Source organism: Panthera leo, chromosome B2 (assembly GCF_018350215.1).
Source record: "Panthera leo isolate Ple1 chromosome B2, P.leo_Ple1_pat1.1, whole genome shotgun sequence".
NCBI classification, from domain to species: Eukaryota; Metazoa; Chordata; class Mammalia; order Carnivora; family Felidae; genus Panthera; species Panthera leo.
This window is the reverse complement of record NC_056683.1, coordinates 27,758,823-27,903,001: the sequence shown is the minus strand read 5'-3', so window position 1 is coordinate 27,903,001 and position 144,179 is coordinate 27,758,823.

Here is a 144,179-nt window from a genome sequence, read left to right as displayed (position 1 = left end):
TTTTCCTCTAATCTGTCAAACCATGATCAACACTGAGACCAAAACACACCTAGGATCTAGCATCATCTATTCAATTTGTGTGTGTGGGTGTGTTTTTAATTTTTAATTTTAATACTTTTTAAATTTTAATTTTTTTATTTCAATTTTTCTACCTCATTAATTCCTTTTCTCCCATCAAAATGACAAAATGAAGGAATTCACCCCAAAAGAAAGAGCACGAGGAAACGACAGCAGGAATTTAATCAACACAGATGCAAGCAAGATGTCTGAACCAGAATTTAGAATCACGATAATAAGAATAATAGCTGGAGTCAAAAATAGATTAGAATCCCTTTCTGAAGAGATAAAACAAGTAAAAAATAGCCAGAATGTAATGAAAAATGCTATAACTGAGCTGCAATCATGGATGGATGCAGCCATGGCAAGGATGGATGACACAGAACAGAGAATAAGCAATATAGAAGACAAACTTATACAGAATAATGAAGCAGAAAAAAAAGAGGGAGATTAAGGCAAAAGAGCACGATTTAAGAATTAGGGAAATCAGTGACTCATTAAAAAGGAACACCATCAGAATCATAGGGGTCCCAGAAGATGAAGAGAGAGAAATAAGGGTAGAAGGGTCATGTGAGCAAATCATAGCAGAAAATTTTCCTAACCTGGGGAAAGACACAGACATCAAAATCCAGGAAGCATACAGGACTCCAATTAGATTCAACAAAAACCGACCATCAACAAGGCATATCATAGTCAAATTCACAAAATACTCAGGCAAGGAGAGAATCATGAAAGCAGCAAGGGAAAAAAAGCCCCTAACCTACAAGGGAAGACAGATCAAGTTTGCAGCAGACCTATCCACAGAAACTTGGCAGAGCAGAAAGGAGTGGCAGGATATATTCAGTGTGCTGAATCAGAAAAATAAGCACCCAAGAATTCTTTATCCAACAAGACTGTCATTCAAAATAGAAGGAGAAATTAAAAGTTCCCCAGAGAAACAAAAATTAAAGGAGTTTGTGACCACTAAACCAGTCTTGCAAGAAATTTTAAGGGGAACTTTTTGAAGGGAGAAAAGATGAAAATAAATAAATAAATAAATAAATACCAAAAGCAACAAAAGATGAGAAAGGACCAGAGAACACCACCAGAAACTCCAACTCTACAAGCATTATAATGGCAATAAATTCATATCTTTCAGTACTCTAAACGTCAATGGACTCAATGCTCCAATCAAAAGACATAAGGTAACAGAATGGATTGGAAAACAAGAGCCATCTATATGCTGTTTACAAAAGACCCACTTTAGACCTAAAGACACCTTCATTTTGAAAATAAGGGGAGGAAGAACCATCTATATGTTAATGGTCAAAAAAGAAAGCTGGAGTAGCTATACTTATATCACACAATCTAGACTTTAAAATAAAGACTGTATCAAGAGATGAAGAAGGGCATTATATCATAATCAAGAGGTCTATCCACCAAGAAGACCTAAAAATTGTAAACATTTACGTGCCAAATGTGAGAGCACCCAAATATATAAATCAATTAATCACAAATATCAAGAAACTCATCAAGAGTAATACCATAATAGTCAGAGATTTCAACACCCCACTCACAGCAATAGACAGATCATCTAATAAAAAATCAATGAGGAAACAATGGCTCTGAATGACACACTGGACCAGATGGACTTAACTTCATCCTAAAGAAGCAGAATATACATTCTTCTCCAGTGCACATGGAATGATCTCCAGAATAGGCCATATACTGGGACACAAATCAGCCCTAAGTAAGTACAAAAAGACTGGGATCATACCGTGCATATTTTTAGACCACAACACTATGATACTTGAAATCAACCACAAGAAAAAAATTGGAAAGGTAACAAATACTTGGAGACTGAAGAACATCCTACTAAAGAATGAATGGGCTAACCAAGCAGTTAAAGAGGAAATTAACAAGTATATGGAAGTCAATGAAAATGATAACACCACAATCCAAAACCTTGGGGACACAGCAAAGGCAGTCATAAGAGGAAAGTATATAGCAATCCAGGCCTTCCTAAGAAGGAGGAAAGATCTCAGATACACAACCTCACCTAATGCCTTAAGGAGCTGGAAAAAGAACAGCAAATAAAACCCGAAACCAGCAGAAGACAGGAAAGAATAAAGATTAGAGCAGAAATCAATGCTATTGAAACCAAAAATGAAAAAAAAAAAAAAACCAACAGTAGAACAGATCAATGAAACCAGAAGCTGGTTCTTTGAAAGAATTAACAAAATTGATAAACTACTAGCCAATTTGATCAAAATGAAAAATTAAAGGAGCCAAATAAGTAAAATCAAGAATGAAAGAGGAGAAATCACAACCAACACAGCAGAAATAAAAACAGTAATAGAATATTATGAGCAATTATATGCCAACAAAATGGGCAATCTGGAAGAAATGGACAAATTCCTAGAAACATATTTACTACCAAAACTGAAACAGGAAGAAATAGAAAATTTGAACAGATCATAACCAGTGAGGTAATCGAATTAGTAATCAAAAATCTGCCAAAAAACAAGAGTCCAGGGCCAGGTGGCTCTCCGGGGGAATTCTACCAAACATTTAAGGAAGAGTTAACACCTATTCTCTTGAAGCTGTTCCAAAAAATAGAAATGGAAGAAAACTTCCAAACCCTTTCTATGAAGCCAGCATTACCTTGATTCCAAAACCAGACAGAGACCACACTAAAAAGGAGAACTATAGACCAATTTCCCTGATGAACACAGATGCAAAAAACCTCAACAAGATATTAGCCAACCGGGTCCAACAATACATTACAAAAATTATTCACCACCACCACGTGGGATTTATACCTGGGATGAGGAGTTGGTTCAATTTCCTCAAAACAATTAATGGGATTCATCACATCAACAAAAGAAAGGACAAGAACCATATGATCCTCTCAATAGATGCAGAGAAAGCATTTGACAAAATATAGCATCCTTTCTTGATAAAAACCCTCAAGAAAGTAGGACTAGAAGGATCATACCTCGAGATCATAAAAGCCATATATGAACAACCCAGCGCTAATATCATCCTCAATGGGGAAAACCTGAGAGTGTTTCCCCTAAGGTCAGGAACAAGACAGGGATGTCCACTCTCACCACTGTTACTCAACATAGTATTGGAAGTCTTTTGTCCTCTGCAATCAGACAACACAAAGAAATAAAAGGCATCCAAAACAACCAGGAGGAGGTCAAACTTTCACTCTTCACAGATGACATGATACTCTATATGTAAAACCCAAAAGATTCCACCAAAAAACTGCTGGAATTGATTCATGAATTCAGCAAAGTTGCAGGATATAAAATCAATGCACAGAAATCAGTTGCATTCCTATACACAAACAATGAAGCAACAGAAAGAGAAATCAAGGAATCGACCCCATTTACAGTTGCACCAAAATCCATAAAATACCTAGGAATAAATCTAACCAAAGAGGTGAAAAATCTATACACTGAAAACTATAGAAAGCTTATGAAACAAACTGAAGAAGCATGAAAAAGATTCCATGCTCCTGGATAGGAACAACAAATATTGTTAAAATGTTGATACTACCCAAAGCAATCTACATATTCAACGCGATCTCTATCAAAGTAACACCAGCATTCTTCACAGAGCTAGAACAAATAATCCTAAAATTTGTATGAAACCAGAAAAGCTCTGAATAGCCAAAGTGATCTTGAAAGAGAAAACCAAAACTGGAGGCATCACAATCCCAGACTTCAAACTATACTACAAAGCTGTAATCATAAAGACAGTGTTGTACTGGCACAAGAACAGACACTCAGATCAATGGAATAGAAAAGAGAACCCAGAAATGGACCCACAAACATATGACCAACTAATCTTTGACAAAGCAGGGAAGAATATCCAATGGAATAAAGACAGTCTCTTCAGCAAGTGGTGCTGGGAAAATGACAGCAACATGCAGAAGAATGAACCTGGACCACTTCCCTACACCATACACAAAATAAACTCAAACTTGATGAAAGACCTAAATGTAAGACAGGAAGCCATAAAAATCTACGAGGAGAAAGCAGGCAAAAACCTCTTTGATCTTGCCCATAGCAACTTCTTACTCAACACGTCTCCTGAGGCAAGGGAAACAAAAGCAAAAATGAACTACTGGGACCGCATCAAAATAAAAACCTTCCCCACAGAGAAGGAAACAATCAGCAAAACTAAAAGGCAACTGACAGAATGGGAGAAGACATTTGCAAATAACATAGCAGATAAAGGGTTAGTATCCAAAATCTACAAAGAACTTATCCAACTCAACACCCAAAAAACAAATAATCCAGTGAAGAAATGGGCAAAAGACATGAATAGACGCTTCTCCCAAGAAGACCTCCAGATGGCCAACTGACACATGAAAAAATGCTCACTATCACTCATCATCAGGGAAATACAAATCAAAACCACAATGAGATACCACCTTACACCTGTCAGAATGGCTAACATTAACAACTCAGATAACAATAGATGTTGGCAAGGATGCAGAGAAACAGGATCTCTTTTGCATTGTTGCTGGCAATGCAAGCAGGTTCAGCCACTCTGGAAAACAATATGGAGGTTTCTCAAAAAATGAAAAATAAAACTACTCTGACCCAGCAGTTGCACTACTAGGCATTTATCCAAGGGATACAAGTATGCTGCTTTGAAGGGACACATGCACCCCCATGTTTTTAGCAGCACCATCAACAATAGCCAAGGTATGGAAAGAGCCCGATGTCCATTGATGGGTGAATGGATAAAGAAAATGTGGTATATATATACAATGAAGTATTACTCAGCAATCAAAAAGAATGAAATCTTGCCATTTGCAACCAGGTGGATGGAACTGGAGGGTATTATGCTAAGTGAAGTTAGTCAGAGAAAGACAAAAATCATATGACTTCGCTCATATGAGGACTTTAAGAAACAAAATAGATGAACATAAGGGAAAGGAAACAAAAAATAAAAACAGGGAGGGGGACAAAACAGAAGAGACTCATAGATAACAAAATGAGGGTTAAAGGAGGGGTTGTGGGAGGGGGGATGGGCTAAATGGGTAAGGACATTAAGGAATCTACTCCTGAAATCATTGTTTCACTACATGCTAACTAATTTGGATGTAAATTTTAAAAAATAAAAAAATAATAAAGTAAAGGTGAATAAAAAGAAAGAAAGAAAGAAAGAAAGAAAAAGAAAGAATCAAACAAAGAAACAAAGAAAGAATGTTGGTAACCTAAAGGATATGAATGGGAAAGGAAAGAGTGAATACTGTGATATATGGAGCCTAATAAATGTCAGGCTGAGACATTAATTACCAAAACTAAGGTAATAATAGTACAGATAAAAAAATATAACATAAGGTGTGTTTAAGAAGTAAAGTTGAGGGGTGCCTGTGTGGCTCAGTTGGTTAAGCGTCTGATTCTTGGTTTGAGCTCCAGTCATGATCTCACGGTTTGTGAATTTGAGCCCTGCATCCAACTCTGTGCTGGTAGCATGCTCCCTACTTGGGATTCTCTCTCTCCCTCTCTCTCTCTGCCCCTTCCCTGCTCGTTCTCTCTTACTGTCTCATTTATTATGAATAAATAAACTTAAAAAATGTTTTCAAAAAAGTAAAGTTGATGTAGATCAAGCATTGGCTAGTTTTGCAAAGGAAGAGGGGATAAAGTGAAAAAGCTGAAAAGGTTTGCTGGTGGTAACATTAATCAAGACTTGAGTACAGAAGAAGGAAGTTGTCCTGAAGGAAGATGAAATCAGTTGTGGAAACACTGAGATTGCAGTGTTGGCAAGTTTCAATACAGCAGTGTTATGGCTTAGCAAGTATTGGTACTAGACATGAAGATCTTTGAGTTAATGCAGAGAAATAATAATTAGGAGGCAGAAATGGGTATATCCCAAAGGGGAAGTTTGGTTACAGAAAGAGAATCCAGTTAAAGACACAAGCTTACAAGATGACTGTATGTCAGAACATCTTAGAAAGAAGCACTAGTTACACTATGAGGAGTGGTCACAAATGAAGAAGAATCAAGAAAATATACCCCACAGAATCTAAAAGCAAAAGGAGCTAAGGAAGGAAGGGCAGCATCTTCAAATGCTGCAAAGAGAAGAACATTGACTCTTAACCAAACAACTCTCTGACATACATAATTTTTTTAAAGTAATGTCCACTACTCCTAGAGTCAGATAAATTAATGATGAGATAAAGGATAAAACTAGAAAAAAGAGATAAAGGATAAAACTAGAAAAATAAATTAATGTAAAGATATGAATAAGATTGTTTGTAAACAGAAAACTTGGTTTCTAGTTATGATGTTTTCAGTGACTACATAACCTTATAGAAATCATGTATGTAGTCCCTGGGGCGCCTGGGTGGCTCATTCAGTTGAGCATCCGACTTCAGCTCAGGTCATGATCTCACAGCTTGTGAATTTGAGCCCCGCGTCAGGCTCTGTGCTGACAGCTCAGAGCCTGGAGCCTGCTTCTGCTTCTGTGTCTCCCTCTCTCTCTGCCCCTAACCCACTCGCATTCTGTCTCTGTCTCTGTCAAAAATAAACATTTTTAAAAAAGAGGAAAAAAAAAAAAAGGAATCATGTAGTCCCTCCAGGGTCTCTGTTTATCAGCTGTAAAGTGAGTTAATTACATTAGAATAATCATTTGACTATTACATTAACCTCTGAGTCTGTGTATGTCATTTTAAACTAAAATTGTAAATAAATTTGCTTGCATGAATTAAAAATACAATATCCAATGTATATAACTCTGTGCGCTGCCTCCTTCATAACTTTATTCTGTAGAGATGAAAAGGATTTTTAGGTATTAGTCACTAATTTTCTTATGCATATTCCCAACTCTCAAACAATAGCCAAATCAAAGCTGTAAAAGCTCATAAAAATTTAAAACTGGAATAATATGCAGATGTCCTTTTAAAAATTGTGAAATGCTTATGAATGTCCTTTTAAAGTCTCATCCCAAATCACAAAAGTATTTTTGCAAAGAAGGGTATAGTGTGATGTTTATTCACCACATTTAGGTATCATTTTTTCCAACACTTATCAGTAATGATTCCAAAAGTCCCGATTATAGTAGGCAAATATTTCCATAAACATCTGGCTTTTTGCAAAACCTTAGGTGGTTTCACTAAGAAGTGGAATAACTTCTCTGAGATGCGTTGTGCTCTGATGATGCAAATACACTATTCTTAGGATGCTTAATGTTTTTCCCTTTGACTTAGAAAGCACTTCCTTTTGACTTGTTTTCTCATTATTATTCTGGTTCTGTTCCGGTTTTAATGACAGTGCCAGACTTGAGATTCAGTTTTTCACTTTTTCACTCACATGTTTTCATCTATACATTTTCTTTATTCTCTAAGTTTTATTTTATGCATGGAGTCTAAAAGTATATATATATATATATATATATATATATATATATATATAACATATATGTAAATTATACCTATTATTTTTTAAGCCCTGGTTCTGTTCAACTATTGTCTTATGGCTCCAGATACTTTATATTTATGAGGTTTGTCATTAGGGTCATGATGGCAGGTAGAGCACATATGGATATCTCTCTTTTACTCTCTGAACAGATAAAAATGCCAGTATAATATAAATTATTTAGAGCCAATCTCTAAAGTATGAAGTAAAGCCTTAATGGAAGCAGAAACACATAGTAGTAAGTAGGATGTGAAGATGAAGTGCTCCTGGAGATGATTGGAATTTGGGTTTTAACATTTGCTCAAACAAGAGTCAAAATAGCATGTCCCAAACCAAAATAAAATTCAAAATTTGGGTGCCTGCAAGAAGCTAAAATCCCATAATGTGCTGCCTCTCTGTGAATACAAATCTGAATATCTCTGTCCACTAACATTGGACAGTTATTTCTAACTTCTAACTTAGTGAATTGAGATTATATTGCAAAATCTCCCAAATATTGGGCTTACACAAAAATTCACCTGCAACTTAATGTCCATGTACAAATAAATAGATAAAGAGAAGGTGGTACACAAAGGAGCTGTCTGGTGCCATCTCTCTCCTCTGCCCCTCAGCATAAACACAGAGCCATCTGCAGGAAGAAGCACAGCACCAAACTGGCTGCCTAACTTCCTTACACCAAGTCCCACCCCCAGTGCTGACAGGACTTCGCTTCTCAGTCAACCTTGCCTCATTCCCTGCACGGTGGGCCTGTTCCCCAGAAGATGGGAACAAATCCTTGCCTACACCACATCTCCTGAACAGAGAGTTCAGCAGAGCCTCAATTCTGGTGGATTTAGTGTCAAGTCTCATTTCACCGGAGCACACCTGTTTAGAACTCACCACCATCAAGCCAGGGAGTCAACACTGCCAGAGCAGGCAAGGAGAGCCTTTCTAGGTAATTGGCCTGAAGAATAGAGTGGCAAAAACATAATACACAGAGTGCGCATGGCATACACTTGGAGATACTCTGTGAAGCACCAGGCCTTGGGTACTACTTGATATCTTCTTCATAAGGTCATTACTTTCAAGAACAGGAGACATAACTGGCTTTTCTAACACAGAGAAGAAGGCAGAGACTTAACTTAGCCAATATGCCAAGATTGAAAGAATTTATCCCAAATGAAAGAACAAGATAAGGCCACAGCCAGAGCTCTAAGTGAAACAAACATAAGTAACATGTCTGATGGAGAATTTAGAGCAATGATCATTAGGATACTAACTGGGCTTGAGAAAATAATAAAAGACATTGGTGAGACAAGAGTTTACCACAGAGACAAGTGTTTAAAAAGAATTAATCAGAGCTGAATGATGCCATAAGCGAGACTGGAAACAGTCAATACAATGAACAGCAGGTTGGAAGAAGCAGGGGAATGATTAGTAACCTAGAAGACAAACTACTGGAAAGTAATGGAGCTGAACAAAAGAGAGAAAGAAGAGTTATGCAACATGAGAATAGATTTAAGGAACTTGATGACTTTATCAAATGTAATAACATTAGTATTATAGGAGTCCCAGAAGAAGAGAGAAAGTGGAAAAGAAAATTTATTTTAAGAAATAATACTACTTGGCAATGAGAAATAATGAAAAATGGCCTTTTGTAGCAACGTGGATGGAACTCAACAGTGTTATGCTAAGTGAAATAAGTCATACAGAGAAAGACAGATACCATATGCTTTCACTGTTATGTGGATCCTGAGAAACTTAACAGAAGACCATGGGAGAGGAGAAGGGGGAAAAATGTTAGAGAGGGAGGGAGGCAAACCATAAGAGCCTCTTAAAAACTGAGAATAAGCTGAGGGTTGATGGATGGGAAGGAGGGGAAAGTGGGTGATGGACATTGAAGAGGACACATGTTGGGATGAGCACTGGGTGTTGTATGGAAACAAATTTAACAATAAATTATATATTAAAGAAAAAAAAATAATAATAGCAGAAAGCTTATCTAATCTTGGGAAGAAAACAGACATCCAGATCCAGAAGGCACAGAGAAATCCCATCAACATCAACAAAAGCAAGTCAAAACCAAGACATGTTATAGCTAAATTTGCAAAAGATAGTGATAAAGAAAAAAAATCTTGAAGGCAACAGAACAAGAGAAGTCCTTAACTTACATTGGAAAACTGATAAGGCTAGCTGGAGATTTCTCAACAGAAATATCCCAAGGCAGAAGGAAGTGGCATGATATACTCAAAGTGCCAAGAGGGAAAAATCTGCACCAAGAGTACTCTACAAAGCACGATTATCAGTCAGATTAGAAAGAGAGACAGAGTTTCCCAAACAAAAACTAAAAGATTTCATAACCACAAAACCAGCCCTGCAAGAAATTTTAAAGGGGACTCTTTCAGTAGAAAAGAGAGACCTAAAATGACAAGAAAAGAAAGGATCAGAGAAAATCACTAGCAGCAACAACAAATAAATGGCAATAAATACATATCTATCAATAATTACCTGGAATGTAAATGGAATAAATGATTTCATCAAAAGACATAGGTGTCAAATGGATTGAAAAGAAATAAAGGCCCCTCTATATACTGAATACAAGAAACACATTTTAGCCTTAAAACACCTGCAGACTGAAAGTTAGAGGGTGGAGAAACACTTATCAGACAAAAGAACGTCATAAGAAAACCAGAATAGCAATGCTTCCATCAGACAAACTAGACTTTTAAAAAAGACCATGAAAAGAAACAAAGAAAGACATTATATAATCATAAAGGGGACGTCAGACAAACTAGATTTTGAAACAAAGACTATAAAAAGAAACAAAGAAGGACATTATATAATCAAAAGGGGGACAAATCTAACAAGAAAATATAACAATTTTAAATATTTATACCCCCAACATAGGAAGATCCAAATATATAAAACAATTAATAACAAACATGAAGGAACTCATTGATAATAAACTGTGATACAGGGGACTTTAACACCCACTTATTTCATTGGACAGATCAACTAAATGGAAAATAAACAAGAAAACAATGGTTTTGAGTGAAACACTGGACTACATGGACTTAACAGTTATATTCAGAATATTCCATGATAAAACAGCAGAATATACATTCTTTCCAAGTGCACATAGGACATTCTCCAGAACAGATCGCATATTAGGTCACAAAACAGGCCTCAACAAATACAAAAAGTTTGAATTCATACTGTGCACCTTTTCTGACCACAATTCTGTGAAACAAGAAATTAACCACCATAAAAATTTGGAAAGACAAGAAATACATGGAAATTAAACAACATGCCACCAAACAATAAATGGATCAACCAGGAAACCAAAGAACAAATTTAAAAATGCATGGAAACAAATGGAAATGAAAACACAATGGTCCAAAACTGTTGGGATGCAGCAAAAGCAGTCCTAAGAGGGAAGTATATAGCAATACAGGCTTACTGCACTAAGAATGAAAAATCTAAAATAAACAACCTAAATTTACAGATAAAAGAGTGAGAAAAAGAACAACAAATGAAGCCTAAAGCTAACTGAAGAAAGAAAATCATGCAGATTAGAACAGGGGAAAAAATGATATAGTAATCAAAACACAATAAATCAGATAAATTAAACCAGGAGCTCATTCTTTGCCAAAAATTAATAGCATTGATAAACCTCCAGGCAGACTAATGAAAAAGAAAAGAGAAAGAAACCAAATAAATAATATCACAAATGAGAGAGGAGAAATGACAGCAACACCACAGAAATACAAACATAATATTATAAGATAATATTATTAAAAATTTATGTCAACAACCTGGACAACATAGAAGAAATGAATAAATTCCTAGAAACATGTAACTACCAAAACTGAACCACGATAAGCAGAAAACTTGAACAGACATAACCAGCACAGAAATTGAAGCAGTAATCAAAAACAAAACAAAACAAAAAACAAACATACAAACAAAAAAACACAACAGTCCAGGGCCAGATGGTTTTACAGGTGAATTCTACAAAAGATTTAAAGACCAGCTAATACCTATTTTATTCTATTTATTTTTGAGAGACAGAGAGATAGGGTGTGAGCGGGGTAGAGGTAGCAAGAGAGCAAGACACAGAATCCAAAGCAGGCTCCAGGCTCTCAGCTGTCAGCACAGAGCCCAATGCAGGGCTCAAATCCATGAACCATGTAATTATGACCTGGGCCAAAGTCGAACACTCAACCGACTGAGCCATCCAGGCACCCCAATTTTTTTTTGAGAGACAGAGAGAGGACACAAGTGAGTGAGGGGCAGAGAGAGAGAGAGAGAGAGAATCCCACGAGGGTCAGAGAGAGAGAGAAGTGGGGCTCTCTGGGGCTAGTGTTTTACTGGAAGCAGGGCTCATGCTCACCCAAAGTGGGGCTTGAGCTCACTCAATGTAGAACTTGAACTCAAAAACTGTGAGATCATGACCTGAGTTGAAGTCATATGCTTAACAACTGAGCCACCCAGGTGCCCCAATTCGCTCTCTACCAAACCAAATTTAAAGAATAGCTAATACGCATTCTTCTCAAACTATTCCAAAAAGTAGAAAAGAAAGGAAAACTTCTAAATTCATTCTATGAGGTCAGCACTACTCTGAAACAAAAACCAGATAAAGACTCCACTAAAAAAGAGAACTACAGGCCAATATCCCTGATGACCATGAATGCAAAAATTCTCAGTACAATACTAGCAAACCAAACTCAACAGTACACTAAAAGAATCATGCACCATGATCAAGTGGGATTTACTTATTCCTGGGTTGCAAGGGTGGTTCAATATTCCCAAATCAATCAATGTGATACACCACATTAATAAAAGAAAGGACAAAAACCATATGATCATTTTAATAGATGCACAAAAAAACCCTCAACTAAGTAGGTTTAGAATGAATTTACCTCAAAATAATAAAGGCCACATATGAAAAATCCACAGCTAATATTATCCTCAATGGGGGAAAACTGAGAGCATTCCCTCTACAGTCAGGAACAAGACAGGGATGTTCACTATCACACTGGTATTTGTCATAGTACTAGAAGTTCTAGCCACAGCAATCAGAAAATGAAAAGAAATAAAGAGCACCCAAATGAAAAGGAAGAAGTAAAACTTTCACTATTTGCAGACGACATGATACTCTATATAGAAAACCCAAAAGACTCCACCAAAAATACTGCTAAACTGAGAAACAAATACAGTAAATTTGCAAGATACAAAATCAACACGCAGAAATCCATTGCACTTCTATACACCAATAATGAAGCAGCAGTAAGACAAATTAAGAAATCAATCCCATTCCCAGTTGCAGCAAAACAATAGGATCCTAGGAATAAACCTAACTGTGGAGGTGAAAGATCTATTCTCTGAAAACTACAAAACACTAATGAAAGAAATTGAGGATGACACAAAGAAATGAGAAGACATTCCATGCTCTTCTCATGGATTGGGAGAACAAGTATTGTTAAAATGTTTATTCTACCCAAAGCAATCTACACATTTAATGCAATCCCTATCGAAATACTAATGCATTTTTCACACAGCTTGAACAAACATTTGTATGGAACCACAAAGGCCCTGAATAGCCAAAGCAACCTTGAAAATTATGGAGGCATCATAATTCCAGACTTCAAGCTATATTACAAAGCTGTAGTGATCAAAAAAGTATGGTACTGGCACAAAAATAAACACATAGATCAATGGAGCAGAATAGAAAACACTGAAATGAATACACAACTATGTGGTCAAATAATCTTTGACAAAACAAAAAAGAGTAGTCAATGGAAAAAGACAGTCTCTTAAAAAATAGTGTTGGGAAAACTGGATGGCAACATGCAAAAGAATGAAACTGGACCACTTTCTTACACCAAACACAAAAATAAATTCAAAGTGGATTAAAGACCTAAATATGAGACATGAAACCATAAAAATCCCAGAGGAGAACACAGGCAGTAACTTCTTTGACATTGGCAGTAGCAACTTATTTCTATATATGTCTCCTGAGGCAAGGGAAACAAAAGCAAAAATAAACTACTGGGAGTTCATTAAAAAAAAAAAAAAAGCTTCTGCATGGTGACAAAAACAACCCACAATACTGAAAGACAACCTCCAGAATTGGAGAAGATATTTGCAAATGACACATCTGGTAAAGGGTTAATATCCAAAGTATACACAGAACTTGTAAAACTCAATGCTCAAAAAAGGAATAATCCAATTAAGAAATGGACAGAAGACATGAATAGACATTTTCCCAAAGACTGCAGATGGGCAACAGACACTTGAAAAGATGCTCAACATCATTGATAATCCCGAAAACACAAGTGAAAACTACAATGGAATTTCAGCCCACACCATTCAGAATGGCTAAAATCAACACCAGGAACAACATGTGTTAGCAAGAATGTCGAGAATGGGGAACACTTTTACAGTGTTGATGGGAATGCAAAATGGTTAAACCATCCTTGAAAGCAGTTTGGAGGTCCCTCCAAAAGTATGAAATAGACCTCCCCTATGATATAGCAATTGCACTACTAAGTATTCATCAAAACACACAAAAATATTAATTAAAATATGGATGCACCCTGTTGTTTTTAACATTATTATCTACAATAGCCAAACTATGGAAACAGCTACATGGATGGAGCTAGAGCATATTATGCTAAGTGAAATAAGTCAGTCAGAGAAAGACAAATACTGTATGATTTCACTCATATGTAGAATATAAGAAACAAAACAAATGAGCAAAAGGGAAAAAAAAAAGAGAGAAAGGCAAACCAGAAACAGACTCTTAACAATACAGAACAAACTGAGGGTGAGTGGAGGAGATGGACAGGGGCATGGATTCAATAAGTGGTGGGGATTAAGGAGTACATTTGTGATGTGCACTGGATGTTGTACGGAAGTGTTAAATTATTATACTGTGCATGTGAAACTAATATTTTACTGTATTTCAACTAATTGGAATTAACATAAATTAAAATTAAAATAAATTGAAAAAAACTAAAAAAAAGAGGCATCCCTGAGGAATCAGAGGCATAGGATTTAGTAAACAAAGATTTATTTATTTACTTATTTATTTATTTACATATAATTGACATACACTATTATATTAGTTTCAGGTGTATGAAATAATGATTTGTTATGTGTACATACTGTGTAATGAAAACCACAATAATTCTAGTTAACATCCATCACCACATATAATTAATTACAAATTTGTGTTTATTGTGATGTGAACTTTTAAGATCTACTTTCCCAGCAACCTTCAATTATATAATACAGTATTATTAACTATAGTCACCATGATGTACATTATATTCCATGACTTATTTATTTTATAATTCAACTATGGTATACTGTGACTACCTTCATCCATTTTGCCCAACCTCCAACCATCAATCTGTTTCTGTATCATGAGTTCAGTTTTTAACATTAGGTTCCACATATAAATGAGATCATATGGACTTTTTCTCTGTCTGACTTATTTCATTTAGTATAACACCCTTAGTGTCCATCCATGTTGTTGCAAATGGCCAGATTTCTTTTTTATGGCTTGATGATATTCCACTCTGAGTGTGTGTGTGAGTGTGTGTGTGTGTGTATCACATTGTCTTTATTCATTTATCATTGGACACTTAGTTTATTTCTATGTAAGTAATGCTGTGATAAACATGGGTATGCAGATATCTTTTTGAGTTAGTGTTTTTGTTTCCTTCAGATAAATACTTGGAATGGCTGGGTCAAATGATGGTTTTGTTTTTATATATTTATATTTTTGAGGAATTTCCATACTGTTTTTCATACTGGTTGCACCAATTTATATTCCCAAATATGCATCAGAGTTCTCTTTTCTCCATATCCTCTCCAACATTTATTATCTCTTGTCCTCTTAATGATAGCCATTGTAACAAATGTGAAGTGATATCTCATTTTGGTTTTAATTAGTATTTCTCAGATGCGTGATGATGTTGAGCACCTTTGGACAAAGACTTTAAATCTACTTCTTAAATATGTGTAATCAGCTAAGGAAAGTCACAGGCAAAGAACAAGAGAAACCAGGAAAACAATGTCTCAACAAGAATATAAAGAAATAGAAATCATCAAAGGAATTAAATAGAACTTATAGGACTGAAAAGTACAGTTACTGAAATGAAAAACTTACTAGAGTGGTATAAAAGCAGATTTGACAGGCAAAAGTGTCAATGAATTTGAAGATAGGTCAAATGAAATTATCTAGCTTGAGGAGCAAAAAGAAAATAATGAAGAAAAATGAAAATAGCTTAAGGACACAAAAAATACCAACATACACAAAATGGGAGTTCCAGAAGTTGATAGATACAGAGGCAGAAAGAATATTTGAAGAAAGAATGGTTGAAAACTTACCAATTTCATAAAATACATGAAACTTCTGAGAAATTTGAAAGCATCAAATTGATTAAAGATAGCTGCACTGAGAGCCATTACAATTAATCAAAAGCCTAACATAAAGAGAGGATCTTGAAAGTGGTAAGAGAACTGACTCATTATGTACAAGAGATAATTAATCAGATTAGCAGCTGATTCTTCAGTACAAATCATGAAGACCAGAATGCAGCAAGAGGCCATATTTAATGTGCTAGAAGGAAAAAAAAAAAAGGAGTTCAGCCAAGAATTCTATATTCAGCAAAACTATGCTTTATGAGGAGGAGACCTGGGGAAGATGGTGGCGTAGGAGGACGCTGGGCTCGCCGCGTCCGGCCGATCACTTAGATTCCACCTACATCTGCCATAATAACCCAGAAAACCGCCAGAAGACTAGCAGAACGGAGCCTCTGGAGCCAAGCGCAGATGAGAGACACGGAAGAGGGTAGGAAGGGCAGAGAGGCAGTGCGCCTTACACGGACTGGCGGGAGGGAGCTGGGGTGGAGGGGCAGCCCGCCGGCAAAGCAGAGTCCCCAAGTCTGGCTTGCAAAAGTGGAGGTGCCAGATGGAGTGTGTTCTGACAGCAAGTGAGACTTAACATCTGGAAGGTTATAAACTAACAACTCTGCTCAGAGAACGGGAGGGCTGGAAGACAACGGGAGGGAGAATTGTTGAGCCCCTAACAACAGAGCTCAGCTTGGCAGGAAACAAAGGCGCTTGCCAGCACCATCTCCCTCGCCCACTCCCCAGCCAAAATCCCAAAGGGAACCAGTTCCTGCCAGGGAACGTGCTTGCACCACGCAAACACCCAACCTGTGTTTCTGCAGATCCATCCCTCTGGCGGGTCTGACCCTCCTGGTGCCACAGGGCCCCTCCCGAAGCCGAACTCCAAAGGAAAAGTGAGCTGAGCCTGCCCCTCCCGCCCCTGTGCACCTTGCCAATCCACCCCAGCTAATATGCCAGATCCCCAACACCACAAGCCTGGCAGTGTGCAAGTAGCCCAGACAGGCCACGCCACCCCACAGGGAATCCTGCCCCTAGGAGGGGGAAAGAGAAGGCACACACCAGTCTGACTGTGGCCCCAGGGGTGTGCTGGGGGCAGACATCAGGTCTGACTGTGGCCCTGCCCACCAACGCAAGTTATTCAAATAACTGTGGGGAAGTGCCCCACAGTTCCACACCACTCCAGGGACTATCCAAAATGACAAAATGGAAGAATTCCTCTCAAAAAAACCTCCAGGAAATAACGACAGCTAACGAACTGATCAAAAACGATTTAAACAATATAACAGAAAGTGAATTTAGAATAATAGTCATAAAATTAATCACTGGGCTTGAAAAGAGTATAGAGGACAGCACAGAATCTATTGCTACAGAGATCAAGGGACTAAGAAACAGCCAGGAGGAGCTAAAAAAATGCTATTAATGAGCTGCAAAATAAATTGGGGACAACCATGGCTTGGATTGAAGAGGCAGAGGAGAGAATAGGTGAACTAGAAGATAAAAGTATGGAAAAAGAAGAAGCTGAGAAAAAGACAAATCCAGGAGTATGAGGGGAAAATTAGAGAACTAAGTGATGCACTAAAGAGAAATAATATACGCATAATTGGTATTCCAGAGGAGAAAGAGAGAGGGAAAGGTACTGAAGGTGTACTTGAAGAAATAATAGCTGAGAACTTCCTGGATGTGGGGAAGGAAAAAGGCATTGAAATCCAAGAGGCACAGAGAACTCCCTTCAGACATAACTTGAATCGATCTTCTGCACGACTGGCAAAATACAAGGATAAAGAGAAAATTCTGAAAGAAACTAGGGATAAACGTGCCCTCACATATAAAGGGAGACCTATAAGACTCGTGACTGATCTCTCCTTTGAAACTTGGCAGGCCAGAAAGGCTTGGCATGATATCTTCAGTGTGCTAAACAGAAAAAATATGCAGCCGAGAATCCTTTATCCAGCAAGTCTGTCATTTAGAATAGAAGGAGAGATAAAGGTCTTCCCAAACAAACAAAAACTGAAGGAATTTGTCACCACGAAACCAGCCCTACAAGAGATCCTAAGGGGGATCGTGTGAGACAAAGTACCAGAGACATCACTACAAGCATAAAACATACAGACATCACAATGACTCTAAACCCGTATCTTTCTATAATAACACTGAATGTAAATGGATTAAATGTGCCAACCAAAAGACATGGGGTATCAGAATGGATAAAAAAACAAGACCCATCTATTTGCTGTCTACAAGAGACTCATTTTAGATCTGAGGACACCTTTAGATTGAGAGTGAGGGGATGGAGAACGATTTATCATGCTACTGGAAGCCAAAAGAAAGCTGGAGTAGCCATACTTATATCAGACAAACTAGACTTTAAATTAAAGGCTGTAACAAGAGATGAAGAAGGGCATTATATAATAATCACAGGGTCTATCCATCAGGAAGAGCTAACAATTATAAATGTCTATGCGCCGAATACGGGAGCCCCCAGATATATAAAACAATTACTCATAAACATAAGCAACCTTATTGATAAGAATGTGGTCATTGCAGGGGACTTTAACACCCCACTTACAGAAATGGATAGATCATCTAGACACACAGTCAATAAAGAAACAAGGGCCCTGAATGATACATTGGATCAGATGGACTTGACAGATACATTTAGAACTCTGCATCCCAAAGCAACAGAATATACTTTCTTCTCGAGTGCACATGGAACATTCTCCAAGATAGATCACATCCTGGGTCACAAAACAGCCCTTCATAAGTTTACAAGAATTGAAATCATACCATGCATACTTTCAGACCACAATGCTATGAAGCTTGAAATCAACCACAGGAAAAAGTCTGGAAAACCTCCAAAAGCATGGAGGTTAAAGAACACCCTACTAACGAATGAGTGGGTCAACCAGGCAATTAGAGAAGAAATTTAAAAATATATGGAAACAAACGAAAATGAAAATACAACAATCCAAACGCTTTGGGATGCAGCAAAGGCAGTCCTGAGAGGAAAATACATTGCAATCCAGGCCTATCTGAAGGAACAACGAAAATCCCAAATACAAAATCTAACAGCACACCTAAAGGAAATAGAAGCAGAACAGCAAAGACAGCCTAAACACAGCAGAAGAAGAGAAATAATAAAGATCAGAGCAGAAATAAACAATATAGAATCTAAAAAAAACTGTAGAGCAGATCAATGAAACCAAGAGTTGGTTTTTTGAAAAAATAAACAAAATTGATAAACCTCTAGCCAGGCTTCTCAAAAAGAAGAGGGAGATGACCCAAATAGACAGAATCATGAATGAAAATGGAATTTTTACAACCAATCCCTCAGAGATACAAACAATTATCAGGCAATACTATGAAAAATTATATGCCAACAAACTGGACAACCTGGAAGAAATGGACAAATTCCTAAACACCCACACGCTTCCAAAACTCAATCAGGAAGAAATAGAAAGCTTGAACACACCCATAACCAGTGAAGAAATTGCATCAGTCATCAAAAATCTCCCAAAAAATAAGAGTCCAGGACCAGATGGCTTCCCAGGAGAATTCTACCAGATGTTTAAAGCAGAGATAATACCTATCCTTCTCTAGCTATTCCAAAAAACAGAAAGGGAAGGACAACTTCCAGACTCATTCTATGAAGCCAGTATTCTTTGATTCCTAAACCAGACAGAGACCCAGTAAAAAAAGAGAACTACAGGCCAATATCCTTGATGAATATGGATGCAAAAATTCTCAAGAAGATACTAGCAAACCGAATTCAACAGCATATAAAATGAATTATTCACCATGATCAAGTGGGATTCATTCCTGGGATGCAGGGCTGGTTCAACATTTGCAAATCAATCAACGTGGTACATCACATTTAAAAGAAAAGATAAGAACCATATGATCCTGTCAATCGATGCAGAAAAGGCCTTTGACAAAATTCAGCAACGTTTCTTAATAAAAACCCTCGAGAAAGTCTGGATAGAAGGAACATACTTAAAGATCATAAAAGCCATTTATGAAAAGCCCACAGCTAACATCATCCTCAAGGGGTAAAAACTGAGAGCTTTTTCCCTGAGGTCAGAAATATGACAGGGATGTCCACTCTCCCGCTGTTGTTTAACATAGTGTTGGAAGTTCTAGCATCAGTTATCAGACAACAAAAGGAAATCAAAGGCATCAAAATTGGCAAAGATGAAGTTAAGCTTACACTTTTTGCAGATGACATGATATTATACATGGAAAATCCGATAGACTCCACCAAAAGTCTGCTAGAACTGATACATGAATTTAGCAAAGTTGCAGGATACAAAACCAATGCACAGAAATCAGTTGCATTCTTATACACTAATAATGAAGCAGCACAAAGGCAAATAAAGAAACTGATCCCATTCACAATTGCACCAAGAAGCATAAAATACCTAGGAATAAACCTAACCAAGGATGTAAAAGATCTGTATGCTGAAAACTATAGAAAGCTTATGAAGGAAATTGAAGAAGATATAAAGAAATGGAAAAACATTCCGTGCTCATGGATTGGAAGAATAAATATTGTCAAAATGTCAATACTACCCAAAGCTATCTACACTCTCAATGCAATCCCAACCAAAATTGCACCAGCATTCTTCTCGAAACTAGAACAAGCAATCCTAAAATTCACATGGAACCGCAAAAGGCCCCGAATAGCCAAAGTAATTTGGAAGAAGAAAACCAAAGCAGGAGGCATCACAATCCCAGATGTTAGCCTCTACTACAAAGCTATAATCATCAAGACAGCATGGTATTGGCACAAAAACAGACACATAGACTAATGGAATAGAATAGAAACCCCAGAACTAGACCCACAAACGTATGGCCAACTCATCTTTGACAAAGCAGGGAAGAGTATCCAATGGAAAAAAGACAGTCTCTTTAACAAATGGTGCTGGGAGAACTGGACAGCAACATGCAGAAGGTTGAAACTAGACCACTTTCTCACACCATTCACAAAAATAAACTCAAAGTGGATAAAGGACCTGAATGTGAGGCAGGAAACCATCAAAACCCTAGAGGAGAAAGCAGGAAAAGACCTCTCTGACCTCAGCCGCAGCAATCTCTTACTCGACACATCCCCAAATGCAAGGGAGTTAAAAGCAAAAATGAACTACTGGGACCTTATGAAGATAAAAAGCTTCTGCACAGCAAAGGAAACAACCAACAAAACTAAAAGGCAACCAGCAGAATGGGAAAAGATATTTTCAAATGACATATTGCACAAAGGGCTAGTATCCAAAATCTATAAAGAGCTCACCAAACTCCACACCCGAAAATCAAATAACCCAGTGGAGAAATGGGCAGAAAACATGAATAGACACTTCTCTAAAGAAGACATCTGGATGGCCAACAGGCACATGAAAAGATGCTCAACATCGCTCCTCATCAGGGAAATACAAATCAAAACCATACTCAGATACCACCTCACGCCAGTCAGAGTGGCCAAAATGAACAAATCAGGAGACGATAGATGCTGGAGAGGATGTGGAGAAACAGGAACCCTTTTGCACTGTTGGTGGGAATGCAAATTGGTGCAGCCGCTCTGGAAAACAGTGTGGGGGTTCCGCAAAAAATTAAAAATAGACCTACCCTATGACCCAGCAATAGCATTGCTAGGAATTTACCCAAGGGCTACAGGAGTCCTGATGCATAGGGGCACTTGTACCCCAATGTTTATAGCAGCACTCTCAATAATAGCCAAATTATGGAAAAAGCCTAAATGTCCACCAACTGATGAATGGATAAAGAAATTGTGGTTTATATACACAATGGAGTACTACGTGGCAATGAGAAAGAATGAAATATGGCCCTTTGTAGCAACGTGGATGGAACTGGAGAGTGTGATGCTAAGTGAAATAAGCCATACAGAGAAAGACAGATACCATATGTTTTCACTCTTATGTGGATCCTGAGAAACTTAACAGAAACCCATGGGAGAGGGGAAGGAAAAAAAAAGAGGTTAGAGTGGGAGATAGCCAAACCATAAGAGACTCTTAAAAACTGAGAACAAGCTGAGGGTTGATGGGGGTGGGAGGGAGGGGAGGGTGGGTGATGGGTATTGAGGAGGGCACCTTTTGGGATGAGCACTGGGTATTGTATGGAAACCAATTTGACAATAAATTTCATATATTGAAAAAAAAACTATGCTTTATGAAAGAAGGAGAAATCAAACCATCCCAAGGTAAACAAAAGTGAGAGAGATCATTTCTGGTATACAGGAAATGCTAAAGGAAATCCTTCAGGTGGAAATGCAAGGACACTACACAACAGCTTGAAGCCAAAGGAAGAAAAAAAAATTGGCAAAAATAACTGCATAGGGAAATATACAAGCCAGTATTATTGCATTTTTGGGTTTTAACTCCTATTTTTTTCTCGTATATGATTTAAAAGACAAATGTATGAAACTATTATTATGTATATATTTTAATGGGCACACAATGTGTAAGATGCAATCTGTGACAATAGCAGTGTGAAAGAACAGGGACAAAGCTGTATAGAAGCAGTTTTGTGTGCTCTTGAGAGAAGGTTAATAGTAATTGAAACTATGTTGTTTTAAGATGTTAATTGTAATCCCCAAGGTAACTACTAAGAAAATGATTTAAAAATGTAGTTTTGTAAATAAAATTTAATAAGCAAGACAAAATTAAAACACTATACAAGTAAATGGAGCTATTTTTTTTTTTAAGTGTGAAAAGTCACAGTGAGCCTACTTTGTCATCTCCTAATTTGCCATGCAGGTTTAGAGATCATTTAAATGAAATTACATATGCAAACATATATGAAAGTATTTTTCTTAATCGTAAAGCATTATAAAGTATTTGTTAAAATATTGTTAAAATTAAAATTAATTAAAATAAAAGTTAATTAAAAAATTAAAATTGTTAAAAGAGATCTATTTCTAGACAAAAAAATGTTTAGTAAAATTAAATAATAGCCATGAAAAAAATTACCAAAAAGGAAATAAGAAAGGACTCAAAGTAATGCACTACAAAAATTAATTAAATATAAAAAAGGCAGTAAGGGAGTAACTGAAGGACAAAAAATTATGACATACAGAAAACAAATAGCAAAATGGAAGAAGCGAAAGATAGGTCAGTGAACCTTGTTCTCCTTATCATTAAGAAAGGGACACAATGCTGAATGGGCCTCTCTGAATTTTATAGACAACATAAATGACATTTGAGCATGCTGCTCTGTAAACCTGAGTGGAGCTCATCATAAGAAAAGATTCTGTGTGACTCTAGCTTCTATGCAAGCTGTCCTCATTCTTAAGCCTATAAGCCTGTAAATGCAATGTTACTCTGTGACAGACAGGGATGCTGAAGGAAGCCCTGGAAAGCAATAGGAGGATCACAGAGCAAATGCCTAAGGTCTTAGAGTATGTCCTCTTCTGGATAAAGTTATTTTCTATTTGAAAAGCAGCAACTGACTACTGGTTCTTTGTGGACACCAAACACTTAACCATTAGAGACCAAATGACAATGTGATAGACCCAAGATGTCCATTGTAAACTAGGTATTATATTACTAATTGAATCATAAAGTTGAGCTGCACATTATACATTCAATTATTAAATGAATTGGTATGTATGAGACTGGATCTAAGCAGGTCCAAAAGGCACTGGTAAGAGGTATACATGGATAGATATACAGATACCCATGATACTTTCACCTAGTGCCTCACCATCTCTCCTGCAGGCTTCAGTAGGAGTTCCCCATATAAAATTAATGAAATGGGAAAAAAGCAGAGGCCTGGTTAATGACTGCATCATGTAAAAAAAAAAAAGTACACATTTCAGCATGCAACAGGGTCTTGGCATGAAATAGATACTCTGTAAATAGTATGTGTTTATAAGTGGGTAAGGAGAGTTAAGGGAAAAAAGGACTAGTTAGCAACCCCTAACAACCATGAGAAACTGATAACATTCTAGGCTTGAAAAGGGAAGGGAAGGGATGGCTATGTGAGTCTGAAGAGACTTGAAGCTGACAGAGAAGTCAGCCCCCCAAAAATACGTGGATTTGGAAGAATCCACTGCCATGCTGTAACCCTGGAGAGAGAAGATTCAGAGAATAAATGCCTTGACCTCTTTCATCTTACAAACCCAAATTCTCTTCTGATGCCTGTAATAAGGAGTTTGAGGGATTTAGGGCTAATCTAGAAAAAAGATATGACCATGAGGGGGTGTAACACTCAACAAGCTTTATTGGGTGGCTCATGGGCAGGTTGCATGACAGGGAAAGTCCCTTACAGCAGGAATCTGTCCAAAGGCTCAATGAGAAGGGGTTGCCATCCAGGAGAGGAAGGTAAAGGATATCTGGGGAGAGGGAGCTCACATTTCCAGAGGATATTGCTCAGGAGCTTGATGGGGAGTATCTGGGTTAAAGAGCTCTGAAAGGCCCTAGCAGCATGGTGGTCTTTAAAGCACAGGGCTCTATCTTATCAATGGTCAACAGATGTGGGGTGAGGTTTCCTCAGTGATTCAAAGCAGGGAGACCATAAATAGATACAAATGTGCTTGTTTGGGTAATTTAAAAACAACTGGATTTACAAAAATTGGAATTTGACACCTGTGGGCTTTTGAGCTAATGGAACTCAGCCTGCAGTGAAGAAATAAACAACCTAGGAACAAATACACAGAGGCCATCTTTTACTATTTAGATAATAGCTTCAAATTGGTCAAGTTTAATTGAAAGCTGGAGAGCCAGGAAGCCTATTTAATGCATTTTTAGAGGTCTGGCCCCTTGAATATGGAATAAAGTAGACAGAAGATCTGGAGAGGTAAAGAACAGATAGCAGAGGTGTTCAGGATCAGCACAACACCAGCCAGAAGCAGTAATAGCAACTATATCATAATCCTACTCCAGTGGTTGTGAAAATATGTTGCAAATTTAACTGGTTCAAATTTTGAGTGATACCTCTGGTTTTCTATTTACTCAAGGTACAGATTTATGTATAGTGGATTGACTGGCTGGTGAGAAATGTGCAAAGAACAAGGTGATAATATTAGGACAAGTAGGTATGGGGAAGAGATATGGGACACTCTTCTCAGATATTTGTGTCTTAAACTGCTTCTATCTTTTTAGTTTATCACTGTAGTATAAGACTTTCTCCTCAAATACTGAAGTGGAAGAAGAGATTCATGGAGGATTTCACACTGACAATTCAATGCACACATCACTTCCACTCTCATTTCATTGACCTGAACTAGTCACATGTTCCTGCCTGTGAGTGGGAAACTATAATCCAGGGGAACTGAATATCAGTGAGCCCAATAAAGCTCTTCTACATGCTCACATAAACTATTTTAGTTCAGCACTATGATGATAATTTCTCAAAAACGGTTGTGAAGTATTTAAAAGTATGGGTTCCAGAACCATATTATATGAATTTAACTCAAATTTAGTTACTTTCTAGTTCTGTGCCTTGAGTAAGTTACGTATTGTCTTTGAGATTCAGTTATTTCACTAATAAAACTGGGCTAATAAAACTTACCTCATAAAATTGATGTGAGGATTATGTCAATGAACATATTCAGAGTACTTAGCACAACACCAACTACCTAGTAAATTTTCAATACCTGTTCATATTATTTATGAACTGATTTTTATGAGTGGACACTTTGTGGAAGATGATGGAGAGTTGAAATAGAATTTGCAAATTTATTGTCATTTGAATAAGTACTATTTTATTTTTATATACTTAGTGAAAAATTTTGTAAGTGGTATCATTCCAATATATTTAATCATGCAGGGTTTATTCCTGTGTTTTAGTCTGATGCATTCACCACAATTACAGGCATACCTCAACCACATTGCTGGTTTAGTTCCAGACCATCACAACAAAAAGCCAATATCAGAATAAAACAAGTCAGATATTTTTTTTTGTTTCCCAGTGCATATAAAAGCTATGTTTACACTGTACTGTAGTCTACTAAGTGTGAAATAGCCTGATGTCTAAAAAACAATGTAAATACCTTATTAAAAATACTTCATTGCTAAAAAATGTTATCATCTGAGATTTCAAGAAAGTCATAATCAATTCTCTTTCTTTCTTTTTTTCCCTTCCTTCCTTCCTTCTTTCCTTCCTTCCTTCCTTCCCAGGGAAGACTGCCTTAAGCAAAGTAACAACTATGATGTACCTGTTCAGTATAAGAAGCAATGACACTGGACAGATTTGAGGGCCTTTGTTTCTCAAAGAATTCCAGAAAGACTGGTCTTCATACTTCTCATTAATTTAAAATAAATTAGCTTAAAATTCACTGATTTGTCTTCAAGATGATGTTTTCATTGGGATTTACATCTCCCATCCCTCTGAAGACTCTATTATTGAAAGACATTTGTGTTCTGGGTGTCTGAATAAGATACTTTTCAAAGGGGCTGAACTTTATTCCTTATCGTCATATAAAACAGAAATAACCTCCATGTGTTAATTATCTCAAGATCCTTAGGTATAACGTTTCATTTGAAGGATTTTACAGGGATATTTACACATGGTGAATGTTCCAGTGGCTCTTCTTGCCTAACTCTAGGGCTTTATAGTTCCTTTTGGTTATGCATGTTACTAAATTTACAAAATATTTTATCTGTTGCAAAATCCCAAGATCATTCTCACCCAGAGGATATCTTTAGATCAGTAAACATTTGAATATGACTACTGCTAAGCAAAACTTCAAAAGAAAATAATTTGTTGTATTTGCCTTTTTAAAATTTTTGGTCTAGATCCAACTGAGGAAATTTATGTGTAGCTTGCATGTTGGTTCTGTGTGCGTGTATCCTGGAAGTTTGAGGACATGCACCATTCCTTAATGCTGTATTTATTCAGAATTTAAGGAAACTTGCACCACTAAAGAAAATTGCAAGGTCAAAGAATTTTCATTACATAACATTGTAAATATAAATAAAATCCACAAAAAGATGTGGGTAGTGCAGCTAAAACATAAAAAATAGAGGAAAATAAGTAACTGCCAAATATTTGTGTCAAATTAAGACACATAGCAGTATTTAGAAAATTTACGAGATAGAAAAAACAAGTCCAATTTTCCTGGGAAGATTCTGGAAAAATTATTTGAAGGTAAAACAAGATTATCAGAGAAAAGAGAAGAGACACACATGCAGGAGATACCAAGAGGAGCCCATGGTCATCACTGAGACTACTAGACATGAGCAGAAGCATTTCAAAAGGTCTAATCTTAGAGATTTTTTTGACTACATTTAGAAATCTGAGCTCAGTTATTATCTGACCAGTTTATAAATCTGAAAATAGCAATATTTTGATTTTTCTCTAAACATCAAGCTTTATTACTGTAGCTTAATTTCAAAGATCCTTTGCAGTTGGGTGAAACAAAACAAAACAAAAAGCCATAGATTTTTTAGCTGATTTAATGAACACTCTTCATACTCCTCAGATGCTGGTTTTGCACTAATTTTCACAGTGCTGTTAATGAAGACAGACAAGTTTGAGAGATTCTGCCTTGTATTCCAGCACAGGCTGACCTGAACCACTCTGGGAAATGACTCATTTGTTTTTTCTTTTCAAACATTAAATTATGTTGTGAATCCTGCCTATGTCTAATGCCTCTACCAACTTTTTGTATGTGCATTCATAAATTGGTTGTTAAAAATATATGACCTGAACGTTTAGATGCTTTTTGTGACATTAAAGAATTCTACAACTTTGAGTTGTTTCTAGTTGTACCTCTCCATATGAGCAAAGTGTTGCACAGTACCTATTTTGTGAAAGGGAGAAGTATTTTTATTCTGACAATGTGAATTGACCAAAAATGTGTTGGTTAGGCTCAGTGTGGGAAGGGGAAAGTTTTCATGTGGAGACATATCTAATTTTAAAACATTCATTAGGAAGTTTTGTGAACTTTTCCTGGACTGCCAAAATTGTTAATAATATTGTTAATTCATATTAACTCATCCAACAACTTACTTTCTTCCTTTCCATTTGTTCTGTCCCTTCTTCCCTCCCTGACTTCACACATTGGTTATTTGTGCCAGGTACTTTCTGACAGGCTCTGGGAAGACACAAAGTGGAAAAACTGTCCTTGACCTTAAAGTGCAATGGGAATAGAGAAATATGCATCCTAACACAACACAGGATATGGTAGAATCTTCACAGGATGCTTTTGGAGCTAGGTAGGAGAGGAGAGCAACTACATCGTATGGCAAAAGTTCAGGAAACTTTTCATGTGTTTGTTGGTTATCTGTATGACTTCTTTGGAAGTCTTTGGAAGACTTCTTTGGGAAAATGTCTATTCATGTCTTCTTCCCATTTTTATTTGGATTATTCATTTTGGAGTGTTGAGGTTTATAAGTTCTTTATATATTTTTGATACTAACCCTTTATCAGATATGTCATTTGCAAATATCTTCTCCCATTCTGTAGGTTGATTTTTACTTTTGTTGACTGCTTCCTTTGCTGTGAAGAAGCTTTTCATCTGATGAAGTCCCAGTTTATTTTTGCTTTTGTTTCTCTTGCCTTAGGATCAACAACACAAGAAACAACAGGTGTTGGTGAGAATTTGGAGAAAAGGGACCTCTCTTGCACTGTTGGTGGGAATGCAAACTGGTATAGCCACTCTTGAAAACAGTATCTGTGTTTCTCAAAAAGTTAAAAATTGAACTACCCTATAATCCAGCAATTGCACTACTAGATATTTATACAAAGGATACAAAAATACTAATTCAAATGGAAACATGCACCCAGATGTTTATAGCAGTATTATGTACAATAGTCAAAATATGGAAACAGCCTGTGTCCATTGAGTGATGAAAGGATAAAGAAGATGTGGTATATATGCATATATACAATGGAGTATATTCAGCAATAAAAGGGAATGAAATCTTCCCATTTGCAATGGCATGGATGGAGCTAGAGAATATAATGCCAAGTGAAATAAATCAGTTAGAGAAAGACAAATACCACAGTATTTCACTTATATGTGGAATTTAAGAAATAAAACAAATGAGCAAAAGGAAAAAAAGAGAGAGGCAAAACAAGAAACATACTCTTAACTATAGAGAACAAATTGGTGGTTACCTGAGGGGAGGTGTGTGGGGATGGGTTATATAGGTGATGGGGATTAAGGAATGCATTTAGTGTGATGAGCAGTGGGTGTTGTATGGAAGTATTGAATCACTATATTGTACACGTGAAAACCAATATTACACAGTATGTTAACTAACTGGAATTTAAATAAAAACTTTTTAAAAAGGTTCAGGAAAACTTCATGGAGAGAGTGGCATGTAAGTTGCATTTTAAATGTCATAGTGGTTTTGTGAACAAGGGTAAGAAAGAACACCTCTGGCCAAGAGAAGAGCCTGGAGTATGAAACAGGAGGCTGAAGAAGACAAGAGGTTACAACTAATGAAGAGCTGGTTGGGCTACTTTGCCTGTGGACACTTGACTGAATAAGCATTCATCTACTATTGCTTGGGACTTGGGGTTCAATTGTTAGGTGGTGGCACATGCTACTTAGATAACAGAACTATTTCCAGAGTCTTCTCTCTGTCTCGTACCATCACTGCCCTATTTCCATAAGAATTTCTGGGGCAGAAACAACAGTATCTTTCTGTTGCAGGGATCTTTTACCCAGGCTCCTTGGTTATCACACTGGGATTAGATCTGCTGGTTTTACTGCAGTAGTTAAGTAAATATGAAAGTGAGGAAATTAAAGCAATATGATTTATAACAACAAATTGGAATGACTTTGATCTTTTCCTTATACAGACTTAGAATATGATCTGTGAGATTCTATACACTTTTATGCACCCTTTTGGTCAGTATTCATTCCTTGATTAGTTCATGATATACATAGCATAATATATATTAATATAATATAAATATATAAATATATTATAATATATACTATAAATATATTACATAATATATAATATAAATATAAATCAATATAATAATAAATTAATATTAAAATAATGTATATGATACAATATACATATATTAATATAAATATGTATATTATATAATATAAATATATAATATATTAATATAATTAAGTAATATATACATTTTATATCATATGACTAATTATATATATAAAGAAGCTACTTTGGGATCCTTTAGCATAGTTTCCCAAACTACCACAATAATTATGAAGGCTGGAAATTCCCTGGAAATTCTGATTAATGAATCAGAGTCTGTCTGAAAGAAGGCCATGGATACTTCTTAAGTAATAAGTGCGCCAGGCATTTATGTTCAGGCTAATTTGGGAAACAGAGCACTTAATATATTACTGGATATTAGGTAGTAAACAAATATTTCCATCTGTACCATACAAGGTAAGCATAACAATGATGGTGAGGATGATGATGATGATAATGATGATGATGATGTACATTTTATGAATTAGTGAAAGATGAAAGAGAATCACTTGCCTAAAAGCACATCATTAGCATAGAATGATCTAGCTTTGAATCCAAAGCTTCTGTGTTCCATTACATTATAGATTGAATTACAGATATTAAAATGATAAGACCTGATTATGATATATGCTAGGACTTGAGAATTAACTTTTCTCTTAAAAAATGCTTATTTATTTATTTTGATAGAGAGAGACAGGAAGAGGGAGGTGCAGAGAGAGAATCCCAAGCGGGTCTGTGCTAACAGCACAGAACCCAACGCAGGGCTCCATCTCAAGAAGCATGAGATCATACACTGAGCCAAAATCAAGAGTTGGTGCTTAGCTGACTGAGCCACCCAGGCACCCCAGGAATTAACTTTCTTTTATTGGATTTCAATTTTTTTTTAGGTTGCACTACTTCAGATGTGCATAGTTTTAAGGTAGTGACTGAAAAAATTTGAGAGCAAATCAAGCTAAGTAAACTGAATCTGGTGGAATTTGACTTTATGAATCCAGAGATAGCTGATTCAGTTAAAATAGTTTTCAATCCAAAGAAGGGTATATGTTGTTTAAAAATATAAAAAAAAATATAAGTTACATAAATGTGTTTGTCTTTTTTCAAAATAAAGCAAACCAAACATAAATGAATAAAATAAATCAATACACAAAAGTATACTAGAGAATTATTTATGTCAATCAAATTAGTTCCTGTTTGTAGATCTAATATTTATGAAGTAATGCTAAATAGCTTTTTTAGCCCACCTTAATGTGTGATAATCTTATTAGAACTAGATTGAAATTTACCTCTGAATTGCTTACTAGAAAACTATTTGCTTAGCAGATTGGTAACATAAAAAGTTTTGAGGAAAAAATACATTTTCCCCCAACTATACAAATATAATTAATTACAAATTACTCAGCACAGACCTTGTAGAATCTGTACACAGTAACTGAATGCTAATATACTCAATTTTATTAAAATAATGTTTATAGTAAAAAAGTAATTTTTTAACATTCCACATTACATTCTATGATACATTCACTTTAATTCACTGTTTCTCTTTGATTAGTTTAACATATAACAATTTTACTAAGCTCTATGACAAAAGATTGCTTCCTATTTATACACAATGTTTCAGTCATATATGAAGCAGCATTGGATTTTCTAGATTAATTAAATAAAAAGGTAATTATAATATTAATAGTGGTAGCTATGAAATTATGTATTTAAATAAAATGCATTTATTTGTTCAATAACAATTACCTACTAAGGTCTTTGCTAAGTCATTGGAATACAGAGATGCACAAGTCACTGATTTTGCCTTTTAGGAGCTTGGCCTCTTATGGGAGAGGCAGACAAGTTGCCCACAGTCACTATACAGTGTGGCAACCTCCATTAGGGATATGCACAGGGTGCTCCCAGATAACTACCTCAGGTTGGAAGGGCTGGGAAAAGCTTTCCATAGAAAGATGTTTTAAAGACATGTGATATGACCCAGGTAGAAAGTTTGAACCCAAGGGAGAAGGTAAAAGGCTGGGATGGTGGGAAAGACTGAAGTTCAAGATTTGGCATGGCAGCCTATCCCCCTACCACATGACATGTTTTACTCCAATTTCTCTTCATAGTCATTATTGTTGATGTGTAACCCAACTTTCATTTTCCCTTGTGGAAACTTCTGTTTACATTATGGTAGCATATTGGTTTCATAATACTTGGAAATCTCTAGGATTGTTTAAACATCATTGTTCTGGATTCTAATATTGATAAAGCACAATGATATATTCTAATTAATTGCTCTTGGGAGTTACTACTACTAATGGAACTCTCCATTTATTGAAAATCTCTCAAAGTCAGAACTCCAATTTTTAGTGTTTGTTCTCCCAATGTTTTGTATGCTTTAAATATAGAATACCTTTGGTTACTTTGGACTATTTTCTGTGACAGTTTAACACTGTGAGAAATGAATTTTGGACCACTGATAATATTCCTTGGCAAAGTAGTCATAAGAATTAAATTCTAGTTGAATAGTTCTACTGAAAATCAGTTCAATTTTGAAAAATATGACCTAGTTTCATCGATTTCTAGGAAAATTGGTGCAAGGTATCCCATGTAGAGTGGTAGTTTGTTGTGGATCTGCCTTTTACAAGTGGAGTTAAGTGAAAGCTCCTTTCTCTTGTCATCCTTACAATCTTTAGATGCAAAGGTGGGCTTTACATTCATGAACATATGTTGAATCATAGATTAAGCCCCTCAACTAACTTTTTTTTTCAGTGCCCCTGACCCCCAAACCATGCAGGAAATCCCTTTGTAAGCAAATTCCCATTCTCAGCCTCCTGGCTGTTTAGTCTATACCGGGTTAAGCATGGGCTTACTTATTCCTTTGATTGGCAAGCCTAGTACTAGTAAAAACAAATGTATGGAGCAATTCTCACCAGAAGTTCCCTGCCCTCCATCCTCCTGATCTGCAAACTCTTGCAGCTTTATTTGGACTGAAACTTGACAAGAGCTTCACTAGACAGGAAACATACCCCTCCTCTTGAAAATGCCACTGACAGGAGAACATAGTTTCTCACATATGCAGTTTCCATGCTGTAGGGACCAGAGCTATCCCACAGCTTGGGAATTTTGACTACTGTCACAAAAAGAAATATCTTAAACTATTTATTTTTACTGAAGGTGAAGTTAATTGTTCGATTAAAAACTTCAGTTCCAATGGCACATGGACTTGGTGAGTAAGATGGGCAGAAACATTAAGCAACTTATGACACTCATGATGTACAAGAAATAAAATAAGAAAAAGATGTGAAGATTATGAAAATTAAGAAAAAAGGTGAATTTCACATCTAAAAAAGCACAAGAGATGAAAGAAAAAAATAGATAAATTAAACTTCATTAAAATCAAAATTTTGTGCTTGCAAAGGACACCAGGATGAAAGGGAACAGACAATCCACAAAATGGGACAAAATATTTGCAAACAATATATGTGATAAGAGACACATATCTAAAATGTATAAAGATATCCTACAGTTCAATGTTAAAAAGATAACCCAATTAAAAATGTCTGAATAGACAGTTCTTCAAGAATGATACAAAAATATCCAATAAGCACACGAAAAGGTAATGATGTTCAATATCATAATAAATTATCACAATAATAAGGGTGAACAATTCTCCTCTTAGGTAGGTAGATACATAAGAGATTTGAAAACAGGCCCACACAAACACTTGGTACATGAGTGCTCATAGTAACTTTTTTCATAATGGCTAAAGAGTGGAAACAACACAAATGTCCATCAACTGATGAATAGATAAATAAAATGTGATATATTCATACACTAAAATATTCAGCCATAAGAAAGGGATAAAGTACTAAAATATGCTACAACACGGTTCTACCTTAAATATATATGCTAAGTGAAAGAAGTCAGCCACAATGGTTCCTGGGTGGCTCAGTCAGTTAAGCATCTGACTTTGGCTCAGCTCATGATCTCATGGTTCCTGAGTTTGAGCCCTGCATCAGGCTTTGTGCTGACAGCTAACAGCCGAAAGCCTGGAGCCTACTTTGGATTCTGTGTCTCCCTCTCTCTCTGCCCTCCCCTGCTCATGTTCTGTCTCTCTTTCTCTCTCAAAATAAACATTTTAAAAAATATTTTAAAAAAGAAGAAAGAAGTCAGTCACAAAAGGTCACATACTGGGTGACTCCAGCTATAAGAACCATCCAGAATAGAAATCCATAAAATTAGAAAGTAGGTGAGTGATTTTCAGAGGATTAGGGGAGGGGGAAATGAGGAGTGACTACTAATGCATATGGGGTTTCTTTTGGAATGATAAAAATGTTCTTAATTAGGTGATGGTTGCACAACTTTGTGAATATTCTTAAAACCACTGAAATTGTAAACTTTATAAGGATAACTTATACTCTGTGAATTATATTTCAATTAAAAAAACCTAAGGGGGGTGTGCCAACATAGTGGAGAAGTAGGGGGATCCATACTTCCCATGTCTCTCAAACAAAGAAGTGATGAAGCCAAAGAACTTTGAACCCCAAGAGTCTGGGAGGAAAAGAGACTGAATCTACCAGGAAGAAAACTGGACTTGAGAAACCATAGGTGGGTGATAGCGAACTGTGGGAGATAAAACAGGCTGAGTAGGCACGGAGGGGAGGGATACCCTTTTGCTAAGAGACAAAAGGAAGAGAAAGAGTGGCTGGGGAAGTGTAGGACTGTATCTGGACTAGAGAAAAACCTCAGACTGGGACTGAGAGGGATCTTATCTCTCTAACTGCAGGGCTTTCTTCGGACTGGGGCCGGTTCCCTGTTTGCGCACCTGAGGAGGAGGAAAGCCAACCCTGGGTTCCATGGTAGATCAGGGGCGCAGTTCGCAGTAGGAGTAAGTGGTCCCCTCCCTGGAAGGTGAGGTCAGTGGTGTAGTCCGCAGCAGGAAAAGGAGGTCCTACCTGAAGTGTGGTGGCACAGACAAAGCCAGCCGGGACGATATATCCAGCCACACAGAGAGGTGCTTCCCCAGTTCCAGAGCACACAGAGCAGGTCTTTCAATCCTAGCCAAGCGCCAGGCCAGGAGAGTTGGTGAGGTGAGAAGGACAACCCTGTCTTCACCTGTGGCATAGTGAAGATGACTTGAATGGAGTCTACCAGGTTGTGGAGAAGAGACTGGGGGATTGCCATTTCCTCCTCCCTCCCCACCACCAAGGCAGGGCCTCAGGGATCAGTCCCAGGGCCCATAGTGGATGTGGGATCAGTCTACAACAAACCACTCCCCTCCGTGTGGGGTAACTGCATTTTTGCTGGAGCCAGATAGATGCTGTGCAACCAGACAGCTCCTTCACTCAGACCAGTGATGCTGCATAGTCTGGATTAATTCCAGGACAATTCTTGTTATTTAGATATATTCTCCCTTCCTATCTCTTCCCTCCTCTAGTCTGGTTACTCTGATTGTTGGTTTCTTTAAGCAGACATATTTAATCCATTCCCTTGATACATATTCTATATCTCCTTCTGTATTTTACTCTCTCTCTCTCTCTCTCTCTCTCTCTCTGGAATAATCAAGCCATATAGTGTCTCTATCTGGGTAACTTTATCTCCCCTGCCCCCCTTTCTTTTTTTTTTTTTTCCTTTCTCTTTCTCTGGATTAAGCCATTTAGTCTCTATGCCTGGTCAATGTTTATTTTCTCTTTGCCCCCACCCCTGTCATTTCTCTCTGTATGCGCTCTTCCATCAGCACTGCCTCCACCCTGTTCTTTACCTGTAGGTGGTATTTCTGTTTTTTTTTCTTTTTTGTTTTGTTTTGTCTTTTTTTGTTGTTGTTGTTTTGTTTTGCTTTTGGGCTATTTGTGTGTGTGTGTGTGTGTGTGTGTGTGTGTTTATTTGTTTTATTGTATGTGTGTTTGCACACCTTGTGGAGTGTCCATAACATCACTACAGGTAGAGAAATAAAATGACCAAAGTCACAACAACAGAGAGCAAGTAACACTCTCCAAAAAACACCTGAAGGGCCAAGCCCTGGACAGTGTATGACTCCTGTGTAATGAATCAGTGCTCACAGGTGCAGAGCACATAACAAGATTTTAAAACTCATAAGAGACAGAAAACTATTCAAAATGGTGAAACGGAAGAATTCCCCCCAAAAGACATTCCAGGAAGAAGTGACAGATAAATAATTGATCAAACCAGATATAAGCAATAAACTGAACAAGAATTTATAAAAACAGTCATAAGATTAATTGCTGGGCTTGAAAAAGGCACAGAAGACAGCAGAGAATCTATTACTGCAGAGATAAAGGAACTAAAAAATAGTCATGAAAAATTTTTTAAAAAAAGCTATAAAAAAGGTGCAAAATAAAATGGAGGTGGCCACAGCACAGATTGAAGAGGCAGAGGGGAGAAGAGGTGAATTAGATGACAAAATTATGGAAAAAGAGGAAGCTGAGAAAAAGAGAGATAAAAAAAATATAGGATCAAGAGCCAAGAATTAGAGAACTAAGTGATGCAATCAAATGGAACAATATCCGTATCATAGGAATTCCAGAAGAGGAGGGAGAGAAGGGCAAAAGGTGTACTTGAACAAATCATAGCTGAGAACTTTCCCGATCTGAGGAAAGAAACAGGCACTGAAATCCAAGAGACACAGAGAACTCCCTTTAGATGTAACTTGAATGGATTTTCTGCATGAAATATCAGTGTAAAACTGGAAAAATACAAAGATAAAAAGAGAATTCTGAAATCATCTAGGGATAAATGGTCCTTAACACACAAAGGTAGAAGCATAAGGGTAGTAGCAGACCTATCTGCTGAAACTTGGCAGGCCAGAAAGGAATGGCAGGAAATCTTCAATGTGATGAAAGGGAAAAAAATGCAGCCAAGAATCCTTTATCCAGCAAGCCTGTCATTCAGAATAGAAGGAGAGAAAAAGGTTTTCCCAAACAAACAAGAATGAAGGAATTCATCACCACTAAACTAGCCCTATAAGAGATCCTAAAGAGGATTCTGTGAGTGAAATGTTGCAAGGATCACAAAGTACCAGAGACGTCATTACAAGCATGAAACCTAGAGATAACACAATGACTCTAAACCCATATCTTTCAATAGTAACACTGAATGTAATTGGACTAAATGCACCAACCAAAAGACATATGGATTAATGGAATGGATTAAAAAAACAAGACCCATCTATTCGCTGCCTACAAGAGACTCATTTCAGACCTGAGGACACTTTCAGATTCAAAGTGAGGGTATGGAGTACTATCTATCATGCCGACACTTTCAGATTGAAAGTGAGGGTATGGAGTACTATCTATCATGCCACTGGAAGTCAAAAGAAACCTGGAATAGCCATACTTATATCAGATAAACTAGAGTTTAAGTTAAAGGCATACACAAATATTTAAAACAATTAATCACAAACATATGCAATCTTATTGATAAGAATGTGGTAATTGCAGGGGACTTTAACACTCCACTTACAGAAATGGATATATCACCTAGACACAGATAAAGAAACAGTGGCCCTGAAAGATGCATTGGATCAGATGGACTTGACAGATATATATAGAACTCTGCATCCTAAAGCAACAGAATATACTTTCTTCTCAAGTGCACATGGAACAATTCTCCAAGATCACATACTGGGTCATGAAACAGCCCTCAATAAATGTAAAAGAATTGAGATCATACCATGCACCCTTTCAGAACACAATGCTATGAAATTTGAAATCAACTACAGGAAAACGTCTGGAAAACCTCCAAAATCCTGGAGGTTACAGAACATCCTACTAAAGAATGAATGGGTCAACCAGGAAATTAGAGAAGAAATTAGAGAAGAAGAAGATATATGGAAATAAATGAAAATGAAAATACAACAATCCAAACCCTTTGGGATGCAGCAAAGGCAATCCTAAGAGGAAAATACATTGCAATCCAGGCCTATCTCAAGAAACAAGAAAAATCCCAAATATGAAATCTAGCAGCACGCCTAATGGAACCAAAAACAGAACAGCAAGGACACTCCAAACCCAGCAGAAGAAGAGAAATAATAAAGATCAAAGCAGAGGGGTGCCTGAGTGGCTCAGTCGGTTAAGCGTCTGACTTTAGCTCAGGTTATGATCTCATGGTTTCTGAGTTAGAGCCCCATGTCAGACTCTGGGCTGACAGCTCAGAGCCTGGAGCCTGCTTCAGATTCTATGTCTCCCTCTGTCTGCCCCTCTGCTGCTTGCACTCTGTCTCTTGCATTGTCTCAAAAATGAATAAACATTAAAAAAAAGGTTCAGAGCAGAAATAAACATTATTGAATCCAAAATAACAGTAGAACAGAACAATGAAACCAAGAGTTGGTTTTTTGAAAAAATAAACAAAATTGATAAACCTCTAGCCAGGCTTCTCAAAAAGAAAAGATAGAGGACCCAAATAGATAAAATCACAAATGAAAATGGAATTATTACAACCAATCCCTCAGAAATACAAGCAATTATCAGGGAATACTATGAAAAATTATATGCCAACAAACTGGACAACCTGGAAGAAATGGACAAATTCCTAAGCACCCACACATTTCCAAAACTCAAACAGGAAGAAAGAGAAAATTTGAACAGACCCATGACTAGTGAAGAAATTGAATCAGTCATCAAAAATCTCCCAACAAATAAGAGTCCTGGACCGGATGGCTTCCTGGGGGAATTCTACCAGACATTTAAAGCAGAGTTAATACCTATCCTTCTCAAGCTGCTCCAAAAAATTGAAAGGGAAGGAAAACTTCCAAACTCATTCTATGACACCAGCAATCTTTGATTCCCAAACCAGAGAGAGACCTAGCATAAAAAAAGAACTACAGGCCAATATCCCTGATGAATCTGGATGCAAAAATTCTCATTAAGATAGTAGCAAATCGAGCCGGTTCCGGAAGATGGCGGCGTAGGAGGACGCGGGGCTCACAGCGCGTCCTGCCGATCACTTAGATTCCACCTACACCTGCCTAAAGAACCCAGAAAACCGCCAGAGGATTAGCAGAAGGGAGTCTCCGGAGTCAGCGCAGACCAGAGGCCCACGGAAGAGGGTAGGAAGGGCGGCGAGGCGGTGCGCGCTCCACGGACTGGCGGAAGGGAGCCGGGGCGGAGGGGCGGCTCGCCGGCCAAGCAGAGCCCCCGAGTCTGGCTGGCAAAAGCGGAGGGGCCAGACGGACTGTGTTCCGACAGCAAGCGCGACTTAGCGTCTGGGAGGTCAGAAGTTAACAGCTCCGCTCGGAAAGCGGGAAGGCTGGAGGACAAAGGGAGGGAGAGCTGCTGAGCCCCCGGACGGCAGAGCTCAGCTTGGCGGGGAACAAAGGCGCTCACCAGCGCCATCTCCCCCGCCCATCCCCCAGCCAAAATCCCAAAGGGAACCAGTTCCTGCCTGGGAACTTGCTCGCTCCGCACAAACACCCAACTCTGTGCTTCTGCGGAGCCAAACCTCCGGCATCGGATCTGACTCCCTCCCGCTGCCACAGGGCTCCTCCTGAAGTGGATCACCTAAGGAGAAGCGAGCTAAGCCTGCCCCTCCAGCCCCCGTGCACCTTGCCTACCCACCCCAGCTAATACGCCAGATCCCCAGCAACACAAGCCTGGCAGTGTGCAAGTAGCCCAGACGGGACACGCCACCCCACAGTGAATCCCGCCCCTAGGAGAGGGGAAGAGAAGGCACACACCAGTCTGACTGTGGCCCCAGCAGTGGGCTGGGGGCAGACATCGGGTCGGACTGCGGCCCCGCCCACTAACTCCAGTTATACACCACAGCACAGAGGAAGTGCACTGCAGGTCCTCACCACTCCAGGGACTCTCCAAAATGACCAAACGGAAGAATTCCCCTCAGAAGAATCTCCAGGAAATAACAACAGCTAATGAACTGATCAAAAAGGATTTAAATAATATAACAGAAAGTGAATTTAGAATAATAGTCATAAAATTAATCGCTGGGCTTGAAAACAGTATACAGGACAGCAGAGAATCTCTTGCCACAAAGATCGAGGGACTAAGGAACAGTCACGAGGAGTTGAAAAACGCTTTAAACGAATTGCAAAACAAAATGGATTCCACGATGGCTCGGCTTGAAGAGGCAGAGGAGAGAATAGGTGAACTAGAAGATAAAGTTATGGAGAAAGAGGAAGCTGAAAGAAAGAGAGATAAAAAAATCCAGGAGTATGAGGGGAAAATTAGAGAACTAAGTGATACACTAAAAAGAAATAATATACGCATAATTGGTATCCCAGAGGAGGAAGAGAGAGGGAAGGGTGCTGAAGGGGTACTTGAACAAATTATAGCTGAGAACTTCCCTGACCTGGGGAAGGAAAAAGGCATTGAAATCCAAGAGGCACAGAGAACTCCCTTCAGACGTAACTTGAATCGATCTTCTGCACGACATATCATAGTGAAACTGGCAAAATACAAGGATAAAGAGAAAATTCTGAAAGCAGCAAGGGATAAACGTGCCCTCACATATAAAGGGAGACCTATAAGACTCGTGACTGATCTCTCCTTTGAAACTTGGCAGGCCAGAAAGGCTTGGCACGATATCTACAGTGTGCTAAACAGAAAAAATATGCAGCCGAGAATCCTTTATCCAGCAAGTCTGTCATTTAGAATAGAAGGAGAGATAAAGGTCTTCCCAAACAAACAAAAACTGAAGGAATTTGTCACCATGAAACCAGCCCTACAAGAGATCCTAAGGGGGATCCTGTGAGACAAAGTACCAGAGACATCACTACAAGCATAAAACATACAGACATCACAATGACTCTAAACCCATATCTTTCTATAATAACACTGAATGTAAATGGATTAAATGCGCCAACTAAAAGACATAGGGTATCAGAATGGATAAAAAAACAAGACCCATCTATTTGCTGTCTACAAGAGACTCATTTTAGATCTGAGGACACCTTTAGATTGAGAGTGAGGGGATGGAGAACGATTTATCATGCTCCTGGAAGCCAAAAGAAAGCTGGAGTAGCCATACTTATATCAGACAAACTAGACTTTAAATTAAAGGCTGTAACAAGAGATGAAGAAGGGCATTATATAATAATCACAGGGTCTATCCACCAGGAAGAGCTAACTATTATAAATGTCTATGCGCCAAATACCCGAGCCCCCAGATATATAAAACAATTACTCATAAACATAAGCAACCTTATTGATAAGAATGTGGTCATTGCAGGGGACTTTAACACCCCACTTACAGAAATGGATAGATCATCTAGACACACAGTCAATAAAGAAACAAGGGCCCTGAATGATACATTGGATCAGATGGACTTGACAGATATATTTAGAACTCTGCATCCCAAAGCAACAGAATATACTTTCTTCTCGAGTGCACATGGAACCTTCTCCAAGATAGATCATATACTGGGTCACAAAACAGCCCTTCATAAGTTTACAAGAATTGAAATTATACCATGCATACTTTCAGACCACAATGCTATGAAGCTTGAAATCAACCACAGGAAAAAGTCTGGTAAACCTCCAAAAGCATGGAGGTTAAAGAACACCCTACTAACGAATGAGTGGGTCAACCAGGCAATTAGAGAAGAAATTAAAACATATATGGAAACAAACGAAAATGAAAATACAACAATCCAAACGCTTTGGGATGCAGCGAAGGCAGTCCTGAGAGGAAAATACATTGCAATCCAGGCCTATCTCAAGAAACAAGAAAAATCCCAAATACAAAATCTAACAGCACACCTAAAGGAAATAGAAGCAGAACAGCAAAGGCAGCCTAAACCCAGCAGAAGAAGAGAAATAATAAAGATCAGAGCAGAAATAAACAATATAGAATCTAAAAAAACTGTAGAGCAGATCAACGAAACCAAGAGTTGGTTTTTTGAAAAAATAAACAAAATTGACAAACCTCTAGCCAGGCTTCTCAAAAAGAAAAGGGAGATGACCCAAATAGATAAAATCATGAATGAAAATGGAATGATTACAACCAATCCCTCAGAGATACAAACAATTATCAGGGAATACTATGAAAAATTATATGCCAGCAAATTGGACAACCTGGAAGAAATGGACAAATTTCTAAACACCCACACTCTTCCAAAACTCAATCAGGAGGAAATAGAAAGCTTGAACAGACCCATAACCAGCGAAGAAATTGAATCGGTTATCAAAAATCTCCCAACAAATAAGAGTCCAGGACCAGATGGCTTCCCAGGGGAGTTCTACCAGACGTTTAAAGCAGAGATAATACCTATCCTTCTCAAGCTATTCCAAGAAATAGAAAGGGAAGGAAAACTTCCAGACTCATTCTATGAAGCCAGTATTACTTTGATTCCTAAACCATACAGAGACCCAGTAAAAAAAGAGAACTACAGGCCAATATCCCTGATGAATATGGATGCAAAAATTCTCAATAAGATACTAGCAAATCGAATTCAACAGCATATAAAAAGAATTATTCACCATGATCAAGTGGGATTCATTCCTGGGATGCAGGGCTGGTTCAACATTCGCAAATCGATCAACGTGATACATCACATTAACAAAAAAAAAGAGAAGAACCATATGATCCTGTCAATCGATGCAGAAAAGGCCTTTGACAAAATCCAGCACCCTTTCTTAATAAAAACCCTTGAGAAAGTCGGGATAGAAGGAACATACTTAAAGATCATAAAGGCCATTTATGAAAAGCCCACAGCTAACATCATCCTCAACGGGGAAAAACTGAGAGCTTTTTCCCTGAGATCAGGAACACGACAGGGATGCCCACTGTCACCGCTGCTGTTTAATATAGTGCTGGAAGTTCTAGCATCAGCAATCAAACAAAAGGAAATCAAAGGCATCAAAATTGGCAAAGATGAAGTCAAGCTTTCGCTTTTTGCAGATGACATGATATTATACATGGAAAATCCGATAGACTCCACCAAAAGTCTGCTAGAACTGATACATGAATTCAGCAAAGTTGCAGGATACAAAATCAATGTGCAGAAATCAGTTGCATTCTTATACACTAACAATGAAGCAACAGAAAGACAAATGAAGAAACTGATCCCATTCACAATTGCACCAAGAAGCATAAAATACCTAGGAATAAATCTAACCAAAGATGTAAAAGATCTGTATGCTGAAAACTATAGAAAGCTTATGCAGGTAATTGAAGAAGATATAAAGAAATGGAAAGACATTCCCTGCTCATGGATTGGAAGAATAAATATTGTCAAAATGTCAATACTACCCAAAGCTATCTACACATTCAATGCAATCCCAATCAAAATTGCACCAGCATTCTTCTCGAAACTAGAACAAGAAATCCTAAAGTTCATATGGAACCACAAAAGGCCCCGAATAGCCAAAGTAATTTTGAAGAAGAAGACCAAAGCAGGAGGCATCACAATCCCAGACTTTAGCCTCTACTACAAAGCTGTCATCATCAAGACAGCATGGTATTGGCATAAAAACAGACACATAGACCAATGGAATAGAATAGAAACCCCAGAACTAGACCCACAAACGTATGGCCAACTCATCTTTGACAAAGCAGGAAAGAACATCCAATGGAAAAAAGACAGTCTCTTTAACAAATGGTGCTGGGAGAACTGGACAGCAACATGCAGAAGGTTGAAACTAGACCACTTTCTCACACCATTCACAAAAATAAACTCAAAATGGATAAAGGACCTGAATGTGAGACAGGAAACCATCAAAACCTTAGAGGAGAAAGCAGGAAAAGACCTCTCTGACCTCAGCCGTAGCAATCTCTTACTCGACACATCCCCAAAGGCAAGGGAATTAAAAGCAAAAGTGAATTACTGGGACCTTATGAAGATAAAAAGCTTCTGCACAGCAAAGGAAACAACCAACAAAACTAAAAGGCAACCAACGGAATGGGAAAAGATATTTGCAAATGACACATCGGACAAAGGGCTAGTATCCAAAATCTATAAAGAGCTCATCAAACTCCACACCCGAAAAACAAATAACCCAGTGAAGAAATGGGCAGAAAACATGAATAGACACTTCTCTAAAGAAGACATCCGGATGGCCAACAGGCACATGAAAAGATGTTCAACGTCGCTCCTTATCAGGGAAATACAAATCAAAACCACACTCAGATACCACCTCACGCCAGTCAGAGTGGCCAAAATGAACAAATCAGGAGACGATAGATGCTGGAGAGGATGTGGAGAAACAGGAACCCTCTTGCACTGTTGGTGGGAATGCAAATTGGTGCAGCCGCTCTGGAAAGCAGTGTGGAGGTTCCTCAGAAAATTAAAAATAGACCTACCCTATGACCCAGCAATAGCACTGCTAGGAATTTATCCAAGGGATACAGGAGTACTGATGCATAGGGGCACCTGTACCCCAATGTTTATAGCGGCACTCTCAACAATAGCCAAATTATGGAAAGAGCCTAAATGTCCATCAACTGATGAATGGATAAAGAAATTGTGGTTTATATACACAATGGAATACTACGTGGCAATGAGAAAAAATGAAATATGGCCTTTTGTAGCAACGTGGATGGAACTGGAGAGTGTGATGCTAAGTGAAATAAGCCACACAGAGAAAGACAGATACCATATGGTTTCACTCTTATGTGGATCCTGAGAAACATAACAGAAACCCATGGGGGAGGGGAAGGAAAAAAAAAAAAAAAGAGGTTAGAGTGGGAGAGAGCCAAAGCATAGAGACGGTTAAAAACTGAGAACAAACTGAGGGTTGATGGGGGGTGGGAGGGAGGGCAGGGTGGGTGATGGGTATTGAGGAGGGCACCTTTTGGGATGAGCACTGGGTGTTGTATGGAAACCAATTTGACAGTAAATTTCATATATTAAAAAATAAAAAAATAAAAAAAAAAAAAGATAGTAGCAAATCGAATTCAACAGCATATAAGAAGAATTATTCACCAGGATCAAGTGGGATTCATTCCTGGGATGCAGGGCTGGTTCAACATTCGCAAATCAATCAATGTGATATATCATATTAATAAAAGAAAAGAAAAGAACCATATGATCCTGTCAATCAATGCAGAAAAAGCATTTGACAAAATTCAACATCTTTTCTTAATTAAAACCCTCAAGAAAGTTGGGATGGAAGTAACATACTTAAACATCATAACAGCCATTTATGAAAAGCCCACGGCTAATATCATTCTGAATGGGGAAAAACTGAGAGCTTTCCCCGAGATCAAGAACACGACAGGGATGTCCACTCTCACCGCTGTTGTTTAACATAGTGTTGAAAGTGCTAGCATCAACAATCAGACAACAAAAGGAAATCAAATGCATCAAAATTGGCAAAGATGAAGTCAAGCTTTCACTTTTTGCAGATGACATGATACTACACATGGAAAACCCAACAGACCCACCAAAAGTCTGCTAGACCTGATACATGAATTTAGCAGAGTTGCAGGATACAAAATTAATGTACAGAAATCAGTTGCATTCTTATACACTAATAATGAAGCAACAGAAAGGCAAATAAAGAAACTGATCCCATTCACAATTGCACCAAGAAGCATAAAATACCTAGGAATAAACCTAACCAAAGATGTAAAAGATCTGTATGCTGAAAAGTATAGAAAGCTTGTGAAGGAAATTGAAGAAGATATAAAGAAATGGAAAAACATTCTGTGCTCATGGATTGGAAGAATGAATATTGTTAAAATGTCAATACTACCCAAAGCAATCTACATTCAATGCAATTTCAATCAAAATTGCACCAGCATTCTTCTCGAAGGTAGAACAAGCAATCCTAAAATTTGTATGGAACCACAAAAGACCCTGAATAACCAAAGTAATATTGAAAAAGAAAACCAAAGCAGCAGACATCACAATCCCAGACCTGAGTCTCTACTACAAAGCTGTAATCATTAAGACAGTATGGTATTTGCACAAAAACAGACACATAGGCCAATGGAATAGAATAGAGTCCCCAGAATTGGGCCCACAAATGTATGGCCAACTAATCTTTGACAAAGCAGGAAAGAACATCCAATGGAAAAATGGATGAAGGACCTGAATGTGAGACAGGAAGCCATCAAAACCCTAGAGGAGAAAGCAGGAAAAAACCTCTCTGACCCCTGCCGCAGCAATTTCTTACTCGACACATCCCCAAAGGCAAGGGAATGAAAAGCAAAAGTGAACTATTGGGACATCATGAAGATAAAAAGCTTCTGCACTGCAAAGGAGACAATCAACAAAACTAAAAGGCAACCAACGGAATGGGAAAAGATATTTGCAAATGACATCTCGGACAAAGGGCTAGTATCTAAAATCTATAAAGAACTCACCAAACTCCACACCTGAAAAACAAATAATCCAGTAAAGAAATGGGCAGAAGACATGAATAGACACTTTTCCAAAGAAGACATCCAGGTGGCCAACAGACACATGAAAAGGTGCTCAATGTCACTCATCATCAGGAAAATACAAATCAAAACTACAATGAGATATCACCTCACACAGGTCAGAGAAGCTAAAATGAACAAATCAGGAGACTATAGATGCTGGCGAGGATGTGGAGAAACAGGAACCCTCTTGCACTGCTGGTGGGAATGCAAACTGGTGCAGTTGCTCTGGAAAACAGGGTGGAGGTCCCTCAAAAAATTAAAAATAGAACTACCCTATGACCCAGCAATAGCACTGCTAGGAATCTACCCAAAGGAGAAAGGAGTGCTGATGCATAGGGGCACTTGTACCGCAATGTTTATTGCAGCACTTTCAACAATAGCCAAATTATTGAAAGAGCCTAAATGTCCATCAACAGACGAATGGATAAAGAAGATGTGGTTTATATATACAATAGAATACCACGTGGCAATGAGAACGAATGAAATCATGCCATTTGCAGCAACGTGGATGGAACTGGAGGGTATTATGTTAGGTGAAATAAATCAATCAGTGAAAGACAGATACCATATGTTTTCACTCATATGTGGATCCTGAGAAAGTTAACAGAAGACCATGGGGGAGGGGAAGGGGAAAAAAAAGTTACAGAGAGGGAGGGAGGCAAACCTTAAGCGTCTCTTAAGGACTGAGAACAAATAAGGGGTAGATGGGGGAGGTGGATAGGGGAAAGTGGGTGATGGGCAGGGAAGAAGGCACTTGTTGGGATGAGTACTGGGTGTTGTATGGAAACCAATTTGACAAAAGATTATATAAAAAATAAATAAAAAACTATATGAAGGGAGTAAAAATTGCAAAATACCCTCTTGAGCCACAGATTCAGAGAAAATATTTGCACAAGACCTATCTGATGAAAAATTGTTACCCAACACATACAAAGAATTCTTAAAACTCAATAATAACAAAAAATCTAACAACTAGATATTTTAAATGACCAAAAGATCAGAATAGACACCTCACCAAATAAGGTATACAGATGGCAAATAAACACATGAAGAAATGTTTAACATCCTATGTCATTAGGGAGTTGAAAATTAAAAGAACAATAAGGGGCACCTCGGTGGTTCAGTAGGTTAAGAGTTTGTCTGTTGGTTTTGGCTCAGTTCATGATCTCACAGTTTGTGGGTGTGAACTCCACGTTGGGGTCCTCACTCTTAGTGTGGAACCTGTTTGGGATTCTCTCTCTCTGCCGCTCTCCTGCTTGTGCATGTGCTGTGTGCTCTTTCTCTCAAAATATGCAAATAAACTTTAAAAAATTACAATAAGATACCACTACATATGTATTAAAATGGCAAAAATCCGAAACACTGACAGCACCAAATGCTGGGAAGATGTAGAGCGTATAAATTATTGTTCACGCTGGCAGGAATATAAAATTATGCAGTAAAGTAAGTAAATGGTAGTTCCAAATATATTACTTACAGGCTGTTATAACAACATAGCACAGACTAGGTAGCTTAAACAACAGAAATTTATTTTCTTTTTTCTTTTTTTTAATTTTTTAATTTTTTATTTTTTAATATATGAAATTTACTGTCAAATTGGTTTCCATACAACACCCAGTGCTCATCCCAAAAGGTGCCCTCCTCAATACCCATCACCCACCCTGCCCTCCCTCCCACCCCCCATCAACCCTCAGTTTGTTCTCAGTTTTTAACTGTCTCTTATGCTTTGGCTCTCTCCCACTCTGACCTCTTTTTTTTTTTTCCTTCCCCTCCCCCATGGGTTTCTGTTACGTTTCTCAGGATCCACATAAGAGTGAAACCATATGGTATCTGTCGTTCTCTGTATGGCTTATTTCACTTAGCATCACACTCTCCAGTTCCATCCACGTTGCTACAAAAGGCCATATTTCATTTTTTCTCATTGCCACGTAGTATTCCATTGTGTATATAAACCACAATTTCTTTATCCATTCATCAGTTGATGGACATTTAGGCTCTTTCCATAATTTGGCTATTGTTGAGAGTGCTGCTATAAACATTGGGGTACAAGTGCCCATATGCATCAGTACTCCTGTATCCCTTGGGTAAATTCCTAGCAGTGCTATTGCTGGGTCATAGGGTAGGTCTACTTTTAATTTTCTGAGGAACCTCCACACTGCTTTCCAGAGCGGCTGCACCAATTTGCATTCCCACCAACAGTGCAAAAGGGTTCCTGTTTCTCCACATCCTCTCCAGCATCTATCGTCTCCTGATTTGTTCATTTTGGCCACTCTGACTGGCGTGAGGTGATATCTGAGTGTGGTTTTGATTTGTATTTCCCTGATAAGGAGCGACGTTGAACATCTTTTCATGTGCCTGTTGGCCATCCGGATGTCTTCTTTAGAGAAGTGTCTATTCATGTTTTCTGCCCATTTCTTCACTGGGTTATTTGTTTTTCGGGTGTGGAGTTTGATGAGCTCTTTATAGATTTTGGATACTAGCCCTTTGTCCGAGATGTCATTTGCAAATATCTTTTCCCATTCCGTTGGTTGCCTTTTAGTTTTGTTGGTTGTTTCCTTTGCTGTGCAGAAGCTTTTTATCTTCATAAGGTCCCAGTAATTCACTTTTGCTTTTAATTCCCTTGCCTTTGGGGATGTGTCGAGTAAGAGATTGCTACGGCTGAGGTCAGAGAGGTCTTTTCCTGCTTTCTCCTCTAAGGTTTTGATGGTTTCCTGTCTCACATTCAGGTCCTTTATCCATTTTGAGTTTATTTTTGTGAATGGTGTGAGAAAGTGGTCTAGTTTCAACCTTCTGCATGTTGCTGTCCAGTTCTCCCAGCACCATTTGTTAAAGAGACTATCTTTTTTCCATTGGATGTTCTTTCCTGCTTTGTCAAAGATGAATTGGCCATAAGTTTGTGGGTCTAGTTCTGGGGTTTCTATTCTATTCCATTGGTCTATGTGTCTGTTTTTATGCCAATACCATGCTGTCTTGATGATGACAGCTTTGTAGTAGAGGCTAAAGTCTGGGATTGTGATGCCTCCTGCTTTGGTCTTCTTCTTCAAAATTACTTTGGCTATTCGGGGCCTTTTGTGGTTCCATATGAATTTTAGGATTGCTTGTTCTAGTTTCGAGAAGAATGCTGGTGCAATTTTGATTGGGATTGCATTGAATGTGTAGATAACTTTGAGTAGTATTGACATTTTGACAATATTTATTCTTCCAATCCATGAGCAGGGAATGTCTTTCCATTTCTTTATATCTTCTTCAATTTCCTTCATAAGCTTTCTATAGTTTTCAGCATACAGATCTTTTACATCTTTGGTTAGGTTTATTCCTAGGTATTTTGTGCTTCTTGGTGCAATTGTGAATGGGATCAGTTTCTTTATTTGTCTTTCTGTTGCTTCATTGTTTGTGTATAAGAATGCAACTGGGTTCTGTACACTGATTTTGTATCTTGCAACTTTGCTGAATTCATGTATCAGTTCTAGCAGACTTTTGGTGGAGTCTATCGGATTTCCATGTATAGTATCATGTCATCTGCAAAAAGGAAAGCTTGACTTCATCTTTGCCAATTTTGATGCCTTTGATTTCCTTTTGTTGTCTGATTGCTGATGCTAGAACTTCCAGCACTATGTTAAACAACAGCGGTGAGAGTGGGCATCCCTGTCGTGTTCCTGATCTCAGGGAAAAAGCTCTCAGTTTTTCCCCGTTGAGGATGATGTTAGCTGTGGGCTTTTCATAAATGGCTTTTATGATCTTTAAGTATATTCCTTCTATCCCGACTTTCTCAAGGGTTTTTATTAAGAAACGGTTTTGGATTCTGTCAAAGGCCTTTTCTGCATCGATTGACAGGATCATATGGTTCTTCTCTTTTTTTTTTGTTAATGTGATGTATCACATTGATCGATTTGCGAACGTTGAACCAGCCCTGCATTCCAGGAGTGAATCCCACTTGATCATGGTGAATAATTCTTTTTATATGCTGTTGAATTCGATTTGCTAGTATCTTATTGAGAATTTTTGCATCCATATTCATCAGGGATATTGGCCTGTAGTTCTCTTTTTTTACTGGGTTTCTGTCTGGTTTAGGAATCAAAGTAATACTGGCTTCATAGAATGAGTCTGGAAGTTTTCCTTCCCTTTGTATTTCTTGGAATAGCTTGAGAAGGATAGGTATTATCTCTGCTTTAAACGTCTGGTAGAACTCTCCTGGGAAGCCATCTGGTCCTGGACTCTTATTTGTTGGGAGATTTTTGATAACCAATTCAATTTCTTCGCTGGTTATGGGTCTGTTCAAGCTTTCCATTTCCTCCTGATTGAGTTTTGGAAGAGTGTGGGTGTTTAGGAATTTGTCCATTTCTTCCACGTTGTCCAATTTGTTGGCATATAATTTTTCATAGTATTCCCTGATAATTGTTTGTATCTCTGAGGGATTGGTTGTAATCATTCCATTTTCATTCATGATTTTATCTATTTGGGTCATCTCCCTTTTCTTTTTGAGAAGCCTGGCTAGAGGTTTGTCAATTTTGTTTATTTTTTCAAAAAACCAACTCTCGGTTTCCTTGATCTGCTCTACAGTTTTTTTAGATTCTATATTGTTTATTTCTGCTCTGGTCTTTATTATTTCTCTTCTTCTGCTGGGTTTAGGCTGCCTTTGCTGTTCTGCTTCTATTTCCTTTAGGTGTGCTGTTAGATTTTGTATTTGGGATTTTTCTTGTTTCTTGAGATAGGCCTGGATTGTGATGTATTTTCCTCTCAGGACTGCCTTCGCTGCGTCCCAAAGCATTTGGATTGTTGTATTTTCATTTTCATTTGTTTCCATATATTTTTAAATTTCTTCTCTAATTGCCTGGTTGACCCACTCATTCGTTAGTAGGGTGTTCTTTAACCTCCATGCTTTTGGAGGTTTTCCAGACTTTTTCCTGTGGTTGATTTCAAGCTTCATAGCATTGTGGTCTGAAAGTATGCATGGTATGATTTCAATTCTTGTAAACTTATGAAGGGCTGTTTTGTGACCCAGTATGTGATCTATCTTGGAGAATGTTCCATGTGCACTTGAGAAGAAAGTATATTCTGTTGCTTTGGGATGCAGAGTTCTAAATGTATCTGTCAAGTCCATCTGATCCAATGTATCATTCAGGTCCCTTGTTTCTTTATTGACTGTGTGTCTAGATGATCTATCCATTTCTGTAAGTGGGGTGTTAAAGTCCCCTGCAATGACCACATTCTTATCAATAAGGTTGCTTATGTTTATGAGTAATTGTTTTATATATCTGGGGGCTCCCGTATTCGGCGCATAGACATTTATAATTGTTAGCTCTTCCTGATGGATAGACCCTGTGATTATTATATAATGCCCTTCTTCATCTCTTGTTACAGCCTTTAATTTAAAGTCTAGTTTGTCTGATATAAGTATGGCTACTCCAGCTTTCTTTTGGCTTCCAGTAGCATGATAAATCGTTCTCCATCCCCTCACTCTCAATCTGAAGGTGTCCTCAGATCTAAAATGAGTCTCTTGTAGATAGCAAATAGATGGGTCTTGTTTTTTTATCCATTCTGATACCCCATGTCTTTTGGTTGGCACATTTAATCTATTTACATTCAGTGTTATTATAGAAAGATTTGGGTTTAGAGTCATTGTGATGTCTGTATGTTTTATGCTTAGAGTGATGTCTCTGGTACTTTGTCTCACAGGATCCCCCTTAGGATCTCTTGTAGGGCTGGTTTCGTGGTGACAAATTCCTTCAGTTTTTGTTTGTTTGGGAAGACCTTTATCTCTCCTTCTATTCTAAATGACAGACTTGCTGGATAAAGGATTCTCGGCTGCATATTTTTTCTGTTTAGCACACTGAAGATATCGTGCCAAGCCTTTCTGGCCTGCCAAGTTTCAAAGGAGAGATCAGTCACGAGTCTTATAGGTCTCCCTTTATATGTGAGGGCACGTTTATCCCTTGCTGCTTTCAGAATTTTCTCTTTATCCTTGTATTTTGCCAGTTTCACTATGATATTTCGTGCAGAAGATCGATTCAAGTTACGTCTGAAGGGAGTTCTCTGTGCCTCTTGGATTTCAATGCCTTTTTCCTTCCCCAGTTCAGGGAAGTTCTCAGCTATAATTTCTTCAAGTACCCCTTCAGCACCTTTCCCTCTCTCTTCCTCCTCTGGGATACCAATTATGCGTATATTATTTCTTTTTAGTGTATCACTTAGTTCTCTAATTTTCCCCTCATACTCCTGAATTTTTTTTATCTCTCTTTCTCTCAGCTTCCTCTTTTTCCATAACTTTATCTTGTAGTTCACCTATTCTCTCCTCTGCCTCTTCAGTCCGAGCTGTCGTCGTTTCTATTTTGTTTTGCATTTCGTTTAAAGCGCTTTTCAGCTCCTTGTGACTGTTCCTTAGTCCCTTGATCTCTGTGGCAAGAGATTCTTTGCTGTCCTGTATACTGTTTTCAAGCCCAGCGATTAATTTTATGACTATTATTCTAAATTCACTTTCTGTTATATTATTTAAATCCTTTTTGATCAGTTCATTGGCTGTTGTTATTTCCTGGAGATTCTTCTGAGGGGAATTCTTCCGTTTGGTCATTTTGGAGAGTCCCTGGAGTGGTGAGGACCTGCAGGGCACTTCCCCTGTGCTGTGGTGTATAACTGGAGTTGGTGGGCGGGGCCACAGTCCGACCTGATGTCTGCCCCCAGCCCACTGCTGGGGCCACAGTCAGACTGGTGTGTGCCTTCTCTTCCCCTCTCCTAGGGGTGGGATTCACTGTGGGGTGGTGTGGCCTGTCTGGGCTACTTGCACACTGCCAGGCTTGTGGTGCTGGGGATCTGGCGTATTAGCTGGGGTGGGTAGGCAAGGTGCACGGGGGCAAGAGGGGCAGGCTTAGTTCGCTTCTCCTTAGGTGATCCACTTCAGGAGGGGCCCTGTGGCAGCGGGAGGGAGTCAGATCTGCTGCCGGAGGTTTGGCTCCGCAGAAGCACAGAGTTGGGTGTTTGCACGGAGCGAGCAAGTTCCCTGGCAGGAACTGGTTCTCTTTGAGATTTTGGCTGGGGGATGGGCGGGGGAGATGGTGCTGGGGAGCGCCTTTGTTCCCCGCCAAGCTCAGCTCTGCCGTCCGGGGGCTCAGCAGCTCTCCCTCCCTTTGTCCTCCAGCCTTCCCGCTTTCTGAGCAGAGCTGTTAACTTATGACCTCCCAGACGCTAAGTCGCGCTTGCTGTCGGAACACAGTCCGTCTGGCCCCTCCGCTTTTGCCAGCCAGACTCGGGAGCTCTGCTTGGCCGGTGAGCCGCCCCTCCGCCCCGGCTCCCTCCCGCCAGTCCGTGGAGCGCGCACCGCCTCGCCGCCCTTCCTACCCTCTTCCGTGGGCCTCTCGTCTGCGCATGGCTCTGGTGACTCCATTCTGCTAATCCTCTGGCTGTTTTCTCGGTTCTTTAGGCAGGTGTAGGTGGAATCTAAGTGATCAGCAGGACGCGCGGTGAGCCCAGCATTCTCCTACGCTGCCATCTTCCCTCCCGCCATTTATTTTCTTATTTGTGTAGCCTGCAAGTCTTTGATTAAGGTGCCAGCAAGGTTTTCTCGTGAGATCTCTCTCTTTCTTTTACAGAGTTCTTACTATGTCCTCATATGGTTTTTATTTCTGTGCACTGCTTGAAGACAGAGGGAGAGCTCTGATAGTCTCTTTCTCTTCCTTATTTTTTTAAAGTTTTTTTAAATGTTTATTTTATTGTGAGAGGGTGAGAGAGAGAGAACGCGTGAGCACATGAGTGGGGGAGGGGCAAAGAGAGGCTCCAGGCTTTGAGCTGTCAGCACAGAGCCTGATGAGTGGTTCCAATTCACAAACTGTGAGATCATGACCTGAGTGAAGTCAGATGCTTAACTGACTGAGCCACCCAGGTGCCCCTCTCTTCCTCTTATAAGAACATTGGTACCATTGGATTAGGGCCTCACCTTTATGATCTCATTAAACCTTACTTACCTTCCTAAAGGCGTTATCTTCAAGTATAGTTATATTGGGTATTAGAGTCTCAACATATGAATTTGGGGGGGACAAAATTCAGTCCACAGCACCATATGTTGTTTGGTATTTACCCAAATAAAATAAAAATTTAGGTATAGCATTATTCATAATTGCCAAAACTTGAAAGCAACCAAGATGCCCTTCCATAAATGGATGATAAAGATGGTAATTTTCTGAAGAACATAATGGTTTGATTATTTTTGTTCTTAGACAAGTGGCTAAGCAATCTGATATGTGCTATCTCTCTTCACTTAGTATTTTTCTAAGAAATAAGGCAAGAAGATTAGGGGCACCTGGATGTCTTAGTCTATTGAGTATCTGACTCTTGGTTTTGGCTCAGGTTATGATCTCATGGTTGTGAGAATGAGCTCTACATGAGGGCTCACAATTACTAATTGTAGCCATTATGCTGTACATTACATCCCCAGAACTTATTTACCTTATAACCAGGAGTTTTTACCTTTTGACCATGTTTATCCCATTCTCTTTACTTCCCATCCATGGCAGCCACAAATCTGTTCTCTATTTCTGTGGGTGTGGTTTTTTTTAGATTCCACATGTAAGTGATATCATATAATATTTTTCTTTCTTTGTCTGACTTATTTCAGTTAGTATGATGCCCTCAAAGTCCATTCATATTGCCACAAATGGTAGAATTCCTTCTTTTTTAATGCTGAATAATATTCCTTTGCATCTATATACCATACCTTCTTTATTCATCTGTTGATTGACACTTAGGTTGTTTCCATGTCTTGGCTATTGTAAATAATGCTGCAATGAATATAGAGGTACAGAAACCTCTTTGGGATAGTGATTTTATTTCCATTGGATATATACTCAGATGTGCAATTGCTGGATCATATGTAGTTCTATTTTTAATTTTTTGAGAAATCTCCATACTAGTTTCCATAGTAGCTGCACCAGTTTACATTCTCACCAACAGTGCACCAGAGTTCCCCTTTCTGCACATTTCTGACAACATTTGTTATCTCTTGTCTTTTTAATGATAGCCATTGTAAGAAGAGTAAACTGTCTCACTGTGGTTTTTGATTTGCAGTTCCCTAATAATTAGTGACGTTGAGTCCCTTTTCATATACCTGTTGGCCATTTGAATACCTTCTTTGGAAAAATATCTATTAAGGTGCTTTGCCTACTTTTTAATTGGATTATTATTATTAATTATTATTATTATTTTGCTATTGGGTTGTATGAATTCCTTACATATTTTTTATATTAATAAGCCTGTTGTGTGCTTTGTAAATATTATTCCGTTCCAAGGGTTGCATTTTCATTTTGTTGATCATTTGCTGTGCAAAAGCTTTTTTATTTGATGTAGTCCCACTTATTTATTTTTTATTATGTTGCTTGTGTTTTAGGTGTTGTATCCAAAAAGTTATTGCCAAGACCCTTATTAACATGCTTTTTCTTATATATTCTTCTAAGCATTTTGTGGTTTTAGTCTTACATTGAAGTTTTTAATCCACTTTGATTAAATTTTTATGAGTAGTATAAGATAGGAGTCTAGTTTGTTTTTTATTTTGCTTTTGCACATGAATATCCAATTTTCCTAGCAAAATTTATTGGCGAGATTATTTTTTCTCCATCAGATACTCTTGGCTCTCTTGGCACATATTAGTTGACCAGGTTTATTTCTTGGCTCTTGATTCTGTTTCATTGGTCTATGTATCTGTTTTATTTGCCAGTGGCATACTGTTTTGATTGCTAAAATATTTTTGTAATATATTTTGTAATCGAGAAGTGTGATGTTTCCTGCTTTGTTCTTCTTTCTCAGGATTTCTTTGGTTATTCAGGGTCTTTTGTGGTTACATATGAACTTTAGGATTGTTTTTCTCTTTCTGTAAAAAAAATGCCATTAGAATCTTGGTAGGTATTGCATGGAATCTATAGATGGCTTTGGATACTATGTACATTTTAACAATATTAATTTATCCAATCCATGAACATGGTATATTTTTCCATTCATTTGAGTCATCTTCAATTTCTTTCATCAATGTACTATAGTTTTCAGTATAGACATCTTTCATCTCCTTTGTTAAAGTTATTCCTAGATATTTTGTTGATTTTGATGTTATTGAAAATGGGACATTTTTCTTTATTCCTTTTTCAGATAATTCACTCTTGGTGTAAAAAAATGTTACTGATATTTGTATGTTGATTTTTTATCCCACAACTTTACTAAATTTGATCAGATTGAAGTTTTTTGGTGGAGTCTGTATGATTTTTTCCTATATAAAATCAGGTCACCTGCAATAGAGACAATTTTGCTTGTTCATTTCCAATTCTGATACTTTTCATTTATTTTTCTTGCCTGATTACTCTGTCTAGGACTTCCAGTACTGTTGAATGGGAGTGGTGAGAGTGGGAAGCCCTGTCTTGCTCCTTATTTTACAGGAAAACCTTTCAGCCTTTCTATGATATTACTTGTGGGTTTGTCATATATGGTCTTTATTATGTAAGGAAAATATTTCTCTTTTAAATCTACCAGTATAAAACAACAAATATGTGTTATCTCCCATTTCTGTGGGTTGAGAGATTGAGAGTATTTTAGTTGGATGGTTCTGGTTCAAGTCTTTTAAGAGGTTGCAGTCAAACTACCAGCCAGGACTACAATCTCCTTTAAAGGCTAGGCTGGGCTTCTGGGTTCAATTATGTTCTCACTGGCAAGCCTGTATTTCTTGCTGGCTGTTTGATGGAGATTTAAATTCCTCATCATGTAGGCCTCTTTATAGGCTTCTAGGACTGTCCTCTCAACATGTCAGCTGGATTCCACCAAAACGAGAGAGGTGATAGAGAAAAAAGAAGGAGAATCTCATACAGAAATCATAGTCTATTTGTATAACATGATCTCAGGAGTGACATAGCATCATTTAGCTGTATATTGGTTGCACAGTTCACTTTTAGTACATTGTGAAGGGAAACCACACCAGGAGGTAAGGATCATGGGGGCTGTCTTATACTCTGCCCACTATATTGGTGTTTGAGATCTTTAACACAAGAGACAAACTTTCAAAAATTGTGATTTTTACTACTTTAATCATCTTCTCATCTAATAACTTGTGGCAACATGCTACTCCTGTGTAAAAACTTGGACGAAATGATCCCTATGGTTCCCCCCAGTTCAGACTATGGTTCTGTAGCACTTTTGTGCCTACCTTAAAATGACTGGATGCTTTCCTAGTAGAGGAAAGAGAGATATGAAGAACTGGTACCCTAATGGGTGTTCATATTTACTCAAAGAATCAAAAAGAGATAAACATGAAGCTAGGGGGGCAGCTGAGGTGAGAGATTGAGAAACTTGATAATGTATTCAGATGGAATGTTGAAATGAACATCTGCAGAGATAACAGGCAACACACCTACTAGCCAAGGGTGCAGGGAAAATGGAACCAGGACTGCATTGAAGAGTGGGTGAGGCTGGGGGTCTTAAGAATAACCCCATGAGGGGTGACTTTGTGGCTCAGTCAGTTAAGCATCTGACTTTGGCTCAGGTCATAATCTCGTGGTCCAAGAGTTCCAGCCTTGCGTTGGGCTCTGTGCTGACAGCTCAGAGCCTGGAGCCTTCTTCGTATTCTGTGTCCCCCCCCCCGCCCCCCGCCCCTTCCCTGCTCATGCTCTGTCTGTCTCTGTCTCTCTCTCTTTCTAAATAATAAACATTTGAAAAATTTAAATAAAAATATAAAATAAAGAATAACCCCATGAAGCTAGGTGTGTCAGGCTTGTCTTACGGCATCTAGGAATTTGGTTACATACATGTCCATTCTACTGCTGAAAGCCTTACATATTCCTAAATATATAGATCAACTATTGGATATTGACATAGAACATATTACACTCCATATGGAATTTCTTTCCATTTTTATACATGTGGTTGTTGTTACTTTCTATCCGGTCAGAACTTTGTTGAAGAAATCTTCTAGGGGAAGTGATTCTCCAAAGGGTTTAATATCCTATATATGGATATGCATTTTCAGTGGCTAATCCCAGATGTTATTTCCCACTACTGGATGAATTAAACATTTTTAATTTTAGAAAATAGAGTAAGGGAGTAAAAAATGAGTCATTATGAAGTTCCATTGCATAAGGTCAGGAAGGAGTAAATAAATGCAAGAATATTTCAACATTGTATCCTCCATTCAAAAATGGACATAAGCGTTTATCACAGGTATTTTTCTCCCCAGGTCTAATTCCAGTCTCATTATGGTTTTGGGAAGTCACATGCAAAACTGGGCAAGAACCTGGTTCACCGGTTGAAGTGACTGTGCCCAACCTAATCTTAAATAATGAAGCATCTGTCGTTCTTATGCACTGTGCTGTTTTGCAGTACAATTTCACTTTGTAGCCTGATTTTCAGCCACTAGTATGTGGCATCCACTATCACTATTTTTTCCAGAACACACAATAGTTTTGTTTCTCAATCTCTTCCCATTTTGAAAACTGCTCCAAGTTTTTGTGCTGCCCACTGCATGGTGCCCATCAGCATCAACATTCCTTGTAGACCATGCTATGGAGACAGTGAACAGGCACATTTCAGAATGTTTTGCTAAGTGCCCCCACCTCCCAAAATCCACAAAAGGAAATCAAGTTATAGTACAACAATAATATGTGTAGAAACTTTATGGCTAAGTTTTCATGTTGACAAAATACTCTATATATCCATTCCATTAGTATAAGTTTAGTAAAAGGTATTAATTTATAGTCTCAAGTACTTTGAAATCCATTTCATGCAAATATGGGGATACTGATGAAAGTGGAAATTAAATATCATATTCTTATGAAATGATGAACCTAACATCTGGCTCCTTAATAATGGACAAAGAGTGACTAACACTGAGAATCCTTTTAGATTTATATTTAGACTTTTTTCGTAGTTTAAATGTGCATATAAAATTTATAAATAAGGAAACATCTTTAAAACGTTAAGCACGAATGGAATTCAACCATTTAGGAGTATGCTCTATATATTTCTGAATTTTCTCAGCACTCAATTTCAGAATGGATCTGTATTATGTTCTGGGTCCTTGAGCTTTACTGATTATAACCAGATTCCCTCTGTTATTATCCTGTTTAAATGGCTGATGCCATCATGCTTCCCTGAAAGACAAAGAGGAAAAGAAAAAAAAAAAAACCAAAAAACCTCTTCTATGTATTTTCAGATCTCTGGGCATTTTTTGTGTCATAGGTTGAAATTTAAACATAATTCTGCCAAGAGAAAAGAAGCATTAATTTTATTCTGAATTTATCATTATATGACATATGGACTATTCTTTTCTCCATTGTTGGCACTCAGGTCCACAGGAGCAAGGCAAGATATTTGGCTGACTTCCTCAGAGCACTGTTCAAGCAGAGATGAGAGACAGCCAGGTACGTGAGTCAGTGGCAGCTCTTCTTTTCTGATCAAGTGAGGTTGACATTTCTATAAAAATGGAAAAGCAGATTTTGGACAAACCTGAGCCTCTCTTGTGCTCTTATTATATTTTGCTTTGGCAACTCACAGGCCTGGTTCTTAAAGAAGCAGATGGTTTTTTAAGACTTAAAGGGAAAAAACGGTATCAGATTCCATGCTTGTGATTGTCACAAGTGCACTTGCCAAGAAGGGAACTCTGCACTGAACATCCAGAAGGGCAAAGGATACATTCAGAGGTGCTAAAGAGCACTTGCAGAATATCTTTTAAATAAAAAATGAATTATTTCTTAGGGCTGGTCAAAACTTCCTCAGTCCTTGTTCATTTTGATCTTTAGCCATAAGGATGCAATTTGTCGGGAAAGAAGATGCCATTCCTGTGGTTTTCTACCTAGGAAGTCCTATTGTATTGGGGACCTCATGACTCTCCAACTACCCTGTATGTGCTTTGAGGACTGGGAAGGTTTATCTCTTCACTGCGTGGATTCCCACATCATCCCATCATTGGCCTTGAGCATAGTGGACACTTAAAGATATGTCTGAAATCCCTTAATTCCACAAGGATATACCAGATTTAAAGCATTTTGATTCCCCACTGCCCTTTGCTTTGGTGTTACTTTTCAGGAGAAGAGGTAAATTATATTAGCACAAGAAGGATACATTTAAATAGATGAACACTGCAGAAGCTGACAGACTAAAGGGTTGCAGGGGATTTAGGATGAGGGAAACTGGCAAACTAAGTGTATCTAAGCTGCAGGCCATAGAGGCAGTGCTAGAGTGGCTTCTGTCCTTTGCATGTAAAATTGCATTTTTATCTCCCATGTACTATCTTTGTACTATCTTCGAATGTTTGGTATTTCAGTGGTGGTAGGGACTTAACTGTGCCCTCCCAAATTTCATATAGTAAAGTCATAACCCTCAGTACCTCAGAATGTGACTGTATTTGGAAATAGGACCTTTAAAGAGGTGATAAGTTTTAAAGGAGGCCATTAGAGTGGGCCCCAAACCAACCTAACTAGTGTCCTTTTAAGAAGAGATGATTAGTGGGGCCCCTGGGTGGCTCAGTCGGTTAAGTGTCCGACTTCGGCTCAGGTCATGATCTCGCGGTCTGTGAGTTCGAGCCCCGCATCGGGCTCTGTGCTGACAGCTCAGAGCCCAGAGCCCGTTTCAGATTCTGTGTCTCCCTCTCTCTCTGACCCTCCCCTGTTCATGCTCTGTCTCTCTCTGTCTCAAAAATAAATAAACGTTAAAAAAAATTAAAAAAAAAAAAAGAAGAGATGATTAGAAAATACAAAGAGACACCAGGGAAGTGTGTGCACAGAAGGAGAAGATGAACATCTACAAGCCAAGGAGAGAGGCCTGAGAATAAATCAACTCTTCCAGCACCTTGATCTTGAACTCGTAGCCTCCAGAGCTATGAGAAAATAAATTCATGTTAAGTCACCCAGTCTGTATTATCTTGTTATGACAGCATGAACAGACTAATACAGATGACTTTTTCCATTCTTGTGGTATTTGTAAAAATGTTAAGAAATTATTTCCCTCCATGTGGCAATATTCCTTTGTATTATGACTTTGCAGCTTGGGAGGTGAAGATTGTTGCCTATAGTTTGACTTTGTTGACTTGCTCTAGCCAATAAAATGTGCCAGAAATTACTTTGTGCCAATTTCAAGGCTGAACTTTAAGAGGTTTTGCATGCTTCCTTGGGGCCCAGGTAGGACCCCTGTGGAGAATTGCAGACTAACTTGCCCATAGCCATGCTTAATTCTTCAACCCTATACCTCCAAGTAAGGAAGACACAGAAGAGTAGAAATAAAGTTGAAAAGTGAATTAATTATGTCTGCTTAATATTGAATTATTTTTCTAATAATTTGACCAACATGCATAAAAGAAGTTTTGGCCTTTGCTTCCCCGCCACCCCCCTCCCTCCCGCTCCAGCCCCCTGACCACTGCTCCTGGAAAACCAAGCATATCCAATGACTGTTAGTCTGAAAACATTCTGTACTGGGGCTGGGGACCACCATCCATCCCTATCTTTTGGTGGCTGCACTGAAGATGCTACAGGAGGATAGGAGTCATTTTTATATTTTTCTTAAGTTAATTTCATAATTTGTCCTTGTGACTTTCCCACTTTCAGAATGTTACACTGGCTACTATCCAATGAGAAAAAGAGAGCTCCATTTTAAATAGAAAATGGACAGTTTGGCACATCTTGGTTCTCACCTTCTCATTGAGAGTGTCTGCTTTCTGATTTTGATGCCAAATTGTGTGCCTGTCTGGGAAGGAGATTTATAAAATAGGGCAGTTAGAGAAACACAGCAGGTTCTGTATCTGTCAGGAGGACATGTTGAGGCTATTCTGACAGAGGGAAGTTTGGACTTAAGGCTAGCTTCAGCTCTGCCTTTGTCGGCTGAGTTCCCTCCTAGAATGTGGAGGTCCACATGGCTTTGCTCTTCTCCATTGTTTGGGAAGGCATTTTCTAGCATGTGCTCTTTGAAGGATAAAAAAGGTGAGCCACGTGTAGATCATTTGTGGCAAATGTGGCATATGGGCTCCTTGCCAGGTGCAATCACTGGTTTTAACTGCTGCAGATCTATCATCTGTAAGGCATCTTTTACATTTTCTGAGACAGAGCAGTAAAGGAATCTGCCCCAGATCATTAAAGTCCTGTGTGTGGGAGGTCTGTGTGGGGGGAGGGGCTGCTGAATGTTTCACATGACCATTCCAGACCCTAAGCCCCTTGGAAAAACTTTGTGGCACTAGATTGAGGGAGTTTAGCAAGTCTAAACAGTTCCTGATGATCTATATATATATATTTTAAACTAAAACTAAACTGTATCTACAAAAGAACAGATTAGTGTACACACACACACACATACACACACACACCATCCCACCACTCCCCTAACCTCCTGCTCAAATAAAAACATTTCAAACGTTTTGGATCTGATTTCTTATTTCCTGTGAGCAGTTGTTGGCATTATTTTATGTGGAGAGGTTTGGTTGTAAGATGAGCAAATGCCCGTGAGCTCTATCCATTGTTGTAAATTAGGCCAATAGGCAGTGATACTCTTTAGGCTGATGCCAGTTTTCTTTCTAAGAGCATAATCCTGTAATGCAGAACAGAAAGTTTTTGCTCCTTTGAATTAAAGCCTTAATACTTTGCTTGATTTTTGTTTGAGATTTTTTCTTCCTTGAGTAGAGACAATTTAATCTCAAAATTTCAAGTAACCTCAAACTTTTCTACTCTATTTTAAAGTGTATTTCATTTTAAAATCATCCAGGAGAAAAGTGGGAAAAGTTATGTCCTTGGGCACGTTAATGCTCTCCTTACCATGGTAGAGACTGCTAAGCTTGATAGAGACTACCATAATCAGACTGATAGAGATAGAGATTGCCAAAAGATCAAAACTTGTATCTGTCAAGCTGGTTTCACAGCAAAGAGTGAAGGTACTTGCATGACATTTTGTAGTCTGCATCTCACTTCCACTTAAATTATCTCCCAATAGGCCCATAAGATCTGTTTGCAGCAGGTATGACTACTACTCTGTGAACATTTCCACCCTACGAAATGGCCCAGTCCAGGTTTTCTTAAAACCAGTCCCTCTTCTATCGTATTTGTTTTTTTTTTTTTAAATTATGGTGATTTTGTATATGTATTCACTGTGAAAGGAATCCCCCCCATCTAATTAATTAACGCATCCATCACCTCACATATTTATCTTGCTTTTTATTTTGATGAGAACATTAAAATTCTCTTTTAGCAAATTTCAGTTATACAACACAGTGTTATCAGCCATAGTCACCAGACCTCAATAATCTTATAGCTAAAAGATACCCTTTTACAAATCTATTTCTATTTCCTCCAACCCCCCTCCCCCCAGCCTCTGGCAACCACTTTCCTACTCTGTTTCTATGAGATTACTTTAAACACTTTTTTAAAGATACCAGATATGAGTGATACCACACAAATTTGCCTTTCTCTGTCTTATTTCACTTAGCACAACACCCTCAAGTTCTATATTGCTGCAAATAGAGAATTGCCTTCCTTCTCATAGCTGAATAACATTTCACTGTATATATCATTTCTTTATCCATTCATCTGTTGAAGAATACCTAGGTTGTTTCTGTATCTTGTCTATTGTGAATAATGTTGCAATGAACATGGGAATGCACATATCTCTCCATTACCTCTTTTCATTTGCCTTGAATATATACCCAGAAGTGAGATTGCTGATTCACTTGGTAGTCTTATTTTTAATTTTTTGAGGAAACTCCATATGATTTTCCATAATGGCTATACTGATTTACATTCCCACCAACAGAACACAAGAGTTCTCTTTTGTCCACATCCTTGCCAAAACGTGTTATCTCTTGTCTTTTTGATAATAGTAATTCTAACAGATCTGAAGTGATATCTCATTGTGGTTTTAACTTGCATTTCCTTAATAATTAATGATATTGACCACCTTCTCATGTATCTGTTGGCCATTTATATGTCATCTTTGGAATAATGTTTTTTTAGTTCTTCTATCCATTTTTAAAATCTGATTATTTTATGCTATTGAGTTATTGAGTTCTTTATATATTCAGATATTTTCAAATATTTTATCCCATTCTGTAGTTGTCTTTTCATATTATCAATGATTTCCTTTGCCATGCAGAACCTTTTCAGTTTGATGTAGTACCCATTATTTTTGCTTTTGTACCCTTAATCCAAAAAATTATCACCAAGATTGATGTCAAGGAGCTTACCAGCTATGTTTTCTTCTAGCAGTTTTATGGTTTCAGGTCTTACATTCAAGTCTTAAATACCCTTTGGGTTTTATTTTTGCATATGGTATAAGATAGTGTTCTGGCTTCATTCTTTTGCATATGGCTGGCTGTCCAAGTTTTCTAACACCATTTGTTGTAAAGACTGTCCTTTCCCCACTGTATATTTTTGACTCCTTTGTTGTAAAGCAATTGATCATATATGCATGGGTTTATTTCTGGGCTTTCTATTCTGTTATTGATCTATATGTCTTTTTTTATGCCAATACTATACTGTTTCAAAAACTACAGTGTTTACAAAATGGCCACTCCATTTCTTTAAATCAGTTCCTTTTCCATCATATTTGATTTTACTCTGTTTCCTATCCTATGGTGTGAGTGAGCATTCTTTCTCTGTTGTTACTCAATTATTCTCTCCTGGACACAAGAGAAGGTCTTGGGATTCCCAGGTACTCACGTGGACCAAGTTTTTGGGAAATTTTCTCCAGCTTTTGGCCTCCATAGTTGCTGCTGAAATACCCACTGCCCCCATCTGTCTGGTCCCTTGTAAGTCTATGGTTCTTTTGCCTCTTTGCTATGTGTGAGCTCAGGAATCCTTCCTCAATACCCCTAATGTTGGAATCCTGACTCCCTAGGTGCACCATCTAGAATGTTCCTCTGAGGCCTTGCCACCTTCCAGGGCCCACTGTTGCAGGCCCAGGGCTTGCAGTTTTACTGCCCTGCCCTTTATCTGCCCACTTTTGCCCTCTGTTTCTGCCTCTTGCCAACTCTGTAATATAATCTCTAAAAGATGAGACCTTTCAACTGCTTCTCAGCTGTTTGGCTAAAACCAAGTGTAAAAGATTAGACCTTGGGGAGATAAGAGTACCTGGGTGGCTCAGTCAGTTAAGCGTCCAACTTTTGATTTTGGCTCAGGTCATGATCTCATGGGTTGTGAGATCAAGCCTTGTGTCGGGCTCAGTGCTGACAGTGTGGAACCTTCCTGGGATTCTCTCTCTCTCTGCCCTCCCTGCTCAAAATAAGTAAATAAACATTAAAAAAAAGACTTGGGAGGTAAAGAACCAAGAAGGGAAGAATTTACAGTCACAAAGAGATTGCACACAAAACACTCATCACATTAGTAAACCATTTAACTTGTTTTTGGATGAGGAAAGTAAGGTGCAAAAAAGATATATAATGATACATAGAAAACCACACAGCAAATGAATCACAGGTTTGGGTATGAATGGAGCCTTTTGAATGCAGATCATTGTTCTTTACAGACAGGAAAACTGAACCAGGGGGCTTTCAGTTTCTGAATCCAAAGAATTTTACAGGATGGAATGCAAGTTAAAGTCTACTCTATGGAACAGAAACAGGAATTATTTTCTTTCCGTGGTTTTCTTTTCTTTCTTTAGCTTTTCTTTTCTTTCTTTCTTTAGCTTTATTCATCAGCCAAGCATTTTCATAACCTAGTCCCAAGGCTGTAGGAGTCTGATTGCTGGTGTCAGGAGCCAATGACAGAACCTCCTGTCTCAGTACTTACTACTTAGTTATGATACCAGTCAGACAGGCATCCAGGGCATCTGTCAACAACATGTGGTAGGTTTCAACCATAGCCTTGCCGGTTGAGTAGCAGATGTCTATTTTTCTAATCTCTTTAGAAAACATAAAGTGTTGTAGTAAATATCAGTGCTCAAAGACTGAAAACTGAAGATGTAGGTGGCCACTTGAGTCAGAAACTCTAAAAATCATTCAGCTGCAGGAAAGCATGGGTTTAAAAATTGGAAGTTGCTAGCCTTCTGGAAAAAGCAAATCAAGTTATTGAGTTGTAGCTTTTTAAAAATTATTATTAAAAAAAAAAGGTAGAAGAGCACCTGGGTGGCTCAGTTGGTTAAACGTCCTATTTTGGCTCAGGTCATGATTTCACAGTTCATGAGTTCGAGCCCTGCATCAGGCTCTGTGCTGACAGCTTAGAGCCTGGAGCCTGCTTAGGATTCTGTGTGTCCCTATCTCTCTGCCCCTCCCCTGTTCAAGCTCTGTCTCTCTCTCCTTCAAAAATAAATAAACATAAAAATAAAGAGGGAGAGAGAGATTGTTTATTTCCACAAGTGAAAATGCTGGCAGGAGCCTTATAGAAAAAAATGATAATATCGCAAGAAAATGCATAGTTCCTGCTTAAGGCATTCTAGTGTTTTTAGATCAGCCACTTTAAAATGTGGCTGGATATTTAGGCTTATTGCACCATTGCTGCAATTTTTCTTTAGGTTGATCTCGTCAGATGAAAGAAATTAAAATATAGTAATTGTGTTAGCAAAGCTCAAACCTCAAAAAGTATGCTAGGAGGTCAGATGATGAAGACTATGAAATGTACATGTGAGAATACCAGCTCAATGGGAAGTCCAACATCGCTACCATTCATTCATTCATTCATCCAGCCAGCCATCTACCCATTCATTCACTTAACTAATAGTTACTCCATATCTGCTTTGTGCCCAGCACTGGTTTAAGAGCTTGCATAACAGAACTGAATAAAATAGGCAGACTTCTCTGCTTGGAGCTTCTTCTCATTGAGACTGATGCAAATGGGAACTGTTTTCTACATGGTGGGCATTTGCCAGATCTCTGCACTTTCCCCGAGGTGTCAGTGTCTGAAAGGCTCATGTGTCAGGAAGCCATGTCCTGGAAACACAGCAGGAAATTACAGTTTTCATCACTGGCTCAATTGATGGTTAAACTTTTCTTTTTTCTTACAAGCAAGAATATTAAAGGAATGAACAGAAACCATGGCATCCCCTAAACTGCAAAAAGAACACATATTTGCATTGTATTTTGCAAATGATAACATTCTCACTAAGGAAATGAGGTAAACTGTAAAGTAAAAATAACAAGCAGTTTTCAGCTTAGACTCAACTCTCAAGAACTATTTTCCTCCTAGAGCACATGTTTCAGGAGGGCCTGGGTTTCTAACTCCTCTACATGAATTACCTCATGGTGTCTATTTCATAGCCTCTCCTATCAGATGTTCACTTGTTTTCTCTGTTGTCTGCACTTTTTGCCATCATTATATCGCCTAATCTGGGTAAAGTAATTTGTGCCAGTATAAATGCCAGTCATGTGTAGCCTGTTCAAATATTTTTCTAGATGGATTATGTCTCCATGAATTCCTCCTCAAATCTATCAGCTGAGACTGATTTATCTTTATTTTTGTCGTATCACACCTTTTGGCAATACATAGCTCATTGCCTGGCATATAATTGATGATCAATTAATTATTTGTGAACAAGTGAATGAATATATATATATATATATATATATATATATATATATATATATACATATAGGTATATCAATTTCTTCAAAAAATTTTTTTTCGTAATTTTTTAAATGTTTATTTATTTTTAAAGGAGAGAGAGACAGAGAGTGAGCAGGGGAGGGGCAGAGAGAAAGGGAGACACAGAATCTGAAGCAGGGTCCAGACTCTGAACTGTCAGCACAGCTGATGCAGGGGTCAAACTCACAAAATCAGACACAACCGACTGAGCCACCCAAGCACCCCAATAATAATTTCTTGATATTTAAAAGACCTAAAAGATCTTTCTCTTCTATTTTTCAGACATTCTTCCGATGAATAAATAACCAGAATGATGTTTATCCTGTACTTCCTTATCTTTTTCTTCACTAGCTTGTCATTTGAACATTCTTTGAATTCATTTGCATTATATTGCAGCTACATTGCATTCCTGGTTAATTGCAGTACAAACACTCTTTGATCTACAACAGATCTGCACTCTGGAAAAATTGTCAAAATATCAAAAGTGAAGGAGAAACATTCTTTGTTTCAGTGGAAAAGTCTGCATTGTTGCAAATCCTGTGTGTTGCTGAGAGGTCAGGTCAGTAAAATGCTCTCAGGAGGGCAGTTTTTAAGAGGTGACCACTCAGAGACTTGCTGCAGATGGAGAAGGCAGCTGAGTGCAGTAGATAAACCCCATGCTGGAGAAGATCTTAGGGCCCTAGTCCTAATTCTGTCCTAGCTTGTGGCCTTGGGCTACATTTCCCTCCCAAGGCTACAGTTTCTTAATTTTGAAAGTGAGAGGATGGGGCTTCCATAGGATCTCAACTGGCAGTTGTTGCTTGATTGCTTTATAGTTTGGTGATAACAGCTCATTTTGTAGGGGTTGGACCTTCTGTGGGCCACAGTCTTTCAGAATAAAAGGCATGCTGCAGGGCACTGTGTGGGAAGCCTCATAATTTCCATGAAAGACTGAAAACTAAAGATGTAGGTGGCCACTTGAGTCAGAAAGTCTAAAAGTCTTTCAGCTGCAGGAAAGCATGGGGTTGAAAACTGGAGGCTTTCAGAAAGCCATGTCTTTCTCTTTCAGCTTCTTCTCCTCTCCATCTCTATATGACCCAAACACAAACTTGCCATTCCCTGTAGGCCTGTGATGTTTCACTCCTCTGTGCCTTTGCCCTTTGCTCATGCTGCACATTTTCCCAGCTCACCTCCATATTCCTTTTTTTGACTGACTCTTGTTTATCCTTCCAGAGTGGTTTAAGCCTTCTGTGCCCCAAGGCTCTGCTCTGCCTTTCTGCATTTCTTTCCCTGTGTTCCCAAAGCTGGGTCTTCATGACTCTGTCATTATCTTTATTACATTACATAGAAATATTTGGTTCTTGAGCAGACCATGAACTTTTTGTGGGTAGGGGTGGTGTCATGGTCAGCATTTTAGCCCCAGCAATTAGTATAGAGTATATGATCAAAGAATATCAGTTGAATGGAATTTCAGAGAAATAAAGGGGGGCAGTTGGTGAGCTGCTATTATACAGACACTCTACAGTCTAATTGGTAAAATAGGATGGATGTCTATTTCTCTCTTCTGTAAAAGCTTGGATAGGATATGGAGGGCTGGTCTTTCAGTTACCTAATCACTGGGGTTTCAGGCATCTATCCTATTGTTCTACCATTCTTAATGTATAGTTTCCATGTGGGAATATAAGATGATGTTATACCTCCTACTAGGGTGTCTCATTCTAGTAGATATGGAGCAGGAGAAAAGGAGAAGGGGGAGTGTGTCCCTTGTCTATATGGATATAGTTTGGCTCTTGTATCACTTTCCCTCACATCCCCCTGACCAGAGCGCATCATGTGGCTGTATCTAGCAATATGGGGGATTTGGATAAATAGTCTTTTAGATAGATGGCCATGTGCCCAAACACAAATTCTATTACTTTATAAGGAGGGGAGAATGGATACAGAAAGACAACCAGGAAGTCCTACTAAGTAAAAGCTAAGTTTCATTGTATGCAAGGTACTGTAGCATGGTACCTCTTGGAGGCCTGGCAGAGGCCACTTCTAGATGCTAGTGTGATGGAAAAAATGTAATTAACCATAATGCCTCTTAGAGTATTGCACTTGTTTGGAGGAAATATTTCAGCAAGTTGAGGGTAAGACCCCTAAGGACATGCTCAAGGAGAAAAGATAGTCTCTAAATTGTCTTCTAAGGGTGGGGATGGGCAATGAAAGGGAAACCTGATTTGTTGAGTACTTAAATAAATTTTAGTATACATGTTTGGGGATAGAAACTAGGGCAGATGAATTGTTATGCATAAAATGGAAAAGAAGTGCCTGGAGAGGTCAGTTCTGGGGTAGAAGAAGGGGAGAGAAGAACCACCGTGATGTTGGCATGGACAATTTGTAGGTATTGGGTTTTGAGTGGAGCATGCAAACTTTGTTTCTTTGACCTCATTATGAAATTTTAGGCAAGTTATGCATTATTCATAATACTTCTGAGTAAGTGGGTCCTTTGGAAAGCCTCAAGACTCTCTGGTCTATGTCCAGATTGGCTTTGGGGTAAAAGCAGAGCTAGCTCATGGGGATGCAAGAACTGGAGGATAGTTTTGGGGATGCATCACCGATGTTACTGAATGTTACTGATATGTCATGAACAAAAGGTTGCTACAGGATTCCTTTGGTTTCCTGAAGTCTCTCTGCTGGCTTGTCTTCATCCATTTTGCTTGGTTTAAGACCTAACCCATGAGATTGTTTATGGTTTAGACAATACATGATGGACAGTTATCATATGAGCAATCCCTAGAGTCTCTTCCACACAACACAAATGATCTAAGATGGGTATTCCACCATAACAGGTTCTGTGGGGAAAAAAATTTGGGGAACATGGAGTTGAATTAAATGAACAAGTTCAATGCTGTGGGATTAGTGGAAGCCTTTAATATAATTTTATAATAATGTGCCTTTATAATGTGCCTTTATAATAAAGTGCCACTCAGAATATGTGTTGTTTTATAAACATTTTAACCACAGAGTCTGGGATCTGTGGGATTTGTGTGTGTGAGTATGTGTGTGCATGTGTGAAAGAAAACTAGAGAGGAAGAGAGAGAATCACATATTCAAATTTACAGCTGGTGCTCTATGGAACACGCTTTGGAGAAATGGACAACAGGACCAATGAGAAAAACCCAGGGAATACTAAGCTAGTTCTGTCATCCAGAACCAAGCACATTCTAATGCAGCCTTTGGGATCCCAGTGTCCACATGGACTTGAGGAGGACATGAGGTTTGGAAAACACGGTAAAAGCAAACTGAGAACATCTGTGACTGGGAGCACCCCCAACAGAACACCTGACACTCCCTTCCCTAGAAGGTCTCCCAGGTTTGCACACCTTCCTTCAGCTACTTTCTACTGCCCCATGGGACACCTCTGTTCTGACTGTTCTTGGCCTACACTTGGTCTGTATTTCTGTTGTTCCTCTTGCATGAATCTGGTCACACTGCACGACAAGTCCCACATCAGCCTCCTAATCCTTTCCCATTATGTTTGCCTCCCTCAGAATTTTCACAGTCTCTTTAGGTTCTCTGGCTCAATAGTCTAGGGATGGACTCAATGAGCAGCCACTTTCTGATTGATTGGAGCAGGACTTGTTCTCCAAGAGACTGGATGGAAGGCAACCCCTGCAGCCACCTTGATGGAGGCAACCCCTGAGGCCACCCCTGAGCTCTAAGAGGCTCAGAGCCCTGAATACCACTGCTCAGGGCTGAAGAGAAGAAAAGTAAGACAAAGAAAGTCTCCAAGGGGAGCAGATAGAGAACCCACATGTAGAACACGTTGCTTTCGGTGTCATACTGTTTTTGTATCTGGAAACAGAACTTCTGACAATGCAGTGCATAGTTGGAAAGCAGCCATTTTATTAAAAGGGGGTGTTAATGGCAGACTAACATGCCATGCTTCTTGGATAAGGGACAGCTGGCAATGACACTTGATTAATTCTGGTTACAGATTAAATCTCATTACACTAAATAACTTGGTAGTACACTCTTCTATTATCACAAGACTTTGCTTCAGGCCATTGTCTATTTATTCAAAGGGTTATTTAAATGAATTGCAATATTCCAGTAACATGCAATAATTTGGATGATCCCTGGATATGTTAAAGTAGGATTTTGCCAATGGAATCAGAACACAGTGGTTGTGAACTGCAAATGTCTTTCAAAAGTGTCTTTTACAGGTAGTTTATTTAAAGGAGAGTGCAAGAGAGAGGTTTGTTTTGTTTTTTTACCTTGGAGAGTTAATGTAGTCACATCCAAGAAGAGAAATAATTGTCCAAAACTAGCTTTATTTTTTCTACTTTAGTAAAGTTCCCCAATGTCATTCTATACCTATTGGTAATTGATTTGTGTTACTATTTTGGAAATATATATTACTGTACACCTGAGACTAATATAACACTCTATGTTAACTAACTGGAATTAAAATAAAAACTTTAGAAAAATTAAACAACCCAAGACTCAATTAGAGGTCTCTCATTGCAAACAAAATAAGTAAAATAAAAATTTAAATACAAATACTATTAAATACTAATTCATTTTATTTAAATAATATAAATTGACATTTCATCTTACTACTTAAAAGATGATCTATGTATACATTTTAGGACATACACAAATATTTCTAGCCAGAGAGAAGTGTGGTAAAGTGGTGAGAGTAAATTAAATTCAGGGATTATTTAAAAAATAATCCAAATTAGTAAAACTCCATTTTTTTCAGTGGGGCATCCAAAATTATTTCCAGGTAAAATGTAGTGAGGCATTTACTTTTATGGACAAAATTCGGTATCTTCTCCCACTGCATCTTTCCTTCCCCCATTCTCTTGTGAATCTGTAAGATCAACTTATTTAATTCAAGAAATAGAAACCAATAAAATGTTAATTGAGAGGGCATGTAAGTAAAGCTAAGAATCTTTTCAGAGTATTAGAAGTAACCTGGGACACTGTTCAGAGTAAGTGTTCATAGTTCTAACATTTATTTAACTACTATGTTTTCCCAAATTTTTTCTTAGGGAAAGAAAATCCTCAAAAAAAGGTCTTGTCAAGAACATATGAGGCTGAGCTTTCTGTAACAACCTAGTTTTTATTTTATTTTCGAAGTCATTCCAGAGCCTAGAAACATTTGTTTTTTGTCCTCTAAGGGAAAACACATCTAATGGGAATATAGCAGGGAAAGCACTTGTGTATTTACTGAATTTCTTTATGGGAGAACATAATCGGTGAAATTTCTTATTTGCACTCTACCTGCTGCTGTTTACAAGAATGGGTGTAGTAGCCAAATGTCAATGGAACATGTTTGAGGGCAGTTGTTCTATATTTTCTCTAGGATTTTACTGCCAGTAGTTCCAACCTCGTTAACCGGTCCTGTTCTAAAACCACATGTTTAGAAAAGAGTGTTAGCTATTTGCCTTGATACTTCAGTGTTTTGGTTCTAATGTACCAGGTTTTGATGAGAATACTACAGACAGTGAAGTGAGTGGAATTCTGGGCTTCTGTTTATCTAACCTTTACTGAGTATTTTCTGTATGCCGGGCACTGTACTAGGTACTGGAGACAGAGAACACGTAAAAAAAGGTGCTGCTAAAGATGCTCACTGTCACATGAAGTCAGAGACTTCAAGGAAACAATCTGTTTCATCCAGCAGGACGAAGGATGTGAACCCAGATGATTTTACATCCAGCAGGAGGTGACACATCCCAGCTGAGGCTTGGAGGGTAAATGAAATGGACATGAGGTAGAGACACCTTATATGGAGGTCCTTAGACCCCCGTGGGGGTGTACACCTGCACCACTACCCAAGCACCAGGGGACTGAACTGTGTTAAGACCAGAATATCCTTTCATGCAAGGTGACCCTTTGGTCACTCTGAAATCATTAAGGAAAGGGTATGAGGGTGGCCAACTCAAGAATGGCAGTTAATTTTTCAGAAATGCATTCTCACACCCTGCCCTCCCTCATGAAAAGTGTAATCAATTGTCCCTAGACAATGTTTTCATAGTTAATTTTCAGTTTCCAAAGGCTAATCTCAAGTGGTATTTCTCATATTAACTATAAGTAGAGTACACCCTGTTTGTTTTGTAATTCCTTCATCTTACCCAAATAAGGACAATAGATAGCATCTCCTTTACAAATTCACACCTTTCTTGAAAGATGTGATAGGTGATTGAAAGGTGATAATATTGAAGAGACCCAGGCTATCAGCTCCTGTTTCAATACTGACATTTGGAATGATAAACTGTAATATAAACAGGTACTTAAGACAAAAGGGTTCAACTGATCAGAACAAACCCTGAGGGCTGAAGCAAGGCTTACCAAACCTACTATGACAAAAGACAAAAAATAAGAGCAGCACCAAAACATAAAAACATAAACACAATTTGAGGAAGTATAATCAAGTGAAACCAAAAAGTGAAGAAGGGTGTGGGCTTTTCTTTAAAAAGTATTCTTCCATTTTATCTTCTTTTTATAGCTCAGAGTGGAATTAATCTTTCTTGGCTTGCCTAGGTGATGACTGACCTTAGTCACTCCTAACTTAGCTCCCCATGCCACAGAGCCCTTCAAGACCAGTGAAGTTGGGCTGGCTGGAGAGTTTTCAGTTGGAAATTGTCAGTATCAGACTAGGTACTTCCTGAAATTATTATAGTTTTCCCCTCAAGAAATCATTTCTTTTGAAAACAACAAATATGGAGATATCTTACCCAAACAGGAATAAAGGATAGATTTATTTCTGTGATGTGGTTTTTCCTCCTCCTTTGGTGCCTGAAATAAAAGCAAGTTGCCTAAAGGAAATGTGTCATGAAGGAAGGTAGGGAGCAATAAAGAAGGCTGGTATGAGGAGGTAAAAGTCTAAACTTGGATTTTAGATTCTTTATCTATCTATTTGAGATTATTTATCTCCATAGACTACAGATAGACAGGCCAATTTGTAATAGCAAATTAACCAGCAAACTATAATTGTATATTTAAATTTAAGAAAAACAGGCAGAAATGCTAACTTTTGAAGCTTGCCCATTATCAAGGAATAGGGTTACAACCATAGAATTTAGAATTGAATGATTCCTTAGAGATGTTATATATTCTGTCTCCACTTGAATTTGATATATTTGGAAATTGACCTCTGCCTACTGCCAAAAATACTTTCCAAAGGTTTTTGGTAATTAAATTACCAAGGTATGTGATACACTGTCAGAAAATTAATAAGTTGTAGCTCTGCTTGTGGTGACAAACTTATATTTGCTGAGACAAATTTGTTTGGTAAATGTTTTATAACATAACTATCACTAACAGCAAATGTTTTTTTTTTAAATTTTTTAGAAATGTTTTAAATTTTTTATTTATTTGGGGGGGGCCTAAGTGAGGGAGGGGTAGAGAGAGAGAGAGGGAAAGAGAGAGAATCCTAAGCTGGCTCTACACTGTCAGTGTAGAGCCCAGGGTGGGGCTCAAACTCGTGAACCATGAGATCATGACCTGAGCAGAAGTTGGACACTTAACTGACTGAGCCACCTGGGCACCCCCTAACAGCAAATATTTTGTGTATACCATTACTCTAACCAAAGCTCAAACTGGGACTTATGAACCATCTCAATGACTGTTAGTAGCTAGTAGTGAACTCAGAAATTCAGAGGTTTAGCTGATGTGTTTAGCTAATTATGTTTTATGGACTTTGGACCATGCATAGAGTTTTAAGATTTGCTCTTATGAATAACAAATTAAAATGACTTTTGGGGCACCTGGGTGGCTCAGTTGGTTGAGCGTCCAATTTTTGATTTCAGCTCAGGTCATGATTCTGTGGTCAAGGGTTGGAGCCCTGCTTTGGGTTCTGTGCTGAGCCTGGAGTATGCTTGGGATTCTCTCTCTCCCTTGTGTTCTCTCTTTCTAAAATAAAAAAAAAAAAATGAAAAAAAAATTTAAAGTGAAAATGACTTTTTAACAAAGAGAAACAAGAATTTTAAGAATCTGACTCTGGTTTCATATTTACTTCAATATCTAGTGACATCAGCCAATCTTGACCTAGACACTAAAATCATAGACTCTTCATAGTTGGCTGTTACTTCAGAGTCCATTTGGCCTAAACTGTACCTCAACCAGAAATCTTTTACAATATTCCTGTCATTCTAGCCAGCTTTCTCCTGGACACTCTTATTAAGGAGGAAGTGCTGACTCTCTCCTACAAGTGAGAAGAAAAGCTAGTAAAAAAAAAGATAAAAGGGGCCAGCCAGATGCCCGAGGCTGGATACTCCCCTTGCATATTTTTGGCTTCTGTAATCTTATTTGCTTCCTGTGTCCACCAACTGCCAAGATAGCACCACTGATAAGGGCTCCCTCCCATTTTTCTTTTGTCTCTCAACCCCCTACCATCCCAGCCATAAAAGGAGGCCGATGCCAAGATTAGGGGCTCAGCCTTTGGAGATGACTCCCCTGGGCCAGCACCGCTGTGCAATAAGTAGTCTTTTCTGGTTCCCCGAGTGTGTGTGACTTGTCTCTTCTGGGCACTGAGTATTTACTGTTAACATTTGGTGCATTGGCCAGGAAACTCAACAGCATGCTGGCCCCTTGAGCCACCATTGTCGGAGGCCAGCAGAGAGGTCACTCTTCCAGCGCGTGATGTTGCCAGTGATTTCACTGGACCCCCACCCTTGCTGGGCCTGGCAATAGTCAGCCCCCCTGTGCTCGAACAGAGTCCGGGGGGAATCAGAAAATTCTGCCAGGACAGGACATCAGATCAGGTAAGTGTCCCTGGACCCAGGACTGAGTTCAGGCCCACCATAGAGGCAAAAGGGGGGTCTGAACACCTCCCAGGTGACAATAGTCACCACATAGGAAGGGAAGTCCTGGGTGGAAGTCTGGAATCTGTCTGAAATATGTGTGAGGGCCCATGCTCCACCGTCTTGGCTATGAAGCCTGAGTGGGTCCTATCCTGTGATTCTGTGACGACCTCATACAGCTCAAGATAAAATCAGGTCTGCAGAGGTCTGATCCAAGTCAGGAGTTTATACTGACCTGCCAATGCTAAGAGGCATCTAAATCCCCATAAGGGCAGGGCCAGGTGGTTGAAGCAACCTCTTCCTTAGTGTTTGTCCTGCCACACGGTACATTGGGAAGGATCTATCTAGGATACCAGGATGGGGAGAAATTCCTCAAAACCAACTGTTTTGGAATGTATGATTAAGAATTTTAAAAAGTGATTTTCAGGTGACTATGGGGTCAAAACGACCCCCAGGAAGTTACACACCATCTGCAAATTAGAATGGCCCACATTTGGTGTAGGCTGGCCCTCTGAGGGCACCCTAGATGTCCCCACAGCCCGAGTTGTTTATAAAGTAGATAGTGGAGACTCTAGCCACCCAGATCAGTTCCCATACATTGATCAATGGCTGGAAATAGCTCAAGTCAAGCCTCCTTGGGTCTGGTTCTGCATTAATAGCAAGGGACAATGTAGGGTCTTAGTGGCATGGGCTGAGAAGACTTCACATCTGCCCCCCATTCCCCAAGAAAATTCAGAAGTCCCTCCATTTCTTCTACCAATGCCCTAAGCACCCCATCAATCGAGGGAGGGGAACCTCATCTGCCTGATAGTCCACCTCCATCAGTCATGCCTCCTCCAGCAGCCAGCCTGCCCTAACTAGGGACACCTGAAACATTAAGAAGATGCCTTAGGTCTGAGGCTTAAGGTCCAAGGCCCCCAATGGCAGTGCAGACGCCATTGCAGGAGACTAGGGTCCCCAGAGAATAGGCCCCAATGGGACCCTATAAGAGGGGGGATCGGTTTTCTACTACCAACCGTTCTTTCTCCACTCCTGACCTCCTCAACTGGAGACACCACCCTCTGTCCTGAGAAGCCAAAGGTGATGATAGATCTCCTAGAATCCATAATCCAGACTCACCGCCCTGCCTGGGTTGACTGTAAGCAGCTTCTTCTTACCCTTTCCAACATGGAAGAGTGCCCACGAATTGTCACTGAAATCAGAAAATGGTTCCAGACTCAGGCACCAGAGTGCCTGAGTGGAATCTAGAAGTTGAGCCTTGGGTACGGGAGGCTATGCCTGAAGCGGAGCCCTGCTGGGACCCCAACACAGAAGTGGAAAGGCCAGATTAGAAAGATACCGACTTGCCTTCCTCCAGGGGGTAAAAGCAGGGGCCAAAAAGCCCACCAACATGACAAAGATATCTGAGGTCCTACAAAAGCCAGAAGAGAGTCCAGTTGATTTCTATGAAAGATTATGTGAAGCCTTCAGAGTTTACACTCCATTTGACCCAGAAGCCCCCCAAAATAAGTGCATGGTTAATGCTGCCTTTGTGGGAAAGGCCCAAAGTGACATTAGACAGAAGTTACAAAAATTGGAAGGATTTGCTGGAAAAAATGCCACCGAATTATTGGAAATTACAAACAAGGTTTTTGTAAACTGGGATCAAGCTGTTGGAAAGAAGACAGACTGAAGAATGAAACAAAAGGCAACTCTCCTGGCCGCTGCCTTGGGGCAACCACCCCCTCCAGAAGGGCCCCCATGGAAACCAAGAGGGATGCAAGAACAAAAAGGAAAGGCACCACTGGGATGGGACCAATGTGCCTACCGCAAGGAATTTGGACATTGGAAAAATGAATGCCCCAACTGCCAAAAAGGGAAACCAAAAACCTCTGCTCCACCCAGCCACTACCAACCAGAACCACCTGAGGCAGACCTGATCAGACTGGCAGGAGGGAACTCTGATTAGGAAAAACTGGGCTATATCTAACTAGGCCTCCATGAGCCCATGGCCAAAATGAAGGTGGGGGGGGGGCAAACAATAGACTCCACTGTTGACACTGGTCGTAGGAGCCACAGGGGCACAAACATGAAGCCATTTTGTGGTCCCCAACAGTGCCCGCTGGGGGTCACCAAGTAGTTTATGAATTCCTGTATCTACCCGACTGCCCGGTCTCACTGTCTCCTAGCCAACTTGAACACAGAAATAGCCTTCTCCTCAGATGGACAGATGTAATCATGCCTGAACAAAAAGACCCAACCCATGATTTTGTCCTTGATGATTCCATGGGAAGAGAAATGGAGATTATATACTTCTCCTCTCAGTGAGCCAACTGTGGCCCCCAAGCTGAAGCTGAATTCCCTTGAGTTTGGGTGGAAACTCCCTGGTCTGGCAAAAAAAAAAACAAAAAAAAAAAACAAAAAAAAAACACCCACTGATATTAATTGACCTAAAGCCTGGATCCCAACCTGTCAAAAATACACCAATATATGGTCCCATGGGAGGCACGCCTGGGGATTCAGACACACTTGGACAGGCTACTCAAATGAGGACTCCTAAAATGATTCCAGTCCCCATGGAATACTCCCCTGCTGCCCATGAAAAAGCCTGGGACAAATGATTACTGCCCAGTGCAGGACCTAAGAGCCATTAATGAAGTAGTCATCATGCTGCATTCAGCATTGCCTAACCCACTCAACTAAGACTCACACCCTTGGAAGCAGGATGGTTCACCTGCCTAGATTTAAAAGATTCCTTCATCTGTCTCCAGCTAGTACCTAATAGCCCACCCCTATTTGCTTTTGAATGGGAAAACCCCACCACAAGGGCAAAGGAACAGTTCACTTGGACTAGACTGCTGCAAGGATTCAAAAATTCACCAACCTTATTCAGTGGGGCCCTGACATCTGATTTACCCAGGTTTCCAGGACAGGGCTTAGGATGTGTCCTCCTCCAATATATGGACAATCTTCTGCTAGCCGGTCCCACACGGACCCAGTGCTAGGAGGGAACTGGGGTCCTACTCAGGCTATAAGCAGAGGCAGGATACCGGGTGTCAAAGAAAAAGATACAGATTTGCCAACAGGAAGTTAAATATTTGGGCTTCAAAATTAACCAAGGCAAATGGATGCTGGGAGCCAAAAGTAAACAGGCAGTCTGCCACTCCAGTTCCCACTACCCATTGGCAGATCTGAAAGTTCTTGGGAGCAGCAGTATTCTGTCGAATATGGATCCCAGGGTTCTTAGAGTTGGCCAGACCTCTATATGAGGCACTAAAGGAGGAAGAGAGAGCACCCCTTTTCTGAAGCCCTAATTAAGAAAAGGCATTCAAAATTATAAAAACAAAACTCATGGAGGTACCAGCCTTGGGACTCCCAGATGTATCATGAGATTTCAACCTGTTCGTACATGAGAAGAATGGGGTGGCCCTGGGGGGTTCTCACCCAGGAATTTAGACCTTGGCAAAGACCAGTGGCATATTTTTCAAAGCAAATTGACTCAGCTGTGACAGGATGGCCACCCTGCCTGAGGCCACTAGCAGCCACCACACTTTTAATCAAGGAAGCAGACAAACTCGTATTGGAACAAAACCTAACATTAAGGTTCCCCATTCTGTTATTACCTTGATGGATGCCTGAGGGCAACACTGGCGAATGCATGCTTGGATGATACAATATCAGGGACTGCTATGTGAGAACCCACGAATAAGATTGGGAGCTGTAAAAACTCTAAACCCTGCCACTTTCTTGTCTGCAGTGGTGGGGCCCCCAGAGTATGATTGTATTTGATAAATTCTATTCTAGCTGACCCAACATATTAGGCCGTTACAAAATCCTGACCTCATCCTGTACACTGATGGCAACAGCTTCATGAATGAAGGCAAAATATATGCTGGTTAAGTAGTCTCTGATTATGAGTTCATAGAATCAAAAGCCCTTCCACAAGCATCGTCAGCTCAAAGAGCAGAACTGTGGGCCCTAATGAGAGCACTAGAACTCAGTAAAGACAAATGGGCCAACATATACACTGACTCATGCTATGCCTTTGCCACTCTACATGTACATGGTGCTCTATACAAGGAGAGAGAGGACTTTTGCCTGCAGGAGGAAGAGAAATAAAAAATCAGGAAGAATCCTAAAACTATTAAGGGCAGTCTAGGAACCGAGGGAGGTAGCAGTCATCCACTGCAAGGGACACCAAAGAGGAAAGGACTCAGCGTCAGAAGTGACGAGCTGATGCCACAGCTAAACAAGCAGCAGGAAAACAAACACACCCTCAAAAATCATGCTGGCCCCAGAACTGCCAACTTCCCCAAAGTACACAATCCAAGAAATAAAATGGGCACAACAGGAAACAGGAAGTCAGACAAAAGAAGGATGGTGGGTACTTCCAGACCAAAGAGTCTATATACCGGAGCAGCTAGCATACCAGGTAACATGAGCTCACTCACCTAGGAAAAACAGTCCTTGAAATCTTATTAAGCTTTACTATGTAATTGCTCGACTTCTGTTCCTTTGTGCCTTGGTCTCTCAACGCTGCCTCCTCTGTGCTCAAAATAACTCCAAACAAGGCCCCACTGGGCCCATGGGAATCCAGCGCTGTGGTCAAGTACCCTTCAAAGATTTAGAGGTAGATTTTACAGAATTAAGACTCAGTAAAAGATAAAAATATCTTTTGGTTTTCATCTGCACGTTTTCAGGCTGGGTTGAAGCCTATCCCACACACACCGAAAAGGCAAGGGAAGTAACTACGGCCTTTATAAGGGGTGTCATTCCCAGAGTTGGAATGCCATTAACCATAGGCTCAGACAAGGCCCCAACTTTCGTGGCTGAAGTGGTGCAACAGGTAGCCAAAGCCCTAGTTATCCAGTGGAACTTACATGCAGCCTACTGGCCTCAGAGTTCAGGGAAAGTAGAACGTAAGAACTAGACCCTTTAATCAGCCATGGCAAAACTATTTCAGGAAACTAACTTGCCCTGGCCAGATATACTACCCTTAGTTCTTCTCCGAATACACTGTACACCCTGGGCAAAAATATGATTCTCCCCATTCGAGATCCTATATGGAAGACCCTCTCCACTAGTCAAATTCAAGGGGGACCTGACAGAGCTTTAGAAATAGAAAAACAACTACAAGGACTAGGGAAAACTGTATCTGAGATACATAGATGGGTAACAGGGTACCTATTTCCCTAGAAATAATTGTACACCCCCACAAACCTGGGGATCAGGTTTGGAGAAAAGATTGGAAAAAGGAACTGCTTAAACCTACCTGGAAGGGACTTACTTAGTTGTGCTAACCACACCCACAGCTCTCAAGGTTGTGGGACTAAACACTTGGATTCACCATTCTCGAGTAAAGGCAGCCCACCTGTCACCTGACAACCACTTGAGGTGGAAAGTAACTCCTAACCAGAATAATCCTCTACAGATCACCATTAAGAAGATAACAGATGATAAGCAGCCTGCAGCCAACACCTGAGAACTCTCTGTAACCAGAAGCTTGAGGAAAATCACCAAGCAACTTAAATGAACTATAGCAAATTGTTCTGTCTCAGATTTCATTGTCATCTCCTACCTATTTCTCTTTTCATACTTGTTGCTATACTCTTTGCTGTGGGGATGGACCTGCTAACTGCTGAAAGGGGAGGACTATATCTCTTCCTATATGAAGAATGTTGCCTCTATGTCAACCAATCAGGGATAGTCTGAGATATGGTCCAGCAGTTAAGGGGGAGAATCAACAAAGGAAGACAGGAACTAGCAGATTCATGGAACTCTCGGAGCAACATATGGAATTGGGCATCTTGGCTCCTCCCTTTAGCTGATCCTCTCCTAATGCTTTCCATAGCCCTCCTGTTTGGTCCTTGTATTCTTTTTTTTTTTTAATTTTTTTTTTCAACGTTTTTTATTTATTTTTGGGACAGAGAGAGACAGAGCATGAACGGGGGAGGGGCAGAGACAGAGGGAGACACAGAATCGGAAACAGGCTCCAGGCTCCGAGCCATCAGCCCAGAGCCTGACGAGGGGCTCGAACTCATGGACCGCGAGATCGTGACCTGGCTGAAGTCGGACGCTTAACCGACTGCGCCACCCGGGCGCCCCGTCCTTGTATTCTTAATATGCTAACCAAGTTTGTCTCCTCTTGTCTGGAAGCTATAAAACTCCAGATGATGCTCCAGTTGGACGATTCTAGCTGTGTCTACTCTCCTTTGGATGATAAAGAACCCCAGTTGCTTCACTCCTTTCTTCAATGTCCCTGTCCAGCAGGAAGAAACCAGAAAGGTCTTTGCCTCTCTTCCCATGGCAGCGAAGGGTTCCCTGGCCCCCACAAACTGATTTTCTCTAAGTCTGCTACAGCAGCTTGAGAATCAAGAGGGGGAGGGATGAGAAGAAAAGCTAGTAAAAACAAGATAAAAGGGGCCAGTCAGATGCCCGAGGCTGTATACTCCTCTTGCATACTTTTTGGCTTCTGTAATCTATGTTTGTCTCCTGTGTCCACCAACTGCCCAGATAGCACCACTGATAAGGTCCCCCTCTCCTTTTTCTTTTGTCTCTCAATCCCCTACCATCCCAGCCATAAAAGGAGGCCAATGCCAAGATTAGGGGCTCAGCCTTTGGAGATGACTCCCCTGGGCTAGCATGAGTGTGCAATAAACAGCCTTTTCTGATTCCTTGAGTGCATGTGGCTTGTCCCTTCCTGGGAGCCGAGTATTTGCTGTAACACAAGGACTTCTTTTTGGGGCAGATCTTTCTTATTTGAATAAAACCCCACCTCCCTGCTACTTCCTCCACATTCTTTGGCTCTCCAGTAGCCTTTGGATATTTGAAGTCATTGCCCATTGACTCCAGCCTTTCCACCAACCCATTTTTTTTCCCCTCCAAATTAGATGTGCCTGCTGTGTTCAGCTGTTTATGCTATTTTGTGCTTCCCAGATCCCTTCTTCCTCAGTGTGTCCCAGGGGAGACATCTGGGGGGTGATGGCTCCAGATCTAATCTGGCCCACAAGGAGAAAACCAGAGTCATGCCCTCCCTTATCTCCCAGAATTGAAATCTGCTGTCTGGGCAAAAACTGTGACATCCTGAGAAAGGATTGGGATAGAAGGTATGAAAACAAAGACTTGAAATAATTTCACCTTCCAGCCTTGAGAAAGACTAGCTATCTTCTCTTCTCTCCTCTGTTTCATTTCATCTTTCACAGAGCCCTGGCTGTGCTGCAGTGCTCTGGGGTACCTTGAACAACAGCAGCAGGCTCCCCTCTCTTCTGTGCTGAAGCTCCAATGACACTTCTTACTTTTGAAAAATTCTATCGTGGAGTCAACAGAACTTTAACAAATAGAATGTTTTTCTTGGTATTTTTGGTTACTTCTACCCTTCCATCACTAGGCATCTTACCCATTCTGCCTTTATTCCCCCAGGAAAAGGAATAACAACAGAACACACATAATAAGCAAATTAAATTAGAGACTTTTGAATTTCAAATGCCTCGACTCTGGCATAAGACTAATTGACAGGTCCCAGGCTGGATTTCTTGAACTTGGGGAGATGGATGACCAGAGGAGAAGTGGGCCTCTGTACTGATAGGTCCCTTCACAGGGAGTCTATGTTCTGCTCCTTACTCCCTGGGCTGCTGATGGGGAGGGGGCAGGGGTTGGAGGCATGGTGGTGGAGAGTTACAAAGAAAATTTTGGTAAAAAATCTTAAAATTCTCAGAGTAGAGTGGGAACAGAAGAGAGGTTTGCTTGTTGTGCCCAGGAAGGCCTGATGGAGATCCCTATAGATGTGTCCATCCTGGAGTGAGGGAACATTTCCTGGGCACTTGAGGGTGGCATGGCCTAGAGGGTAGATGTGAGGGGATCATAATTAGGGCATAGTGAGGAAACAGTTGTGACCTGCCTGGATCAATTACAAGAAAGGTGAGCAGAGTGTCTCAGGATGGACCATGATGCCAAGCATCCCTTGGCAATCTCTCATTTCTCCTGCGGAATTATGGGGAGACCCGAAGTTGGTGCAGTGTGTTCCCGTCTCTCTAGAATGTGGACTTACAATTGATGTCAGCTCACTTCAGAACACTAAAGTGGTTTATTACACACTTGAGTTAATAAATTGAGAATAATGCCATGTATTTAGTAATAAATAGCCTCTTGTTTTGGTTAAAATGTCTATTGTAGGTAGGAGAAAGATGAAAAATATTGCCATGCAACTAAACAACACACAGTAAACCCATTTTCCAAATGGCCATGTCCTATATTTCAGCATAAATGCTAACATAATGAAGACTGGAGAAAAAAATATATGAGTTTTTTATTCATCCATCCATTCATTCAACAGATATTTATGGAGCATTTATTACATCAGAAAATACAGTGACTAAAAAATAGACTAAGTTGTTAAGCAACAACTGCATTGAAATTTCATCTTTCAGTGTATAACCATATCCTCAGGAGAAAACTCCACAGAGACCTCATGGTCAATGATGCCAAGGAGAATAGCTTTAAATGTTTCTCTTTGTATTTACCATTGACCTTTCCCTCCAGGTGTGCCCACATCCATCACTCTGAAGGAATGGGGTGGCTCCCAAATCATACTTGATATTCTAAGGGTTATTTGAGATACAATTCATATGCCTTGTTTGTACCTTTTTGAAGTGTACAATTCAGTGGGTTTTAGTATATTCATGGAGTTGTGCAATAATCATCATAATTGATTTTAGAATATATTCACCACTCCCCTCCAAAATAAACCACTGTACCCATTAGCACTCACTGTCATTTTCTCCTACCCACCCACCCCTTGACAACCATGAATCTACTTTCTGTCTCTATAGATTTGCATATTCTATATATTACATGTGAATGGAATCATATAAGTGGATATTTGTGACTGGCTTCTTTCACTTAGCATAATATTTTCAAGGTTTATCCATGTTGTAGCATGTATTGCTACTTTATTCCTTTTTTATGGCCAAACAATATTACATTGTAATGGATTTACCACATTTTACTTACCCATTTATCAGTTGATGGACATTTGGATTGTTTCCATTCATTGGCTATTATGAAAAATGTTGCAATGAATGTTTATTTACAAGTTTCTTGGGTGTATACATATGAATTTTGCTGAGTTATATGGTAACTCTATATATAACATTTTGAGGAACTTCTAGAATATTTTTCAAAGTAGTTGCACCATTTTATATTCCCAAGAGCAATCTACAAAGTTTCCAATTTTTTCCACATCCTTGCCAAAATTTGTTATTGTCTATCTTTCTGATCATAGTCATCCCATTGGGTGTAAAGTGGTAGCTAATATGGTTTCGATTTGGCTAATGATGGTGAACATCTTTTAATACGTTTATTGGCTATTTGAATAACTTTAAAGAAATGTCTGTTTATATGCTTTGCATATATTTAAGTTGGGTTATTTATCTTTTTATTACTAGCATACTTCATTTTATTGTGCTTTACAGATATTACATTTTTTATAACTTAAAGGTTTGTAGCAATTCTGCACTCAACAATTCTATCTGCAGTATTTTTCCCAAAGCATTTGCTCACCTTATGTCCCTGTGTCACATTTTGGTAATTCCTTCAGTATTTTAAACTTTTTCATATCATTATATTTGCTATGGTGATCTGTGATCTGTGATCTTTGATGTTATCATTGTAATTGTTTTGGTGCATTATAAACAGCACTCATATGAGATGGCAAACTTAATAAATACCCTGATCTTCTGACTACTTTACTGAATAGCTGTTCTCCCATCTCTCTCCCTCTTCTTAGATTTCCTTATTCCTTGAAACAGAACAACATAGGAATTAGGCCAATTAATAATCCTACAATGGCCTGTAAATGTTCAAGTGTAAGGAACATTTAAATCAAAATCACTTTAAATCAAAAGCTAGAAATGGCTAAACTTAGTGAGGAAGACATGTCAAAAGCTAAAATAAACTGAAAGTTAAGTCTCTTTCCCCAAACAGTTAAACAGGTTGTGATGCAAAGGAAAAGTTCTTGAGAGAAATTAACAGTTCTATTGCAGTGAACACCACTCAAATGATAAGAATTGTGAAACAGTTCTGATTACTGATATGGAGAAAGTTTTAGTGGTCTGGATAGAAGATCAAACAAGCCATAACATTCCCTTGAGCCAAAGTCTAATCCAGAGTAAGGCCATAACTCTCTTCAATTCCGTGAAGGCTGAACATGTGAAGAAATTGCACAAGAAAAGTCTAAAGCTTGCAGAGGTTGGTTCATGAGATTTAAGGAAAGAAGCCATCTCCATAACATAAAAGTGCAAGGTGAAGCTGCAAGTACTGATGTAGAAAGATCTAGCTAAGATAATTAAAGGAAGTGGCTACACTGAACAACAGATTTTGAAAGTAAGTGAAACAGTCTTATACTGGAAGAAGATGCCATCTAAGGACTCTCATAGCTAGAGGGAAGAGCCAATCCCTGCGTTCAAAGCTTCAAAGGCCAGGCTGACTTTCTCATTAAGGACTAATGCAGTTGGTAACTTGAAGTTGAAGCTAATGCTCATTTGCCATTTCTAAATCCGAGGGCCCTTAAGAATTATGTTAAATCGACTAAGCCTCTGCTCTATAAAAGGAAGAACAAAGGCTGGATGACAGGATGTCTGTTTACAACATGGTTTACTGAATGTTTTAAGTCCACTATTGAGACCTATTACTCTGAAAAAAAGAAACAAAAAAAGATTTCTTTCAAAGTATTACTGCTCATTGACAATGCACCTGGTCACCGAAAAGCTCTGATGAAGACGTACAATGAGATTAACATTGTTTTCCTGCCTGCTAACACAACATCCATTTGGTAGCCCATGGATCAGGGTGTCCTTTAATCTTTTAAGTCTTATTATTTAAGAAATACATTCTGTGAGGCTGTAGCTGCCAAAGATAGTGATTGCTCTGATGGATCTGGGTAAAATAAATTAAAAACCTTCTGGAAAGGATTCACCACCCTAGATGCATTAAGGACATTCATGACTCATGGGAAGAGGTCAAAATATCAACATTAACAAGACTTTGGAACAAGTTGATTCAAAGCTGATTCCCCATGGATGACTTTGAGAGGTTCAAGACTTTGGTGGGGGAAGTAACTGCAGATGTGGTGGAAATAGCAAGATAACTAGAATAAGAAGTGGAGCCTGAAGATGTGACCAAATTTTTGCAATCTCATGATAAAACTTGGATGGATGAGGAGTTGCTGCTTATGGATGAGCAAAGATGGTTTCTTGGGGTGGCACCTACTCCTGGTGAAGATGCTGTGGAAATTGTTGAAATGACAATGGTTTTAGAATATTACATAAACTTAGTTGGTAAAGCAGTGGCAGGATTTTAGAGGATTGACTCCAACTTTGGAAGAAGTTGTACTGTGGGTAAAATGCTATCAAAGGACATCTCATGCTACAGAGAAATCACTTGTGAAATGAAGAATCATTTTATGTGGTAAACTTTATTGTTTTCATAAGAAATTGCCACTGCCACCCCCAACTTTCAGCAACCACTACCCTGATCAGTCAGCAGCCAGCAACATGGAGGCAAGACTCCTCACCAGCAAAAAGATTGCAACCTGCTGAAAGCCCAAATGATGGTTAGCATTTTTAGCAAATAAGTATTTTTAACTAAGGGAAATACATTTTTAAGGCATAATTCCATCTCACATTTAATAGGTTGTAGTATAGTGTAAACATAATGTTTTCATGTACCGAGAAAACAAAAGAAAGTTAATTTGAGTTGCTTCATTAGGTTGTTTGCTTTATTGTGGTGGTTTGGAACAGAACCAATTATACCTCCAAGATATGCCTCTATTGAGCTGTGTTTTTCATATATTCTAGATAAAAGTCCTATAAATTCCTATTAGATATATGATTTGTAAATATTTTCTTTCATTTTGTAGGTATCTTTTGAAACACAAAAGTTTTAAATTTTAATCAAGTCTAATTTATGTGTTGTTTTTCCCTTTGTCACTTCATAGCATAGTTTCTTTTTTTTTTTATTTTTTTTTATTTTTTTTTTTATTATTTTTTTTTTTTTTATTTATTTTTGGGACAGAGAGAGACAGAGCATGAACGGGGGAGGGTCAGAGAGAGAGAGAGACACAGAATCGGAAACAGGCTCCAGGCTCCGAGCCATCAGCCCAGAGCCTGACGCGGGGCTCGAACTCTCGGACCGCGAGATCATCGCGGGGCTCGAACTCACGGACCACGAGATCGTGACCTGGCTGAAGTCGGACGCTTAACCGACTGCGCCACCCAGGCGCCCCAATAGTTTCTTAATCTTAAAAAAAAAATAAACCTTTTGAAGGCCAGTTATCCCTACAGAGATTATAGTACGATTTTTTAAATGTGGTATTAAAGATGAAAGCACTGTTTAATTTTTTAGTTTAGAGGTAAATGGTTATGGTTACATGGAAAGAGAATGTTTTGCTGCATTAGTGTCACAAAATGCTAGCTCTCTTTCTACTAAATATCAGATACAGCCTCATTGAAGATATGTGTTTTTTTTAATTTTATTTTTAATTTTTTAAAATTTACATCCAAATTAGCGTATAGTGCAACAATGATTTCAGGAGTAGATTCCTTAATGCCCCTTACCCATTTAGCCCATTCCCCCTCCCACAATCCCTCTAGCAACCCTCAGTTTGTTCTCCATATTTATGAGTCTCTTCTGTTTTGTCCCCCTCCCTGTTTTCATATTATTTTTGTTTTCCTTCACTTATGTTCATCTGTTTTCTCTCTTAAAGTCCTCATATGAATGAAGTCATATGGTTTTTGTCTTTCTCTGACTGACTAATTTCACTTAGCATAATACCCTCCAGCTCCATCTACGTAATTGCAAATGGAAAGATTTCATTCTTTTTGATTGCCGAGTAATACTCCATTGTATATATATACCACATCTTCTGTATCCATTCATTCATCGATGGACATTTGGGCTCTTTCCATACTTTAGCTATTGTTGATAGTGCTGCTATAAACATTGTTGATAGTGCTGCATGTGTCCCTTCGAAACAGCACACCTGTATCTCGTGGATAAATTCCTAGTAGTGCAATTGCTGGGTCGTAGGGTAGTTCTATTTTTAGTTTTTTCAGGAACCTCCATACCATTTTCCAAAGTAGCTGCACCAGCTTACATTGCCAACACAATGCAAAAGATATCCTCTTTCTCCACATCCTTGGCAACATCTGTTGTTGCCTGAGTTGTTAATGTTGCCATTCTGACAGGTGTAAGGTGATATCTCATTGTGGTTTTGACTTGTATTTCGCTGATGATAAATGATGTTGAGCATTTTTTCATGTGTCAGTTGGCCATCTGGATGCCTTATTTGGAGAAGTGTCTAGTCATGTGTTTTGCCCATTTCTTCGCTGGATTATTTTCTTTTTGAGTGTTGGGTTGGATAAGTTCTTAATAGAATTTGGATACTAACCCTTTATCTGATATGTCGTTTGCAAATATCTTCTCCCATTCTGTTGGTTGCCTTTTAGTTTTGCTGATTGTTTCCTTCACTGTGCAGAAACTTTTTATTTTGATGAGGTCCCAGTAGTTTATTTTTGCTTTTGTTTCCCTTGCCTCTGGAGACGTGTTGAGTAAGAAGTTGCTGCGGCCAAGATCTAAGAGGATTTTGCCTGCTTTCTCCTCGAGGATTTTTATGGCTTCCTGTCTTACATTTAGGTCTTTCATTCATTTTGAGTTTATTTTGTGTATGGTGCAAGAAAGTGGTCCGTGTTCATTCTTCTGCATGTTGCTGTCCAGTTTTCCCAGCATCACTTGCTGAAGAGATTGTCTTTATTCCATTGGATATTCTTCCCTGCTTTGCCAAAGATTAGTTGGCCATACATTTGTGGGTCAATTTCTGGGTTCTCTATTCTGTTCCATTGATCTGAGTGTCTGTTCTTGGGCCAGTACCATACTGTCTTGATGATTACAGCCTTGTAGTACAGCTTGAAGTGTAGGATTGTGATGCCTCCTGCTTTGGTTTTCTTTTTCAAGATTGCTTTGGCTATTCGGGGCTTTTCTGGTTCCAAAGAAATTTTAGGATTATTCTAGCTCTGTGAAGAATGCTGGTGTTACTTTGATAGGGATCGCGTTGAATATGTAGATTGCTTTGGGTAGTATCGGCATTTTAACAATATTTGTTGTTCCTATCCAGGAGCATGGAATCTTTTTCATGCTTCTTCAATTTGTTTCATACGCTTTCTATACTTTTCAGTGTATAGATTTTTCACCTCTTTGGTTAGATTTATTGCTAGGTATTTTATGGGTTTTGGTGCAACTGTAAATGGAATCAATTCCTTGATTTCTTTTTCTGTTGCTTCATTGTTGGTGTATAGGAATGCAACCAATTTCTGTGCATTGATTTTATATCCTGCAACTTTGCTGAATTTATGAATCAATTCTAGCAGTTTTTTGGTGGAATCTTTTGGGTTTTACATATAAAGTATCATGTTATCTGCAAAGAGTGAAAGTTTGACCTCCTCCTGGTTGTTTTGGATGCCTTTTATTTCTTTGTGTTGTCTGATTGCAGAGGACAAAAGTCTTCCACTACTATGTTGAGTAACAGTGGTGAGAGTGGACATCCCTGTCTTGTTTCTGACCTTCCTTAGGGGGAACACTCTTAGGTTTTCCCCATTGAGGATGATATTATCATTGAGTCTTTCATATATGGCTTTTATGATCTCGAGGTATGATCCTTCTATCCCTACTTTCTTGAGGGTTTTTATCAAGAAAGGATGCTGTATTTTGTCAAATGCTTTCTCTGCATCTATTGAGAGTATCATATGGTTCTTGTCCTTTCTTTTGTTGATGTGATGAATCCCGTTAATTGTTTTGCAGATATTGAACCAGCCCTGGATCCCAGGTATAAATCCCACTTGGTGGTAGTGAATAATTTTTGTAATGTATTGTTGGACCCGGTTGGCTAATATCTTGTTGAGGTTTTTTGCATCTGTGTTCATCAGGGAAATTGGTCTATAGTTCTCCTTTTTAGTGTGGTCTCTGTCTGGTTTTGGAATCAAGGTAATGCTGGCTTTATAGAAAGAGTTTGGAAGTTTTCCTTCCATTTCTATTTTTTGGAACAGCTTCAAGAGAATAGGTGTTAACTCTTCCTTAAATATTTGGTAGAAATCTCCCGGAGAGCCACCTGGCCCTGGACTCTTGTTTTTTTGGCAGATTTTTGGTTCCTAATTCGATTTCCTTACTGGTTATGAATCTGTTCAAATTTTCTATTTCTTCCTGTTTCAGGTTCTTCTAGGAATTTGTGCATTTCTTCCAGATTGCCCATTTTTATTGGCATATAATTGCTCATAATATTTTCTTATTATTGTTTTTATTTCTACTGTGTTGGTTGTGATCTCTCCTCTTTCATTCTTGATTTTATTTATTTGGGTCCTTTCCTTTTTCATTTTGATCAAACTGGCTAGTGGTTTATCAATTTTGTTAATTCTTTCAAAGAACCAGCTTCTGGTTTCATTGATCTGTTCTACTGTTTTATTGGTATTGAAAACATTAATTTCTGCTCTAATCTTTATAGTTTCCTGTATTCTGCTGGTTTTGGGTTTTATTTGCTGTTCTTTTTCCAGCTCTTTAAGGCGTAAGGTTAGGTTGTGTATCTGAGATCTTTCTTCCTTCTTTAGGAAGGCCTGGATTGCTATATACTTTCCTCTTATGACCACCTTTGTTGCGTCCCAGAGGTTTTGGATTGTGGTGTTATCATTTTCACTGACTTCCATATACTTTTTAATTTCCTCTTTAACTGCTTGGTTATCCCTTTCGTCCTATAGTAGGATGTTCTTCAGTCTCCAAGTATTTGTTACCTTTCCAATTTTTTTCTTGTGGTGATTTCAAGTATCATAGCATTGTGGTCCGAAAATATGCACAGTATGATCTCGATCTTTTGTACTTACTTAGGGCTGATTTGTGTCCCTGTATATGGTCTATTCTGGAGAACGTTCCATGGGCACTGGAGAAAAATGCATATTCTGCTGCTTTAGGATGAAATGTTCTGAATATATCTGTTAAGTCCATCTGGTCCATTGTGTCATTCAAAGCCATTGTTTCCTTGTTGATTTTTTGATTAGATGATCTGTCGATTGCTGTGAATGGGGTGTTGAAGTCTCCTACTATTATGGTATTACTATTGATGAGTTTCTTTATGTTTGTGATGAATTGATTTATATATTTGGTTCTCTCACATTTGGCACATAAATGTTTACAATATTAGGTCTTGGTGGATAGACCCCTTGATTATGTTATAATACCTTTCTTCATCTCTTGATACGGTCTTTATTTTAAAGTCTAGATTGTGTGATATAAGTATGGCTACTCCAGCTTTCTTTTGTTGACTATTAGCATGATAGATGGTTCTCCCTTCCCTTATTTTCAATGTGAAGGTGTCTTTAGGTCTGAAGTGGGTCTTTTGTAAACAGCATATAGATGGATCTTGTTTTCTTATTCATTCTGTTACCCTATGTCTTTTGATTGAAGCATTGAGTCCATTGACATTTAGAGTGAGTACTGAAAGATATGAATTTATTGCCATTATGATGCTTGTAGAGTTGGAGTTTCTGGTGGTGTTCGCTGGTCCTTTCTCATCTTTTGTTGCTTTTGGTATATATATATATGTATATGTACGTATTTTTTTTTTCATCTTTTCTCCCCTCAGAAAGTCCCCCTCAAAATTTCTTGCAGGGTTGGTTGAGTGGTCACAAACTCCTTTAATTTTTGTTTTTCTGGGAAACTCTTTATCTCTTCTTCTATTTTGAATGACTGTCTTGCTCGGTAAAGAATTCTTGGCTGCATATTTTTCTGATTCAGCACACTGAATATATCCCGCCACTCCTTTCTGGCCTGCCAAGTTTTTGTGGATAGGTATGCTGCAAACCTGATCTGTCTTCCCTTGTAGGTTAGGGACTTTTTCCCCTTGCTGCTTTCATGATTCTCTCCTTGCCTGAGTATTTTGTGAATTTGACTATGATATGCCTTGTTGATGATCAGTTTTTGTTGAATCTGATGGGGGTCCTCTGTTCTTCCTGGATTTTGATGTCTGTGTCTTTCCCCAGGTTAGGAAAGTTTTCTGCTATGATTTGTTCACATAACCCTTCTACCCCTATATCTCTCTCTTCATCTTCTGGGACCCCTATGATTCTGATGTTTTTCCTTTTTAATGTGTCACTGATTTCTTTAATTCTTAAATCATGCTCTTTTGCCTTAATCTCCCTCTGTTTTTCTGCTTAGTTATTCTGTATAAGTTTGTCCTCTATATCACTTATTCTCTGTTCTGCCTTGTCCATCCTTGCCACGGCTGCATCTATCCGTGATTGCAGCTCAGTTATAGCACTTTTCATTTCATTCTGGCTATTTTTTGCTTCTTTTATCTCTGCAGAAAGGGATTCTAATCTATTTTTGACTCCAGCTAGTGTTCTTATTATCGTGATTCTAAATTCTGGTTCAGACATCTTGCTTGTATCTTTGTTGGTTAAATCCCTGGCTGTCGTTTCCTTGTGCTCTTTCTTTTTGGGTGAATTCCTTCATTTTGTCATTTTGACAGTAGAAAAGGAATTAATGAGGTAGAAAAACATGAAATTAAAAAAATTAAAATTAAAAAAATATTAAAATTAAAAATTAAACACACACACACACACACACACACAAAGTGAATAGATGATGCTAGATCCTAGGTGTGTTTTGGTGTGTGTTGAAAGTGGTTTGACACATTAGAGAAAAGAAGAGGGAAGGGATAAAAAAAAAAGGAAATCCTTTGAGAATTTGAAAAAAATGAATACACTGAAGTAGACTAATGTGAGAAGATGGGAGTAAAATAGAATTTGAGAAAATATACACAAAAGTAAAGAATATAGTGGAAAAAATTAAATAAAAATATTTTTAATAAAAAATTAAAAATTAATAAGAATTTTTTCGTTTTCTGTATTTAAGAAGAAAGAAAAGAAATGAAAAAGGGAAAAAAAGATAAAAAAAGGAAAAAGAAGAAAAAAGAGGTAGTTTGAAAATTTGAAAAAGTGGATACACTGTTGTATACTAAAATAAAATGATGGAAGTAAAATAGAATTTGTAAAAAAATTACATAAAAGCAAAAAAATATAGTAATGAAAATTAAGTAAGAATATATTTAATAGAAATTCAAAGTAAAAATGAAGTTTTTCTCTTTGTGCATTCAAGAAAAAGAAAAGATGAAAAAGAAACAGAAAAAAAAGGAAATTGAAATTTGGAAAGGTGAATACACTGAAGTAGACTAAAATAAAATAATGGAAGTAAAGTAGAATTTGAAAAAAAATTTACACAAAAGTAAAAAAATATAGTAATAAAAATTAAAGACAGATATTTTCAATAAAAATTGAAAACAAAAATGATTTTTTTCTCTTTTTGTGTGCAAGAAAAAGAATTGTAAAAGAGAAAAAGAAAAAAATAAAAGAAAGAAAATTGAATAGATGAACCTGCTAACAGATTGAAGTAGGACTTAAATTGCTTCGTTTTCTTCTAGAAGTCAGTCTATGTAGCTTTTTATAGTCCATAAATTAAGCCGGCCTTGAGACTTGTGTTCTTGAAGAGGGAAGCTGGACCAGTTGGGCCAGGCTTGGTGTAATAGCTCTGCTCTCCACTAGATGGCGCTGCTAGCCTACTGGAGTGGGTTGTTGCAGTGCTCATAGGTGCGTATGTGCATGCGCGGGAGTGGTGAAAATGGCGCCACCCAGCTACCCAGTCTGTTCTCCTGGATCAGCAGTCGTGCACCTGTCTTCTGTCTTCAGCTGTGGTCCACTCCCCACTTTTTCACTCTCCGTGACCAGGCCCCAGGCAGTACCTCTCTCCCAAGTTTTGTCTCAGTTGCAGCTTTTTCTGGCCCCTTACTTCTGAAGGACTGCGGCTTTGACCCATTCTGCCCCTCTGTGGGAGGGTCTCATGGAGCAATGGCCTAATGAGCAATGGCTGAATATCGGCTGTACCCAGGAATGCCCACTGAACCCTGTTGTTGCCGGTGCCCCAAGACTGTAGCCAGGTGCCTGCCCACCCCAGAAAAAGTTCGCGAGACAGTGTAGCAGCACCGTTTCAGGGATCATGGAAAATCGCAACACACATCTGGCACCAGGCTTCACCCTTAACGACCTTGCCCCAGCACCAGCAAATATGGCCACCTTCTGGGGTCTGCTGAGACCAGGTGGCTTCAACAGTCTCTACCAAGTGTCCTTCCAGCAGTGGAACCGCTTTTCCCCATGTGGTCTGCAAACCTCCCGGACCCTACGCTGTTCCTGGGGATTCGCCCTTCCCACCAGAGCACTGGCAGGTATTGAGCTGCAGAGTTGCAGCCTTTGTGCTCCCCTAGTTTATAATCTTAATGGAATTTAAACCCTCTCCTTTCTCCCATTTTAGTTTAGTCCCTGTGTTTGTTTCCAATTTTCCACTTTCTCTCCAGCTGCTTTTGGGGACGGGTGTTTTTCCTGTATTCTCCCCCTGTCCCCAGTCTCCATCCTCTCTCTACCTACAAAAGTGGTTCCCTACTCCCCACGGCTTCTTGCTCCCCAAATTCACCTCTCTGTGCCATGTACCTGCTGAATTCTGTGGTTCAGGTTGTGCAGATTGTTGTGTTAATCCCCCAATCAGTTTTCTAGGTGTGTAGGATGGTTTAGTGTTGGTCTGCCTGTATTTCATGGACGTGAGACACCCAAAAAGCTTCCATGCTGTTCCGCCATCCTGGCTTCTCCTAAAGATATGTTTTATAGAAAACTTTTATGACAGTATATCAGCATTCATGTTAGAATATTTCCATCATATTATCATGCAGGAAAGTAGTGGCTGTGATATACATTATTGGGCAAGGTTACATTTTCTATCTGTTAATTTTACCTGATTCTTGGAGAGTGGGGTCAGGGTCCTGTGAATGGGGAAGAAAGCTCTTTGTGTTATTAGGAGGCTATTTGTGAGAAGCATTCAGGAAGTCAGCTTTCCTTTTCTGAATTTACCAACATAAGGTAAAGCAATCTTTGAAAACCTTTGGAGGAAAAGAAAACCATAAAATCCTGTCAGCTCTGGACAGCCAAGAGCTCTCCTGGCAGAGCAATGGGTCTGCTCTCAAGCAAGGGACTGAGGTTTGTCTGTGGTGTTGTTTCTTTTCTCATTATGCAAAATCAAAGTTACCAACATTTGGTGGTTTTTGCCATAAATCAAGCTATAGAACAAATTGGGCCAGCCTGAATTTTCTAGGTTCACTAAGATCAGAGATCATTTTTTGGACTTGGTTATTGAGATGGAAAAGTGAAAAAAAAATAAGATAAAATAATGAATGAGTTCAAAATTTTAATGAAACGTTCTGTCCTATCCATTTGTCATGGACTGAATTGTGTCCCTCCAAACTCATGTGTGGAAGTCCTAACCCCAGAACTTCAGAAAGTGACTATATTTGGAGATCAGGTCTTGAAAGAGGTAATTAAGTGAAAATGAAGTCATTGGGGTGGGCTCTAATCCAACACAATTTATGTTCTTTCAAGAAAGGAAATTAGGACACAGACACACACAGAGGGAAGACCACATGAGGACAAAGGGAGAAGGTTATCTGCAAGTTAGTGAGGAAGGCCTCAGAAGAAACATCCCTGCCAACACGACGATCTCAGATGCCTAGCCTACAGAATCATGAGAAAATAAATTTCTCTTATTTAAGTCACCTAGTCCTTGGTACTTGCTGTGGCAGCACCAGCAAACTAATGCACCATTTATTTTCATCAACTTTCGTGAAAAGAATATATTTTCCTCTTAGAAATGAGGAAAATATATAGTATTGAGAATGAAAATTAGCTTGTATGTGACCACTATTTTTTGCTTCAAGCAAAACTATTTATCTTTCTAGCTAACATTTGTAGAGCATTTATAAAGCACTTTTAGTTTTATCTTCACAGTTGATCATTTTTAATGTTATTATTATTAGCTATAGTTTGCACAGGAGGAAGCTGAGAAACTTCCCTAAGAAATTCATCCAGTAAATAGTAGAGAAAGGCTTGCACCCAGTTCTTTGGACTTGAACCCCCTTTTCCCTCAGGTCAAAACTGTATTCCTGGAACTTATGACTTCTTATGTTTCTGGGAAAGGCACTACAAGTTGAAATGATGTAAGTCTAATCTAATTTATATTATATGCATATATATATATATATATATATATATATATATATACATATATATTTTAACATTTATTTATATTATAATGGAAGTTATAATACAGACCAAGTGCTTGATTTTCAAATTATTATAAAAAGAACAAAAATACCATATGTGATCAAGTCTAAGTTATATACCTAGACAGTATACAGTGAAAATAGGAGTATAATATCTTCTCTTATAAAACTTAATTTAATTTTTAATATAATCCCAAGAGAGGTCTGTACAGAATGGGATGAAGGGCTAGAGGTTTTGTGGATACAGCTGGAGATTTCTGGTTTCCAGAGGATTTGCTTGAGGCTGAGGGCTATAATGACCCATGGGAGAGATGCTATAGAGGGTAGGGAAGGTCTCTTGAGTCTCACACTAGGACACTGTGTCTTCTCATCAGGATTCTTCAGAAGGCAGGTATGAAGGCTGGGGTGTCTGTGTGGGTAATATTGTAGGCAGAACTCCATGCGGGAATTTATGGTTGAGCTCTTGTTTGTGGAGGGAAGCCTTATCTGTCCTTTGCTCTCAGAGTTAGCCAAAGGATCAGCAGCAGACCCAGGCTACTTTGCTATATAAAGCTGTTTCTCACCCGTAGAAAACAAGTGCTCAGCACAAAAAAAAAAAAAAAAAAAAAAAAAAAAAAAGCAAGGCTCAGGAAGGAGCTTGTGTGCAGCAGGATCCCTCTGCATAAGGATGAAACATTCCAAACCAAAGCCTCTCTGAAAAACTCGCTCCTGCTTTGCAGAGAGGACAGGATAATCAGTGAACTGCTTTCCCTGATGGCCAGGGTCCCACCCAAGGTTGCCCATAGCTGCCCAGTTTCCTGATGATCTAACAACAGTGAGTAGTAGCTTGTTTTCCCTCTTTCAAGTTATCTTGGTCACAATGGATATGAAATTTAGAGCATCTGTGTAGGGAGTCTTTGGCCATCTGTGTCTAGTCCTCATAAAGCAGGAAGCATTATTTTGCTTTGTTTTGTTTCATTTTGTTTTGTTTTTGAGAAAGTCCTTGTCCTAATCCTGCAGCTGGAAGGAAGGATGGCTGTTGTTATTTTTAGAGGGTCAATGAGTGTGTAGGTGTATGTGTAGACCATGGCCCAAGTTGGGATCTGCAAATGGCTTCCCATTATGGTGAGCAATTTTTCCGTGGAGCTCCAGCATTCTTCTGGGCCCTGTAATGAGGAATATAACCTTGATGCCTATTTAGAAATTTAGATGGAACAGTGATTTGTCATGTCACCTTTTTCCTCTGTCTTGTTGAGAAGTTTTGCAATAGTTAAGCTAGAAGAGAAATGTAGAGCTTCGTGACAAGGAGTTCACTCAGTCACAGTCTTCACAATTCTTTTTACTCCATCTTTTCTTTTTTGTTAATGTTTATTTATTCTTAAAAGAGGGACAGAGCATGAGTGAGGGAGGGGCAGAGAGAGAGAGAGTGAGAAACAGAATCCGAAGCAGACTCCAGGCTCCAAGCTATTAGCACAGAGACTGATGCAGGGTTTGATCTCACCAGCCATGAGATCACGACTTGAGCCAAAGTTGGATGCTTAACTGAGCCACCCAGGCGCCCCTCCATCTTAAATAAAAACAAAACCAAAAAAAAACCACAAAATAACAAAAAACCCTCTAAAAAGTGGTACAGACTACTTTAAAGCTATTTGTAATTTTTCTAAATTTTCCCCTCCTCTCCTCTTTCATATATATCCCTATCTATCATCTATCTATCATCTATCTATCTATCTATCTATCATCTATCTATCTATCATCTATATCTATCTATCTATTTTTATTTTTCTATTTGCTTAAATTTGAGAGGAAACCAGAGAGTCATGGATGTCTCACACCCTTACATTTTCAGTGGGGAAATTTGTCTCTTACTTGCTGTGAAAAATCTCACTGCATTGATCTTTTGATAGATATTTGGGCCTGAGACAAGTGGCCCATTTGGGTCTTATTTTCTGTAGACCTGATGGAAAAAGAGTTGGATCCTAAAAAGGAAGAAATAATATGAGATTGTTCTTTGAGAGATGTCCTATGATACTGTTCAATTCAACTCCAGGTTCTCTGTGGAAAATGAGACCAGATTACACCTAGTAGGTGAGTACCCATTGTTTTCTCTTCAAAATTTCTCAAAGAAGGTGATCTTCTCCAGTGGTGTTGTAGCTTTTTCTTTTCTGAGGTTCAGATTTAGTATGTTTTGCTGTTTGCTTTTTAATGCTGACAAGCCAAGATTAGGTGTTACACTGAATTGAGCTTCTAATAATAATGTTAGCAAACCAGATTGTCAATCCCATTTTACACTCTTTCTCTGATCTAGGTAGGATGTTTCAGGAAGTGAATATTTAGTTAGTCTGAAAGTTTAATTAAAGACATGTTTGATCTTTTTGATTTAATAATTTCCAGTGAAATTGTCTTTTCCCTATACCTTATTGTTAGTGGGTAGGTTGGTACCCTTGACTGTCAGAAATTTTAACAGGCCCACAATCTCTGACTGGATTCTCATGAGAAAAAGTGCAGGAGAGACAGGAAATGGGACCTTGGGAGTCTGTTCTCATGACATGGAATCAGTGGAAACAATGGGATGGGTCCACTCTTTTTCAAATTTTCAGTTAACTTTCTTCTTTGATGATCTTTCTTTCTTCTGACCCTTCCACTCACCCCAATCCTCTCCTAGGGGTGGGAAGCAGGATATTTTCACAAAGCCTTTGTTCCTGTGAGGAGCCCATGATCTTTCTCTAGCCAAACTCTCATTTCCCAATCCAACTAGTCAGGTGCCCTGTGGACTTGTTGCAGGAATATCTCTGGATAGGTGAGGCTTTCCTCCCCTGTTATATTAGAAAGGAATGATAAATAATCCTATAAAGTTCTAAGTTGCTGTTAAAAATATGACAACATAGGGGCACCTGGGTGGCTGAGTCAGTTAAGCATCTGACTCCAGCTCAGGTCATGATCTCCTGGTCTGTGAGTTTGAGCCCTGCGTCAGACTCTGTGCTGACAGCTCGGAGCCTGGAGCCTGCTTTAAGTCCCTCTGTCTCTGTCCTTCCCCCTCTGACACTCTGTCTCTCTCTCTCTCAAAAATGAATAAACATTAAAAAATTAAAAAAGTATATGTCACAACACAGAGGTGCCTGGGTGGTTCAGGCGGTTAAGTATCTGACTCTTGATTTCGGCTCAGGTCATGATCTCATGGTTTGTGAGTTCGAGCCCCATGTTGGGCTCTGTGCTAACAGTGCAGAGCCTGCTTGGGATTCTCTCTCTTTTCCTCTTTCTTTCCCTCCCTTGCTTGTGCTCTCCCTCTCTCAAAAATAAGTAAATAAACTTAAAAGAGTGTATAAACATATCACAACATATTAATGATTATTATATAATATAATTAATATAATAATATTAAACACCACTTGAAATATCAATTGTTCTTTTAATGTCAGTGAAGACCTCACCCAAGCTGTTAAAGGAAGGTAACACTCTTTCTGGGGGTAAAAGCTTTAATGTGGGCTAACTGTGATCTGGTAGGCTTGGAGGAGATGCTCAGCAACCAGGAAATTCAGGGTGTGAATGGAAGCTGCACCCACTGGAGAGAGCTGGCTAAGCAGGGAATTCAAGAATGTGGTCATTATTAACTTACATAGTGAGTGGTTTCAATAGCTGATAGGACACTGCAATGAGTCTTTTTATTGCTTTTTTAATCTCCCCAAATCACCTGGTTCCTACAGAGTGACTAGGGCTATTCATTTGTGGTAGCTAACTAGTCAAGGTGGACTTAAAGGAGATAGCTTTCTTCATTCAGCATCCTAACTTATAGGCAGTTGTTCTCAGTAACCCAAGCTTCCAAACATATTTTCACAATGGCTAACACTTCTTGACTTAAACAATAAATTTTAAGGAAACTCCACTTTTCTCCACCTCATTCATTTTGAGACCTACTTTGCAACATTATTTCAACATCACCCTTGAAGAAGCAAATGACTCCTCAGCTTCCATGCCTCTTGTCAGGGATAGCTGTTATTTTTTGACTTTATCTGGCTCAGGCCTTAAGTTACAGTGGGTTTGAAAGACCACATTCAGGTGCTATCAACATGCTTTGCTAAACTAATATTGCTATGTAAAAATGCTTCAAATATACAGCTTCTTGCAGCTTAATCTTAATTGGTTTATACATAGTAGTTCAGGATGAAATCAATCTCCCTCACTCTTTGATTTAGAATGCAATTTCTGATGCTTGAAAGAAAGAAGTTTGCCTTTCCCTACCCTGAGAATAATCTTCTTCTCCAACCAAGTGTCTGTGTAATCAATATCTGATAAGCAGCAGGGAATTTAGATTGTTCAGAATACAGTTGAAAATTTGAGAATCTACAAAGATAGGTTTGCAAACCACCATTTAACTTGGACTCAGACAAGATGAAGAGAACTGTCCATATTGTCTATCTTCTCTCCCTTACCTCCTCCTTCCCTATAATTTAATTTCACAAGTCAGTTTTATACGGGAAGCTGCAAATTATCCTGAGGCCCCACATGTGGGCATTGTGGGCTTTGTATATCTATGATCTTAACATGATGCACAAGAACATGCAACTTGTGCAATTTGGGAAACTCAATAGCAGGTTTTCAGAGAGTTTCCTGTTTCCAGAAGGATGTTATCATCTTCAGGTCAATGGAAAAACTAAAGTAAATGGAGGTAAACTTCCCTGAAGCCAAGTAAGTTTATTCTCCTGCTCAAATGATCCATGCACACTTTAAAACTGGAAAAGGAAAACCAGTGCATGTCTTAGCACTGCCTACTAATCCCAACTCAGATCTAATCACACTATAAGAATGTGCTTATTGGTATTCATATTCCTTGTTGAACTATATGTTCAAGGAAAAGTTTGCTCAACCAGATAAACAGGTTGGCCATAGAACAAAATACTTAGTCTAGCTAATTGGTTTTAGCTTTATAAATTTATAACTCCTAGATTATTGCTATAGGAATATCACTAATAGTTATGAGTGGCTTATCGCTTGTAAAACCATATCAGTGGAGCTACAGGTGCAGAGCAAGTAAACCTGAGTGCCATTGCCACAGGCACAAGATATGCTTCGAAGAAAACTTTTTGAAACAATGTCCTCTGAAGCAAATTCCATCTCTCCTCTTCCATATTTCTTTAAGCATTTTCCCACCTCAAACTTGAAAAGAGAGAAAAGAAAGGAAATATACCAAAGTATACTGACTACACAGTTCTGCAAAAGCAAAAATGTTTTACGTTCCACTAGGAAAAAAATACAAATTAAGAAACTTTTAGGATAATGGGATTTCATACAGACATTGACTCAATTTTCTTCCCTTAAACTGCAAGGAATCTAAAGACAAGATTTCTCACTTTTCCCAGTTTAACTATTCTACTCACCAAAGCAGATGCCATTACTGACCCAAAACTATTCTTTTAAAAGGAGTGATGTCATGGATGGTGGAGATGGTGGAATCAACAATGGGAGTGTGTCATGTTGCAAGAATGTCTAGGAAAGTCTTGAAGTGTCCTTCAGATGCCTACCTTAGCCCTTGGCATGTATTGAAGAAGTTGTCAAAATGGGATCTGTCTTGATATCCTGATAAAGTAGGGTTGGAAAAAGCACTTCACTCATAAGTTCACTTTAGGTTATCATGGGATCTTAAACATAGATCCCAATTCAGGCCATAAATGTTTAAAACATTTTGCCCTAAGGAAGTCATCTAGACGTAGGATAACCAACAGTCTGTTTGCCCTGGCCTGAGGGATTTCCAAAGGATGAAGGACTTCCAGTGCTAAAACAGAAACAGTTCCAGGCAAACTGGAGTGAGTTAGTTATTCTAAAAGGTCACTCATACTACTTACAATAAACTTTTCAGATTATAAAGGAAAGCAGTGAGTTAAAAATTCTCATGGAGAGCTCATAGAAGATAAGACTATGTCTGTGAGAAAAACTAAGCCAGAGCATGGTCATATCTACATATTTTAAGCAAACATACTTACTCTTTCTTTCTTTCTTTCTTTCTTTCTTTCTTTCTTTCTTTCTTTCTTTCTTCTTTCCAACATGGCCAGGTGTCTTGCTCAATTCTGGAGTTACAGTAATACACAGAGCAATTAGGGCCTGGCCATCACTGAGCTCTAGATAGCTGCAATTCACTCCTCTGGGAAAGGCTTGTCTTTTGAGCTTTGGTTTTATTTCCACATGTACAATTTTCTTAAACAACTGGTGTTAGCAAAATTATTTACTCATTTTTGTTTGTTTCTTCATTTTTTGGACTGTCTTTATATAGAAGACAGAGTGATTTATTTTGCCAAAGAAAACCAAAAAAGGTATTATCTAGCCTGGCCAGAAAATGGATTAATGGCCAGAAGATGTGAGTTCTAGCTCCTTCTGTGAATATTATGGCTCTCTGACTCATTGTCTTATCAGTATTATGGGATAAATAATACATGCCCTTTATTTCCTTGTGATACAGTGGATTTTTTAAAAAAGAAACATTCATGAAAATGCATAATATGCTATATAAGTGTTCTCAAAAATACTGTATATGTGCAGTCATTAAGATTTCATGGAGAAAGTAGTACATAAATTGGATGTTAAAGAATAGGAAAGATTTTATTAAAGATTATTTCTTCTTGTAATGAGAAATTTGGAATCCTTCCTTTAGAAATTACAGAAAGATAAAAATGAAATAGTCTTTCCACAAAACACAACCAGTGTAAAAGCACTTTTCACTAGTCTTACTATTACTCAGACGAAAGTCTTGACCAGGATCTTGGTTATCACCTCCATTATGGAGGTGATGGCCGTCCCAGAATGGGCACACTTGGATTGTAACTTCTGCCCTCTGCTGGCCCAACATGCTTTCCTATGCCTCCGTGAGGCCTACTTAATTAATCTGAGCCCTCTAATTCTGGACTGCGAAGGACAGGACAGAGAGATCTGAAACAGGAAAAGCAGAAACAGTCAAACGAATTTGTGGGGCTGCTGACTGAAGAGCATGGCAACATCTGGTCTTGGGCAGGAACTGCCTCTCTCCGGCCTTTTCAAGATTAATGGGAACAGTGGGCATCAGGCAAGGGCCTGCCTCCAGCCCAGAAGGTTCTGCTCCAACACCATTAATCTTTTCTTTTATGAACATTTGTGGAGTAATTTGCAAAATAAAAAAAATTCATAAAGAGGTTGTCATCTTTTATTATGGTCTAAACAACTGCTACCTCAAGTTCCAACAGAACATGGGCTTCCTTCCGTTTCATCAGAGAGTAATTCAGTAATAAACAGTGGTGATTTGATTAAGGTAATTGCTAATAAGAGAACCAGAAACAAACAACTACCATGATCTGAAGCCAAGGACACAGTGTGCCACCTCAAAGAGGCCCAGCTGAGGTGGGCTCACCATCACTGCCCTGCCCTTGGAAGATAGTCATAATGACCCCCACTCACCATGGCTTGTGAGGGAAAGAAGAACTTTAATGTGAGAAAGTCTAAGTCAGACTTTCTCTTTCTCTTTCTCCCTCAAAATAAAAATAATATTGATGTTTACATTTGTTCAATGGCTTTCTCAGCTAACTCAAAACAACTCTGCCTTTGTTTTCCACTAGTAAATTACTGTATAATTTTCAAGCATTTTGTTCTAGTTTTACAATGAACCAAAAAATTCATACAAATTATGATGAATTTTATTTTTGAGGAAGCAGTTTCAGAGATGTTAGAAGGTTTGCCAAAATTTGTATTTCAAAGATAGAAAGTTGTGCGTAGTTTGGAGCATAGTTCTTATTCCAAATTCTGTCTTTCTCAGCTTCTCACCTGTGCTAAGTAGAACTCCATTTAGCATCTCTTTTTCTCCTTTCAGTTATAACATTATTATTGAGATTCTTCAAAACAAAATCACCAATACAGATATTCCTAGTTTTTTAATCATTTAAACATGAGCAAATGACTTGGCCATTTTCCTCCATGTCTCCAGTTTTAGTTGAGTAAACAAAAAGTATTTTTCATTGAACACTTGTCATTTGCAGGATATTTGGCTAAGCCCATTATTTACATGATCATTGCACAAGAACCCTGTGATGTAAGTAACTACTCTATAGAAGACAAAGACAAGAATTAGAAGGGTTAAGTACATGTTAACCTACAAGTGTCTGACTCAGAGTCAGTGATAGGTAACCTTTCAGTGACAGAGGTCATCAGAATTAGACCCAGGCCTAATTCCTAGTGCTATGTTTGTTCAATAGGCTGTAATCAAGATGTTAGCTCTTTCTGGAAAGTCTAAAATTATAGTCCAGAAGATATTTCACACAAGGATGCTCTAGAGCTTCCTCAACCTGCATGAATGCCTTCTAGCCTCCCCCTCTAGTACAGGTTTCCATAAAAAGCACTTGGGGTGCCTAGGATGAAACACCATTAATGCATGCCTTCATACTTCACTGTGTCACTTATGGCTTTGCCTAATGGCTTTCCTTTCTCTTTGGAGTCATTATTTATTTCTTTTTAACCCAAAATGAAGGAAGGCAACTGGAAGCTTTTATACTGTATGTAACTTGGGAGGAACTTTGCCTGTAAGCAGTGGTCCACTAGGAACCTCAGCAGGCTGTGCTGCTATAAGTTGAGGCAAAACTTCTACAGTCCAGTTTGATAAAAATGTGCAGAGGTGTTAAAGTGACTTGAGATTGGAATGTTTTCAAAGACCCTGTCAGGTTCCATCAGTGGTTCAAACCTTATCTTGTGGAGGAATGCGGTATTGAAGCTTTCAACCAGCAGAGAAACATAATTTAAGCTGTTCTTGATTATGGTCACTCTGGAGAAGCTTTGAGGGTAGTTACATGAGAAAACTGAAGGCAGCTGGACAACCAAGTGGGTTATTCCAGTATTCAGAGAATTAGGAACACATATCTTAAACTCAGAAAGCAATAATAAGAATGCAAAAAAAAGAGTAAAATTCAAACACCACCACAGTGATAAGATGTAGAAGATGAGAAAGAGAGGAGTCAGAGTTGATGGACGTTTCAATCCTGGATAACTTAAAAGGAGAGACCATAAAGAGAAAGGGCCGGGAACATATACAGTGACTGGCTTTGGCCACATAAGTTTGGGACACAAGCAAAGAACCCAGAAGAAGATGTCCAATAGAAGGTTGAAATGGTCAACTGAGGAGAAAAGCGGTTGGGGTTCAGGTTGGGTAGTAATCTACATAGGGGTGGTAGCTAAATTTCTAATGGTGAATATAATTGTTTGGGGACAGGATATAGGGGAAAATAATTCCAGATTCCTTTAAAAATCTTAGAGTTTCTCTGAGGTATGGTTCTTCTTTCATGGTGATGGTTAGTTCAGTGCAATGACTTTGTTACAAATAAGAATGTTAAAAAATCATCACTGTCCTTACATTAGCATTTGGGTCACACTTAATATGCACATGGCTTCTGATTAAAACACATTCTTTATCTGTGAAAGAATAAGAACCCTGCAACACAGTTTCCTTACTACTTATTTTTCATTAAGAAACATTTAGTCTTTAACAGTAAAACAAATAACTATTCCATGCTTTTGAATGTCTGCATGATTGTTTTTACCTCCCCATATTGTTGATCATAAGCCTTACAGAATGGCTTCTCCAAATAAGCAAAAAACACCCAGCTGTTTAACCCTAAATCAAAGCCAAATTCATTTGAAAATGAGAGAGAAAAATTATCTTAGAAGCAAAGTTGACAGCCCCTCCCTTCTCAAGATCAAACGAGGTAAAGTGACTTTTAGTATTTTTGAACTCCATACCTTAATCACCCTGAGAATATAGGCAGCTGACGTTAGTCATGTCTAATTAAAATTGTTCTGTGCCATTTAGTTTCTAATGACTGCCACTGCATCGTTTCCCACATAGTGGTTGGTCAATTTGCCTCAATCTATCACCAAGCTTTCTCGATTAGTAGTAGTAATTATAACTACAAAGTCAATAGCAGTATCAAAGCAAGGTTAAGTAAACACCATAAAGTTATTAGGGAAGAAAAAAACTAAAAGCATAGCAATATCCATAGTCATACAGTAGAATCTGGATAGAACATAATCTCTTTAAAAAGATAGGAATTAAAAGTTGGGGAAAATGGAGGCAGATGTGATTGGGAGACTTTGCATAAGATGATGAAGTGGGACTGCCAACAGGCTCCAGACCTTTTGCCTCAAGGACATAAATTCAAAGTCAGCCCCAAGGGGTGGAGGTGGAATATTTTCAAAAGGTTCTGAGTGATGGACCAAGACCAAGGAATGACTCTCTGCACCATTCTCACTGAGCTTTCCTGAAAGCAAGCCTGGTTGGGGAACAGAAACAAAAAGAAATAAAAGTCTAGATTACCAGCAAAGACTCTAATCAGTGTTTTTGCTAATGAGTTTATGTAAGGAGAGGAAATGAGATTGTGTTGACTTAGCTAACTCCTGCCATTTATTTGTGGGCATTTCTTAACCAAATCAAACTTCAGCCCAGGCCCTAGAAGGGCAAAGAAAAGGTACCATTGTCAGGCCACTCCCTGTTCTATTCTTTCCTGAACTGATAGAGAATTTCCTGCTCTGAAGTTATAAATCTCTTACTCCATGAGAATATTTAAGTTGCTTAAATAAAGCTTAGTATCAATAAAGGGGCCTTGGACTTGAGCTCCTTCACACTCTCCATAGACTGATTCAGTGCTATTTGGTGACATGTATATGTGTGTTTGTGTTTGTGTGTACACATATACACACATATGAGGACTATATCTATTGGAGATACACACACACACACACACACACAACACACCATGGACTGAGAAAATTCATCTGAGTGCTGTAGACTAGTATCACATAGTTATCTGAACCTTATTCAGTTTTCTATTACATTAGTTCCTTGGGAAGTATTTCTAGGCAGTAAGAACAAACAATTAGCTTTATGAATTTAAATAGGATTAGCATGGACTAGCCTGGAGAATAAAACAATAACTCCCTCCCCACAAAATGTTTTTTCTCTCTCTTTTTCCTTCTCTGCACTCCTTAACAATGCTATGAATTCATTTCTTGTGTATCCAGTGATGCAGGTAACAGATGGCACATTTCTCTCCCCATCCCCACATTCTATTACCCAGAGGATTAGTCCTGAAGAAACAGCAGGACTATTTGCTGAATGAAAAATTTAATACTTCTCTGTACATTATGTGCATTATTCTTCAGGAGTATAGAGAAGGGTCAACTCATCACCTGTTCATACATGTATATAGGTTGAGTACATATGTATACACATACATAACACACACACACACACATACACATGATAAAAAACGCAAAACAAAAAACTTATCATTTTGATCATTTTTAAGCATGCAGGTTGATGGCATTAAATGCATTCACAATGCTGTGCAACCATAACTACCATGCATTTCCAGAACTCTTTTTATTTTGTAAAACTGAAGCTCTTTCCCCATTAAATAATAACTTCCCATTCCCCTCCCCACAACCCATGGCAACCCACATTTCACTTTCTGTCTCTGAATTTGACTACAGACCTCATATAAGTGGAATCATATAGTATTTGTCCTTTGTGCCTTGCCTATTTCATTCAACATAAGGTCTTCAAGGTTCATCCATGTTGTAGCAAGTGTCAGAATTTCCTTCATTTTTAAGGCTCAGTAATATTCCATTATATGTTTATGTCACATTTTGTTTAGACATTCATCTGTAAAGTTCTTCTGGGCAGTCATGACTGTTGGTTTATACATTGTCTGTAACAATGGTTACTCTGGCTAGGCAGAGTTGAGTAATTGTGACAGAACTTTATGAACCACAAAGCCAAAACTATATACTCTCTTGCTTTTTATAGGGAAAAAATGCAGATCCCTGTTATCAAGAACTTTAGAATAAGAAATTGTTTGGTCTGACATAGAGAAAAAAAAACATTTTAAAGGCCTCACACAGTCAAAATCTACCTCCTTCAGCAGTGCTCTCTGCATCCACCAGCTCAGCCAAGTGGCCATTCTTTACATTTGACCTGGAGTCTGTCCCTTTCATAATGGAACCCAGTGTGACTTCTCAGTTGGGGTATAGGCAGCAAGTGCCTATTTGTAGTAATTTGAGGAGTTCTTTGCAAGCTCTCTCTGACCTCACCCCATCCCCTCTTGCTTTTTTCTTAGCCATATGAGAGTATCTGTGGCTTGCTATACAACCATGCAGAAAACACAGTAACTGGAGTAGAAGGAACCAAAGTGGGTAGAATTGGCTTCGCTCCCCAGCATGTTCCTTCACAGCTGTCCTTGCTCCATGCCTGCCACACATATTCCCCTGCCACCAATGCTCTGAGAACCTGTATCCACAACCATAGGCAGCTGTAAGGTGTGTGGGAGATGAAGGCCTTCTGTCCTCACTGTGCACAGAGCTTCCTGCGTGACAAGGGTGACCCTCCCTGGCTGTGAGTGTGCAGGGAGTCTGTTGGTCTAGGGGGGAGGCAGTGGCTTGAGAACCAGCTTGCCCCTGTGTTCACACCCCCTTAGAGGGTGAGATCTGTGAAATGGGATCCAAAGTTCCATGCCATTTGTGACAGATATTCCTAAATCTAGGTAGGCTCCTCTTAAGCTGATGAAAGAACCCTAAAAAAGAAGTTCTACTGCAAACTGCTTTAAGGAAAATCTACTTCAAAGTGCATTTTTAAGGTATAATTCATGAATCAGAAGCTTTGGTGAAATTTCTTGCCAATTCAACCTGTAAGACATTTCCTAAATTAGAAAAGAAACTTTGAACTAAAGTTTGAATTCCAGGTGAACATTGTTGCATGGACACTCTTAATGAAATAGTAATCTTTGCTTGAGGAGAAAATGCCCTTATGCCGGGACTTGTTAATGGAAACATGCTAACTTTCCTATGAATGACTTTGCTTTTATCATTAATCATTTCTGTGAACAGCTGTTTCCTTAAAGACAAAGGAGTATTCTATAAAATGGCATCAGTTTTCTATCTCCAAGTGAGTTGGCCACTTACACACATTGACCATTCCACAGCCTCAGTCATTGAACCTCTCAGGGCCTGAAATAGAGGATCCTTCATTTATAGTCTGCATTTGTTTTTAGGAAGCATGTTCTCATTGTAGTTTTGCTATGGATGAAATCTGTACAAAGCATATGAAAGCAAAAGCACCAGGCTTCCTGATTCCCTCATCCAGAAGGCATTATGCTTCACTGGGACTCCTGATGGGCTATGTGGGGTCACACAGGGCACACTCAACAGGTAGCCAAGTCTGGGTGTTGCTGAATCAACGTGCAAAGATGGTGATTCTGCTGCCATAGCTACCAATGTACAGTGGCTGACCAAAAGGCACAGTTAATTCCAGTAAGAATAACCCTACTTCTTCTCTTTTCCAAATTTGAAAATAAAAACTTCCCATTTCCCACTAGCCAGCCGGCTTCCATAACTAGATTCACCTACTTGAGTGATACATGCATTTTAAACTACTCTCCCCGAGGGCTGAGGTGTTGGATGAGTTGTTCACGCTTTCTGAGCTACAGGTGCCATGCCCAGTGATGTGACTGGAAAGTCAGGGTAGGACTTTATTATATGTCTTCACACCTGTGAGTATAGCAAGTGTCTCAGAAACTCCAGGGTTTTATCAAATTCATTAGTTAGACTAGGAGTTGGCAAACTGCCCTCCATGCCAAATCCATCTTGCTGCTTATGGACTAAATGGGTGATGGGCATTAAGGAGGGCACTTGTTGGGATGAGCACTGGATGTTATATGTAAGTGATGAATCATTGGTTTCTACTCTTGAAACCAGTACTATAGTGAATATTACCTAACTTGAATTTAAAATAATAAATTAAAAATAAAAGAAAACAAAGGAGCTAAGAAAAAGAAACAGAGAGAGAGAAAAACCAAGAAAGTATTTTTTTAAGTTTATTTATTTATTTTGAGAGAGTGAGAGAGAGAGAGGGAGAGGGGCAGAGAGAGAGGGAGAAAGAGAATCCCAAGCAGGCCCCACACTATCAACGTGGAGTTTGACATGAGGCTCAATCTCATGAACTGCTAGATCATGACCTGAGACGAGATCAAGAGTTGGTCACTCAACTGACTGACCCACCCAGGTGCCCCGAGACTCAAGTATAGAGAACACACTGATGGGTTACCAGAGGGGAGAGGGGTAGGGAGATGGGTGAAATAGGTGATGGGGATTAATGAGGTCATTTATGATGAGCACTGGGTGATGTATGGAATTGATGAATCAGTATATAATACATCTGAAACTAATATAACACTGTTAATTATACTGGAATTAAAATTTTAAAAGCAAATATTTATAGAAATAGACTCACAATTAAGGAATTTGTTTAGATTTTTCACACAAGAATGATACAAATGCACTAGGTTTCACTTTGTCTCATTTTTGGAACCTAGAATCATTGAAAATCATTACAAGTCTTCCTAATGAGATTGGCCTAGGGTCATACTGTTAGTTAGTGACAGTGGTGAAACCTGCATCAAGGTCTCCTAATTCTAAGTTGAATGCTTTGATAGCAAAATATCTGCAAATCAGGCCCTCATTTCCGTGAGCAGTCTCTCCTTTTCCTGACTGCTAATGTCTATTATGTCAGCACTGGCACAACTAGTGGGGCATGGGAAGAAATGAACATGGAAGCATTGAATGGTGGGGGGTAAAGGTTAAAGGTAAGTGATGAAACAAGTTTCAACAAAGGTAAATGACCCAAAGAGAAGAGAAGAAACTTTTGGCTGAGTCCTTAAAATAACCTTAGGGTTATTTTAACTGATGTTATACCCAGATGGAAGGGATACTGATAATTGCATATGCAGAAGTAAAACAGATGAGGATTAGAAAACATTATACATAGTATATTTTCTTTTATGTCCACTTCATCAAACAATTGTCTTTTCCAAGCATGCTCTGGTAGAAGTAACTGTTGTGTATGAACTGGAGAGATCTATACACAGGATCTCTGACCTTTTACATATAGCACCTCATGACCTTGAGTTACTCTTCATCATTAGCCTAGGTCAGGGGTTGTGAAACTTTTTCTGTAAAAGGCCCAGTAGTAAATATTTTGTGCATTGCAAGTCATAAGGTGTCTGTGGCAGCTATTCAAGGCAGCCTTGGTAGAGGGAAGGCAACAATAAAAGTGGCCAAAGACAATATGTAAACAAATGAGCTTGGCTGTGTTCCAATACAACTTTATAAATAAATATTACTTTATATAAAATATTACTTCTTATGTCCATCCATCTATTGATGGACCCTTGGGCTGCTTCCATCATTTGGCTATTGTAATTAATGCTGCAATAAACATAGGGGTGCATGTATCCCTTTGAATTAGTGTTTTTATATTTTTTCAGTAAATACCCAGTAGCACAATTACTGGATCATAGGGTAGTTTCATTTTATAACTTTATGAGGAACCTCCCTACTGTTTTCCATAGTGGCTGCACCAGTTTGCATTCCCACCAACAGTGCACAAGGTGTCCTTTTACTTCACATCCTCACCAACACTTGTTTCTTGTGATCTTTATTTTAGCCAATCTGATAGGTGTATAGTGATATCCAATGGTGGCTTTGATTTGCATTTCCTTGATGATAAGTGATATTGAGCATCTTTTCATGTGTCTGTTGGCCATCTGTATGTCTTCTTTGGAGAAATGTCTGTTCATGTCATCTGCCCATTAAAAAAAATTAATGTTTATTTATTTTGAGAGAGAGAGAGAGAGCAGGCAGGGGAGAGGCAGAGACAGAGGGAGACACAGAATCCAAAGCTGGCTCCAGGCTCCGAGCTGACAGCACTGAGCCCAATGCGGGCCTCAAACCCACAAACCGTGAGATTGTGACCTGAGCCAAAGCCAGACGCTTAACCGACTGAGCCACCCAGGTGCCCCGTCTTCTGCCCATTTTTTAAACATTTTACTCTTTTTAAGGATGTATTTATTGTTTTGAGGGAAAGAGAGCGCAAGTGAGGGAAGGGGTAGAAAGAGAGGGAGAGTCCCAAACAGGTTCCCCACCATCAGCATGGAGCCGGATACGAGGCTTGAACTCACGAACCGGGAGATCATGACCTGAGCTGGTCAGTTGGACACTTAACGTACTGAGCCACCCAGGCACCCTGTCTTCTTCCCGTTTGTTATTTGGATTATTTGTTTTATGGGTGTTGAGTTGTATAAATTCTTTATAAATTTATATATTTTGGATACTAACCCTTTATCAGATATGTCATTTGCAAATATCTCCTCCCATTCTGTAGGTTGCCTTTTAGTTTTGTTGATTGTTTCTTTAACTGTGTAGAAGTTTTTTATTTTGATGTAGTACCAATAGTTTATTTTAATTTTATTTCCATTGTCTAAGGAGACATATCTAGAAAAATGTTATTACAGGCCATGTCACAGACATTACTGCCTGTGTTCCCTTCTAGGATATATATGGTTTCAGATCTCATATTTAGGTCGTTAATCTACTTTTATTTTGTTTTTCTGTATAGTGTAAGAAAGTAACCTAGTTCCATTTTTTTGCACGTAGTTGACTAGTTTTCCTACCAGCATTTGTTGCAGAGACTTTCTTTTTCCCATTGGATATTCTTTCCTGCTTTGTTGAAGATTAATCCACCATATAGTTGTGGGTTTATTTCTGTATTTTCTATTCTGTTCCATTGCTCTATGTACCTTTTTTTTTTTTTTTTAGTTTATATGTCATTTGTTTCTTCTCTAATCTTTATGTACCAAAACTACATTGTTTTGATTATAGCTTTGTAGTATAACTTGAAATCCAGAATTGTGATATCTCCAGCTTTGTTTCTTGTTTTTCAAGATTGCTTTGGCTATTTGAGTCTTTCTTTCTTTCTTCATTTCCTTTCCTTTTTTTTTTTTTTTTTGTGGTTCCATACAAATTTTCGGATTGTTTTTTCTAGTTCTGTGAAAAATGCTGTTGGATATTGTTGTGGTCAGGGCTTCTAGTATTATATTGAACCAAAGTGGTTAGAGTGGACATCCTTGTTTTTCTCCTGATCTTAGGGGAAAAGATCTAAGTTTTTCCCCATTGAGGATGATGCTAGCTGTGTGTTTTTCATATGTGGCCTTTACTATGTTGAGGTATGTTCCTTCTAAATCTACTTTTTTTGAGGGCGTTTATCATGAATGGATGTTGTACTTGGTTAAATGCTTTTTCTGTGTCTACTGAAATGATCATTTGCTCCTATCTTTTCTCTAATTGATGTGATGTATCACGTTGGTTGATTTCTGAATACTGAGTGATCCTTGTATCCCAGTAATAAATCCCACTTGATTGTGTTGTATGATTTTTAAAACTTATTGTTGGGTTCAGTTTTCTAGTATTTTGTTGAGGATTCTTGCCTCTATGTTCATCAGAGATATTGGCCTGTGGTTGTGTGTGTGTGTGTGTGTGTGTGTGTGTGTGGTGTTTATCTGGTTTTGTATCAGGGTAATGCTGGTCTTGTAGAATGAATTTGGACCTCTTCTTCTTTTTTTTTTTCTTTTGGAATAGTTTGAGAGGAGTAGGCATTAGCTCTTTAAATGTTTGATAGAATTCCCCTGTGAAGCTATCTAGCTCTGAACTTTTTTTTGTTGGGAGTTTTTTGATTACTGATTCAATTTCCTTGCTGGTTATCGGTCTTTTCAAGTTTTCTATTTCTTCCTGTTTCAGGTTTAGTAGTTTATATGTTTTTAGGAATTTATTCATTTCTTCTAGGTTGTCTAATGTTTTGACATATAATTTTCATAATATTCTCTTACAATTGTTTTTATTTCTGCAGTGCTGGTTATTATTTCTCCTTTTCCATTTGTGACTTTGAGTCCTTTCTCTCCCTTTCTCTCTCTCTCTCTTTCTCTCTCCCTCTCTCTGTGAGTCTGGCTAGAGGTTTATCAATTTTGTTGATTTTTCAGAAAAACATCTCCTGGTTTCATTGATCTGTTCTATTGTGTGTGTGTTTTTTTTTTAGTTTATATATCATTTATTTCTTCTCTAATCTTTATTATTTCCTTCCTTCTGCTGGCTTTGGGTTTCCTTTTTTCTTCTTTTTTTCTAGCTACCTTAGGTTTTGATTGTTTTTTTGAGATTTTTCTTGCTCTTGAGGTGGGCCTATATTCCTATAAACTTACCTCTAAGGACAGGTTTTGATGCATCCTAAAGTTTTTTGGACTGCTGTGTTTTTACTTTAATTTGTTTACATGTTCTTTTTAAAATTTATTCTTTGATTTATTGGTTGATCCATTAGTTATTTAGTAACATATTATATTTGATGTCCATGTACTTGTAGTCTTTCCGGATTTTTTCTTGTGGCTGATTTCTAGTTTCACAGCATTGTGATCAGAAAAGATGCATGGTATGATTTACAATCTTTTTTAATTTGTTCATAATTGTTTTATGGCTGATATGTGATCTATTCTGGAGAATGTTTCATATGCACTTGAAAATGATGTGTATTCTGCTGTTTTAGGATAGGATATTCTGAATATATCTGTTACATCCATCTGGTACAGTGTGTCATTCAAAGCTATTGTTTCCTTGTTGATTTTCTGTTTATATGACCTGTCTATTGATGTAAGTGGGGTGTTAAAGTCCCCTAATATTATGGTATTAATTAATTAATTCCTTTAATTTGTTGTTAATTGTTTTAAGTATTTGGGTGCTTCTATATTCAGTGCATAAATATCTGTAATTGTTACATCTTGTTGGATTGTCCCCTTTATTAGTATCTAGTGTCCTTCTTTGTCTCTTTCTACAGCCTAGTTTTAAAGTCTAGTTTGCCAGATATAAGTATTGCTACTCTGACTTTCTTTGACATTCATGTGCATGATAAATACTTCTTCATCCTTACTTTCAATCTGCAGGTGTCTTTTTTTTAATGTTTATTTTTTGAAAGATAGAGAAAGAGAGAATGAGAACAAGCAGGGGAGGGAAGACAGAGAGGAAGAGAGAGAATTCCAAGCAGGCTCCACTCTGTCAGCACAGATCCTGACATGGGGTTCAATCTCTTGAACCATGAGATCATGACCCGAGCCGAAATCAAGAGTTGGACACTTAACTGATTGAGCCATCTAGGTGCCCCAATCTGTAGGTGTCTTTAGATATGAAATGAGTCTCTTGTAGGCAGCATATACATGGATCTTATTTTATTATCCATGGATCTTATTTTATTATCCACTCTTCACTCACTCTTTTGATTGGAGCATTTAGTCCATTTATAATCAAAGTAATTGTTGATAGATATGTATTTAATGACATTTTGTTAGTTGTTTCATGATTATTTCTGTGGTTTTTACCTGATCCTTTTTTCCCTTGCTCTCTGTCATGGTTTGCTGGTTTTCTTTAGTGATATACTTGAATCCCTTTCTCTTTATTCTTTGCATTATATATTAGTGTCTATATATATATATATATATATATATATATATATATATAGTGGGTTTTTTTTTAGAGGGAGAGAATGCAAGCAGGGGAGAGGGGCAGCAGGAGGGAGAGGGAGAATCTTAAGTAGGCTCCATGCTCAGTGCAGAGCCCAGGCAGGGCTTGATCCCATGACCCTGGGATCATGACCTGAGCTGAAATCAAGAGTCTGACACTCAACAAAATGAGCAACTCAGGTGCCGTTATTAGTGGTCTTTGATATGTGCTTACTTTTAAGTTTGTATATAACATCTTCTGAAACATCAGTCTATATTAAGTTGATGGTTGCTTAAGTTCAAACCCATTCTTTATTCCTCTTCCTCTCCACCTTTTAGATATATGGTGTGATATATAACATCCTTTTATTTTGTGAATCCCGTGACTGACTTTTTACAGTTTTCCTGACTAGACCCTGACTGATACAACCATCTTACAACTAAAAGTACACATTAAATGATGACTCTTGCATTTTATTAATTTTTCAAGAGCATTTGAATAACTCAGGTTGCTAGTTCTCCTGAAAAATACTGATCAATTTTAAAAACTGTCCATTTCTAAGCAAAAGTATTTTGCTTTATTTTAGTATATGAAATTGATTTATTAGAATAAAAAGATCAACATCTGGTTAAGAAGAATTCATTGAAATGCTCACACTATAAGATTAAGGTTAACCACTTGTTGCAGTAAGTATCTTGTGCATAGTTTAGAAATATCAAATAAAAGTTTGTCTATTCTTTCCATTTTTTGGCTTGAAAACTAAAATCAGATTCAGTACAAATAATCTTATATTAACGGCATTTACAAGCTAATTAGGTATTTTTTTTTAATATGAAATTTATTGTCAAATTGGTTTCCATACAACACCCAGTGCTCATCCCAACAGGTGCCCTACTCAGTACCATCACCCACCCTCCCCTTCCTCCCCCCCCCCCCCCCCCCCCATCAACCCTCACTTTGTCTCAGTTTTTAAGAGTCTCTTATGGTTTGGCTCCCTCCCTCTCTAACCTCCTTTTTGTTTTTCTTCCTTCTCCTCCCCCATGGACTTCTGTTAAGTTTCTCAGGATCCACATAAAAGTGAAAACATATGGTACCTGTCTTTCTCGGCCTGGCTTATTTCACTTAGCATAACACTCTCCAGTTCCAACCACGTTGATACAAAAGGCCAGATTTCATTCTTTCTCGTTGCCACGTAGTATTCCATTGTGTGCATAAACCAATACTTCTTTATCCATTCATCAGTTGATAGACATTTAGGTGCTTTCCATAATTTATATTGTTGAAAGTGCTGCTATAAACATTGGGGTACAAGTGCCCCTATGCATCAGCACTCCTGTATCCCTTGGGTAAATTCCTAGCAGTGCTATTGCTGGGTCATAGGGTAGATCTATTTTTAATTTTTTGAGGAACCTCCACACTGTTTTCCAGAGTGGCTGCACCAGTTTGCATTCCCACCAACAGTGCAAGAGGGTTCCCATTTCTCCACATCCTCACCAGCATCTATAGTCTCCTGATTTGTTCATTTTGGCCACTCTGACTGGCGTGAGTTGGTGTCTGAGTGTGGTTTTGATTTGTATTTCCCTGATGAGGAGTGACATTGAGCATCTTTTCATGTGCCTGTGGGGCATCTGGATGTCTTCGTTAGAGAAGTGTCTATTCATGTTTTCTGCCCATTTCTTAACTGGATTATTTGTTTTTCAGGTGTGGAATTTGGTGAGCTATTTATAGATTTTTCATACTAGCCCTTTGTCTGATATGTCATTTGCAAATATCTTTTCCCATTCCGTTGGTTGACTTTTAGTTTTGTTGATTGTTTCCTTTGCAGTATAGAAGATTTTCATCTTCATAAGGTTCCAATAGTTCATTTTTGCTTTTCATTCCCTTGCCTTTGGACATGCGTCAAGTAAGAAATAGCTGCAGCTGAGGTCAGAGAGGTTTTGTCCTGCTTTCTCCTCTAGGGTTTTGATGGTTTCCTGTCTCACACTCAGGTCCTTCATCCACTTTGAGTTTATTTTTGCGAATGGTGTAAGAAAGTGGTCTAGTTTCATTCTTCTGCATGTTACTATCCAGTTCTCCCAGCACCATTTGTTAAAGATATTGTCTTTTTTCCATTCGATATTCTTTCCTTCTTTGTCAAAGATTAGTTCGCCATACTTTTGTGGGTCTAATTCTGGGGTTTCTATTCTATTCCATTAGTCTATGTGTCTGTTTTTGTGCCAAAACCATGCTGTCTTGATGATTACAGCTTTGTAGTAGAGGGTAACGTCTGGGATTGTGATGCTTCCCGCTTTGGTCTTCTTCAAAATTACTTCAGCTTTTGGGGTTTTTTGTGGTTCCATACAAATTTTCGGATTGCTTGCTCTAGCTTCGAGAAGAATGCTGGTGCAATTTTGACTGGGATTGCATTGAATGTGTAGATACCTTTGGGTAATATTGACATTTTAACAATATTTATTCTTCCAATCCATGGCATGGAATGTTTTTCCATTTCTTTATATCTTCTTCAGTTTCCTTCTTAAGCTTTCTATAGTTTTCAGCATACAGATCTTTTACATCTTTGGTTAGGTTTATTCCTAGGTATTTTATGCTTCTTGGTGCAATTGTGAATGGGATCAGTTTCTTTATTTGTCTTTCTGTTACTTCATTAGTAGTGTATAAGAATGCAACTGCTTTCTGTACATTGATTTTGTATCCTGCAACATTGCTGAATTCATGTATCAGTTCTAGCAGACTTTTGGTGGAGTCTATCGGATTTTCTATGTATAATATCATGTCATCTGCAAAAAGTGAAAGGTTGACTTCATCTTTGCCAATTTTGATGCCTTTGATTTCCTTTTGTTGTCTGATTGCTGATGCTAGCACTTCCAACTCTCTGTTAAACAACAGCGGTGAGAGTGGACATCCCTGTCGTGTTCCTGATCTCAGGGAGAAAGATCTGTTTTTCCCCATTGAGGATGATATTAGCTGTGGGCTTTTCATAAATGGCTTTTATGATGTTTAGGTATGTTCCTTCTATTCCGACTTTGTCGAGGGTTTTTATTCAGAAACATGCTGAATTTTGTCAATGCTTTTTCTGCATCGATTGACAGGATCATATGGTTCTTATCTTTTCTTTTATTAATGTGATATATCACATTGATTGATTGGCAAATGTTGAACCAGCCCTGCATCCCAGGAATGAATCCCACTTGATCATGGTGAATAATTTTTTTTATATGCTGTGGAATTCAATTTGCTAGTATCTTATTGACAATTTTTGCATCCGTATTCTTCAGGGATATTGGCCTGTAGTTTTCTTTTTTTACTGGGTCCGTGTCTGGTTTAGGAATCAAAGTAATGCTGCCTTCATAGAATGAGGCTGGAAGTTTTCCTTCCCTTTCTATTTTTTTGGATCCGCTTTGAAGGATAGGTATTATCTCTGCTTTAAATGTCTGGTAGAATTCCTCAGAGAAGCCATCTGGTCCTGGACTCTTATTTGTTGGGAGATTTTTGATAACTGATTCAATTTCTTGACTGGTTATGGGTCTCTTCAAATTTTCTATTTCTTCCTATGTGAGCTTTGGAAGTGTGTGGGTGCTTAGGAATTTGTCCAATTCTTCCAGGTTGTCCTGTCTGTTGGCATATAATTTTTCATAGTATTCCCTGATAATTGCTTGTATTTCTGAGGGATTGGTTGTAATAATTCCATTTTCATTCGTGATTTTATCTGTTTGGGTCCTCTCCCTTTTCTTTTTGAGAAGCCTGGCTAGAGGTTTATCTTTTTTTTTTTTTTCTTCAAAAAACCATCTCTTGGGTTCATTGATCTGCTTTAAAGTTTTTTTTAGATTCTATATTGTTTATTTCTGCTCTGATCTTTATTTCTCTTCTTTTGCTGGGTTTGGAGTGTCTTTGCTGTTCTTCTATTTCCTTTAGATGTGCTGTTAGATTTTGTATTTGAGATTTTTCTTGTTTCTTGAGATAGGTCTGGATTGCAATGTATTTTCCTCTCAGGACTGCCTTCGCTGCATCCCAAAGCATTTGGATTGTTGTATTTTCATTTTCATTGGTTTCCATATATTTTAAAGTTTCTTCTCTAATTTCCAGGTGGCCCATTCATTCTTTAGTAGGGTGTTCTTTAACCTCCATGATTTGGAGTTTTTCCAGACTTTTTCCTGTGGTTGATTTAAAGTTTCGTAGCACTGTGGTCTGAAAATGTGCATGGTATGATCTCAATTCTTGTATACTTATGAAGGGGTGTTTTGTGACCCAGTATGTGATCTATCTTGGAGAATGTTCCATGTGCACTCAAGAAGAAAGTATATTCTGTTGCTTTGGGATGCAGAGTTCTAAATATCTGTCAAGTCCTTCTGATCCATTATATCATTCAGGGCCCTTGTTTCTTTATGGATCCTGTGTCTAGATGGTTTATCCATTGTTGTAAGTGGATATTAAAGTCCCCTGCAATTACCACATTCTTATCAATAAGGTTGCTTATGATTGTGATTAATTGTTTTATATATGTGGGAGCTCCAATATTCAGCGCTTAGCTCTTCCTGATGTATAGACCCTGTAATTATGATATAATGGCCTTCTTCATTGCTTGTTACAGCCTTTAATTTAAAGTCTAGTTTGTCTGATATAAGTATGGCTACTGCAGCTTCCTTTTGACTTCCAGTAGCATGATAAATAGTTCTCCCTCCCCTCACTTTCAATCTGAAGGTGTCCTCAGGTCTAAAATGAGTCTCTTGTGGACAGCAAATAGATGGGTCTTGTTTTTTTTTTTGTTTTGTTTTGTTTTGTTTTGCTTTTGTTTTTGTTTTACCCATGCTGATACCCTATGTGTTTTGGTTGGAGCATTTAGTCCAGTTACATTCAGTGTTATAGAAAGATATGGGTTTAGAGTCATTGTGATGTCTGTAGGTTTCATGCTTGTAGTGATGTCTCTGGTACTTAGTGGTCCTTGCAACATTTCACTCACAGAATCCCCCTTAGGATCTCTTGTTGGGCTGGTTTAGTGGTGATGAATTCCTTCAGTTTTTGTTTGTTTGGGAAGACCTTTATCTCTCCTTCTATTCTGAATGACAGACTTGCTGAATAAAGGATTCTCAGCTGCATATTTTTTCTGTTTGTCACATTGAAGATTTCCTTCCATTCCTTTCTTGGCCTGCCAAGTTTCAGTAGATAGGTCTGCCACTAGTCTTATGGGTCTCCTTTTATAAGTTAGAGCCTGTTTATCCCTAGTGCTTTCAGAATTTTCTCTTTATCCTTGTATTTTGCCAGTTTCACTGTGGTATATCATGCAGAAGATTGATTCAAATTACGTCTGATGGGAATTCTCTGGGATTTCAATGCCTTTTTCCTCCCCCAGATCAGGGAAGTTCTCAGCTATGATTTGTTCAAGCACACCTTCAGCCCCTTTCTCTCTCTTACTCTTCTGGAATCCCTATGATATGGATATTGTTCCGTTTGATTGCATCACTTAAATCTCTAATCTCCCCTCATACTCCTGGATTTTTTTTATCTCTCTTTTTCTCAGCTTCCTCTTTTCCATAATTTTATCTCCTAATTCACCTATTCTCTCCTCTGCCTCTTCGATCCGAGCTGTAGTCCCCTCCATTTTATTTTGGACCTCGTTTATAGCATTTTTTTAGCTCTTCATGACTATTTCTTAGTCGCTTAATCTCTGTAGCAACAGATTCTCTGCTGTCCTCTATGCTTTTTTCAAGCCCAGCGATTAATTTTATGACTATTATTCTAAATTCTTGTTCCATTATATTACTTAAATAGTTTTGGATCAATTTGTTAGCTGTTGTTACTTCTTGGAGTTTCTTTTGAGGATAATTCTTCCGTTTTGTCATTTTGGATAGTCCCTGGGGTGGTGCCAAACTGCAGAGAACTTCCCCTGTGCTGTCTGTAGTAACTTTTGCTGGGGTGCAGGGCTGCAGTCGTCAGACTTGATGTCTGTCCCCAGCCCACTGCTGGGGCCACAGTCAGACTGGGATGTACCTTATCTTCTCCTCTCCCAGGGACAGGACTCACTGTGGAGTGGTGTGGCCCCTGTCTGGGCTACTTGCACACTGCCAGGCTTGTGGTGCTGCTTTGATGGGATATGGCATATTAGGTAGGGTGGATCACAAGGTGCACAGGGGAGGGAGTGGCAGACTCAGTTCGCTCTGCCATGGGAGGGGCCCTGCAGCCTTGGGAGGGAGGCAGACCCATCGGAGGGATGGATCCACAGAAGCACAGTGTTGGGTGATTGCATGGTGCAAGCAAGTTCAGTGACGGGAACTTGTTCCCTTTGGGATTTCAGCTGGGGGATGGGAGAGGGAGATGGCGCTGGCCAGTGCCTTTGTTCCCCGCTGAGCTGAGCTCTGTCTTCCAGGGCTCAGCATCTCTCCCTCCCAGTGTCCTCTCACCCTCCCACTCTCTGAGCAGCGCTTGACTTATAGCATTCCAGATGTTAAGTCCTGCTGGCTGTCAGATGTCACGCAGTCTGGCCCCTCCACTTTTGCAAGCCAGACTGGGGATTCTGCCTTGCCAGGAGGGCTGCCCCTCCACTGGCCCGGCTCCCTCCCACCAGTCTGTGTAGCATGCAATGCCTCTCTGCCCTTCCTACCTTCTTCCAAGGGCCTCTTGTCTATGTTTGGCTGTGGAGAGTCTGTTCTGCTAGTCTTCTGGCAGGTTTCTGTGTTATTTAGGCAGATGTGGGTGGAATCTAAGTGATCAGCAGGACGAGGTGGGCCCAGCATCCTCCTAGGCCTCCATCTTCTGAAGCTCCCCCAGTAAGATCTTAATGTAAACCCTGAATGTTTATTATAAAATTTAAAAAGATTATGATTAATTAATTTTGCATGTAATTTTTTTTTTACTTTGCAGATAGTATCAACATTTGATGTGGAGACACCTCCCTTCCCCATCTATGTGCAATTATGTAGTTTGTCCCACTTGTCTGCTCCCTTTCCCTCAGTTCTGTTTTCAGCTGTTGTGCCTTTTGTCTGCACACCCCACCCTCTTCTTCTTGGGCTAAGTGCCCCTCTTATTCCATAAGTATGCCACCCACACACTTATTAGGATCCTTACCAGGCTGCACTGAGATAATCTGTTAAGGGATGTCTATCCCATTAGATCATGAACATCTTTGGGTCTGGATTGGCTTCAGTAATACTTTTGAATCGTAGCATATTGCCTGGCCCCTCAGATGCTTGGTGAAGGTATGTTGAATAAAGCACTGCATGATCTTTAGCCAGGTTTCTCACTCACATGAGAAGGGTAAGGTCTCTAGCTTAGTGCTCATCATCCAAGCAGTGGTATGTGCACCTCCCACAGTGGAGATCTGATAAGTTCTAAGTCACTGCCATGTTCCATGCCTTGAACCTCCTGTGCCATGGCAGCCAGTCAGGAGGCAGGGGATAATATAAATGCATTGCAGCATCTAGTGTATGAACACAAACACACCAGGGACTTTCTGTGCCCTTGTGTTGGGATATTGAATGTGGGTGAATGCCAAAGGTGGAAATTGTACAGTCAGAATGTTCTGGATAAGCTCTCTCTTTCCATCAAACTGAAAAGACCAGAGAGATATTTAATCTGCCCCCATCAACTGTAGGACTCCCCTATGTGAAGGTCCCTAAGAGCCCACTGGGAGTCTGTGTGATACCGACAATTCATTTCTAAGTAAATGACCTGTGATGGAAAGTCCAGTTCTGCTCAGCCTTTGTTTTTGAACCTAAGACATTTGCCTTTTCTCTGCAAGCAACTTCTTTTATTGCATGAAGTTTCATGAGCAATAGAAACTGTTTTTGTAGATAGCTGCTTTGAGGGTTACACATACTGTTTTAAGGTTGGTTGAGATTTAGACTGGCATGACTGATATTTTTACTAATGTTGGAATTTAATTGAAATACTTAGTTTATTGGCACTAGTTAATCTAAGTTATTTTTTCCTAGTTAAGGAACATGCCAAGAGCTGTAATTTGATCATTTTTATATGAACCAAAATAGATTTTGGCTTCAGGATGGGAGCAGGGACAAAGATTTTATTCCTTTTCAAAATTGGCCTGACAGTTTAACTAGCAAAGTTAACAGAAATGAGAAGAAAGAAATTTCACAGGAAAAAAAAAAGTTATGAAAATTCCAAGATGTTTTCACAGAAACTTGCCTGGGGGTGCAGTTTGAAGCAATCTGCAGCTCCCTGCATGGGATGCTCCCAGGCATGTCTCTCCATGCTTGTACAACTGCCCAACACTTGAGTTGGGTCACAGCAGAGGTAGGGAAGCCAAGTGGTAACTGAGCCAACCTGAAGAGACAGTGGCAGAGTCCCTTCTCTTTGTGTCCCCATAGGGAATGTGCTGAGGCTAGTGAGACCTGGGAACATCCCTTGCCCCCACCATGTCCCAGACATGGCAAGTGTTCCATGTTAGGTCACCAGCATACTAGCCCAGCCCTGTCTCCTCCCATTGTGCCCCTGGGAACTGAAGCCAGAATCTGTTCTCAGTCACAGGAGTGGGCTGTGGTCCAGTAACCAATAAGCTTCCATTCAGCCAGTATTTACTGACCACATGCAAGGTCAGTTACCAACAAGGGACAGGAAACAACTAGTGGTGAGAAAAATAAACACAATTCTTGTCCTTAAAATATTTACTGCTTAGTTAGACATATAATACATGCATATATTAAAATTTAGATTATGATAGAAGTTAAATAGCGATCCAAGACTTCCAGACAAAAGATATCACTGGCTACTGCATTATCTGCCAGATAAATATCACAGATCCACATGTAATGACTTCTAAGGAGGGAGACGCAAGGGACTGTCAGGGCTACTACAAGGATCCATCATGTGTCACTTCTGTACACAATTATTTCAAGTCCCAAAAGCGAATGAAAGTGCCTCAACATCAAACAATTCTTAAGTGATAACTTCAGATGTTTAAGGGCTAGGTGACATCAGTCCATCATCACCATTACCACAATCTCCATCAACATGAACATAATCATTGTCACCACCATCACCTCCTATATTAATCAACATTTATCCTTGGTGACCCTCTTCAGGCCTGTACAAGGTGTGAACAGGTTCCTTTGATGGTGGGGGCATCCAAGAATCCCAGGGGTTCCCAGCATTCTGCTCTTGCTTTCACATGCTGTCATAAGGTTGGCTGACACTGTTTTAAGAACAGTCTTGAACATATAAAGCATTGCTGCCTGGGTTCAAATCTTGGTTCATTCTCCAATTCATCAATGTGGTTCTTGTATTTCAGCAGTGATAAAAATGTTTTCTCCTTCTCTACTTATATGGATATGGCAGATATTAATTATTAATAAAACAAAATTTGTGAAGGGCTTGGAAAGCACTTTATAAACACAAAGCATCATTATCCTTGTGGATCCTGGGACTTTACAATTTTTTACATAAGATTCAACAAACGCTTTAATCAAAATGCCTTCTTCCTCTAATGAAAACCACTCAAAAGTGTTCCATTTACCCAGCCAAAAAAATGCTACACTTTCCAATGAACATGCCTTCATGAGTGGCAGGGAGGTAGGGCAATCCTGAGCCAGTGGTCTGTACAGCTGGTCAAAGGACTGGAGTTGGCTCTGGCTCTCTATATGACTAGTTTTATGTGGGAAGTTTGGGAGGTACAGGTAAACTGCTATGTGAAAGTCAGAACTGTCTTCCACTTTATGAATAGTCTGTGAAGCATTAGCCTTTTGCTTGGTGTTTAGGTACTTGGCAGGTAGCTCTGTGCTCATAGGCCTGGGGCTGATGGTAGTCTCTAGAGGGCCATGAGAATCTTGATTGTTCTCATTTTACTCTTCAAATAGATGTTTAAGGGGTAAGAAAAATAGCAGCAAGTGTCTCTTGAAGTCTAGATTTTAAAATTTTCTGCAAAGATGTTTAGAGGTGTTTTTACCGAATTGTCTGAAGAAAGTATTTGGAAGCTTGGCACTGCTCTAACGTAGGCCCTGGCAAAGAACATGCTGATATGATCTAGCCTCAGTCTACCTTATTTTGTTTCTAAAATGATTTTTTTTCTTTCAACTTTTTTTTTTATTTGAGTATAGTTGACACACAATGTTACATTAGTTTCAGGTGTACAACTTAGTGATTTGACAAGTCCATGCCTTCCTTATGCTATTTCACAAGTGTAACTACCATCTGTCCTGTTATGCGACTGTCACAATATCATTGACTGTATTCCTTATACTCTGCCTTTTATTCTCATGATTTATTCATTCCATAACTGATGACTTTTAGCATCCACTGCATCCTCCTTTCTATATATTCTGAGTTCCAGTGGTTCTAGGGGGCTTATGGTTTAGGAATGGATGCCACTTTTCCTGTCTAGATTTGCTCCAGATTCTCCCTGTCCCACTGTGTGTAAGGACATGCCTCTCCCAGGATGCTTTGTCCTCTGGCTTCTAGGGAGGAAGACACTGACTGGAGGCTGGTGGGTCTCTCACACTGGAGGAGGGGAGAAGCCACCCTCTACCTGAGGGATCTTTAACTGTTTCTTTCTCATGACTCCAGCTCCTCTCCTGTCATGGTCCATTGTCACACTGGACAGCCTTACTCTGGCTGTAGTTCTAGTTGGTTTCCATTTCTAGTTTCTGGAAATGTCACCTCCTGCCACCTCCTACAGTTGTTCCTCCAGCCCTATGGCTGTTATCAACTTCCTGTTTTTACTAATGTTTTGATTGCTCTACCCTCTCCAGTGTGGTTTTCCAGCATTTTCATTGCTTCTGTAACCAATTTTCTACTCTACTATAATGTAAGCTTCAGGCAAGCCAGGGTTTGTATTGGCTTTCTTAGCTGCAGTATCTCCTGCATTTAGCAATCTAATATACAGGAGAGCTGTAATGTCTTCCTCCTGCTTGGTGTTTAGGGAAACATACCTAAACTATTATGTAGCTCCATGCCCACACGCCTGAGGTCAGTTGCCATGTCTGGTAGGGCATGAAGGGTATTGATGTGTATACTCAGTAAGTATGTAAGTGTTGCAGGCATTTGTAGGTAAGTGGAGACTGATAGCACTTGTGCTTGCATCTGTACCCCAGTCCTTGGACCTTCTCCATACCATCCCCCAAGAAGTGGATAGATGTTGACCCCAGAGGGAGAAAAATGAAGAGAGGAAAATATGAAAGATTAGGCTGACCATCAAAATGTGCAGGTATGAGACTTTCAGATTTCCATTATCCACATTGCATAAGGCAGGGCTCCATTCATTAGATGCTGTTCAGAGCTGGGCACTGGGCTAGTGGGCATGAGGTGGCTAATGGGCATCTGTATAATGAGGAGAGCCCAAGGAAAACAGGTAAGGTTTTTTTCTACTGAAGATACAGTTTCTTTTCTCACTTTATTTCTTTCTTCATTTTAATCTTTCTGTAATTGAATTCATTCTTTAGTGTACACAATGTAGGAGCATTTCTTTTCTAACAAAACTTATTAAATACATGATGCATTTTACACTTGATGTCATTAGGATCAAGGACATCTTTTCTCTTGTCATCTTCAAAGCAGATAGTCAATACCTTGGGAAAATAGTGGTAGTCTCACCTGGCCTCCCTCTGATGTTGTTCTGTCCCATGAAGACGTATGCTGGAACACATCTCATTTTGTTAGGCTATGGGACATCTGGAAAAGTAGTCTTGCTATGTTTATGGGAAACAAAATCACCCACCTCTAGAAGGTGGCTTAGAGACCCTAAGGTAGGATGCTTTAGGCTGCTCCAGGACAGTGTTTTTTGTTTTTTTAAAATAATTTTTAAATGTTTATTTATTTATTTGGAGAGAGAGAGAGAATCTCAAGGAGTCTTCATGCTGTCAATACAGAGCTTGACATGGAGCTCAATCCCATGAACCATGAGATCATAACCTGAGTAGAAATCAAGAGTTGGACACTTAACCAAAGGAACAACCTAGGTGACCTTCCAGGACAGTGTTTTAGGGGTCAGTCTTAGCTGGGGAGTGTACATTTTGATATTGAGAATCTGGTCACAGCTATGCACATAAGCACATACACAAGACCTGTGTAAGTGTGATTTTATGGATGTCATCAACTTAACCTTTCTTTTTTCCTAGGGATTCTGGAAAAACAATGTTACTCACTTTAAAGATATTATAGACTACTGCCACAGAAATGGAGGAATGACTTCAAACGATGACAGGTGATTGATCCTCCTTTCTATTTATGCAGGAAGCTTCATGGATGAATTGACTCAATATTAGGGTGGAACAGAGGGTAGAAAGTGGACCTGTCCAGGCATTTACAAAGTTGAAATAACAATTCTTTCCAGGCTCTGTCATTAAATGTTATCATGGCCTTGGTTCACCATATCTGAATTCCAGTATCATTAATGACCCTCAAGGTCCTTTTCATAATTAAAATTCAGGAAGTATTTACTGTGTAACTTCTATCATCAAGCACTGTCCCAGGTGCTGGAGTAAATTTGGAAAAAAAAAAAAACAGATGAGACCTCTGCCTTTATGGGTTTATGTTTTAGGATTGAGGAAGGAGAGGGGAGAGAGAGAGAATAAACTATACATGTAGCAAATAAGTAAATGATATATTAAAGTTAGATCAGGGACCTAATATTATCTAAACTCTTCCTATAAAGGGCCAACAAGTAAATATTTAAGACTTTATGGTCCTTGAAAGTCTCTGTGCAACTCTGCCTTATTATGGAAAAAGTAGCCATAGATGACACATAAATGAGATGGCTGTGTTGGCCGCTGGCTGTGGTTTGCCAACCTCTGCATTTGAAGAAGGAAGTGTGGTTACAGCGCTACCTATGGTGACAGACTTGTGGTTTTTTCCTCCTCAAATCTTTACAGACAAGTAATTTTGTAAAATACAGTAAAGTGAGTTACTAGAAAATATGATTAAAGAAAGATACAAAATATAAGCCCACTGTTTTGTCATTAGATTTACCAGACAGGACCTGCTCTTTCCAGAGACTACACAAAAGCAGGTTCTTGCTCCCTCCTCCTGGCTCCTTGTTGTTTTCTATCCTACCACCGTCCTTTTCTTTCTCTTTCACTCTTCCCTTTGTTCCCCCCCTTCCCTTCTCTTAATCTTTCCCTTCATTGGTTCAGAGCTTTCAGCTCTATATCTCACTAGGAAGAGGGTCTGGCTTGAAGACCTAGCTTTTATCCAGGTCTGGTTATACAGGTGATGTTGCACCAATAAACAAGTCCATTAAGGATGGTGGGAGTCCACACTGTTGGAAAAGGAAGCTTCATTCATGCTAAGAGGAATTGTTAAAAATAATGCTGTTGGATTGGAATTAGAGGTATTTTTGTGAATCCACGGTCTTTAGTATATATAGATACGTTTCTAATATATATTATATTTATTATGTATATTAATGATACTATTAATATAATATAGATATAGATCTATATATATCTATATATCTATATAGATATAGATATAGATTTAAAACATATGTATATATGAATAAATGTATTTCCTAACTCTATATATGCTGCAAGGGTCTTGAAACAATAATACTCTGGTAACAATAAACATGTCTAGTCTCCAGAGCTTAAATTCTAAATGCTACACTCCACTTTTTGGAGAAATGTCTGACTCCAGGTCTGGGCAGAGAAAATAAGATAAACCTGCAGCATTTGTTTTGTGTCAGAAAGTACAGAAGCAATGACTGATGCAGACATTGTTAAACCAACATAGGAATCAATTTGAAGGGATTCCTACTGGCCAATGGAACATTTAAGTATCAAAATAAATAATGACAGTTTGTAACCCCTTGAGCAAAGTATGAATTCCTGACTTCATAGTGATATAAATGAATTGGAGAGAAGGGAAAGGTGTAACCTTCTAGAAGTCTCAAAGTTTCTCCCCACAAAATATGCATTACTTATTTTTAATGAGTATAAGATACTTATTAACTAACTTTACAGTGGAAAAATCTGGCAGACACCTTCCTAACTAGTGATAAAATTACCGTCACTAGTAATAGGACAAATCAAGGTTGGGTGCCCCAGACACGGTACATGGAGAAGAACACAGGACCACTTCCATGAGATTTTGTCCCAAATGCACAAACAACAAGGAAACATCAGACAAACCTGAATCAAAGAATATTTTTTACTAAGATACATATTTTTCAAAAAAGGCAAGAGACGAAGAAAGGCTGAGGAACTTTTTCTGATTGGAGGGGGCTAGAAGTGTGAAAGTGTGCACAAGGAATGGTCTGGGTCAGGTCCCAGCCCTGTAAAGAACATTGTTGGTGCAAGTATGGAGATTTGCAAGGGATGGAGACTTTATGGTACTGTTAGATCAGTGTAAATTTCTGGATGGTTGTGCTGTGGTTATATAGAAATATGTCATTATGGCAAATACATAATGAAGCAGTAAGTAATGGAACATCATGTCTGAGTCATATCAGGTGATTCAGGAACACATACATATACACACAGAATGTTAACACACTGTGATAAAATGTAATAATTAGGACGTCTAGGTTAAGAGTATATGGAAGCTCTCTGTATTCTTTTTGCAGCTTCTCTGTGAATTTGCAATTATTTCAGAATGAAAGTGTAAAATTTACTAGAAAAGTTTCTAAATGTTTACTCTGAGTTTCTGTTCTGGTTTTACTAGGGTGGGCATCTTATAGTTAGTGAAGAGGAATTTCGAACAACACTGATCCAGCAACACAATCAATGAATTGAATCTGTCACTTTCTAACACACTGGCTCATATCTAGCAAGGAGTGCCATGTGCTAAGGCTACCTATACCTAACGTATCAATGCTTGGTATTGAAGTGAAAGTAAGAACAGCTATTCTCTATAGTTTCAATACTGTAGCTGGAGAAATTCCCATTAAATCCTTTTTTCTTTTAATACAAATGGGCATTAAAGTCATCACATGAGGAGTCCTTGTATTTAGCTCTTAACTAATTCTGTATCACCTCTAAACATCAACTGGAGATGTTTTCTGAAGAGAGGAAAAGCCAGGCCTTGGGTAGTCCTAGTGTAGAAATTTTACCAGCCCAGTAACCCTGGGTAGTGGGACCTGCGCGAATCAGGTGACTTCCCACCAAAGGCAAAAGGCAATTTGGCAAAGAAGTAACCGATTGTTTGAGTTGCCTGCCTCTCCTTTTGTTTCATTACCTGAAATCAATTTATTTTATAGTGGTAAATGTGTGATCCTTCTTATTACATTCTTTAGAAAGCAGCTTTACTTTACACAGGGACACCTGTCTATATGAAAGTCCGTAAATGCTTTTTCACAGGTCTTCAAGCAACTTTGGGCACACAGCTGGCCAAAGAGCCCCCGGTGGAAAAGGACAGCTGTTTGGCTGACAGAATTGGAACCGGTGCAGGACATGTGCAGCAATTGTAAACAGGAATGAATTTTCCTTAACCTTTATGAGTCAAATATTTATTTTGGGATTATTAACAAAATCAAAAGAATTATGGTGTTCTTTTAATTTTAAGTCAAACACACTGATGTCCAGCTTTTAAGAAATTTTATTTAATAGATACTCTTAAATTGAAGCAGAAACAAATTCAGAATTACTGGAATTTCTTAGCTAGTATATACAGCAACATTTAAAAAAATCGTTAATGTTCTGTAAAAGAGGGAACAAAATCCCTCTTTCCATACACTGTCCATCAGATATTGAGGATCACATTAAAAACTCCTAAGCATGCTGTGGATAGAAAGCTCTTGGTGTGTGGTATGTCTGTGTGCATGTGTGTTTGTGTGTGATGTGTGTGTGTGGCACTTTGTGTAAGCTCCCTAGCTCACCTGTCCTCCCTCCTTCCCCTTTCCCTTTCATAAGTACAGGCACTTGGGTAGGAGGATATAGGAGTTGCTATTTAAATTTTTTTTTACATTTTTAAATTTATTTTTGAGAGAGAGAGAGAGAGAGAGAGAGCGCACACAAGTGGGGGAGGGGCAGAGAGAGAGAGAAAGACACAGAATCCAAAGCAGGCTCCAGGCTCTGAGCTGTCCACACAGAGCCTGACGTGGGGCTTGAACTCATGAGCTGTGAGATCATGACCTGAGCCAAAGTTGGACGCTCAACCGACTGAGCCACCCAGGCATCCCAGGAGTTGCTATTTTAAAGTGACTAGTAGCAGGCCCATGGAAAAGGAAGTATTTCTCTGTATGGAGATGGGGAGAAAGGCAAAACATTCTTTCCCAAACTTTTCTAAGAAATATTTCTTCAAATGGATTGAAATTAAAGAAAGGGAAAGAAAGAAAGAAAGAAAGAAAGAAAGAAAAAGAAGAAAAGAAATAATGCTCACATTGTCCTAGAAACTTTTGGTTTTCTTGTGATTGCACACTGTGGGGAATTTTGTGACTGACTCCACACACAAAATGCCCAGGACCAGCTATATAATTTTCAGGCCCAGAGTAAAATGAAAATTCAGGGTCCTTGTTTAAAAGGATTAAGAATTCCAAACAAGGATACCACCATTAACACAGCCTGGTGCATGTGCGACTGCCCAGGTCTTGTGCCCCTGAAGTTGTTCTCTAAAGACCTAATTATTCTAGCTGTAATCCTCAAATGCAGAGTAAGTTAAAAAAGCTGAATGTTTCCAGAATAAATAATGGTCAATGACTGAGTAACTGCTAAGAGCAAATTTTAATTTCAGCCTGTAGCCAAGTTCAATTAAAAGTTAATATTTTTTTTTTAATTTTTTTAAACGTTTATTTATTTTTGAGACAGAGAGAGACAGAGCATGAATGGGGGAGGGTCAGAGAGAGAGGGAAACACAGAATCCGAAACAGGCTCCAGGCTCCGATCAGTCAGCACAGAGCCCCAAGCGGGGCTCGAACTCACGGAACGTGATCATGACCTGAGCCGAAGTCGGATGCTTAAAAGACTGAGCCACCCAGGCGCCCCGAAAAGTTAATATTATTTTAAAACCAGTGATTGGAAGTAAGACTTCACAGTTTGAATCAAAGGATTATGTGGTAAAAGGTTATCAGAATCTTAATAAGTTTCACAGCTTGTCAAATATAAACCTCTCTTCTCCTTTACAAAATGGAAGTATGGTCTTTCAAAATATCAGAGCTGGTAAGGGCCTTAGAAGCCATCTAAGGTTTGACATCATACTGTGCAGGTTAGGATAATCCAACCCATGAAAATAAAGTGATCAGGAATTTGAATCTGATACTTGAGACTCAATACGTGTCTCTTTTTGCTATATTAAATTTGTATCCATATTTTCCTGTCCTGAGATAGGTACAAGACTTCACAGGAAAAAATAAATCTGTTGAATGGTTGACAAATTAGGTTTACAGGTGGCTTGATTTTGTATATTAATCAAATTAGTCTGGAATCATTATAAGGTTAGGTCCCTAGCTTTTCCAGGCTGTATTTACCCGTGGCAGGTTGTACATGGCAAAAGGAAGTAAGTACTGGTGAGCATGTGGGACAATAGAAAGTCTTACACATTGCTGGTAGGAGCATAATTTTCCAGAGTCTAGTTACAATTCTGCAACTTAGAAATTCCATTTCTAAATATTTACCCAAGAAAATTTGTAGATATGTGCTCCAGCAGATATTGTAAAAAATGGTCATAGTAATATTCTTTGTAAAAATCTCAAACTGGAAATAACAATGAAAATATGTATAAAGAATGGATAAATATATTTGGTATATTCAAACCATTGAATTCCACACAGAAGTGAAAAAGGATTAATTATAACTATATGCATTGAAGTGGATGAATTTCAGAAACATGTCAGGTGAAAAATAAGTTACAAAAAATGCAAACAGCATGGTATCATCTGTATAAGTATATACAAAACTAAACAGTACTGCTATGGAAATGTGTGTATAAAGAATACTATGGAAGTAACAAACATAAAATCCATGATAGTGGTTATTTGAGGAAGAAGCAGAGCATGAGAGGTCATAGAAGGGCACTGAAGAACATCTAGGGAAGTGGTAAGGTTCTATTTCTTAAGCTTCTGGTGCTATAATTATTATTAAGCTGCTAGTCAGATTATTCTTCATGCCTTGTGATTTATCTATCATATTGTTTGTATCTATCTATCTATCTATCTATCATCTATCTATTATCTATCTTCTATCTATCTATCTAATCTATCTATCTAATCTATAATCTATCTATATATCATTTACCTATCATCTATCATCCATTCATCCATCCCTCCATTATGTAGCTATCTAATCATATTTTTTTTTCTCAGTGGTATACATTTTATGAAAGTGTGAAAAAGTAAATGTGAAGGACATTGGCTCAAGATGGCATTTATAATTTCATTTTGAGCCACCTCTCATAAAGTTCATACATGCTTTTTTCATGAAAACTGAAAATTCCACAAGTGGCTTATACAAGGTAGATGTTTATGTTGATCTCATCTAGGAAGAAGACAAGCAATTGATGTCATTGGGGAATCAAGTCCATTCTAAATTTCCATTCTGCCTCTCATAGGACATGAGCCTTTTTGTCATGCTCACAAGATGGATGGTTGCTGGCACTCAAGCCATCACATCCATATTCTGGCTCAAAGAAAGGACAGAGACAAGCTAGCCAAATCTGTTCACTTTTATTTTTTTATTTTTATTTTTTTTAAATATGAAATTTATTGTCAAATTGGTTTCCATACAACACCCAGTGCTCATCCCAACAGGTGCCCTCCTCAATGCCCATCACCCACCCTCCCCTCCCTCCCACGCCCCAACAACCCTCAGTTTATTCTCAGTTTTTAAGAGTCTCTTAAAGAGCTTTCCCTGAAGTTTGACTTGTCAAACTTGAAGTTTGACTCAGGGATTTTTGCTTATACCTCATTGGCCAGAACTATGCCCTATTGCCACTATGAGCTACAAAGGAGGCTGGAAAATGTAGCTTAGTAGAAAGTTGCTCTTAACAAAACTGAGGTCTTGTTAGTAAGAAAAAGAACAGTGGACAATGGGTAGGCAATTAGCAGTCCATGCCAGGGTAATTTGTTGTTTCTGAATAAGAAAGCTGAAATACAGTTATAATTCTAATATTGTAAAAAATTATTTAGGCTCTTATTGATAAATACAGGACCATTATAGTAATCATTGATTCTGCTCAACAAATATGGTGGAAAAATAATTGTTTTTGTTTTAAGGCTCTGAGATTTGTTTTTATTTTAATTTCTCTGTTATCAGAGCATTGATTTGACTACATTTAATTTGACTTCTTTTTGAATATATCTGATTTATATTAATTTGAGTATATTGACATATATTACTGATACATTAAATTCCTATTAATCTAGAATTAATTTTTTTATTTTTTCTGTTGGTATATTTTGCTACACTTTGTTTTCAAAATCTCATTAATTTCTATACAGTTAGCACATAGCTTTAGTAAATCTGAATAATTCTTCAACTAGAATAAATTACAGCATCATCTTTAGCACTGTGCTCACCTGTTATGTAATATTTTTGATATGACAAATACCATTTATTTCTTTCAATTGTTGAAACCACTAAAGCTCTCCATCTTTCAGATATATTTGAAAATATTTAAGAAAATATTCAGAAAGCAAATTATTTTTCTCTTCTGTGAATAAAAACCTGCCTTTTTGTATCAGGAAAAAAAAAAGATTTCTTTAATCCTCTGGATTGTTTTACAAAATTTGTTGATGCAAATTCTATGAACATGGCTGAGAGTTCAGCTGCAAGATAAACAAAGATCTAACACGTACCCCCCACCGTTGAAAATGAATTCCCCCAGACAGAAGCAGACCAGTGCCCGTCACAATGACATCAGCTTATTGTAACCTCTCCACAATGTAGACAAAATAACTGATCGGTCTCTCAGATCCGCCCAAGCCAAAGTCATGAGTCACCCCTCCCTGTGCCCCCGTGACTTCCTTTGAGACACCACACAAGGGGACTGCCTTTGAATAGCATCTTTCAAACAGATTGCCATCCCCCCAAATGCAGATTAATAGTGGATGCTAGCCCTGATATGCAACAAGCAGGTGGATATAAAAACACCTGCAGAGAGAGCTCCATTGTGTCTGTGCCAGACACCTCATCCTGCTTCGCAATGTTACCCTGACGACCTGAGAGAGAATGCCAGGGCCCGGGGTATCACAAAGTACTCCCAAGCAGCCTACATCAATGGTGGTGATAGTTGTGAACATGACCACGTTTATGGCATCCTATTCATTTCTCCAGGTTTGCTATTCATTATATTCTTTCAAAGAGTTCTGAAAACTGAGACTTATTTTTTCTTTACATCTTAAATACCGCTTAAGGAAGCCAGAAGCAAATTTAAAGAAATACACAAAAAACAAATACACCTCCCCCTCCACACACACATCTATTGGTATTTGGGGCAGCAAAGATATTTCTCTGAGTGCTCTAATTTATTTGAAATACTTAATTAACAATAAAATCCTTATTATTTACATAATGCTTTCTACCATAACAATCTGTTTCACACAGTTCTCACACCTCTGAGAAACACAGGGCAGTGTTTTTGACCACTTCCCTCTGTGTACTCATTACTTCCATGGACTTGGACAGATCACTCAATCTTCCCAGACTTCTGCAAATGGGAAAATAATATCTTCCCTACTTCCTTACCTTACCATGTTGGATGTATCAATATTAAAATAAGAAAAAAAAGAAAAGTCTCATAAACTCTTATATTAGCACAATAGGTAATACCAACACTCACAGTATGTAAGCTTTCTCCCTTTTGTGGATGATTTTGTCTGGCAGATTTGGAGATGATGTGACTTCCATGTCGCCACTTAGCACGGGAGCCCAGGCACTCTATGCAAGTGATCTGACTTCTAGTCCCCTCAGGGGCCAGTAAAAGCAGCATCCTTGATTACCTCTACTCACGATCTTGTTGCAGCTTTATAAGTGCCTCTGCTAAGTTAAGTACAAGTTAAATCAGGGTGTGACTCCACAAGCTCAAATCTTGGGAAGGTGTTATACTTACCCAAGAGACAGAATTCACTTTGGATCAGAGAGTGGCAAGTTGTAATGTGAGGCTTCCCTTTGGCTATTCAATAGTCACAGTCTGTTTAATAAAACTTAAGATTTCTTCAAGAAGAGGGCAACCTAAGTCAAGGATGATTGAAGTCACTTTTGTCTAACTATAAATAGCTCCTGGGAACCAACTGAGTTTTTGCAAACAGTAATAGTCTGCACGTCTATTTTCCATCTCTGGATCAGTGATATCACAGTGGTCAAGAGATCAGTGAAGTTGAAGAACTTCAACTTGAAGCTACAACATTTTTGTACCTTGAGAAAGTCTTTGATGGGGATATAGCCATAAATACCTGTCCTGCAAATAATCTGTTTTTAGCAATAAATTATGAAGAGAAAGGATAAAAGTGGGCATTTGCCAGGAGACTTTTTGTAAATGTTGATTAATGACAAGCAGTTGGACAGTCATGATAGCTAAGTGACAGCTGGAAACAACTTTCATGTATGGATGCTCCTCCCCGGCTGAAATTCAACATGGCACCATGATCTAATCCACCTCTCCACAAAGCCCCAGGATATGCCTGCAAAGGTGGTGGATCACACTTTCTCCATTATTCACAAATTTAGGTCGTATGAATTCTTTTTCTGCCCTTTTGCAAAGACAATTTTTGCTGGTTTTTACACATTCACTTATTTCCTTCTTTTATTCAATCTGGTACATTGAGTGTGTGGAAGAATTCGTGGCTATTGGACCTCACTGATCATTTATTGAACTTTATTGAACTCTGCACATTTTAGTGGACGGTCTGATGATGTCTTCAGATGACACTTTTCTTTTGGAAATTATGGATGGTATTTTCCTTTACTCTCTCTTGACCCCAAAGATCCTAAAGGCCTCCTATTTCCTGGGAAAAACAAAACAAAACAAACAAACAAACAAACAAAATACAACCCACAACTATTGCCATTTATTGGGTAATTACTATGCTCCAGACACCGTTCTGGATACTTTATGAAAGTTAACATAAGTATCATGACCATCTTATGAAGTTTATACTATTATACTCATTTTAAGATGGGTGACATACAGGATCACACAGCTAAATGGTACAACTGAGATTTAGACCAGCTTGGCTTTTCCTTGAGGATAGATAAACCACTTCCTCTGATTGAGGACAGATGGTCATGGAAGGAGATTCATATGTTCTGTCCAACAATGTCACTGGTTATCCCCACTTGGCACACACTTATTTTCCCTGAGACCCTCATAAAACACTTCCCTGGATCATTGTCCTCTACATTGTAAGGTTATTAAATGATGCCCAGAGTATCCCTGAAGGATAAAATAAGCAATCCAACATGAAGAGCCCTGGAAAAGCCACACACTCTTTGGTCCCTACATGCTGAGCACTTCTATCAGTTCTGTCCTCATCATGTTAGCAGCCCTCTGAGAAGTCATCTTCCTCCTGGGTCTCAGGGCCACCTGTGCCATAGCCACATAGTCCCAGTATAGCCACTGTGGGCAAGCCTGGGGTTAGATGTTTTAGAAAACTCACAGAAAATTCTAGGTGCTCTCTATCTAGCATTTATTATTTTGCTGATCAGAAAATAAAAGCAATGAAAATATTTTGAAAGAAAGGAAAGTCACAAAGGGAGCTTCTCCTTCCTTCAGTGTGCTTGAACCACATCACACAACCAGGAGCACGGATGACTGCCCACCCCCCAGGAAGGGATGTGTCAGTGCCTATATGGCCCTTTTGCACTATAACTACTCTCCTCACATGTAGGGAAACTGAGGCTCCTGCACAGCATCCAGCAGTGCCCGAATGCTTCTTCCCTTGGCTTATGAGGACTTCCTTCTTTTGCACAAAGTGGAGAATATTTGAGAGACTTACTTAAGAAGGCTTCCATATAAAAGTCATTTATCCCTGGTATGTGCTAGAATTTCAATCTGCCCCAGACAGAAAAGTGCTCTTGGCATCTCTGTGGAGAACTTCCAGCAGCAGACTCAAGTAGTAGCTAAAATGGGTTACACTGTGATTCTCACACAGGAACACAGACAGACAAATATTCACTGTGATGAGAGAGAGACAGAGAGAGAGAGAGAGAGAGAGAGAGAGAGAGATCTGATACTTAAAATGTAAGCTCCAAAAAGGTAGGGATGTATGTCTGTCCTGCCCTTCAGTCATTCAGAAAGTGACTGGCATGTGGCAGGTGGTATATTAATTAAAGAATAAATGGCAGAATATGTTTACTGCTCTGAATTCTGGAATTTTAGAAGAGGGAGAAATTGGGATCTAAGATGCTCAGCCCCTTGTTCTTATCCACTGGTGCTAGGAGACAAGACACACCAGGCTATGTCTTCACGCATGGTACCAGTGCTATTTCCTCCAAGTGTCCACACTCACTCAAAGAACACTGTTTTATGGGGACCCCCAGTTTGGGTAAATTCTACTCCAAAATGCAGTTGTCTTACTTTATTGACACTGCCATTTTCTTTTCATAACCCAGTCTCAGCAGGTAACATTACCTGGGCAATGCATTAAGCAAAGATTTCCTCCTCGCTATCAGTTTCTTGGAAAAATAAGCTCAATTTCTGTTGTAGCTTTTAGAGAATTTAGCAGGGTGGAACTGGAAGCTTTCATTTCTGCCTAAGTTGATTTGAAAACCAAAAGCAGATCATCTGCCAGGCCACAAGAGGACAGCAGTGGTTTGAGATCCTGGTTGCTACTACCTACTCTGGATCAGCATTACTATGTTACCTGCATGGTTTAAAGACTTGTTTTGACATTTTGTTCCAGGATTCTAATTTGAAAAAATGCTTATTTGTTAAAATAGGCAGGAAAAATCTCAGAATGATTTAAGTGTTGCCAACCTAGAATTTTGCTGTGTTTTTCTTTTCTTCTAGATATTCTCTTTTTAAAAATGTTCATTTATTTTTGAGAGAGGGGGGAGGGAGGGCAGAGACTGAGACACAAAATCTGAAGCAGGCTCCAGGCTCTGGGCTGTCAGCACAGAACCTGATGCAGGGCTCAAACTCACATACTGCAAGATCATGGCCTGAGCTGAAGTCGAACGCTTAACCGACTGAGCCACCCAGGTACCTCTGGAATATTCTGACATCACTATTATCTCTATTATGACAGAGTCTGAGAAAATATGTGAAATGATTTACTTAAAAGGCAAAACAGAAGACATTCCTATAGTGTCTTCTGGCCTACATAATCCGAAATGGGGTAATATTTAACACCTTTAATAGAATATGCTCAATATCACAGATTATTTCCATATCTAATGTTACAACATTTTTCTTTATTCAGTAATCCAACAAAACTTTATGACTCTGACAGTTTTTTTTTTTTACTAAATAAATATTTCACTCAAAGAGCATTTATTGGATACTTACTATGTGAATACATAATATATGCCAGGAATAGAAACACGCATAAGCCACAGCTTTGGGTTGGAGCTTTTTGCTCTTAGGGTGGTGTAAGCAAGAGACAGGCATTTAACATAAAATTAAAAGTCAACATGAAGGGTGCTAAGTGCAGATTATGTAAAAGTCTGGGGGTAGGAAAGAATTACTGTATTGTGAGGATAGGCACAGGGAGCCCCCAGCAAAGAAGACTCTGCAGGGACTGAGATAGTTAACAGATGAATGGGTTCTTTGGGGTAAAAGTATTTAACGTCTTGTCTTTACCTCAAAACCCTGATATCCATTATTTATTTATTTATTTATTTATTTATTTATTTATTTATTTATTTATTTTTATCATTACTTTTTAATTTAATTTATTTTTTAAATTTACACCCACATTAGTTAGCATATAGTGAAACGATTTCAGGAGTAGATTCCTTAATGCCTCTTGCCCAGTTAGCCCATCCCCCCTCCCACAACCCCTCCAGTAGCCCTCTGTTTGTTCTCCATATTTAAGAGTCTCTTATGTTTTGTCCCCCTCCCTGTTTTTATCTGATTTTTGCTTCCTTTCCCTTATATTCATCTGTTTGTATCTTAAAGTGCTATTATGAGTGAAGTCACACGACATTTGTTTTTCTCACTAATTTTGCTTAGCATAATACCCTCTAGTTCCATCCATGTAGTTGCAAATGGCAAGATTTTGTTCTTTTTTGATTGCCTAGTAGTATTCCATTGTGTGTGTGTGTGTGTGTGTGTGTGTGTGTGTATGTGTGTATATATACACCACATCTTCTTTATCCATTCATCCATTGATGGACATTTGTCTCTTTCCATACTTTGGCTATTGTTGATAGTGCTGCTATAAACATGGGGGTGCATGTGCCCCTTCGAAACAGCATACTTATATCTCTTGGATAAATACCTAGTAGTTTTCCAGAGTGGCTGCACCAGTTTGCATTCCCACCAGCAGTGCAAAAGAGATCCTCTTTCTCTGCATCCTTGGCAACATCTGTTGTTGCCTGAGTTGTTAATGTTAGCCACTCTGACAGGTGTGAGGTGATATCTCACTGTGGTTTTGACTTGTATTTCCCTGATGATGAGTGATGTTGAGCATTTTTTCATGTGTCGGTTGGCGATCTAGATGTCTTCTTTGGAGAAGTCTCAATTCATGTCTTTTGCCCATTTCTTCACTGGATTATTTGTTTTTTGGGTGTTGAGTTGGATAAGCTCTTTATAGAATTTGGATACTAACCCTTTATCTGATATGTCATTTGCAAATATCTTCTCCCATTCTGTCGGTTGCCTTTTAGTTTTGCTGATTGTTTCCTTTTCTGTGCAGAAGCTTTTTATTTTGATGAGGTCCCAGTAGTTCATTTTTGCTTTTGTTTCCCTTGACTCTGGAGACGTGCTGAGTAAGAAGATGCTGTGGCCAAGGTCAAAGAGGTTTTTGCCTGATTTCTCTTCTAGGATTTTGATGGTTTCCTGTCTTAAATTTAGGTTTTACATCCATTTTGAGTTTATTTTTGTGTCTGGTGTAAGAAAGTGGTCCAGGTTCATTTTTCCATATGTCACTGTCCAGTTTCCTCAGCACCACTTGCTGAAGAGACTGTCTTTATTCCATTGGATATACTTTCCTGCTTTATCAAAGATTAGTTGGCCATATGTTTGTGGATCCATTTCTGGATTCTCTCTCCTGTTCCATTGATCTGAGTGTCCCCTGGTCTCCATCACTAACAACTAATAGTGAAATTTTATCACAAGGCAGTCACTGTGGTAACTGCTTTCCATGTATGATGTTTATTCACATAGTAAAATTGTGAGAGAAGAATTAGGACCATACTGTTTCATAGCTGGAAAAGCAAATTAAACTGCCTGAAGTCTTACAACTAGTGATTTGGAGTGCTCAGGTTTGATTCCAGATCTTGAGAGTTGAGAGCTCAGAGCTAACCATTATTCTGTGCCATCTTTCAATTCTGCCTGCTGTGTTCCTGCTCAGGATCCCCTGATCCCTGTAATCACCTCTGGCCCTCTTCCAGGCCCAGAGGCCACTCCATCTGGGCTTTACCCAGGTCAAACAACAGGAGCTTCCTGTTAACTCACTGAGCTGTGCAGGCAGCCCTTTCGGCAGTGATGGATGCTTGCACCCTGGCTTTAGGGGTCGGGGGGCTCTGAACTAGGTGCCCATTCCACTGACTTCATCCATGGCTGGTGCTTCTTCGACCTTATCTGCCAAAACAGTTTTTGTCACAGTGATTCTAAGCTAAGGCAAGGGTGGTATGTTATTCATTGTAACATTTCTTGTGCCAAGCACAGGGCCTGACATGTTCACTAATCATTCATTCAAAACAAATGAGTGACTATAAGAACACAAATTCTGCTCATTTAAGAGTAAAACTTATAGCCCTACTTCTCTTACCTCATAACATCTCTCTGTAAGTAAGTGTGTATTTTTTAATGTTTATTTATTTATTTTGAGAGAGTGAGCAGGGGAGGAGCAGAGGGAGGGAGGGAGAGAGAGAATCCTAAGCAGGATCTGTGCTAAAAGCATGGAGCCCCATGTGGGGCTCAATATCACCAACTATGAGATCATGACCTGAGCTGAAATCAAGAGTCAGACGCTTAACTGACTGAGCCACCCAGGACCCCCATCTATAGGTAATCCTTTGTAAGTGAGCAATCTGTAATCTCTTAATTGCTGTTCCACCAGATTGAGCATTTTGTTATTTTATTTTATTTTACTTTTTTTAGTTTATTTATTTATTTTGAGAGAGAGAGTATGCAGGGGAGGGGCAAAGAGAAAAGAGAAAGAGAATCCAAGAAGGCTCCGTGTTGTATTGTCAGTGCAGAGCCCAACATGGGGCTTGGTCTCAAGAACCTTGAGATCATGACCTGAGCCAAAATCAAGAGTCAGATGCTTAACCAACTGGGCCACCTAGCTGCCC